At 40.2% G+C, this 122,052-nt stretch overlaps 1 protein-coding gene and 3 long non-coding RNA genes across 5 annotated transcripts; 3 read left to right on the forward strand and 1 right to left on the reverse strand.

Annotated features, from left to right (window-relative positions):
* Positions 1 to 30,158: 30,158 nt before the first annotated feature.
* LOC124263333 lies at positions 30,159 to 47,402 on the reverse strand. The gene is made up of 3 exons (XR_006894821.1): positions 47,389 to 47,402; positions 42,088 to 42,091; positions 30,159 to 30,303 (listed from the first exon to the last, which is right to left on the reverse strand). It is a non-coding gene; the product is annotated as an uncharacterized LOC124263333 (long non-coding RNA).
* On the forward strand, positions 30,246 to 36,181 carry LOC124263334. The gene is made up of 3 exons (XR_006894822.1): positions 30,246 to 30,319; positions 32,857 to 32,866; positions 36,172 to 36,181. It is a non-coding gene; the product is annotated as an uncharacterized LOC124263334 (long non-coding RNA).
* On the forward strand, positions 42,363 to 120,676 carry LOC124263332 (homeobox protein 2-like). Of its 2 annotated transcripts, XM_046697912.1 has the most exons (13): positions 42,363 to 42,658; positions 63,450 to 63,595; positions 95,007 to 95,167; positions 103,793 to 103,891; positions 109,403 to 109,501; positions 109,991 to 110,185; positions 110,599 to 110,697; positions 115,272 to 115,370; positions 115,746 to 115,823; positions 116,125 to 116,313; positions 116,603 to 116,785; positions 117,180 to 120,205; positions 120,243 to 120,676. In XM_046697912.1, exons 3-12 carry the CDS (start codon positions 95,009 to 95,011, stop codon positions 120,150 to 120,152), a joined length of 4,173 nt encoding a protein of 1,390 aa, XP_046553868.1. In that variant the 5' UTR covers positions 42,363 to 42,658; positions 63,450 to 63,595; positions 95,007 to 95,008; the 3' UTR covers positions 120,153 to 120,205; positions 120,243 to 120,676. The 2 variants fall into 2 exon arrangements, with proteins under 2 accessions (XP_046553868.1, XP_046553867.1); XM_046697911.1 differs by lacking the exon at positions 63,450 to 63,595.
* Positions 44,081 to 44,257, forward strand: LOC124263335. Its single transcript, XR_006894823.1, has 2 exons — positions 44,081 to 44,120; positions 44,155 to 44,257. It is a non-coding gene; the product is annotated as an uncharacterized LOC124263335 (long non-coding RNA).
* Positions 120,677 to 122,052: the final 1,376 nt, after the last annotated feature.

Raw genomic sequence — 122,052 nt, forward strand, 5'->3', positions numbered from 1 at the left:
CAAGCGGCCGAGTGGTTACCTCCCTTGGCATGGAGGGTCGAAGCGGACATGAAAGGGCGATTTCATCGTTAGCTTTTTGATTGAGACAAAAAGCTGTCAAGACGGAAATGAGAGGTCCTAGGGTGGACGTGGGACTGTAAGATCTATAGAGACTTGGAACTCCGCGCACAAACTACCCCCTAATGATCATTCAGACATCGTTTGTTGTCTTCGTTTCTTTCATGTAGTCTTTAATGACATTATTTTTTCATCGGTTCAAACACTAAGAGCACCCTGTGATAGCGAGATCAATATTGTCCGTACGTAGACCGATACTGGAGCCCTCTTGAAATACTCTCTCTGAACAAGTAGTTAACAATAGTTGTGAGGTAGGCTTTTTAGAACCAATTGAACAACAGCAGCCTACAGGGATATATACCGGACATTGGAGTCTGCTGCGACAAATATATCATCCGTCTGGATGAAACAGCAGACAAATAAAACACGAAGATGATAATATGTTGGTATAACACAGTTTATCTGCGTTAGGCTGGGAAGTGAATGGGAAGTGTCTGAAGTGGAGAGTTTGGCTTAACGCTGCTTTGAACAGTATTTTAATGTTATTGCTGCGTGTCGGCTTAATGTGTGCAGGAGGAAGATCTGAATTGATGCAACTTTCAGACATTTACCACCATTGTGAAACCTATGGAATGGAGTAGAGAAACCCACTCCCAAGGGATGTAACTCTGCAAGGCGAACTCAGGAGCCTAAGAGGTTACACAAAACCGAATAATTTCACATAGAGTTTTTATTTATTTGGTTATTTTTTATTTAACTAAGAACTCAACAAGTATTCCATGTACACGGGTGCACGAGTGGTTTTAGCAATAACAATATACCAATACCAGCACTTAATGTCACCCGTGTGACAAAGTCCGTGGTCACAATCAGCCAAAGTTATCGTGTTGAACAAGACAGCACTGGATATCGAAAATCATGGTCAGTTTTACTGGATGGATGTACATTTAAAAACACAAAAAGCTTGCACAGTATCAACCAATCACAGCTACCAGGTGATTGTATCTGCACTGTAGGCTACAAAGACTCTGAAATCAATCGATTGCTTTCTAAGGGCCTACTATATATTCATATAAACACAACGTAAGGAACTCTTAAAAGTATCCCAGAGTGTGTACTTTCCGGGGCGGTGGGGTAGCCTAATGGTTAAAGCGTTGGCTCGTCACGCCGAAGACCCGGGTTCGAATCCCTACATGGGTACAATGTGTGAAGCCCATTTATGGTGTCCCCCGCCGTGATGTTGCTGGAATATTGCTAAAAGCGGCGTAAAACCAAACTCAGGCAGTCAGTCAGTGTACTTTCCGATGTTGAACAAGACGTGAGTGAAATCAGTGTATGAAACAAGGCCCGTCCGACAGCCCGAGACGGTCTAGATTTCTGACGGACGGTCTAAATTTACAGCTAGCCATCCCCATGGTCTGGTAAAAAATGAAGATGTTCCATATATATGAGTAAATTCACCATATTTGGTCTGGTAAAATCCATTTTGGGCAGGTAACATTTTGAAGTTACCAGCCCTGATGTCTGGCTGGGTGTTTAGCTTATTTCATTCACTGGTACAATGTAAGCTCAAACAATCTTTCTCTGTGGTTTTATACTGTTCCAGCTGAATGGGACTCCGGACATAGTTCCCATGTGTGGAATCGAACTCGGATCTTTGGTGGGAGGAGCGGACGCTTACCCACTGACTATCCCAGTGCACCGAAATGTCACCAGTGTTAACTTTCTGGTAACGTCATTAATATAAACACTCCGGGTCAATTCCTAATCGAACATCAAACATCGACTGATGATGGTTCAGTGTCCCGGAGCCTCTTGCATATTTAGGAAATAATTGTCAAATGTGATTTTCCAAAGCTGCCTCGTTAGACCATAATTCAACGAGATGTTTCGGCTTCTATTTACAGCAATGTAAATATTATGCAGTTCCACGTCTCTTTGAAGGCATCGGTCTGTAAATACAATATTCTTTAGGTAACTCCCTAAATACCACCCAGACATTTTACAATCGCCGCAGCTTAAGGTAATCATTCAACCTCGTTATATCCCTCCTCTTACGAGAAAAAACGTTGTCACATGTTTTCAGAGTATTTTCTGAAAAGTCATCCCTGTGACGTCGCTGCCTGCTCACTGCCCCAGGAGCTGCGTTGATAAACGACAGTTGACATTTTCAGCCGCAGTTTCTCTTTGATGAAAATTTAATCGCCTTGCTACTGGCCCCTGCGCCTGATTATGTAATAGGCCCTTCACCTCAGGGTCCCCCGGGAACCGCCACAGTGTAATGAGAGTCTGCTGAATGCTTCCTGCAAGCCATTAGGACCAGAATCTCCAATGCCTAACGCCATTACAAGAAGTGCCATGGCTGCTAAATGAACAAAGTTGGATAATTCTTCAGATTTAGAATGGTTCAAAAGAACAGGGCAAAAACTATACATATCGTAACCTGTAAACTGGTTTAAGCTTGCGTGAACCAGATGGGTATAGTTTTAGAGCCCTTGGACCAGCAGAAGGATCGTCAATGGCCGAACGTATATGCTTGAAATTAAGGGATGTAATTGAAAAATTAGTGAAACTAAAAATATACGTACCTGTATTTATTTTCCATTTTGAACCAAATCATCCATTTTTTTAAAATATAGACAAATAAGATATTCTACACCACACCACACCACACCACACCACACCACACCACATCACACCACACGCCACAAAACACCACACCACATCACATCACACACCCCACTACACAACACAACAACACACCACACAGTTCTTCAGATGGATGGGAATGAGGTGTCGTCTGTTGCCAGAACCAACTAAACTGGGGTTGGTCTGGCCTGGTTGTTGTTTTTGTTGTTGTTTTTGTTGTTGTTGTTGTTGATTCTTTCAGTCACTGTCTGGCTTTGAAACTATTACAAAGTTTCATGCCCCCGACATCAAAGATTTCCTTTTAAATGTCTCCCAGTAGAATGGAGTTCAGCCAACTTCGATTTTAGTGTTATAGTTACAATGTTAGAGTTACGTAAACTGTAGTTCTGTCAGCGCTGGGCCTCGGGTAGCCTAGTGGTTAAAGCGTTCGCTCGTCACGTCGAAGACCCGGGTTCGATTTCCAACATGGATACAATTTGTGAAGCCTATTTCTGGTGTCCCCAGCCGTGATATTGCTGGAATATTGCTAAAAGCGGCGTAAAACTAAACTCACTCATTCTGTCAGCACTAAAATTCAGTTTAAAAAGGAACAGGACTCGCCTTTCTTTAAATTCGATTTATTACAGTTTCCATTTACGCATAGTAGTTTGAAACATTGAGTCAAAAAATGCGGTGGCGCTTGGCGTTATAAACTGAATATAAATACCGAAGCAGTTATTAGCCGCCATCTTGCGTCCACAACTTCAAGGCATGTTCAGACACTTTCGAGAAAGAAAAAGACTGATCATGATATGGTTTATGGTCAACGCACATAATCTCCCAGCAATGGAGTTTGCTTGCAAGTCTCATATATTCCCAGTCTTACGGAATAATGTCTAAAATCAAAGACAGTTCATCGCGAAGACTGGCATTCTTGGAGCCAGAATAACGCATGTTTAGACCACAGATGACTTCCTCGATGATAACATGTCCATGTACTTATTACACGGCACCATCTATATTCCAGGACGAGACATGGAAGCCAATGACGATTACATCTATCAACGTGGCCGACGTCGGAAACACTCCCATCACTGCATCACATGCCGTTGTAGAGGGAGCTGATAGATTTCAGACGCCGAAGCCGCGAGGACGAAATAATAGCACGTGCCATTTTTAGTGAGACATCTTTCCGTCTATCGGTGCCGATCGTACGCACAAAAACTGGAAGTGTTTTAAACGTGGGTAATATACTAATTCACATTTGATAAGGATAATGTTTTTTATCTTTCCTGACACACACAAAAAATATAATATGCCAATTATTTATTAAAAAGAAAAAGTTGGGTAACATGTTGGATCTGCTTTCCGCAGCTTAAGATTAGCAGAGAGTCGATATAATTGGTTGGTTTGTTGTTTAACACCGCACTCAGCAATATTCCAGCTATATGGCGGCGGTCTATAAATACTCGAGTCTGGATCACACAATCCAGTGATCAACAACATGAGCATCGATCTACGCACTTGGGATACGATGACATGTGTCAACCGAGCCTGCGTCAGCGAGCCTGACCACCCGATCCCGTTAGTCGCCTCTTACGACAAGCATTGGTTACTGAAGACCAATTCTAACCCATGCAGATCCTCACGGGTTCAGTCAATATAAACCGTAGTCTTAACATTTCCAAGGGCAATAAAGTAAAATTGTCTGAACAAATTTTCATTAATCAAATGAAATTTCGGATATTACTTTTCAAATGTAAAACCAGGATAAAAAAGGTTGATTCGGAATCGAACTCACATCCAGTAGGCCTTAGAGAAATTGTTGATTCTATTATTCGACTTGAAGTTAGATTATGAACTTTATTTCTAACAAGAAGTTTTGGTTTGTCATTGCAACACAAATAATGAAACATATTTTTCTAAAAGCCAGAGGGATCGGATTTAAATTTACGAGCAAGGTTTTACGCCGCTATTTGCATGCGGAGATACGACCTGGGCCTCTGATCCCTTTGACCACTAGGCTACTCCACCGCCCCAGTAAGTTTAATAAACTGGTAGGTGTTTTAACACGTCACCAAGTCTTTCACAGCTGCCTCATTGTGGGAAGATAAAATATCAGATATGATGAGATTGGAGTGAGTTTAGTTTTACGCCGCACTCAGCAATATTCCAGCTATATGGCGGTGATGAGATTGGAGTGACTGTTAGGATAGAGTGAGTGATTATGGTTTTACGCCGCTTTTAGCAATATTCCAGCAATATCACGGCTGGGGACACCAGAAATGGGTTCACACAGACTGTTAGGACATAGTCAAAGACTCTCATCATACCTAAGATTAGCGATTATATGTTCTGTCTGTATATTCTACATATTTCTCCATATAGCTGGAATATTGCTGAGTGCGGCGTAAAACTAAACTCACTCACTCACATATTTCTTCTATGAATATCATTTACCTCATTATCATTGTGGTTCCGTCATTAGCATAATGGCAGGTATCTTCGATAAGGTGAAAAACACTACTGAATGACACCCCTAAAGATCTGGGTTAGAATTGGTCTTCAGCAACCCATGCTTGCCGTAAGAGGCGACTAACGGTATTGGGTGTCAAGCTCGCTGATTTGGTTGACACATGTCATCGTATCTCAGCTGCGCTGTTTGATGCTCATGATCTCAGTCACTGGATTGTTTACAGACTGCCGTCAAATAGCTTGACAATTGCCGAGTGAGGTGTTAAAAAACAACTATTAACTGAGAGCTTACTGCGTACGTATAAATACCCTTATGTCTCCCAAACACTGAAGAATATATCAAAATATGGATCTTTATGGAGCTTTATTTCTACGACTAACTTCTCATTGTATTGGATTAAATTATACTCGGAAGTCAAATAGTACAAATAGAATGTCAGACACCTAGATTTAGGTTAGACAGAGTGCGTTAGGTGTTAGTGAGTGAGTGAGTATGGCTTTACGCCGCTTTTAGCAATATTCCAGCAATATCACGGCAGGGGACACCAGAAATGGGCTTCCCACATTGTATCCATATGGGGAATCGAACCCGGGCCTTCGGCGTGACGAGCGGACATTTTAAGCGCTATGATCAGCATTCCAGTTGTTTTGCAGCGTGGCAGGAAAGCCCGAAGTGATGACGGTCAAAGAAGTGTACCACTTTGATGAAACACACATGCACAATAATTATGGTTCTGACAAAGCTAGAGATAACCAGAGCTAACCGGGATTCGAACCCACGACCATAAGTTTCTTGCACGCGTAAGAGTGAGTGAGTGAGTGAGTTTGGTTTTACGCCACTATTAGCAATATTCCAGCAATGTCACGGCGAGGGACACCAGAAATGGGCTTCACACATTGTACCCATGTGCTGAATCGAACTCGGGTCTACGGCGTGAAGAGCGAACGCTTTTACCACTAGCCTACCCCACCGCCCCTGCACGCGTAAGAGACCAGCGTAGCAAATTGTACCTTTAGACGCTGTTCCACCCGTGTACCCTCAAATATTTACAGGAGTACACATAATATGTACGCGAATACACAGCCATCGACAAACCACGCCGTATGTGAGAGACTGCAGGTTGGTTGTCGACATCGACATATTGCATATTCACCGCTCCATCCCATATACCGATACTCAGCATCGCTAACTAAGCAACTTGGAATTTGTAGATCAAATTCACATAAACTCGTTTTTGTCAAAGCACATGTATATCACTTTTCATCAAAGTGCACGTCGTGTATAAGCCCATCGTCAAATGATGTCCATTAATGTTTGATAAGCGTTGAAGCACTACTTCCTCTCCTGTCCATAGATCCAAGCGGGAGTCAGCTAGCCATTGATCTCCCGGTATCTGGAACAGCCATTACGGAAACAACGGCTTTGATGTCGGCCATGCCGCGGGTGATGACGTTTTAGCGGATTGCTGCTGCCCCAGTCGACGTGGTAATTGTCTGTTGTGACTGTCAATGATCGCCGAACAGGAAGCACTTAGCTTTGAGCGGAGCATGCACGGCTGTGTGCACAACCAATACAATTGTAGCTTACATAACAATATGGGATGCCTTGCTGTTGAGATATGGTGCTTTCGATTGGTGCAATGGTCATACTACCAATTGTATTAGCAATGTGTTGAGTGAGTGAGGCGAGTGTTTCGCCTATTGGAAATGTATTCCCGTTATATCACAGGGTGTCAGATTAACGTCAGAGAAAAGCCGGAATTGATACGGGTTTCAAACGTTCACATTTAAACCATGACTCCGTCGTACTTGTCTGTGCTTGACGCGAATGTCTGCAAATTTGCTGCTGCGGCGCTAAGCAATATTCACTCATTCTTTGATCGTGAATTAACTAAATAACCGAATCCCTGTTAATCATAACCTTCTTTTCATGATCGCTAGTGGTTCAAGCGTTCGCTCACTCTTAATCACTATCATTTTCATTATAGAACAGACCGCCTCCGTGGTGTAGTGTGGTTAGTGCGTCCGCCCGGAGAGCGGAAGCTCGCGGGTTCGATCCCCGACGGCGTCATACCAAAATATGGTACTTGTTGGTCCCTGCCTGGCGCTCGGCATTAATGGGTACAACAAGGACTGGTCGGCTCGGAGTCAGTATAATGTGTCTGAGTGGGGTATTCATGCTTCACTGCGGCATGATATCTCACTGGGCTAGCACTATAAAACCTGCTTAAGTCTGGGCTAGTACAAGCAGCCGCACATACACACGCATGCAGGTCGTCATATGAGCGAAATATTCTCAAGCAGGACGTTAAACCCATTTTCACCTCACCTATTATAGAACAATTTCGATTAACCCAGTGGTGAAAGCGTTTGCAAGTCACGAAGAAGACCTGGGTTCGATTTCCCACATGGGCACTAGGCGTGATGTCCATATGTTAAAGAACTCGTACGCAAGCTGGTGTCATGTAGGTGTTCCGTTTCGACACGCCTCGGACCAAGACTAACTGATCAACGATGAGTGAGTGAATGGGGAATTGAACTGGGGTCTACGGCGTGAAGAGCGAACGCTTTAACCACTAGGCTACCCCACCGCCCCTAAAATTGGATAGAAACCCGTGGAAGTTCCGGCTTACCCATACTTGTAAAAGGGGACTAACGTTATCGGGCGATCGACGATGGGACACAAGGTTCTTGTGCGCTAACTGCCACAGTCGCTGTTACCAGATCCGTATCAATGACGTCACAGTACATGTTTACACAACCCAAATCATAAACACACAGACACATATATTTCATATTTGATGCAGTCACTGGCTCTATAAAACCACGACTTCAAGCAATGGTTTCAACAGTTAACATAACATACACATCAAAGAAACAGATTGTAATCGTCGGCGATAAAATTGAAAAATACCAGAAAAACAACTGAGCATGGATCGTTGACGTGTGTTTGTTTAGTTCCAGGCAATTTACTGAGTCGACGCCGTTGCGGTAGAATAGAATACACACACACACATGTGCATCATGTTTTACGTAACCAGGAATGTCGGCAAATTTTACATTATCATCACCATCGTGTTGGGTTGCAACGATCTTTTATTCTGTTGCAAGCGCTCAATGCCATGGTGGTCTGTTGAAGGATGTATGGAACCATTGATGGTTCATTTGCCGCCTCACATGTTTGTTTTCGTAAGGGCAACAATGCGACGCTGTCCGTTCTAGTATTCCATAGACATTGGACTATGGCCCTGATCCACAAAACGTACATCGCTCTACGACATCCATAAGCCTATGATAAACTATAGAGTTACGACAAGTCGTAACGTTACGAACGCTTTGTGGATCGTAACCCAGGACTAGAATTGTGTTACGTTGTCTGACAGCGATGGCGGTGTCCCCGGATCTTCAAGCATGGAGATATCATACCCGCGCAAACGCTGGGATTGTAATGAGATTGAAATTGTTACATCTAAACCAGCAATGAGACTGGACGCCACCATACCCCTGTAAGTCAAGAACTCATTCCAGTATTCTCGAAATACATTACACATATGGCCATTATTCAACTCGTGGTTAACGTACTAATTTATCACGATTCACAAACCTTGAAAACCCATTCAATGCTCCAAAACCAAAAAAAAGGCTGTATGACAAAGTGGGTTTGTGTTTTAGCAATATTCCAGGAGCGCCGCATCAGCTCAAAACCTTGGCAGCATGGCATGGATTATTGTTTCTCTGAAAGCCTACGAATCTTATTCCTGACAATACCCGAGAATCACAATTATAGAATACATAGAATTCGAAATTCTATTTATTTTGCACACCAACATGGTTGATATTTCGACTAGCGATGAACGTTATTAATTAGTCACGATACTCAAAGCTTTAAAAATGACTGCAAAGAAAAAACTAGTTCAGTGCGAGTGAGTGACTTTGGGTTCATGCCGCTTTTGGCAACATTCCATCAACATGAAAGCAGGGAGAATCAAGTGTTTTACAGCCTGTACCAATGTGAGGGATCTAACCGTGATTTTGACGCAACAAGTAAACACTTTAACAACTAAGCTACCCCAAATATTCTACAAGAATGTTTATAACCGATTTGTTCTGTGTGAGTTCCATCTTCAGCAGGCAAACGTACACTCGAACTCCTTCCCGACGCAAACAACTTCCACGCGTTCAGCGTTACGAACACTTGCTAGGCACTTCACTGATGTAATAGCCCTTCTAGGACAAAAACGACTGGAATCAATATGGCATTAGTGCTATGTTGATAGAAAGATGAAAGGGACGATTATATACAAATTATGGACGTAATAAGTCTGATATTTGCAGAAACGGGCGTCGCCCGGGGCTGTTATACTTATTACGTTAAACGACCGCCTGGATACGGCGTGACACGAGGCATTATGACATACTGTGTGTTCACACTCTCTTGCGATCGTTTTAGTGAGTTAAGATTTTAAGTCACATCGGCAGTATTTCAGTCCTATCGTGACTAAAACTAGTTCTAAATTCATGATAAATGCATATAATTTATAAAACCCTGTCAACGAAGGACAGTGAGTGAGTTTACTTTTACGCCGCTTTTAGCAATATTCCAACAATATCACGGCGGGGGACGCCAGAAATGGACTTCACACACTGTATCCATGTGGGGACTCAAACCCGGGTCTTCAGAGTGACGAGCGAACGCTTTAACCAGTGGGTTACCCCACCGCCCCCCAACGAAGGACAGTAGAATGACTAGATTATCATATATTTGTTAAAACTAGATCAAGGAAAATTAAAATGATACACTAGCAATTATCGATACGAAATGAAAAAAAAGGCATGTGATCGCTACCAACGGAAGTTATGCCACCATACTACTAGGGACGTACAATACTTCTGCTTTCTGCACGGCTCCCTAGCTGGATTATACTACCATCACTTCAGCTGCTAGCGATTGTACGCAATGTTAGCCATTTATTTAAAAACTACAAATATTCTACGATTAAAAACGATGGTAGATATGAATATTCTGCGATCGTTTTTAAACGTGTTTCGGGATTTATTGGGTAACATTTAGTAAGACATGGCGTAAGTCGATACTTTGAGTTACATTACGAAATCGACTTATCAATCGTTCTCGATATTACTGTTGTGGTCGTAAGTAAAATGTAAGTTGTCTGGGGGTGTTAATTAGACCACCGAATACTTCAGAACATTTGAAACGTTTTTCGATGGATATATTCTTTGGTGCCAGTATGGCGTTTCTTAGAGAAGCATCAAGAAAATATTACTTTTTTTTTCAAATAATTTATTTTTTTCATATGATGTACAGCTAGAGTCTTTTGGACTAAAGAAAATCAAACCAGGTCAAAATGTTCTGTGGTCGGCAAACGACCTCAAAGGCCGATCTGCAAAGCACCGATAAGCCTGCTGCAATAAGGATAATTCGCTGAGAGGGCCACATGCACAAAGCGGTCTTAGCACTGCGACTGTCTTTAGGCACCGTTTAAGAACAGGGCTAATTCAAGAGAGCAGTCACGACTATCGCGTGGACAAGTTTGGAAACAGGGTATTGATGATATCGACGTCCACGAAGCAATTTCAGCATTACGACTATAAAAGTGTGAGTGTGAGTGAGTTACGGTTTCCTCCGCTTTTAGCAATATTCCAGCAATACCACGGTGGAGGACACCAGACTGACTGAGTTTGGTTTTACGCCGCTTTTAGCAATATTCCAGCAATACCACGGTGGAGGACACCAGACTGACTGAGTTTGGTTTTACGCCGCTTTTAGCAATATTCCAGCAATACCACGGTGGAGGACACCAGACTGACTGAGTTTGGTTTTACGCCGCTTTTAGCAATATTCCACAATACTGACACCCACTGAGTTTGGTTTTGGAAATAGAGGACACCAGACTGACTGAGTTTGGTTTTTACGCCGCTTTTAGCAATATTCCAGCAATACCACGGTGGAGGACACCAGACTGACTGAGTTTGGTTTTACGCCGCTTTTAGCAATATTCCACACTGACTGAACCCAGTTTGGTTTACGTTAGCAATATTCCAGCAATAATCGAACCCATGTTGGAAATCGAACCCGGGTTTCGACGTGCTAACGCTTTAACCACTAGGCTACCCCACATGTCATAATTCACTCGTCACGCCGAAGGCCCGGGTTCGATTCCCTACATGGGTACAATGTGTGAAACCCATTTCTGGTGTCCCCCGCCGCGATATTGCTGGAATATTGCTAAAGGCGGTGTAAAACCCAACTCTCATTCACTCACTCATAATTCACTGCACAAGAACCAGGCTAGGCTTGGTGCATAAATGTCTTTAGCAGCAAATTTCTGATTCTGCCAAGGGAGGAAACAATACATCAAGCCATCTTTGCAGGACTTGCTAGGTTGGCTCATCTGAAACGCAGAACAGTCAAAGACACCAATTGGGGCCATGAGCTTCAACGCCCCTTTAACAGCCATTTCAGTTCCACCAAGTTGTGTCAGCTTCCAGAGAACACTTGCCATGTATGGAATGTAAACAATTGTGTTGTCGGTGTTTGCCGAAATCACAAGTTGTGCGTAGGATATTCGTAAAGAGCGCTCCAAGGGACATAACTCTATGGGGTTCGCTTGTAATAATGTTCGGTCGGTAGAGGGCGCGAGAGTCCATTTACTGCAACGTTGTATTAATTCATTCGAACTTTTTAATTTAATGTTGAAATCTAAATGCGTAATTTCTTTTGTAATAAATTTTAATGGTAGCTTCTCTGAGGCTGATTATTAGTATTATTGAGAGAAATGCATTATGTATTTTCAGAGAAGTGTGATGTGAGTGCCTTTAAGGTGTTCGGCGTGACAGGTGAACTCTTTACCCACTAGGCCCTTTAGTATTATAAATGAACCCGGCGATGCTTAGTATTTAGCAACACATATAGACACGATAGAGGAGCTTGTTTCGACTGATGCCCAGGCCAAACGATGGTACTTTGAACACTTATATCAAAAAGAAACAGAAAGACAGATTAAGTTTAAACCAGGGAGGCCACACAAACATAATTTACCAATTAGAAGATCCTGTACTAGGAATATGTAGTCGGTTTGATTCTTCAAAATCAAACATTGGACTGGTAGCTCAAACAAGTCAAATACCATCCGATATCTGTATAGGCCACACATATACTCATGCCAATAATGGTTGTCACCTCCCTCCCAAACCCAACCCCACACACACTTCACACCCACACCCACACTCCAATTAAAAAAAATTGAAGGGGGTGACAACCATTATTGGCATGAGTATATTTCGAATTCGTGGGAATAAATATACGTGAATGATCTATATTTTGATTTTACTTAATTGATCAAACGGAAGCATTTGTCTACGTGAAGCCAATTGAAAATCAGTTTGAGGTCCTGTCGAAGAAGAACCACGTGTCCTCGTACCGGAAGAAGGTGATCGTGCGCACGCTGTCAAGCTCTGGTTTGTCTGATCCATTGACGATTATTTACAGCCCCTTGTGAAAGAATACAGCTACCTGAGTTCTAAAACAATCAATTTGGTCTGCTATGTCCACTCGACTGGGTTGCCTGTCCAAGAGCGCTTGTGCTCCCCGCCGCAGCCGTTCGGAGGTGAAGAGCGGGGTGCCAGTCAATACGTCCACAAGGCTCTGATCACATGACCGTAAGAGTCAACCCCCATTGTAAAAACGCGAAATTTTTAAATGTTTGACAAATATAAACATTATCAAGGCACACCATGCTATTAATGATAAACCAGTTTTTACGAATTTCCCATTACTTTAGCAGCACGGCACCTGCTCTTTTTGTGACGTCACATCGACAACGGTGTTGCTTAAAAATATGTCCTCCTCGCGGCGCGCCCAAACAGTTAGTCTTATCAAGACACCCCTCGCCGCAGCAGGCATGTGTCAGGTGTCATTTGTCATAAAGTAGAGTATAAACACTATTCACCAGACAATAACCCACGTATTTAAGCAGCGCAGAGTGTTCAAGAGCACTCAACAAAGCCCTTCGACCTGCGTTCAAAGAACTATACTTTCTCGCACCTACTCAGAGTGCGATAAAGTAGAAACAACCTCCTAAACAACAGAGAAATTGGCAAAACTGTTGTGAAAAAGGTCAACGTTTGCCGATATGTTATTTGTTTTAGAGTCCAAACACAAGTTTAATTGATTGTTGTGCAATATTTCTTCCTTTAGATTGGAGAGTTAGGAAATGATTGAATTATTGAGCGTTTCTTTGCTGTGATCTCTCCGCGTTGCCTAGCAACCGGTCTGCAGGTGGCTCTGCCGATGTGGTATCTTAATGTATAATAAAGTTTTATATGTAATTAAGAATGTTAGAAGCACTTAATCCGTGTGTCATTCCGGGCCATATTGTTGTAAAGCTGTCCAATAAGTCGGCAATGGGTGAAGTGTCTTTGCTGTAAATATGATCTCCATATTGACCTCTGAAGGTGTTACTAACATAATAGTGGCAGATTTCCATAAACCTGTTTATTTATGGATAAGCAAATATTTGCGAGAAAAGACACGTGAACACGTACCTATGAAATTTGCCGCCGACGTCAACTTGATGCAAGTACACAGACAGTGGTGTTATATATAAAGGGAAGTAACTCTTCCAGAGACATTCGTGTTTTAATGTCTATTTTGCCTATAGATTGTAAGATTTCATTTTTTGGAATCAGAATGCGGGTAAATACAATTAACTACCATTGTATTCTACTGTCGTAGATATTGAATGCATTAATATGACTACCCTATCCATTTAGTTTCCTCTAATTACAAACACAGGTAGCAGTGTTGGTCACCATGGGCCCGGTCATCTACAGATCTGTAGCTTTTTTCTTCTGGTCGCTTTGAGAGCTCAAAGGGACCATTAATTCTAGTTCGGTATAACCGTAGTTCGTTATATGCATTTTGACTGAAATATGCTGCAAGTCGCCGGGATCCAAAAAAACATATCCCACAGTTCGTTATATGCGTGTTCGGTATAAACGTTGTATACTGTATATTCAATTATAGAATGCACTGAAACAATATCAGTGTTGTTGATCAGCGTTTCGTCCCAGAGGTTGTGGGGACAGAATATGTTGCAAGATCTCAACGCTTTCACTCAGGGGCGTGTGATGAATATTTGCTAGCTATATCGTGACAGACTATAGCTGCCTTTTTCATGTCATCGTGCCATGACGAAATGGAACTTTGCTCACTGTATCAATCACTGGTTTAGTTTAGGCCTAAATATCCACAGGCATAGTTATCATGGCTATAGTCTGTTTGCAGTGAAAACGTACGGGTGAATTGCACTTTAAACAAAAAATGTAAATCGAATAAAGTGAAATTAAGATTGCGAATCTTCATAATTCTACCTTGCCAATTGAACATATAAATCTTAGATTTTTATTCAACTTATGAAATAAGTTGTTTAACAAACGATCATAGTTTCAAATCGCTTATATTGGTTTGTATTACAAGGGGGTAAGCGCAGTAGTTGGAACAGTGAAACAAATGCACGTGCGGTACGTGATGAGCGTTAACTTAGACCAACCCTACTTGATCTCGGTGTTTCATTTTATGTGCATACCCCCTTGTCATACAAACCAATAATACCGATTTGAAACTACTGAGTCAAAAAAAGAAACTTCACATTCTTTCTTCAGGGCACTATAAAAGAACAAGAGATGGTAAGATAGTTAAATTGTTATTATTTCATTGCTGAGATCTGTGTGATGTACTCGATACACTGACAGTGCCATAATCAGTTCCATTAGGCTACACCGCCGTTCCAAAACATGGGTATACAGAATGTCAAGTCACAAGAATAAAAATGCGAAATTTCTCAGTTCAATATCGTGTTCCCCACGCATTCACCACTGCCAAACACCGTCTCCTCATCGACTGCCTGATGCTTGTGAACACGTGGTTGGGGATTCTGCGCCATTGCTCTTGCAAGGCAGCGCCAAGTTCCTGCAAATTCTGAGGTTGGTTCCTTAGACCACGAAGCCTTCTCCCAAGTGCATCCCAAACGTGCTCTATTGGATTAAGGTCAGGGGACCTCGATGGCTAGTCCATGACGTTGATTCCAGCGTTTTGAAGGAAATTTCGTGTCAACATCGCGGTATGCGGCCGAGCATTATAATGCTGGAACTGTAGACCTGGGCCATGAGCCGCCATGAAAGGGGTGAGCACCTGGTCGCAGTAAGCAGCAGCTGTGAGGTTTCCACGGATGACCAGAAGTCGGGAACGGTTGTTCCCACAGAAAGCACCCCACACCATGCAACTTCCGCCCCCGAATCTGTCGACTTCCTGTACACAACATTGGGCATACCGTTCACGACGTCGTCTCCAGACTCTATGCCTGCCGTCCGCGAAACTGAGGATAAACCTGGATTCATCGCTAAAGACGACTCGATTCCAGTCTCTCTGGGTCCATCGGAGGTGACGTTGGGCCCACAGCAGACGTTGACGTTGATGAAACGGCGTCAATATTGGCCCACGATATGGACGTCGAGAATGGAGATTGGCAGCCCGCAACCGATTTCGAATGGTCTGTGAGGACAGTCGACCTCTAAACATCTCAGCCCTGGTTCGTGTAGCCGGCAGAAATCTGTCACGTAGGTGACGTAGGACGATTTGACGATCTTCTGCTCGTGACGTCACACGTGGACGACCCGACCTTGGGCGATCAGAAGTGGTGCCAGTTTGTTGTAGACGACCTCGCCAGTCATACACAGTACGACGGCTGTATCCCATTGCTCTTGCGACGTCAATAACTGATCTTCCCGCTTGCAACATGCCGACGGCACGTTCACGTTGCACATTTGACAATCGTGGCATTTCAAGTACCGTTAGAACTGTGGTTTAAAAGTGTTTTTTTCAATTCTTGAGGCCAATGCAAACACGTGCATATGAAGAAAACTTCGATGCGAAGATCACGTGATCGACTGCACGTGCAAAACCTGATTTGGCACTAACATCATTTGCACGACGAATGGATGGGTTTGAGTGGGTTTTGCTAACATTTTTCTAGAGTCGAAAGATAGGGATCCCATTTCGGATACATAGATGTATCATCAGAAAAAAATTATTCATTATTTTTCAAATTACATTTTGTGAAGTTTCTTTTTTGACTCAGTATATGATCGTTTGTTAAACAACTTTTTACAAATGGCAAGGTAAAATTATGAGGATTCGCAATCTTAATTTCACTTTATTTGATTAAGTTTTTGTTTAAAGTGAAATTCATCAGTACGTTTTCACCGCAAACAGACTATAAGATAAAGTTACACTTCCGCCGACTGGGTCGAAACATAATATCAAATCACACAACTGCTGTTTGTTCATACATCGTTAATGAAACCGATACTTCTCCTGCAAAAACTGCTGGGAAAAGACAGTTTACACCTGAAAATTGGATGTGACCAAAAAAATAGAAACGTTATTAAGATTTCACATACTGAAACCAGTCGCTGAAACACTGCAAACTTATGGTCAAAAACACAACTGGGCGGTGGGGTAGCCTAGTGGTTAAAGAGATCGGTCGTCACGACAAAGGCCGGGTTCGATTCCCCACATGGGTACAATGTGTGAAGCCCATTTCTGGTGTCCCCCCGCCGTGATATTGCTGGAATATTGCTAAACTCACTCACTCACAAACACAACTGGGTTGTAGCGGAAGTATTGCTGAGAGCGGCGTTAAACAAACACAACTATGACACCTTACTAACTGCATCACGATCAAATAACCGGTTGTTGGTTGTTTCAACATAGTCATCGTCGAACATTGGTGTATAGGTACATGTATTTTACTCATCACTTCACAAGAGAAATAATGACAGTATTTAGATATAACAGCACAGCGTGCTACTAAAATACTACATGTCTCAGTCGATATTGTATTATAAAGACGTGCTCGTCTTGACCAAATGGCGATGGCCGAAATCACTGAGAAGCAGTCAAGACATCTGAACGACATATGTCTGACCACATTGAGGGGCGGTGGGGTAGCCCAGTGGTTAAAGCGTTCGCTCGTCACGCCGAGGCCCGGGTTCGATTCCACACATGAGTACAATGTGTGAAGCCGATTTCTGGTGTCCCCCCGTCGTGATTTCGTTGAAATATTGCTAAAAACGGCGAAAATACATACTCAGTCAGTCAATTTAATTTTATAAAGAGGTGATTCTGTTGGTTTTAAACACAAACATAATCAGTATAAACAATACAATTACATAAACTCTAGAACATCATACACTGGAAATATACTTTTCATGCATTATATGATACAATTTAGATATATTAACGTCCTGAGGGGTCAGATCAAAAAGAGCGACGGAGCTGAAAATAACCAGCAAATTTGTTGGAGAGCTTTGAACCAGTTTAGTTTCTCCACTTACATTGATTTCAAGTCACGGGAACGCTTACGGAAGGAGCCCTTGGCAGTAAACGCTATCGTTATCTTGTTTACGTGAAGTTTACCGTGGAATACCAATGATTACCCTGTAATTATCATTGGATGTTTGAGAAGCCCCCCTAGACAGACCCCGGTTCCTGGAGTTGGAAAGAACCTCTAAGTGGTAGCATTGATAGCGACCCAGTCCCCTTCAGTGATCACACGTGAACGTTAACGAGTGAGTGAGTGAGTTTAGTTTTACGCCGCTTTTAGCACTATTCCCGCAACATCACGGCTGGGGACACCAGAAATGGGCTTCACACATTGTACCCATGTGGGGAATGGAGCCGGGTCTTCTGGACGTTAAAGAAGCATATGTTGGTAGACTGAATTACAAACAACGCAGTGACGTGTTTTCGTGATGTGTGTGTTCTTGGCTTAAAGACTTGCGCAGATTGATGCTCATGCTGTTGATCACTGGTACAGACTCGATTATTTACAGACCGCCGCCATTTGGCTGGAATATGCGGCGTAAAACTAAACGCACTCACCCACTCTTGGCTTAAAGCCGTAGCTGCTGGCCGACATGATAGTATAGTACGGAAAGAGATTGAAGTTTCGTAAAATATAACACATTTCCCTGCAGGAGTATATTCCTACTATAGACATTTATTTAGGATATTTAAAATATACTGTTTAAGCAATTCATAATGGAAATAGTCATATAGTAAAAAGGGTTTTAAGAATTGGGACCAAGCATTTGGGTTTGACTCACCTGAGCCCGTAACTATTGCGAGATGTAACGTAACGTAACGTACCAAACTGAAATAAGATTTTTCAAAAGGAAAAGGTTCAAAGAAGCGGCCCATAAATATAAGCAAATGAAATTGAATGGTCTAAATTGATAAAGTCGGCGTTTAACGCATTTAATTTAAACCTCCTATTCGTAGTTTCGAATGAGTATGTGTATTTTACCTGACACCTGTACCGAAACGTGATACAGAAGCAATAAGGAAGTTGAAATAACTGAGTCAACTCGGTCTTGACTGATACTTCAACTTCTTGAAGATATAATCCCTTATTTTCACTGCGTGAAAACTGCATAATTATATACTCATGCCAATAATGCTTGTCACACACACACACACACACACCTCCCCACCCCAACCCCACCCCCACCCCATACCCCCACCCCCACCCCTCTCCAATAAAACAAGTGAAGGGGGTGACAACCATTATTGGCATGAGTATACATGTATATACTTAACACAATTACATTCAGGCAGTTTGTAAGTGTATTTGCTTAAAAAGATTTTTAAAAATAAAACAAATAACACAAATAACGATGGTTCTCTTAACCCCGTCAAGGAAACTTGAAAACCAAAAATATGAATTGAACGTATGAGTACAGGGCGAAACTGAATTGAGTGAAACTATCCACCCACTTTAAAATTAATTATGCCCATCTCGCATAAAGTAAACAAGTTCTGTGTGTTCGTAAACAAACACACTATTGTGGTGGTCTCACATATGCTGTATTTGATCAGGAAGGAATTCTATTATCCTGGGTGGGATACGAGAGGGTGAGATTTGAGAACGTCACTCCCAGGTAATATTGAGCTCATCGCATTCCCCCCTCAACGTAGCGACCAGAGATTATCCGTGTGTCAATATCTCTGTCTGCTCTCTGCGGGAGATTAACTCTCAATATTGTATATCGGTGTGTACAGTGGTGTTTCTCTACAACGTTCACAACGGCTGATACGGATCGGCCTGAACGCTGAAGCGGGGGGTCTCACGCTGACAAAAACGTCGGTCCCGTGTGCATGAACGGGTTGACGGTCGTAGAGTGATTGCCAGTTGCCTTTGTCCCCGTTTGACAAAGCGACCTTAGCGTTACCACGGTCTTAACTGAAAAAAACCTCTGACACAGACTTACGACAGTCGTAGAGCATAGGCGTGAGTGAGTGAGTGAATTTAGTTTTACGCCGCACTTAGCAATATTCCAGCTATATGGCGGCGGTCTGTAAATAATCGAGTCTGAACCAGACGACCAGTGATCAACAGCATTAGCATCGATCTGCGCAATTGGGATAAGATGACACGTGTTAACCAAGTCAGCAAAACTGACCACCGATCCCGTTAGTCGCCTCTTACGACAAGCATGGGTTACTGAAGGTTCATTCTAACCCGGGCCTAGATTTTCAAAGCTCTCCTCGCGCTAAGATAGTCGTAAGTTAATGTTAATGTATGGCACTTACGACTATCTTATCGCTAAGAGAGCTTCGGAAATCTAGGCCCCGGACCTTCACGGGTAATCACATAGGACATAGGACAGTCGTACCACATAGGACAGTCGTACCACATAGGACAGTCGTACCACATAGGACATAGGACAGTCGTACCACATAGGACATAGGACAGTCGTACCACATAGGACATAGGACAGTCGTACCACATAGGACATAGGACAGTCGTACCACATAGGACATACGACAGTCGTACCACATAGGACATAGGGCAGTCGTACTACATAGGACATAGGGCAGTCGTACCACATAGGACATATGACAGTCGTACCACATAGGACATAGGACAGTCGTACATAGGACAGTCGTACCACATAGAACATAGGACAGTCGTAGTACATAGGACATACGACAGTCGCAGCGTTACTGTCACCATAAGCTTTTGTTTACAACTACTTGGGGTCTTCATAGCGGTACTATAGAGTCGTTGTTTTACGTATATTCCTGGACGTCTTACAGGACGTTGTGCAGTCGCAGAGCTACTCTTACCGTAAGCTTTTGTTTGCGTACATACTTACGGCAGTCGTAGCGCTACTGACATCTTAACTATTTGTTTGCGTTGAGGACTTAGGGCAATCATACTGGTACTATTACTTAAGTCTTTGCTTGCTTATAGGACGTGAAGGAGGGGGGGGGGGGGGTTTACAGCACTACTATTACTTAAGTCTAACGCACACCTCTGAAAGTCGTAGACTACTACTTGTTCGTAAAACTTATAACACATCTGGGGCGGTGGGTAGTCTAGTGGTTAAAGCGTCCGCTCGTCACGTTGAATGCCCGGGCATGATTCCCCACATGGGTTCAGTGTGTGAAGCCCATTTCTGGTGTCCCCCACCGTGATATTGCTGGAATATTACTAAAGTCGGCGTAAAACCATAATCACTCACTCATAATACTTCTACAACCATGAGTCTTTGTTTATGTATAGTGTTACTGTTACGACAGGTCTTTGTATGCGCATCATTGCCACAGTCCGTATACGTATACGCCTTTGTTTGCGTAGATTTGTGATCGTCGTACGGCTTGTCATTGAACATCTTTATGTGAATGTAGGTCAGTTCTTGTTGGCATGCAGAAGACGATGTTAGGCAGTCATGATGCTTTTAATAACGTACGTCTATGTTGACATACGTATCGCTACTATTACCATACGTATTTGTTACCTACAGTTGGAGCATACGTAGCGCTACTGTTACCGTACGTGTTTGTTAAGTACAGCTGGGACTTACGAAGAGCTACTAATAACGTACGCATTTACGTGTAACGTTTACGTTCGAGTTTCTTTTATGAGCTACGATTAACTTTACTCCTCGTATTTTTGTACGAATGTGCTGCATCTGTCATATAAGCATGCTTCCTAAGTACGCGGCGTCTTGCATCAACTAGAATATTTCATGTCCACCGTGATACATCTAACATTTAACTGAAACCGTTTACTGGGCGATATTACACAACATTGACTCACTTATAAACCACATGCATTGATCCGGAGAATACGACGAGTGCATGATCAGGCCGGTGTCAAGGTACACCGGCGCCCTCATCTTAACTATTCACTCGTGCATGGGCGCCGCTGTACAAAGCGACCTTAGCTCTAAGGCGATCGTAACTCCCATGCCTTGACATAGTGAGTGAGTGAGTGAATTTAGTTTTACGCCGCTTTTAGTATTATTTCAGAAATATCACAACGGGGGATACCAGTAATGGGATTCACACATTGTACTCATGTGGGCAATCGAACCCGGGGCTTCGGCGTGACGAGCAAACGCCTTCACCACTAGGCTACCCCACCGCCCCCTACTTTGACACAGACTTGTAACAGTCGTAGCGCTGAGTCGAGGTTGTGAGATCCAACTATGTATACAGGCCGGCGTGATAAGACTGAATAACGGTCCTGGCGGCATAAAACAACATCCATACCCCATTGTACGTTAGATTGAAAGATGTTTTGAGATCGTAGTAGATGTAGGGGTATCAATTTCAAGATAACCGTGACAAAACGTCAGTGTTCTCAAGCAATTCTAGCATGTCTAGATGACCAACCCTCCAGCCTTGTTAACTGTTCTGCCCCCATGACGGACGGTGGATAATAGTGGCGACATGGCCGATCTTGTCGACAGATCCAGCGATAACAGGACATATACGTTAAGCCTCTACCACTGTGACGATCCGCCGTAAATTGTCCGTGAACAACGATGATATTCCACCTACAGGTGTTGTGGTCCCACAGATCTGAGTAGTCATGATCTCTGGTCACGACAATTGCCGTCAGTGCAGAGATTATACGTGATTAAAGTAATTACTCATATGTCCCTCACATATGTTAAACACATTAAATACATCTTCAGTTAACCCATAAGGCTATAAAGTGATTGGGTGAGTGAGTGAGTATGGTGTTACGCCGCGTTTAGCAATATTCCAGCAATATCACAGCGAGGGACACCAGAAATGGGCTTCACACATTGTATCCATGTGGGGAATCGAATCCAGGTCTTCAGCGTGACGAGCGAACGCTTTAACCATTTGGCTACCCCACCGCCCCCATAAGGCTATAGAACGCATCGCAACATGATCACTACGGAGTGAGTGAGTGTGTTGTCTTCAGACTGGTATTTCACCATGTCGGTTGCGTGTTGAAAGACAACCCAGTTGGAGTGAAGCTATCCACCCTGTTGGAACCGGAATCTTGGATTTATTTTACCCTCTGCAGTCCCCCTCTGGATCCGCCCATGCAATGCCTCGACCCAACCCCAACCATCCTTACTTATCAACCCTGTATACAACTATCTCTGGACAGAGACCCATGGCAGCAGATGTTACAAATGACAAATGACATGTTTTGCGAAGGTTTAACCCTAGAGACAACGGTACTGGGAGGACAATTTTTGTTTGTTTATTATTTATCGACGCACTCAGCAATATTTTCAGCTATATGGCGGCGATCTGTAAATAATCGTGTCTGGACCAGACAATCCAGTGATCATCAGCACGAGCATCGACCTACGCATTGGGATAAGATGACATATGTCAACCAAGTCAGCAAGTCTGACCACACGATCCCATTAGTTGCCTCTTACGACAAGCCTGGGTTGCTGAAGACCAATTCTTCGGGAATCGAACCCAGGTCTTCGGCGTGACGAGCGAACGCTTTAAATACTAGTTCACCCCATCGCCCCAACACGAGTAAAGCTGGGTGGGAAAGAGCGAGTGAGTGGACTAACACAGTTTTACAACATGAACGAATCTTGGATATGATATCACAATCACAGGATACGGACACGCTAAAGGGACGCTACTCTTCATAAACAAAAGCGAGGTCCAAGACTACTTGGCCACCTTTGATGTGTTAGCGTGTCATCGTACACTAGGGGCGCGGGTCGATCCTCGTGTTATACTTAAAACCACAATTGCCTGGGTCAGAATTGATTACGAGCTTTGAAATAGCTCAATATTGTTGAATGTGGCGTAAATAACACCCAATCAATACATCGATCTGTTTCAGAAATCAATACTCGCTGCAATCAGCTCGTAGACAAAGAAAACAATGATCAGTGTTATTCCCGTGTGTTGTGGTGTTATCATACAATCACTGAAGAGTGATACCTCTACATAAGTAATACAAAGGTGTTTTGTGCATTTACTTTGTTGGTGTGTTCTATAACGCCGAACGCCGAAATAACATTCCAGGCGATGACGGCGGCCTGTAAAAACTCGAACCTGCACCAGGCATACTACTGACTGATATTATGAGCAAAGACAACTGGGATACGATAGAACGCAAGCAAGACAAGAAGCAGGAATACTCGATCCTTTAAGACGCCTTAACGAACGCCAAAGCATAATAGAGTCTGTTATACTCATGGAAACGAATAAGGGAACACATGAAAGTACAAGTGTTCCTGTATTCTTTTCCAGGTTTCTTCACAAGGTATGTACTGCACTGTGGGCGAAATTCTGGAAATAAATAAAGGAACACTTGTACTTGTGTTCCTTTTTCGTTTTCATAAGTATACTATGAGCAACAACAAAATGGGATACGCAAGCAAATCATCAAACCTGACCACTCGATCCTTTAACGGCGCCTCAAACGAACGCCAAGCCACGTGTGTGTACGTACGTGCGTGCGTTCGAACCAGCAATCATCACCACAGCGTTAATTTGCAGGATAATAGTTTCGAAACCTGGTTTTTAAGCCAGACTAAAACAGCACTCTTTCACTGGAGTACAAACAAAATGAAAGTAGTGGATAACCTCAAGAAGCGACACAAACATACCCGACCTGTCCGTGCGATAAGAAGTCATTAACGTTAGCACAGCATGTACTTATCCCAGATTCGGACATTATATCTCTGACGCCGCTCGCCTGATAACACTGACCCCATGTATTGTCATATTGAATTGGCTATCGACTTATATTATACATATAAACAGAGTATATCCAGGTAAACACTCCCGAATCTTGATAATATTGACACAGGACATTCACCCTCCAACAAGCCGAGATTGGCTAGTGATGCGTGGTCAGACGAAGTCGTGAGATAACTGTCTCCGTCGATACAACGTGTTTGGCATGCATGACATCGCTCGGGAACAGGTATCGGGAGACGCGCACAATCACATTGGTCAGGCAGGTATTGGTCAGTCGTATTGATCCGGATGAATAGGTTGGTGTGGGTGAAGCCACGTTCGGTCAACACAAAATTTCAGTATTGCGGGGACGCCGCGTGACTGACTGCTGGGGACATTGGTCAGTTGCGTTATGGCTAAAATTAACACACAGGGAATCCTTTATACGTGTTTCCTGAATACATCGTATCATAGGCAAAGACTCGACTAACAGACTTGGAATGATTTAGTCAACTTTGACACTTGTACATGAAATGAATCAGAACACGCTAGTTACTTATTTATGCTCTTTCTGACAGCTTAAAGAATGTTGCTGTTGGTCAATTGTAACACAAGAGGAAGCAATGGAGGTAATTCCTTGGCGAGAAGACATAAAGACATGACGTGACTTTCGACACCTTTTAGATTTTATCATTTTTGAATAGATGTAGATTTTTTTAAATAAGATAACTTTATTCTGTGACTTAATGTCAATGTAGAATATAACTAAACAGTCTTGTTGCTATAAGAGGGGCGGTGGGGTAGCCTAATGGTTAAAGCGTTGGCTCGTCACGCCGAAGACCCGGGTTCGAATCCCCACATGGGTACAATGTGTGAAGCCCATATCTGGTGTCCCCCGCCGTGATGTTGCTGGAATATTGCTAAAAGCGGCGTAAAACCAAACTCAGTCAGTCAGTCAGTCAGTCAGTCAGTGTTGCTATAAGAATCCGGGTTACAACTGGTCATGGCAACCAATGGTTTTCATAAGAGGAGACTAACGGGATCGGGGGGTCAGACTTGCTGGTTGATGAGTGTTATTGTTTTCCAGTTGCGTAGATCGATGTTCATGATGACAATCAAAAGATTGTCTGGCCAGACTCGACTCGATTATTTACAAACCGCCGTGATATAAATTTAGTTGGAACATTGCTGAGTGTGGAGTTAAACAACAATCAAACAACCTGTAGAATCGAAACGAACTGAATCCGAAGTGTTAGTTCTAAGCGACCACCATGATCAGGTACCAAGTTCAATAGTGCCCGTGACATGATGCGACAAGAAGGGTGATTGGGCGTCTTCAGTGACAGCGTTGGAACTCACCACCAAGAACTACCGCTTCCCACTGTTCGTCGCTTTCAAGACGCTGTCCATTGTTACCTCCCTTGGGTACACTAGGAACGTATGAATATGGCGGTCCAACTCCAGTTCGCCGCAATCACATTTCTAGGTTTGTCAACACCACACCCTGGTTCGTGTGTGTTCACCAAATTTGTGAGTGAGTGAATTTAAGTTTTACGCCGCTTTTAGCAATATTCCAGCAATATCACGTCAGGGACATCAGAAACCACATTGTACCCATGTGGGGAATCGAACCCGGGTCTTCGACGTGACGAGCCAACGCTTTAAGCACTAGGTTACCCCACCGCCCCTGAGGTAACTGAAATACTGTTGAAAGAGGTGTTAAAACTCAATACACTCACACTGACTAAATCACTGTTGTAGCGACTTTAAGATAATGACATAAACGGCCCCCTCAATCCTCTGTTCTGCACACCAGATATTGGCTTGCTTGGCACGATCCTTAATTGACCACGAAACTGCTAGCGGTAGGACCTCCTCGCTGAACGTATTTGTAATGACATTACATAACCTTGACAGTTGGCAGAACTGTCGTTAATTGGAGCAATCATTGTGCTAACACGAGTCCAAATTTACTTTAACTCAAACTATGCAATCATTAAGAGTGCGCGGCTGGTCGTCTGGGTTTCTTTCTCACTGACATTCCGTCACGTCTGCTCGCGAAGAGAGGGGGCGCTCACTTTGACGGCCGTCGGAACTGGGTTAGACGATCGCTCCTATAAAACATAATTCTATTTAATGTGGGCTTGGACAAATTGAGATACAATATTTTGATAAGGAGTTTCTTAAACAAGGGGCATGTGGACTTGAGTCTCAGAGCGGAGTAGGTATTACGTCGTAACCCCTGTGTGGTTTAAAATATGCGTTTTTATATGCTTTATTAGCTCAGGTGCGTCTCTGGAGTCAGATGTAGCTATAGACTGTTGCAAATCTGTATTTAGAAATCTAGAGCTTTCTTTTTGTCATAAATGTGACTATAGTGTTTCTTGTTCTGGACATTATAGTTTCTTTGAGTGGCATTTTTAAAATCTGGAGAGACAGAAGAGGACAAACGTTAGGGACGAACAACTTCTTTATTCAGGTGAATCGACGTTTCGATACAGTGTCTTGTATCAATACAGATACCTGCTTGAAAACGATACAAGAATCTGTATCGAAATGTCGCATCACCTGAATAACGACGTTGTTCATCCATAAAGTTTGTCCTTATCTAGATATTATAGGATGGACAGTTTCAGATGGAGCAGTCGATGATCTGGCAGTTTTAGTGTTCTTCTGTGTAGTGACAACCCAGGATCCCTCAACCTCCTCAAACTTGACCAGTCACTCTCATCTCCACACACCGCACCGCAACACAACACAACACAACACAACGCACCACACCACAAGGAACTCTACCGGCGGGGTATAAACCTGTAATGACCGGGGTTCCTGAGAGCATGGCGTGAATGAGTGTGGTTTTACGCCGCTTTTAGCAACATTCCAGCAGGGCGGGGGACACCAGGAATGGACTTCACACATTGTACCCATGTAGGGAATCGAACCCAGGTCTTCGACCTGCAGCTGACGAGCGGACGCTTCAACCATTAGGCTACCCCACCACCCCCAGAGAGCAAGGAGGCGGCCCATCAACCGTTGGGGTCGACTCGATCCAGGTGTTCACGGTACGAGTCTACACAACGCTAATGAGGATTTAGAATATTGCTGTCAATGCTTGTCCTTCAGAGTCCCAAGTTTTTTTGTTTGTTTGTGTGTTTTTTCTTTCTTTCTTTTCTTTGTTAGCGCCGCACTCAGCAATCTTCCAGATATATGACGGAGGTCTGTAACCAACCAGTCCAGTGATTGACAGCATGAGCATCGATCTACGCACTTGGGATACAATGACATGTGTCAATCCCGTTAGTCGCCTGTTACGACAAGCATGGGCTCCTGAAGACCAAGTATTCAACGTACATATTCTCAGCACAGAGGACATGACACAACAGCAATATTGTCCTATTTTACTCTCTTTGCATATGTTTCTTAATGAAAATGTTATCCATCTTAAATGTGCTTATTGTCGAATCAACACAATCCCCATCATCAATACTGTTATTTCGAAAATGCGTGGCAAAAGAATGGCGCTGGTCATTTTCCAGAATTGCTATAGCACATCAATGACCTTTGTGACGCGGAGAGTCACCTTGCAGCACCATGGCGCCGCGAACAGTCCATATCCACGGTGACTTACACCCAGAAGTGAAACCAATGAGTTAAAAATATCTACTTTACAGCGTTGAGCTAAACGTGTAGAAATGTACTCAGAAATCAAAGCATTAACAAAGGATTAGAGCGTTCCTTTTCCTGCAAACGGTGTTCGCCCGACGTGAAGTCATCATTAAGTCGGCGCACATGCGGGCGTGGGTTGGTTGGTTGTTTAACGCCACACTCAGCAATATTCCAGCCATATGGAGGTGGTCTGTAAATAATCGAGTCTGGACCAGACAATCCAGTGATCAACATCATGAGTATCTATCTACCCAATTGGGATACGATGACATGTTCAAACATGTCAGCGAGCCTAACCACCCGAGATCACGTTAGTCACCTCTTACGACAAGCATGAATTCCGAAGACTAATTCTAACCCGGATCTTCACGGGTCTGCGAGCGTGGGACCTAATATCTGCATGTGTAGGCCTATAGTGTAAATTACATATTGGTCTTTTGAATCCCAAACATCATCATTCTGGATTGATGTTGCAGATAGCCCAAGTGTATTTGTGCTGTGACCCGCACCCTCTACTCACGTCATGTTTCCTTGTCTTGAATGTGCAGAGTTGCGTCCCTTGATCATACCATGTTGCCATGTATTGTGTGTGCAGAGTTGCGTCCCTTGATCATACCATGTTGCCATGTTTGTCTATGCAGAGTTGCGTCCCTTAGTTATTCCATGTTACATCGTCTCACATGGCAGTCATTTCACGGACCTAGAAGACGATATTTAATCCGTGGTCCTGACATCCTCGAATTTAAGGTGTATTATATCATCATTCAGTTATAACAAATATGAATTAGTTTCGTTGAATCGAATCCTCTAATCAGCATCCACCTTGCATTACACTCGGTCTGACACCATTCGGGATCTTGTCAACAACAACTAGGAGTCAAGGGCTTCCTCCCACAATAACTTGGCATGCATGTCGTGGTATAGTTGATATATAACTGAGGCGACGGTTTGTTTGTTCACAGTGAAAAGACTATTTATTGTGGTATTCCAACGCTAAGAGTAAAGTAGGGTCGGGTATGTATGTTTTACAACTCTAACCATATTGTGAGAGATACTCCAGTTTGGGCCGCAAAGTATCCAATGATATACACTGCGTATATAATACAGAGATGGACGAGCACTCGTGACAACGCCATCTCGTGGCACTCGGCAGTAAGAGGTGAAGAAGTCACTAATAAAACAGGAAGCCATTGGCAGTTACGACTTAACGACATCTTTAAGTTGCGCCACTGCCAAATTCCAGCACCAGATCAAACATGGCGGACGACATGCGGTATCACGGCGGTGCGGACGGCGAACGTCCTGGATGCCAATGTTTGGACGTCCTACATCACAGGCTGGAGATAATACCCAGGACGACTGGCAGTTAGGAGATCTCCAGGAGACATCTGTACACACGACTTTGTCGTGCTATTGTTAATCTTTTAATGCAGGATGATGTGCAACGGCAGCCATGAATTATGGCAAGGGGACTCAACAGAGGTTCGAATGAAAATATTCTGTCGTGATTGTTGGCTTAGCAACTTTAGCTGCTCCTGGATTAGGAAGAAGCGGCTGTGTAAGAGTTTGAGCTGGTATCAAAATGACGTCTTCCAACATTTTAAATCAAAGAGCGGCCTGGGTAGATGTTAAGGAACAAGATTAGTCCTGCGCGGATCTATTACTTGCACAGACACGCGGTGAAAAAACAACCAACAGTCATGGTAACTGAATACACAAATAGATATTAAAAACATCAGGACTTGATGTAATTGAATTAGCATGAGTTAGTTCAAATAGCTTTGTAGATGTTGAGTTGTTAATGAAGTGTGTGTTTTAAGCAGTATTTAAGTTGTATCGGTATCAACTGTAGTCACATTTCAGATATGTCACGGCTGTTTCAATGTTTCAGCTGTTTATGGAATCCTAGAAAGGACATTATCGCGTTGTCGCATTGTTGCATTGTCGCGCATTTTAAGGCTTTTTTACAGATCTTAGATGGGGCGACAACGCATCATATTTTGACCTTGAAAACTGTCGCTATGTCGCATAGTCGCCCTTTGGATGATTACAAAAATGTTATTCGAAACGCGACATAGCGACAAATGGCCGATATGTCCCGTTGTCGCGCTTTGGTTAATTTTGCCTCTTTTTGCTTGTTTTTGAGTGGGCGACAAGCGACAATGCGACAACGCGACAATGTCCCATCTAGGATTCCATATATATCAGTTTCAGCTGTAGCAACATTTGAGTTCTATCAGTATTAGCAGAACAGAATGCTGTACATTTCCGAGGATGTTACTTTCACATCCGTGGATAATATCTTCATCTTTATGTGAAATGGATATATTTGTATTCACATAGTAGCAGTGTAACATCTCGCTTTATATATGTACTTATGTATCGGATATGTAACATCTGTCCCTATGCTAATAAAAAAAAAAAGTATTAGCAGAATCAATATTTGTGTTACATCTATAAACGACTAGTGCCGTTCCACCGTTCATTTTGTGTTTGTTTGTTGTTTAATGTCGCACTCAGAAGGTGTCGAGCTATATCACGGTGGTCTGTAAATAACAAAATCTGGGCCAGACAGTCCAATGGCTGACATGAGCTCTGATCTACGCAGTTGGAACACGATGACACGCATCAACGAAGTGACCGAGCCTGACCCCTGACTCTTGGTAGTTGCCCATTACAATTTTTTAACAAGCATGGGTTGCTGAAGACCAATGCTAACCCTGCTCTGGTACTGTCACACAAACCCTGAAACAAATATACTCAATACAGACCCTGAAACAAATATACTCAATACAGCACATGCAAGTCTAGAATATGTGGCAAGTCTTGACTCACAATTTCAGGATTTCTTAAAATGAAGAGAGTCCCTGGCTCCTATTTATTATGTTTATGAATAAAATCTTTTCTGGAAACTATGTTCATTTCAGAACTAGACGTCAGTCTTCACGCGTCCATCCTTGATGGTCACAGCCTAAACCCAACGCATCGTACCTTCAAAGACTACCAGCATTACCAGACACTCGTTATTTCGATGTTACTACATTAAGGTCAGTTTATGTCTTGATGTGAAAGATTACCCATTACAGTACAGCATACGTTATATTGCAGAATAAATGTCCCGTCAAAGTTCAAGTGTTAATGTCCACATCGGCTCCTTCTGTCACAGCTATTAGTCACTTTTAATGCATTAAGGAAATATCCTGTTTGGACTTTGACCCCATAAACATGCAGTAAACGTATGGTATTAACACAGGTAAACACATCAATTATTGCCACCAATTATACCTATGCCTTTTGAGATAGTTTAATAGTGTTTGTTAGATTCTTTATATTAACGCAGATAAGATTCAGATCTTATCCGTTGAGTCATCCATCCTAAGCGTTTTATGTTTGTTTGTTTGGTTGGTTGGTGAGTGAGTGAGTGAGTTAAGTTTTACGCCGCACTCAGCAATATTCCAGCTATATGGCGCGGTCTGCAAATAATCGAGTCTGGACCAGACAATCCAGTGATCAACAGCATGAGCATCGATCTTTGCAATTGGGAACCGATGACATGTGTTAACCAAGTCAGCGAGTCTGACCACCCGATCCCGTTAGTCGCCTCTTACGACAAGCATGGGTTACTGAAGGTACATTCTAACCCGGACCTTCACGGGTGTTTAGTTGGTTGGATTGTTGGATTGTTGGATGGTTGGATGACTGTTTGTTTAAGCCACCATACTTCCAATAGTCTATGTATGAGCTAATCGAGTCTGGATCAGGTAATCCAGTGACTGACATCATGAGCACCGGTCTGCACAATTGGGGTCGATGACATGGAATCAGTAATGTCACTGAGACGGACCAGCCAGTCCATGTCGTCGCCTGACTGTTGGAGGCCAATGTTCTTACATTCTTCTTGAATCGTAAACATACTGTCACAATTAACATTCTAATCACAGATAATTATCATTTTATAAATCTGAATAAAGGAAACAATAAGTTTGATTTGTATACAAAAATACGTAATCTAGTAATTTGATGAATGAGTAAGTATGTTTTACGAACTTTTAGCAATATTCCATCAATATCACGGCGAGGACGCTAGAAATTACACACTGCTCCCATCTGGTGAATCGAACCTGGATCTTTGGCGTAACGAGCGAACGCTGTAACCACTTGGCTACCCAGCTCCCCTACTAATTTTGTTGTTGTAAATAAAATACTTTAGATAAACTAACGACAGACCATAAAAGCACAGGGTGCTAAAGGTCAGATTCAGATTATCGTCAATCATACACACCCGCAGGCTACAGTCTGATCGAACTGTGCACACGCCGTTGAAACTACAAGGTGGATAAGTCGTCCGCAAGTGATTGGCATCAGAATGACTTGTAATTATGAACAAACGTGGCGCCATGACATCAGACATGCCTGTCAGACTGGCATCACGCCATACCATTTGTTTGGAAGCCACCAGAGCTGCCGGCGGTATACTACAGCGCAACACAGCGGTATACTACAGCACAACACAGCGGTATACTACACAGCACAGCGGTAACACAGCCTACATGGTGATGTCTTAGTGATGGTATGATCTGTCATCACGTACAGGTGAACGACCCTTGAAGATCCGGGTTAGGATTGATCTTCAGTAACCCATGCTTGTCGTAAGAGGTGACTCTGGTGGTCAGGGTCGCTGACTTGGTTGACACATGTCATCGTTTCCTAACTGCATATAGATTGATGCTCATGAGATTCATCACTGGATCCGTCTGGTTCAGACTCGAATAAGTGATGCATTACAGGGGCGTAGGAACGGTTTTCAGAGGGGGGGGGGGAGGCTAATTTATTAAAAGTATTGAAAATCAAAATGAAATTGTAGTTATTGTAAGGTAGATATGGTTTCGTCTTGAAACACACACACACACACACACACACCCTGCATTAGCTTACAAGAGCAGTACGCCTCTACGTTGCAGAAAGAAAGACGTAATGGTTGCATTCTTAACTGCAGTAAAAGATTCATGTATTAGTGATGCATACTTTCGATCCGTAAACATAGATAAATACTAAATAGACATACTAGGCCAGGAGCCAGGAGCTGATAATGATTATTGGTACCACTCAGAGGGACCATAAGTTTTAGTGTTTTTTATATTCCTTTATGTCTCTATATATCAAAAATGTATGATGGCCATGCCAATTTGGTAGCTCAAACTCAGAACGAGGCTAAATCCAAGATGGCCGCCAAAAAAACCCAACAGTTTCTAAAAATGTCAATTTCAAGGTTTTATCATAAGAAACGTTCAGCAAATAGGTTGGAAATGTAAAACAGGATTGTGGTGCTAATGTGATTAAAAGTATTTAATTAATATCAAGTTTTATTTAACTGATACCTTTAAATCATACTTTTCCTGATTTTAAGAGTCGAAATTGTAAAGCCGCATTTTCGAAAACTCATCATTTCATTTATTCTGAAGACAGCTCTTTAACTTCAAATAGTGAGAGCACCTTTAAGTTCCTTAAAGTGGTTTGTGATAGTCACTGTTCAGCATCATAAACGTCAGCATTGACGCTTCGGCATGTCATGTTCCTCGCATACCATGTTGTCACAAGTCTGGTTCATCACGATGAATTTCAGTCCATTGGTAAAGGGGACAACTTGGCAGTTTACAGACTGTTGTGTACTTGCAAGAATTGAACTCAAGACAATGATAACTCCATCAGGACTACATGCATACACTGTGCCCCTCGTATAACATACAGTGTATGCATGTAGTCTGAAGGGTCTTGCAAACGCTTTGACCAAACGCCGCAGCAACTTTCTTGATATCAATGATCCTTTACTGATTTTGAACAATGAACTGGATGATATTGGTTTTGCTTTCTGATGAAGTAAGACGCCGCCTCCACTGTCGTATCTTGTGTCCTGAACAACGCTACAGTAGACTAGGTATTCACATGCCACCTGTACGCCTCAAATTCTTAAATATGGGATGTCAATCAATTGCGCTTTACCACCTTTTTTAAGGTTAGAAAGGGCAATTGAATCAGGACAATTTGCCACGTTGCTTTGATTGTCTGTCTATGCACATCCTGAGAGCAAACTATCAAGCTGCAATATGGAACAACTGTCTGGGAGGTGAATATCCAACTTCATGGGCACCAGATCGTCATGGATGGGTGGAAACAAAATGGTCACATGAGATTTGCTGGATGTCAAGACCTCTTTGCTCCAGATGTTGTTCTTGAGTTCATTTCTTGCAAGTACACAACAGTTTGTAAACTGCCAAGTTGTCAATGCCTGACACTGAAATGCATGACATTTGAACCAGCTGACGTTTATGCTGCGGACCATACCAGCCGAAGATGACACTGATGATGAAGCTGACGTTTATGCTGCGGAACAGTGACTATCACAAAGGAACTTGAAGGTGCTCTCACTATTTGAAGTTAAAGAGCTGTCTTCAGAATAAATGAAATTATGAGTTTTCGAAAATGTTTTTTGAGCTTACAATTTCGACTCTTAAAAATCAGGAAAAAATATGATTTAAAGGTATCAAATAACACAACTTAATTGATATTAATTAAATCCTTTTTATCATGTTAGCATTATTTGTACCTCCCTATTTTCATTTCCAACCTATTTGCTAAACTTTATTCACAATTAAAGCTTGGAATTGACGTTTTTTGAAAATGTTGGGGGTTTTCGGCGGCCATCTTGGATTTAGCCTCGTTCTGAGTTTGAGCTACCAAACCGACATGGCCATCATACTTTTTTTATATGTAGAGACCATAACAATTTAAAAAAACATAAAAGTGTTTGGTCCCTCTGAGTGGTACCGAAAAATTGTCTGGCTCATGGCCTATACAGGTAGCGAGCTGAAAATCCTATATTTGAGTAATTGCACACGGCGTTGTTATACTATTGTCTTTTTGTCATGCGTATGTGCAGCAGCTCAAAATTAATTGGTTAATGGTAGAGCTGCTTAATATAACCGGTTTACCGGTTCAGACCTGAAGGGGCGGTGGGGTAGCCTAATGGTTAAAGCGTTGGCTCGTCATAGACCGGTTTTACATGGGTACAATGTGTGAAGCCCATTTCTGGTGACCCCCGCCGTGATGTTGCTGGAATATTGCTAAAAGCGGCGTAAAACCAAACTCAGTCAGTCAGACATGAAAACGCATTGCAATACGCTGATCGAAAACCGGTATTTTGACTTGCATTCGGACAACTTCGTAACACTCGGAAGTCTTCGGATATTTCCTTGCTTCATTTGTGCCAAATATTATTATCATTTTTATTTTGTCATGTTTAAAGCTTTTTAAAGTTTTTATTAAAGCTTAATCAAGCATATTGATTTTGTTGTGTTCATGCTTTAAAAATCAAGCATTAACTCGATTATAAGGAGTTTTTTTGGTTTAAAAATACTTCTTGCAATATATTGCAATATATATCGCAATATATGCTTTCGCATCGCAATATATCGCAATATGAAAATTTTCTGCAATACCCACCCCTAGTTAATGGTGACTTGTTCGTGTATTGCGCAGATCTGTATGTTTGAGTGAATGTCGCATTCTGTCCCTTGCAGTGAATGACAGGAACGAAAGGTAATTTCGTAATCGTATGTGTGGTTATATTAATCAGATAAATGGACGAATTCGACACGTGTTGTGATATCTGGGGTAAAAACTTATTCTGACGTGTTTTCTTACAATTATGTTCTTTGTTGAAATTCCATTCAAAACGATTCTAAAATATAAGCGATTTAAGTTTCCGTTTAGTTTCCAGACTCAACTAGCCACCTTCACACCCAGGGCGGTTGTACCAGAGACCTGGTTGTACTGAGCTTCGAACAAAAATCAAATATTTATCAACATTTTGCAGATTTAAGTGTTTTGGAGGTGAAAGTATGAATCGGTATATTTTCGGAAAGGGAAGTTTAACAAATATACACAATATCGATTCCAGCAGTGCATGGGAACGAGGTGTAGGGACGTGACGGAATGGAGAAAGTCAGTGAATATTGGAAAAGATCGAACACTGCTCCACCTTATGGAGGCGGTTATGTAGGGCAGTGGGTGATGTGTTTGCTTGTCGTGGGAACAATCAATGTCTGAAGCCTGCAAATCTCGCTCTCCCTCTCTCATTTTATTTGACCCTAAGTTCCAACATTTCCCGCGTACTCTCTTTGTCTCTGTCTCTCATCTTATCCACTAGAAGTAAAATTTCACATATCTCTCGCGTTTTATTTCTGTATTCTCTTTCTCTCATTTTATTTGGCCTTAAGTTTCCATATTCCCCGCGTTCTCGCTTTGTCTCTTCTTTCATCTTATCCACTTGAAGTTATATTTCACATATATCTCCCGTTTTAATTCTGACGTCTCTCTCTCTCATTTTATTTGGCCTTAAGTTCCCCATATTTCGCACAACCTCCCATCTTATCTCATGAAGTTGTCTGTTTGTCATCTTATCCACGTGAAGTTATATTCCACATTATATCTCTCTCTCTCTCTCTCTCTCTCTCTCTCTCTCTCTCTCTCTCTCTCTCTCTCTCTCTCTCTCTCTCTCTCTCTCTCTCTCTCTCTCTCTCTCTCTCTCTCTCTCTCTCTCTCTTCACTAATATCCTCTGAGCAGTGATATTAGGAATTTGACGTTACTCTATTAAATAAGTCAAGCAGCGGTCCAACTAGGTACGCCCTGGCAGGATATCCTAAAAAATGAAATAATATCATATGCAAATTTAATCAATGACGCCAGTGGTATTTCTACACTGTGACTTTCATTGCATTATATTCTATACACAATAACTGCCCGGGTCCTTTAACGCCCAATTTATGGCACATTGCTAAAATATTGATCTTCTATGATCAATATAGCGAGACATAAAGTCATTTGTGGCAGTCACGTACAAGGGAGTTGAAAGTAAATGGGTTAATAATTGATTTTAAAAATGTCTAAATCCCCCTGTACCTGTTTTAAGGTCCATGGTAAGGAAACATGGGGAGCATTACCGTGTGACTCAGTCGGGTCGGGTAACGGAGAAGAGTGTTTTATACGTGGTCAATTCAGCTTCGACGCGCTCAGTCTTACCTGTAGTGTCACCCCGATCCTGGCGCACTGAGCGCTTCATGGTCTATAGTCTGTTTCAATAAATTTGCCCCCCTTGCACTTTACCGTGCGCGAACATTCTATTGCTTTGTACACACTTAAACGTACTCTCACCGTGGCTGTGATCAACGGTCCAGTACTCAATATATGTGTTAGGGCAGATAGGAATTTCTAGATTGGTATCATCATAGACTTTGAGTTAACGAGCAAGTAGGTTGAGTTTATGACTTGAGTCAAACTTATGAGGACTGACAATTGCCCGCGGTCTCGTCAACTGTTACTTTAAGTACTGAAAATAAATAACCTCAACAAGTTAAACATGTTGATGTATACAAACTGTGTCTAATCTTTCCAGTTTAGGAAAAATCAATGTTTTTATCATTTTAAGGTGAATTGGATTAAGTGGTGCTAAATATTTATCCCGTATTATTCTGTTAAAATGTTAGAATATATTTTAGTTCCTTTATCGTCAAGCTGTGTATGCTAGTCAAACTGGAAGATAAAGAACCTCCGATTACTTTCCTATTACTAAACTTACTATGACATACCATAACAGATTAACGTCAACAATACTAATGAATCGGGTGCGACTTAAGTTTTGAGTAGGACTGACTGACTGAGTTTGGTTTTACGCCGCTTTTAGCAATATTTCAGCAACATCACGGTGGGAGACACCAGAAATGGGCTTCAAACATTGTACCCATGTGGGGATTCGAACCCGGGTCTTCGGCGTGACGAGCCAACGCTTTAACCATTAGGCTACCCCACCGCCCCTTTGAGTAGGATATATGTGTCTTGACAAGGTGGTCTACGGAAAGAATGTATTAGCAGGGCCGTATAAGGACTGTGATTGATATAGGACTAGGTGAGGTGAAATTGGGTTTAACGTCGTGCTTGAGAATATTTCACTGATATGACGACGTGCATGCGTGTGTATGTGTATGTGCGGCTGCTTGTACTAGCCCAGACTTAAGCTGGTTTTATAGTGCTAGCTCACTGAGATACCATGCCGCAGTGAAGCATGAATACCCCACTCAGACACAGTATACTGACTCCGAGCCGACCAGTCCTTGTTGTACCCATTAATGCCGAGCGCCAGGCAGGGTGATATAGGACTAAGGGAATATTAAGTTGCATAAGTGTGGATTCCAGGTTTGAATTTGTCCCCAGCAAACCTCTGTACGTGGCGACTTAATGTATGGTGGTCAGTTATGGTGGCTTAGTTGAGTGTCACAACGTACAGAGTTGTGTGGATAGTGGTTACAATTTGCAACCATTGGTTTAACTTCTTTGAGAGGCATTTTTAGAAGTTTGAGAGTAAGATAAGGACAAACTTCATGGATGAACAGCTTCTTTTTTCGGGTGATGCGACGTTTCGATACAGATTCTTGTATGGATACTACCCGTGAAGGTCCGGGTTAGAATGAGCCTTCAGTAACCCATACTTGTCGTAAGAGGCGGGGCAGTGGGGTAGCCTAGTGGTTAAAGCGTTGGCTCGTCACGCCGAAGACCCGGGTTCGATTCCCCACATGGGCACAATGTGTTAAGCCCATTTCTGGTGTCCCCCGCCGTGATATTGCTAGAATATTGCTAAAAGTGGCGTAAAACTAAACTCAGTCAGTCAGTCGTAAGAGGCGACTAATTAAAACGGGATCGGGTGGTCAGGTTCGCTGACTTGGTTGACACATGTCATCGTATCCCTGTTGCAAAGATCGATGCTCATGCTGCTGATCACTGGATTGTCTGGTCCAGACTCGATTATTTACAGACCGCGGTCATAGAGCTGGAATATTGCTTAGTGCGGCGTAAAACTAAACTCACTCACTCACTAATTGTATGGATACAGATACCTGCTGGGCAACGATACAAGAATCTGTATCGAAACGTCGCATCACCTGAATAAAGAAGATGTTCATCCATATAGTATGTCCTTATCTAACCACTGGTTTGTCTGTTTAAAACTCGATAATTTTCAAAACTCCATCTTGTTCCAGCTGGGTGCAGCGTCACACGAAATAAATAAACAACAGCGGTACATTGTATCACACTAAGGAAATGTGTGTAATATACATCCGTGCATAAAATAAGCACCACCCTGTATTTTTACCAATTAATTTTGTCTGAAATTAAATTCTAAACTCTTTCCAAAAAAATAACCTTTGTAATTTGATAGAGCAAGCATTTAACATTTCAAAAACGAAAACATCATTGAAATTACCATTACTTTAATTAAGATAATTGCCTACATTTAAAACAGGTGTTTTTCTGTCCTAAAACAAGTTACCTTATTTTGAAAAGTGAAAGTAATAATTGATTGTTATGTCGCCTATAAATTTGTTATTTATTGTGAATCGATGAAAGTTTGTAAACTAAACTAAAAGTAAAATTTTAAAATGCTGTAAAAGTTGCTTTACAAACAAAACAAACAGATTTTAGCTGTAATTATCAGCACCCGGCAAGGAGAAGAGTTTATTCAATACAGTAAACTCAAAATCCTAAAAGATTTATTCCAAAATCTTATGAATGTGGCCTTTTTCAGTTTTTGTCAATTAGCAATCTGAATTGTTGGAAAAAGGTCTGAATCTTTGACATTCGGGTTCTTCCTGATTATGCATAATTAAAGCTTACTTGATGTGTAAATGTCATCTTCGTATATAACAGAATTGTTATTTTTAGTCAAAACCTAATTTAATTGTGTAGTTTGAGCAGGGGAGGAATAGTTATTTTGGGTAAAATTTCAGTCCCATCACGTTTTCATCAACAAATTCTTTCATAAAGAATAGAAAAGGTTATTGTATTTGTAAAACTGTCAATGGATAAAGCCTCTTTAACTACAGGTTGATTAAATTGTTGGCTATACCCTAACCTTTCTGTAGCATCACATCTTATTTTCAAAATAGGGTGGTGCTCAATTAATGCACGTGTGTAGTTATAGAACTGATCAAATGAAAAACAATAAATAAACACTTTGAACGGCTATTAAAAACCCAAAACGATGCATACACAAAATGAGAAGGATAGTTTATATGCCCTGTTCTATAAATGCAAGGTGCTCTTTGGAGTCGAACCATTCACCTAATTAGATTCACTCACTCCAATTTGTTTGCTTTCTTTTTTTTTAGTAGAGGTAGAAATCTGTCACCGACGAGTTCGAATCCAAGATTTGATCTGATAATGTTTCAGCGTCTGTCAGTATCATACCCGTTCTCCTGGGTTTCATTTAAAGGGGAAATATTTAAGGCCTGCATCACTGCAGGATCTCCTCGGTGAAAGTGACACGTTGTGACATACAGACCCGTGCCAGTTATATTCGGACACTTGACGTAATGTCCATAGACTTACATGTTATTTCAGTGTAGCATAAATAATTTTCATGAAGTGAGTTTACGATGGATAAATGTAAAATTTGACAGGCAAATTTGAAATCATCTCTGCTCTGCGCACATAATTTCAGTTCAATTCTCCGACCAATATTTAACTAATGATATCACGTATAAGACAGAATGTTATGGATGTCAACTTCTTCTTCATTGTATACACAACGTTTCTGGGCTATTAATGATATCACTGGTTCTGGGCTATTAATGACATCACTGGTTCTGGGCTATTAAGGACATCACTGGTTCTGGGCTATTAATGATATCACTGGTTCTGGGCTATTAATGATATCACTGGTTCTGGGCTATTAATGATATCACATTGATCAACTTACGTATGGTTCCACAATGCTCAATCCCATAGGCCGCCATGTTAAAGGAGTTCACGGCACTGTACATATGTTGATTAAATTGTTGCCATTCCATCAATAAGCAACGGAAAATTAAAAAAAAATTATGTGATTGTAGGTAAGATGATTCCTCACAAGTGTGTAAAATTTGTCTTGGATCTTACGAAAATGAAATTCATGAAAACTATTTATGCTTCACTAAATTAACATGTAAGTCTATGGACATTACGTCAAGTGTCCGAATATAACTGGCACGGGTCTGTAACTGGAATATTGATCAATAAAACCAAACTCGCTCCTCTTCAACCGTAGCACGGGGCAGTGGGGTAGCCTAGTGTTTAAAGCGTTCGCTCGTCACGTCGAAGACCCGGGTTCGATTCCCCACATGGGTACAATGTGTGGTGGTGGTGGAATTGGGTTTAACGTCGTGCTTGAGAATATTTCACTGATATGACGACGTGCATGCGTGTGTATGTGTATGTGCGGCTGCTTGTACTAGCCCAGACTGAAGCTGGTTTTATAGTGCTAGCCCACTGAGATACCATGCCGCAGTGAAGCATGAATACCCCACTCAGACACATTATACTGACTCCGAGCCGACCAGTCCTTGATGTACCCATTAATGCCGAGCGCCAGGCAGGGACCAACAAGTACCATATTTTAACGTCTTTTGGTATGACGCAGTCGGGGATCGAACCCGCGACCTTCCGCACTCCGGGCGGATGCTCTAACCACAACACCACGGAGGCGGTCTACAATGTGTGAAGCCCATTTCTAGTGTCCCCGCGGTGATATTGCTGGAATATTGCTAAAAGTATCGTAAAACCCATCCTCGATAATCTCCAGGGTATACGTTCCGATAAATCTCCACTATATCGGAATGTATACCCTGGAGATTATCGAGGATGCGTAAAACCATATACAGTATATTCACTCACTCTTCCGACCTCGGATCAAAAGGTCCATGGTTCGAATCCCAGTGCGGGATTATAGGCGCTAGATACACACGGCTTCATTTATAACATTAGGTTTAGTGTATTTATCGGGCAAATAAATTCGAACGTTTCGTGAACAAGATTTTATTGGTAAGTCTTAAATGAAAAAAAACCCAACAACAGCAAAGAATTAAATAACAACCAAACCTTTTAAAAGTGAACTACTTACAAAAATGTTGTTTTTATATATTGTTATCAAACCAATAATATTTTAGTAATATATGTGGGGCGGTGGGGTAGCCTAATGGTTAAAGCGTTGGCTCGTCACGCCGAAGACCCGGGTTCGAATCCCCACATGGGTACAATGTGTGAAGCCCATTTTTGGTATCCCCGCCGTGATGTTGCTGGAATATTGCTTAAAGCGGCGTAAAACCAAACTCAGTTAGTTAGTTAGTTTAGTAATATATGTGGTATTTGTTGTTACTCTGCTGGCACTGACGAGCGCGCACACACCACCACGTGATACACGCGCATGGCCTTCGCTACATACGTGCACAAATATTGAGCGCGTCGAAGCCAATTTCACCTCACACCATTACAATACCAGCAGGAAATATGTCGCCGCAGATAAAATTGAAACAGCCTATAGTCTACCTGTAGGTCGGAAACCTCCGAGCTTTCCCGATATCCTACGACGTATAAGTTTGGTTGACTACTCCGTTGAACAAGCAGGAGTTGTAAATGTCGCCGAGCACTTGAGGGATCTATTCTGTCGCCCCGAGTTTAATCACGACGAGTGTTGCGGAGGTTGGAGACAGGCACCTGATTGATGTCAGTGGATTCCTTGGATGTAATTTACAAAGAGTGTTAATTGGCGGGACACGTTTACACCAAGATTACCTGTGTTGCGATGGGACGCGGTTGGAACGCTACCTTACCTTGGGCCCTCTGTAAAGGGGGCCGTCATTCCACGTGAAACTTGGATAGCTTTACTTTGATGACAGGTAGGAAATATCCGTTTGTGGTAAATGATACTGTTGAACCGTGTTCTCTTGTTTTGAAAGTGACACATCAACGTTTATTTTGAGATTTTTGATTGTTTTTAATGATCATATGATATACGAATGACATAAGTAGTACTAACAGTTGAAACGAATTTGAATGATCGTCTGCTGTCGACAGTGTTGTACCACCAACTTTCTACCTGTTGGAACATACACCTGGTTTAATATCCGGGTAGACCTGTATAGTTAACGTGTGCTGGGATTTGTTCCATTGGTATATTTGTAAAACAACGCTGTGACGCTCTCACATAATAAATCTCACATAACTTTGATGACTACTGCAGACGTCGCTTTGTCACGTGTCTTCTAACATTGTTCAACCTGTTGTAACGTTGTATATTGTCGGATCAGTAACTCACGTGATAAAGACGTAAATATGGCGATTGTGTGAATGATAATTACAAAGGGGTATTAGATAGAGCACAACATGAGCCCACATAGTTAAAACATGCACAGGAACTATTTGTTGAAAAGGAATAAAAAATATTTCCAACTCTTCTCAGGTGACGAATTACATGTCAGCTAACCAAGAATCCTGAAAAAAACACACACCAGTATCACCAATCTTACAGAGGAATTTGATGAATATGTTTTAAAATCCGAACATATCTATCCACTGTTATTCAAAATTATCAAAAGATTGTCATTTTCTTTCAGATAGTGTCAAATAAAAGCTAGGACTAGTGTTAAACCAATTTATGAATTGCAGGTATACAATGCAACCACCAGTTTGTAAGCTCACACAAAGCCAGAAAACAAATAAATCAGCGTCATTTGGGTGGCTGTTGTGTGATCGTTGGGGTTTATTGCCAGCAGTCTTTGTGCAATAGAACAATAACAAACAAAGCTGGTTTAGTTTCTCATAGCTGTGAGTACCACTGTTCTGTAATAGGTTTTGCTGGAGACATGCACATATTTCACATGGAACAAACTAATGATGAAATACATACTGTTGAAGACAAATCATTGAAAACTACACCGACTTACCTTTGGTAAGATTGTAATACATGCAGTTTCTGAGCCATTCCACAGCACAGAAAGATCTCTGTTGAAAACAGAATTTGTTAAAGTTTTATGTTTAGTATCCAACATGTCTAAAATATTTGCATGCTTTGTAAATATGTTGCCATAGATTTTGAAAATGGATTTCTTAAATACACACATCTTTTTATAAAAGCATGATTCATGTAGTCAAATATAGGTGTCTCAAAGTTTTTAAAACACAATCCAGGTGCCACTTACAAAGTTAAAACTATGTATAGCAGTAGTGGTGGTATGATTACTTGAAATAATCGAAGATTGGTCGCAGTGACAAAATGACCAAGCAATTGATCATGTTTTCTCATAATCAAACACAAACAATTTCGGAACACTTGTTTGCATCAACAATATTTTTAACAAGGTTGGTCTGTGTCATTAAATTTACATTTCATAAGCACTACAAGCTCGTTCCAAGTCATGATTGAATTTATCCTAAAGACTCCTGGAAATTTATGTTCGATACATACTAGTCATTTTTAAATATGTGCAATTTGCAAATGCTTTTTATGCAGTGTGCTAAAAAAATCACGTTTTTTCTATATTTTTGTGTGCATTAACAAACATAACAGGAAAATTTGATGAATGACGCTAACCAATTATTTCCGATGACTGATCGGTTCTAATGAACCATGGATTATGAACCATACCTAACCCTGGGTTACCATGGTTAACAAATAAAATCCTTTATTTCACCTATTCGTTATGAATTTAAAAGATTGTTAATCAATGGACAGTTATCAAAAATGACTGATTTAGGAAAAGATTCATACAGGACGTAGGAATTATGAATATTTAATTATGTGGATATGTTAAGTGGAATGACGTGAAGTATACAATATTAAATACACATAACACTGACTCGTGTAATTGTGCAAGCTGATGACAAGAATGCTGTTACTAGTGAAATAACATAGCTTTGTACGAGTTGTAACACACCAGGCCAGGTTCCCATTCCACAAAGCAATCTCAGCGCTACAACTGTCATAAGTCTGTGTGAAAGAATGGGAGTTACGACCGTTGTAGCCGTGAGATCGCTACCTGAGAACATTACTGCAATGTTAAGTGTTGCAATCATTGCCACAAGAAGCAGATCTGGTGGGAAAGGAGTTTGTCTACATATTTGTTTTTCGGCACTACATGTAAAGGACCGGTGGATTAAGTAAGTAACTGTTGACAGCGATTTGTCAACACCACGGGGAACACAGAAGCTCACAGTCTGATAGGTAAATACGCAGATATATACACTAGTGACAGGGAACCTTGATCAGGACAGTGTTGGGCACGTTCGACAGCTGGAATCTTCCTGGATGCAGACAGAGGGGACATATTTAAGATGCTCTTGTCATGCTTGTAGTGCTACTGTCCAACATCCTCATTTTACCTGTTGTAGGAGAAGACTGTATGCCACTCAAAAAATGTTAAGGACCGCTGATTCATGTTACTGTAGTTAATATAGCAGGCAGACCAACTGTGGTAAATTGGAAGATGGATGGCCCTTCACCATTTTAGGAGTATATGTACCATATTATACTGGGGTAACAGTTATCTCAGTTTGATGCATAGTCACACACATTTTTTATAGATGATGATAGATGATGATGATGATGATGATGATGATGGTAACAATGTGATGACAGAAGGAATTGCTGCTTTAAATTAAATTATCTGTTGTTTTTATTGAAGTGTGTATTCCAACAATTCTTAAGAACAAGATTTTGAAGGCATTAGAATGATCCATCATGTGATCATGAACACACATCACTTTGTGTTACAAAGGGGGTAGCCTAGTTTGTCTCACAGTCCCTGAACCAGATTAATTTCCCTACTGCCAAGCCCTCTCTGCAGTGCTAAAGCCCTAAATAAAGCAAGTCTAGATTTCATCAGGTTCAGGTTCTGAATCTCTGGTCTCCCTAGGGCTCCTTTTCAATATAAATGGGCTTGTTTGTTACTATCAAAATTATATATATTCAGAGACTAAGCCTTAGTCTAGGGGTAGCCTTGTGGCTAAAGTGTTTGCTCATCACACCGAAGACCCAGGTTCAACCCGATCCACATTAGTACAATGTGTGAAACCCAGTCCTGGCGTACCTTTCTGTGACATTGCTGGAATATTTCTAACATCAGTGTTAAACCCTGCTCACTTGCCGCAGTTACAAGAAGGTAATTGGATATAGCCTTACAGTATGAACGAGCGATGTTAATAGTTAAAACATAACTTTGATAAACATTGCTTAAAACAAAACGCAACTCTCTCTTAAAATGAAGCCTGTTTGTGACTTTGGTAAAAACAGTAGGATGTTTATGATCCTCGTCCCAAAGTCCTGAATTGTCTCTTGCAGAAGACTGAGGAGTGAGCATTGAAAAGCAAATATTTACCAACAACAGGAGTGGTAAACCTGTTTATTTTGTCATTTATATGTCTCTCTATGATCTAGGCTAAACAAAATGTAAGCCCCCATTTTGTCTGAAATGAACAGGTTGTGAACACACAGGTTTCTAAGTGCGCCCCAAATGTTGACTTTCAACATCTGCGCCAGATTCAAATAATTCAATTGAAAAGTGTCCCACAATGATGTAGACATTCATTATGAAAGACCTTCACATGTTCACCATAAAGGTTATCCTGTGACTGTAAGTCTTCTATTTTCAACACAACACTTGCGGGTGTCTGTCTCATGTACAAAGCTCCAGTCCCTTGATGACGAGGGACTTGGATGTGTTCAACCATATAATCAGCCATCCACACAGTAAACAATGACACCTTGTGGTTATTGTATGGTCTGCAAACCTTGTACAGTGTTTGTGCAGTCGTTTGTAGTGGAAGGATTGCCTCAGTGCCTTTCATTCAGACTGTCTATCCGCTTTCAGTAAACCACTGGTGTGGGGTAGGGCAGAGAATTGACCTTTTATGGTAAACACTGAAATGAGTGTTCGCTCAAAAACCACTTACCCATGGCAAGATAATTGTATGTAGATGTATCTCGACAGTTGATTATACACATGCTGGAATGGTTGTAATTGTCATTTACTAGATTATTAATAAATTCCAGGATCTGAAGTTAGGACTCGGTTAAGGTCACCTGACGCTATCTAGTCATTTGTTTGGACACAGGTCATCTTAGGTGCAGAATTTGCTGGATAGAGTTGTCTCCCTTAACCAAGCCAGGATGTGCTAGTCATGGTATGAATCCTACATTAAGGGAGGAGGGGGGTGGTGTGTGGAGTAACTAAATGGTTAAAGAGTCTACTCGTCATGCTGAAAACCTGGGTTCGATTCCCCACATGGGTACAATGTCTGAAGCCAATTTCTGGTGTCACCCACCATGATATTGCTGGAATATTGCTTTAAGTGGCAAAAAAACATACTCACTCACTCCAACATTAAGCTTACCAAAACAATATTTGGCTCTTCACAACCTGTGTCAGTCCATGTTCATATTCTTTAAAATTTGATAAAAAAAACTTCCCAATTATTTGATTGGTGAAAATACATTTCAAAACTTTGACAAACTTGTGCGAAGGTAAAAAGGATTGTCTTACTTACAGCATTATTGATTTAGAATATGACATTGACAGGAATATCCGCTATCTGCAAGAAAAAAATTATTATTTTAAATCTACACGAAAACAATATTTTTGTTAATGGACATACCCTTATCTGTTAAGTTGGAGCTTCATCAAAAAAAATCTTGTGGCCAAACAAACCAAATGCATAACAGGATATACTCTGGGATTTTGTATTCATCTATAATCAATCTTAATTCAGTAAAGACAGAGATAGCTTGAATATACATTACTCAGCTAATGATAATCAGAGATAATCAGGTGTATCAGTCTATCAAACATGCACTTGCCATAATATGAGCAAGAGCAATGAATATTCGAACAATGAAAACCTGCCCTACTTAGACCTGTCAGTTTGACAGAGTGTCCTGATATACCTGATCAAAAGGATTTACCCAATTTTCAATATGGTGGGTTGGTTCAGGGTAGGGCTTTCCTGACAACTGTTTAGATCCTGTATCTCCCTGGCTAGACTTAGTGGGGGCGGTCGGAGAAAATACCAAGTATTTATGACGTGGTGATATCAAGTATACAACTGTACTTTGTTCATTTTGGAATTGAAGCATGTGTTTGAGATATAGATACAGTTGAAGATTGAATTTGACCTGTTTGTATGTTTGTATGTGTGATTCAAATTTCAGTCCGCTGTTTGGCGAGAGGTAACAATAGGCAAAAACTGACATGTACAACACATAATTATAGTAACTGTTTACATGAACGATTGCAAAAGCTGTTAGTGTAACTTGCATGGACAAGATATGTATTACACTGTAAGATGTCATTGTGTCGTGTATGAGCCAACACTGTGAGTATTGATAGGAGTGTGAAACCGGGAAGATTTTACACAAGATTGATTCCAGACTGTGTTGCTCCACTGAACCATACTCTATCAGACAATGGTGTATACTGTTTGCCACCAGATTGTGCAGGGATTTATGTTATTGTAATAGTTTCTGATGTGTTTGTTTGTTGTTAATGCCGCACTCAGCAATACTCCAGTTATATGGCAGCGGTCTGTAAATAACTGAGTCTGGACCAGACAATCCAGTGATCAACAACATGGGCATCAATCTATGCAATTGGAATTTGATGACATGTCAGCAAGTCAGCAAGCTTGAACACCCGATCCTGTTAGTCACGTCTTACGACAGAACAATTCTAACCTGTGAAAAGAGAAAAATAATTTGAAGGTCCTAAATTTGGAAGTTTTGTATGGTTCTTCTCATCCTTTCATTTTCACGCTCATTCAGTGTAGTGTGGACTTATGTCAAACCAAGTCTTATGGTAAAGCTGATGAAACAGTTTTTCTATGCATATGGACTTTCCTGTGGTCATAAATTCAGTCATTCAGGTTTATTCATTAGTTTGCTTTCTCGTTACACCTATAAATGACAATTTTATTAAATTGATGCTTCTGTAATAAAAGGTGTTAGTACTAAAATAGTCCAGAAATGACTTCAACATTGAAAGCACAGGAAGTTGTTCTACTGCGTTGTATCACTAGGTCAGTGAACACTGGTGAATAGCTACGACCGTGGCCCACATGAGGGTGTTATGACTCGTATTCACACCCATGCCATATTACAAGTATTCTCTCCTGCTGTTCCTGCTCATTGTTCCCCGTGGGTGTCAAGTCTCATATTCCACTCTCATGCTGGGCCCGCTTGATTGTCAGAATATATTACTAGAGATCAGCTGGATAGAATCAATGTCGGCCTGAATATATATTGACGGCACACCAGTTATTGACAGATTTAAATGCAATAAAAATAACTCCCAAATTCCAAGATTTAATTTTGGAGATGTCCTTTGTGATAACTTTTACTTTGCCTTTTTTCATGGCTAATACTTCTCGTAAATGTAAAGGTATTCCTCAGTCTTGACCTACTTATGAATTATTTGATAAATCAATAGAAATGGTTATGAATGATGAATATTGTCGCTTTTCCAGTTTCAGTGAAGAGGTTTGAGTGAAGTGAGCATGTATGTGTACCCACTGATATGTTTCCCCTTGATTACACTTGATAGGAAGTGGCACTGCTTGTTTCTATACACATCCATACTGACATCTTTCACTCAGTCAAACATGCGACACAATACCTGTTCAGGTACCGATGACAGTTGTATAATGCCTTATTTCTCCTCGAGGTTTGTCGGGCAGGTCACATGACCATGCTCTTCTCCAAGCAGGGTGGATTGTTGACAAGTATAACTCAACAAATATTTAGCGGAGGAAGTCATGAAAAGAAATGTGAAACCAGACCACTGGTGTTTTTATAGTGTGCTGGCAATATCACTTCAGGTGTCGTCCATTGTGTGCACTTGCAAGATGTCGCCACCATGCACATGTTTCTGACGAGTAGATGCTTGGCTTAAAACAGGACAGCATGAAATGCTTATTTATATTCAAAACATCTGTGGACACCAACAGGCTCTAGAAATTAAAAAACTTGGTTTATCACCCCCATAAACATGATTTTTGTCTGTAGGGAAAATTATTTTGTTATTGCAAGGTTGACTGTGTCAAAAAGTTAAAAGTGTTAAAAGTTAGGCTTGCTGATCCTCTAGGTTTGCTGGAACACTGGAAATCTCAGTGTTCCTAATGCAGCCTTCAACATGTGCACACATAAGCTTGCCTGCTGGCCCGTGACTACTAACTTGTGCTGAGGACAAGTGAAAATCCAGTGATGACTTTTAGCGTTTGAGTTGTATTATTTTCAATAACTTTTCAATCATTTAATCATACTCCAAATTGGAACTGAAAGATTCTGTAAATAAGAAACCTTCAGTCTAGTTCAAGCAGAACTAACTACAGTCTCTGAGTACGATCGAGCGAACTAGGGTTTCTGCTAGTCCCCATGGATAGTATTAAGAACAAGAATTTCTGATGCTGCTAACAGAATAGTATGTTTATCTTCTGGTGAAGAATCAAGCATGAGGTAGGTCTACAGTGCCCCTTGCTTGTCTCCCTATGTCATTTAGGGTCAGAATAGGGCTACACCACATATTGCTTGTCTGCCTGTGGGATTCAGAAACACTTCCACCCGTATCACCCCTTAAATTTAATAATATTCCCTGAGTATATATATGTATACATCTTTTTCAAGGGTAGAATAGATCTAAGGCACCCCATCTCATCTCCCTTGTCATATTAAGTATATTTGTATCCAGTGGAGGTAAGTTTTCAGTTAGTTTCCCCATCCACCATGTTTGTTTCAAATTGAAGACATTCCTGTACTTTTCATTAAACTTGACATGAACTTTCAGTGAGTAAGATGCACTGCTGTATATTTAAGGATCTGACATTTCTAGATTTCTGTGACCTCCAAACAAACCCTGCTTTACACAAATAAACTGACATTTGGTTACAAGTACCTGCTGGGCCAGTCAATGTTATGCAACTTCAGAATCAATGTTTCATGTCCAAGTAATGAATTTGAGAAGGGACAATAATGAGAGTTATCTCCTGGCTGGCCCATGATAACAAAGTCATTAGCAAATGTTTACAATCCTAGCTCTGATTGCATTGTCTCAGGCGTGTCTTGCACGAACTATCAGTTAATTAACTGGCTTGACAGGGACAGGCCACGATTTGATGAAGGGATTCAATTATTGATGTCAACATCTGTTTTAAAAAATAGTCACATTCTGATTTTTTTGCCTAAAATAATGGAGGCGCCAACTGCTTACATTGTCTGTGTTTACAGAATAAACAAAGTAAACCAAGAAAATGGAATAAAGAAAAGTTCAATCATAAGCATATATGATGTTGTATATTTGTATTATTACATCACATCTTGGGGAGACAGATTTCATTAACTTGCCTGGTTGATGAGTCAGTGGTAGATTTTGCAGTTATTGAGTGAAAGTAAATTGAAATGTTATGCTTCATTGTAAATATGTTTTATAATTATGTCATATACTTACGATGTGTATGCGTGATTTTTGTATGAATGTTCTTTATACCAGCATGTTTATCAGGAAAAGAATTCAGACAAACATTTGACCTGGCCATTCTCAAACTAGTATTGTTTTTACATACTCTATAGCTTTTTCTCATAACATCTATTTTCTATGTTTGAAATGTACATGAAATGAAAGTATCATGTTGCACTGTCTATGGTAATACAAAGATAAACAATGATTAAGTAAAAAGTTATTCAACAAAGATGCCATCCCCAAACTATCCCGAAATTCCTTGTTTGATTAAACCCACAAAGGAATTTTCAAAGAAGCCATAAATAAGACTTTTACACAGTATTCACTGTAAACAACCTGGTTATTACAGACAAGAGGATGAGCCAAGGCCATTCCAAGTCCATTTACAACATTGTAATTGATAGTGCTATGTGATACGAAGCAATACCTTCCAGATAGCACAGTATCACTTAGCCAATTACATTTGACAGACAGATATGTACCACAGGATTAGCCAATCAAGAAGCAGCATGAAGGTGCTAAGACGATGTTTACAGCTTGTCAGATGATATATGGAGCTGGTAGAGTTGCTGATTATGTCTAGCTGGAGTAAAATATACGACAGTATTCAGATGTTGGGTGAACACAGATTAAACATGTTTAGCCATTAGTATTTCACAGGAGAAACATCTTAGGGGCGTCATTGATGATTTTATTGAGTTTGCAATCATATACATGTTACAGTAAGAGTTTGGGAAGAATGTTAAAGGCCAGTTCTTGAATATTTTGCTAATACTAGTGGCCACTTTTGTTCAGAATTATATTTTGTAAATCATGCAAACCTGTTTGTTAGGACAATCACATGGTACCTGTGAAGGTCTGGGTTAGAATATTGATCTTCAGTAACCCATGCTTGTCGTTTACTAGGCGACAAACAGGATCGGGTGGTCCGGCTCGCTGACTTGGTTGACACATGTCATCGGTTCCCAATTGTGCAGATCTATGCTCATGTTGTTGATCACTGGATTGTCTGGTCCAGACTCGATTATTTACAGACCACCGCCATATAGCTGGAATATTGCTGAGTGCGGCGTAAAACTAAACTCACTCACTCACAATCACAAGGAAAATAAATATATTTAAATGTTCCAATGTTTCCAAGAATAGAACACCTGCTAGCAGTGTTGTAGGTGCATCAATCCATGCCTTTGTTTGATCCTGTTGACTAAATGATATCATGTGTTTTCTTCATCAAGGAGTCAACTACAGACTGGGGGTGAGTAATGAGGTGGCAGATGGCAGGTAAATACTGCCTCACCCCAGGGCAACTTGCCTGTGTCCCAGAGCAACCTGGTGACTGTTTATGTATGGGAAACGTATCAGTTGCTCCAGGTGAAACTTTGATCGGTGCATCTTAGAAGGATTTTCTTAAATCAAGGTGAACTGTAGCTGCAGGTGGTGATGAAATGATTTTAAATGACTGCTGAGTCATTTTGTGACTAGTTGAATGTGTCACATTTGACATTAAGCACCTGTTTCTGTTTTGGAATTGATTTGATGGATCAAAAAGAGATTATAAACTAGGTTGTTCAATGTTCATGATATTCTGATGGAAAGAACCATGGTAGATTTGGTATGTTCCCTGAAGATGTCCTCCTGGAGACCTATCCAGGGTGACGAACGTGGTCTGTACCAAGACCTGTGGAGACCTATTCAGGATCAAGAACATGGTCTGTGACAAGACCTATGGAGACCTATCCAGGGTGACGAACGTGGTCTGTACCAAGACCTGTGGAGACCTATTCAGGATCAAGAACATGGTCTGTGACAAGACCTATGGAGACCTATCCAGGGTGACGAACGTGGTCTGTACCAAGACCTATGGAGACCTATCCAGGGTGACGAACGTGGTCTGTACCAAGACCTATGGAGACCTATCCAGTGTCAAGAACGTGGTCTGTACCAAGACCTGTGGAGACCTATTCAGGATCAAGAACGTGGTCTGTACCAAGACCTGTGGAGACCTATTCAGGATCAAGAACATGGTCTGTCACAAGACCTGTGGAGACCTATTCAGGATCAAGAACATGGTCTGTCACAAGACCTGTGGAGACCTATCCAGGTCAAGGGCATTGCCAATGGGATGCCCTACAGGGGACCTTTTCAAAGTCAACCACATGATCATTGAACTGGGCCAGATGATGACGTTGCTTAGGTTGGGTTAATGGATTGTGAGATTTTCACATGGTAGTTACTTTCTGCAACCAATCCAAAATTGTGAAAACATATTAAAGAGTATGCAAAATGACTTTTCTGACACACATCTAAGCACACTGAGGGACAACAGCACTTGAAACATAAGCACACCCAGAGTTTGGTGCATAATCTTGATCTCTCAGATCCCAGGGGGAAATGGAACAGTATTGAACTCATCAATCATGGTAATTAGAAACTTAAGATTATCCATGGCCTGGAGGATGAGAAACTCATTAGTTTTGATCTGATTAGCCTTAATTGCTGATAAGATCTACAGCCATAGCATGTTTTACTAATACAGATTGCTAGTCTGTATATAGAGAGGTATATAAATAGATGAGCTGTCAGTACATTCAGTTGTACTAGCTCACTTGACACAAATGACAGTGCATGTCATTTATACCAGGTACTCATTAATTGGTCATGATTAATTATGGAAGTTAAAGAGTTGGAACACTTCTTAAGCTGTGCAGCCACACACTGTCGTAAGAGGCTACAAACAGGATCAGGTGGTCAGGCTCGCTGACTTGGTGGAAGCCTGTTAGCAAATCCCAATCACCTACATCGATGCTCATAATGTCAGTCACTGGTCCAGATTCATTATATGCGGCATACCATAATTGAACTAGAATATTGCTGGGTATAGTGTTAAACAATTAGCAAACAGGACCATATAAGGCAGTAGCAGTGCTTGTATCTTATTGTCAATCTATGCACATTAGTACAGCATGTTTCTTGTAAATGTTCAAAACATGATATTGATAGTAAACATGATCATTATGAAGAAAATAATAGAAGGTTTTAGTAAACTTTGATTTATATGTTAAAGCAAGCTCAGACAGTTTCATTTAGTCATATTAATTCGGTACCAAAAGCCTTCCTTGCCAGCTCCCAGTGCAGACGTCAAGTTTGGGACGTCCCGGACTGTCCAGCAACATCGCTGTAGGTCTCATTCAGCTTCGGCACCTCTTTACTAACCAACTAGTCAAATACTCCTCCAAAACTCAATGCTAATTTGTTTGATTCCAAACACCTTCATACGATCTTAATGAAACAAGGAATTTTTCTTTGTCCTGGTTAAGACACTTCATTTAGAGAGTTTTAGCTGGTGGAATCTACTGTCCGAGGTGTAAATAGGGTGTTACATTGACTGGTATTTGCTGTAAACGACCGGCTTCTATGAAGATGGGTGGGAATATCTAATGTGAGAGGTGTTCGAGAGGAAACAAACACTCGCTAGAAGTGGTGGGAGGTTGAGATGCCACGACCCTGTGTTCAAAGAACGTGAGTCTTTCATCCCTTGCGATAAAGACCTGATTCCCTATGTGTACCTACAGTATCTTCACACTGTTCTTTATGTTGGTCGGCACATTGTGGCCATACCTGCTGTTGGTGAGTCCAGTTTCTATGCTGGTTGGTTTGGTTCTTTTCGCAGAAATTGTTGTGTGTTTTTGGAAATTTTCATTGTCAGTGATGAACTTTGTTATCTGTTGTGAAAATATTTTAATCAAAGTTTATGAAATATTTACTAATGTTTTTTAAAACAAGGGAATGTTATTATTGAATGCTAATCAATATGTTTGAGGTTGATTTAGTGGTACTGGCCCATCAGCATTATTATCTGATTCATTTATTATTTTTCTCCTTTTATCCAAGGGAAAAGGCCATTTACCTGTAGCTTATCAAAACACTAGCATTTGTGCAAGTCCTGAAAATATCAAATATACATAATTAACCATGGTAACCAAGAAATGGAATACATTAAAAAATGAATATTGATCTATTGTGATGTATAATGAAACAGAAGCATTTGATTCACTGAGCATAGTTTTAACCCCATTCATTGGAAATGTATTTATACGTAGGAGGCAGGTGTTGATATCAGGCCATAAAATAGGCCAACTGAACGAGGTTTGTCGAATTGGAAGGTGAGATTCTGAGGCAGTAGATAGGTAAATTATGGGAAGTTTGTGAACCATGGATCTGTTCATAGGGAGCTGTCAGTGGCGAACCACTGCACAATTCAGATATGGTTGCTGCAGATATTGTATAACAGTTGCCTGACTGTTATGAATATATAGAGCGCTACTATTGGGGTGTAAACCATGAAGTTTGTTCCCCACTTTCATCGTATGTGTGTCACGTAGCTGAATTTGAATATCAGTAACTCATGCATTGTTTCTTTGTGTATCATCACACTCTGCAATATTTCAGCTATGTGACAACAGCCCATGGTTGTGTTAGGAGCCAATTCCAATGTGGTATAATCACAGTATTGATCATAGAAGCAACTTCCAATGTGGTATAATCACATTATTCATCATAGAAGCAACTTCCAATGTGGTATAATCACATTATTCATCATAGAAGCAACTTCCAATGTGGTATAATCACATTATTCATCATAGAAGCAACTTCCAATGTGGTATAATCACATTATTCATCGTAGAAGCAACTTCCAGTGTGATATAATCACATTATTCATCATAGAAGCAACTTCCAATGTGATATAATCACATTATTCATCAAGTCACAAAGCCAATGCTGTGAAGGTATGATCACATTTTCAACCAAGCCTAAGCGCCGGATCCATTTTGGTCACCTCATACCACCAGTATAGATTGTTGAAGACTAATTCTAACCCGGAAACAAAACAGAACAATTCTAATTTATGCCTAGCTGCTTAGATCGTTATGCTTAAAGCACGAAATATGTGACATTTTCAGGCAATAGAGGAGCGAACCACAGTTGCATTTTGGACTTTATTACGTCTGAGTGCTGTTGTACAAAACGACCTAAGACTACCTTTGGTCTGTGTTAAAGTATGGGAGTTATGGTCACCTTAGCGCTAAGATCGCCCAGGAGGTTGTAAACATGAGGTAACAGGTGTACTGTCACATGCTGAACTGCTCAGTGTTGCCTGGTTACTGTGACATATGTTACAGGGAATGTATCAGCTTACAAGGCTGCATATCGGCATTGGGCAGCAAATCAACATCTAGCTTACTCTTTGTGTGACTCTTCCAGGATATTGTTGTAATTGCCATAAATAATAACCCTCATGTTCGGGTTCTTGGTATATGTTACATGTCTGGTTACTTACTGTGTTGGTTGTGGTATCACCTAATGGGAAATGGGTTGGAGTGAGTGAGTAAGTTTAGTTTTTACGCTGCACTCAGCAATATTCCAGCTGTATGGCGCTTGTCTGTAAATAATCGAGTCTGAACCAGACAATCCAGTGATCAACAGATGAGCATTGATCTACTCAATTGGGATGCGATGGCATGTGTCAACCGAGTCAGTGAACCTGATCACCCAATCCCATTAGTTGCCTCTTGCGACAAACATGGGTTGCTGAAGACCAATTCTAACCCGGATCTTCACGGGTCGGAAATGGGTTGGAATAGATCACCACAAACCTGTGCTAATCCGGTGAACAAGTGGATTGGGTGGTCAGGCTCTGTGATGTGTTGGTGGGATTTTTTTGTAACCGAAAGTGCTGGTCAGTGCTCATTATGTTGAGGATTTCTTCCTCTGGTCTGGACTTAATTATTTACAAGCTGTTGTCATGCAACAATGATTGTCGGAATAAGATGGGTGTGGCATCTAACAACAAATAAACAAAACAAAATGATGGTTTGTTTCAGTGTGTGAAAGTTTCAATCTGATGTAGGCAATGTCAGTCTTGTATTTGTGTCCCAGGTAAAACATTGGGAGAAGACATTTGGTTCATATCAAACACTAGCTTCTTTTCAGTTCAAGAAAATGTTCCATTGTCTTCTGAAGGGAATTACAATGTTTATTTTGCCAGACCAGTGGAGTGTAGTGTGTAGTTTTCTAAACAGACTCATCAAACAAGTCATGGATGGATATCTATTGTGTCCCACTAAATGAAACCCAGTCATGTTTGGTAAGTTCTTACAGAGTTACCATCCACCACCTCCAGATCTACTCTTTGATTGCTAAATCTCCATCAAGCCAAGTCAGTGGAAAATTGTTTATCTGACGTCTGCCTACCATCCTCCAGTCGATGACTGCGTCCAGACTCCATCTTAACCCTAGCCAGAGGGGATTACCTGCCCCATGTCCACAACTTCACGTTGATTTCTAAATCTCCCATCTCTAGTTGGAATGTGTTCAGTCCAAGTCTGCTGACCCTCAGCTATAATCCATCAGCAGCCATCGTCCAACTCTTGGCTACATTTCTAGCCAGTGTGTCCAAACTCTTGATCAGTTTCATTGGTCTTGCTTTTTAAGAAAGACTGTCTGTTACATGTGTCTGAAAGTAAGTTGAAAGAAACCTCTTATGTGTCTGGAGTCAGACTATTCCAGACTGTCTACACGATTTGCAACATACACACAGACTCATATTTTGAAATTTTGTAAACAGAAAAGAGTGTTTGTTCTTAAGTCCCAATCTTTTGGTACAAGATGGAATTTGAGGTAATGACAAATTCTGTTAACCATTGAAACTCTTCGTGAGGAAATGTTTCATGATGGGAATTTGCCACCACTTCAAGAGCATCCTAGGGAGGTTCTATTACAAGTGTACCCCTTCTTGTCGAAAGTGCCATCTATGGAGTCTAGAAAGTGTTACCTAGCTGATTGCGTTCTCCTCCAATAGTACTGATCACTGCTTCGGAGTATAACACAAACCATCACACACTCACTCACTTCACTCACTCACTCATCTTACCAACACCAGGTGTGGCTTGGGTGAGTGAGTGTTACGCCGCTTTTAGCAATATTCAAGCAATATCACGGTGGGGGACACCAGAAATGGGCTTCACACGTTGTACCCATGTGGGGAATCAAACCCGAATCTTCGCTTAATGAGCGTATGCTTTAACCACTAGGCTACCTAGGCTTGAACACTGACCATCTGCTTTCAGTAATATTCACAATTCAGTACCTTTTTCCCAAATACATGCCAATTTGAGCAAGATCTGATCAGCTTTGTTGTTTGTATACCATGTGTGTGTCCAGTGTTCATGTTGACCGATGGCATGGGTGATAGCCAGATCCAACAGCTCGTGTGGCCCTCACCCTGTGTAAACTGACCACATAGCCCTCACCCTGTGTAAACTGGATGAGGGGACCCATGTTTGTAGGTGGTTTAGACATGACCAGTGGAAGAAGACCGTCTCTTTTCTGACCCTACCGCAGTCACTCTTAGGATAACTAAAGATCACAACACATCATGCTAACAGATTACCTCCCCGGCGCCATTCCATGAAGTGATTGTAGTCGACTGCTGGAATAAATTCTTCAGATTGTCCAACATCCAGTACCTTATCATAGATTGTCCTAACTTCCATGTTGTACGTCTTGGTGTTCCTTTCATGTCTTATGTATTATTGTCAAATCAACATCTAATTCTAACCTTATATTGACGAGTCTCAAATGTTACCTTTTGTAACTCTCATTCTTTCCCATGTATACAACTTATGTTATACTTCTGATTACAATTTCTGTGTAGGCGGTGGAGTAGCCTAGTGGTTTATGCGTTCTGTTGTCATGCCGATGATCCAGGTTTGATTCCCCAAGAGAATACAAGAAAATACAAATAAAGGTGTCTTTACATGTATTCATACCTCTGAAGTATATCTGGAGTTACCTGCACTTGCTTAAGAAATATAGGAATAATGGTTGAAATATTTTTTCTGAAAATGTTAACAAAATAATTGAATCGTGTAACGTAAAGTGCTGGTATTATTGTGGCTATATGCCTGGAATATTGCTGAAGCGACATTAAATATCAACTAAGTGACATGTATTTCACCCATCACTGCCTCCTGACAGCATTAACATACACTTCTGACATTGTGTATATAATCGCGTATTTCAAATATGGAACAGATTTATGGTTTCATAGATGCAGGTTTTCTATAGTTAACATCTTATCTTTTGTCTTTGAGTGAACAAGACTCCAGTCCAAATAATGGAAGATAATTTCTGTTAGCGTTACTTCTGAAAGCTTTCAAGATAGTCGCGATGCATAGATGTGTTCTCAGACAGGTAGTTGACATTTTGTATAGAAATTCGGCTGTTATTCAACCTCTTTGAATATTTGCACAATGGGAGACTGCTCCGTAATGGCAGTAATGTGATATGGGGGCGTTAGACATATTCATGCCTTTATCAACACTATTAAATATTCATAATTTCACGTGAGAGGAATATTTTATCAGGAAAATATTTTAAAGAGTCTGTCAAACAAGATGATGTCTTATAAACTGCTATGTAATGAATTTAGCCGTGGAATGCATTATGTTTGGCAGGATAACCGGTTCAGTAAGTACATGAATTTTATTAAATTTGGAAACTTAATATTGCCTCATGAACCGTTCGAATGAATAGATGAATATGAATAATAATTGCCTGGTTTATTATAAATAGCAATTTACAGGTGAAGGTTCTGTGTGATTCACTTAAATAAATCCAATATGACCATTAAGGTAATGAATGAGGACTTACATGGGCAAACTAAAGCCTGTTTTAATGATGATAACCCTTGCTTGTCCATACATGACGATAGTGTTACATTCCGACCTCTAAAGTTAGCGTTCAGTGTGTGTTAACAAGACCCCCAACTGATTGATTAGTCGGTCTTGAAATAGGAGTACGACTGTAAGAACCACGGTTTACAGTGTCTTCAGTGACTTGATTGTCTTCAAATGTGCGAAGGATGATCCTTTGAAGTATACTGATCTAATGTAGCTGTTTGGCAAATTTCAATGTCTTTATTGACATCATGCAAGCTAATGAAGAAACACTGGTGGTGATTTTCAGCCCTACAGTATCACTGTCTTATAGCAGAATAAAGAAAAAGGTGGTCTAGTGGGTTAAGGTGACACATTTATTCACTGAGTTGCATCCCTTTGCTGTGTTAGGATTTAGTTTTTATGAGTTTGAATCACAGATTTTCACTGTGGGTTGTCAGTTTCAAAATCATTTTGTTCCTTTTTCACCTGAATCCCTAGGTGTTTTCCTCCTACTTGAGGTGACCCATGAAGATCCCGGCTAGAACTGATCTTCAGTAACCCATGTTTGTCATAAGAGGCGACTAACGGGATCGGGTGGTCAGGCTCGCTGACTTGGCTGACACATGTCATCGTATCCCAAGTGCGTAGATCAATGCTTATGCTGTTGGTCACTGGATTGTCTGGTCCATACTCGATTAATTACAGACAGCCGTCATATAGCTGGAATATTGCTGAGTGTGGCATTAAACAAAAAAAACAACCAACCAACCAGCTTGAGGTTGACAGGCTATATACAATGAAATAGTGTCGGATGATTGTAATATTATTCTTGTTACATTGAAATTCCTGTTTAACAATACACATCTCCACATCTACTCTTATGATCCCTTATGCATTCAAATGATAACATCCCATTCATAGTAAATGAATGTTAAAGGGATATTCAGTATTCATTTAAAAAATGTAAAATGATAGGCATTTGTGTTTTCAATGATCTTTTTAAACATACAGCATGTGTCTCAACATTGTCACCCATTAATATTAAAATAAGTATCAGTGAATGACACACACAGGAGCATGTGTGTCAACATGCACCCAGCCATAGAGAACACTGTTTGAACAAAGCAGCGTTCACGTAGACAACCCAGACAATCACCAACAATACTGAATCTTCCATGGATCACAAGTCATCTATGCGTGTCACTTCTGGCAGACTCCATGAAAACAACACAGGGTAACCTGAAACAAAACCCATAACGTAAACAGCCCTCCTCCCCAACTCAACAACACCAAGCTTTGATTCAACACAAGGACTGGTCCCTTCTGTGTGCTGTTGTTGGAGTATCCATCAATAAGAACACGGGGCTTTGTTGGGATGCAGTTGAGTCGCATCCTTGACCCGAAAGTTAGCTTGGAAGGAGATACAAATTATTGATGTTTCTGTCAATCTTGACTGACATATTTCAGAAATGATGACTTTCCGGTGAAGCATGTTAAACATTTGTGTCTCCAAGTGTGTCTCCATGTGTGGTTTCAGTGATGTTTTATGTGAGAGCAATGGGCTTCTGAGAATGCTGAATGCATGTCACTTTCCTTGCATTGTACATGTCAAACATAGTCGAGTCATGTTTTGTACATGAGCATGTATAGGATGATGGTTTTGTCATTGATTCTATAAAGATATGAATCTTCCAAAAGCAAAATGTGGGTAGTGCGTGCTATGGTTGATGGTACGGCTAACATTTGTTTGATTTTGACATTTATCAGCGTGGCTCATTCAACATGCCAACACAACACAGTGATCCTCTGAATCAGTTTTCTGGAGTTCTGCAGTTTGTTATTTACAGGATTGTTAACAATAGGTTGTTCCAAGTGTAATTATTGCATTGAAATTTCATTATACCTTTCTTGATTGCACAAAAAATGTTTAAGAAAGATTCATCTGGTTTACTGTGGACAAAGAAAGCCTTGTTGATGATACATGAGACTAGATTCAGCTGTCCTAAGACAAACAGTTTTTAGAGAGTAAGACACAAACTGAGAGTTATTTACTATAGACTGCTAATCTAAGACAAGTGACTGTCCTGAAAAGCTTGTTACATTCTCCCCAAATTCACAAAAGAGATTAAATTACCTTGACACAGACTCATATTAACACCATCTGTGCAAGCTATAAAGGGAGGTAATTATACCATGATGCAACTGGTTCTTCGAAACATTTTATCAAAATATCATGTGCTGGATTCAGACGATTAAATGAAGGAGGCTACTTTATTTTTTAATGTGATAAATGACGGCAAATTAACGTTGTCAATTGCCAGACATTATTGACCATCAGTAAGGGATAGCCTTGATCAACATCAAGAGATATGGTGTGATTTATGTGGCATTAGATCCTAAACATGCCTTTGTTGTTGAAACGAGGAAGGGTAGCCCGTAGAATCAATGAAATGCAATATATGTGGTAGGTAAACCTGCTGGTGAGAGCCTATATATCAGACCACAGGTTATCATAGCTCCGCCATCTTGACAGACGAGTATCCGGGCATGAGTCATGGCTGCCACAACAGTCCTGGGCTCTGTTTACACTCCATTGCCGTCCAGACACCTTCAGAGGAAGAAAAAACCATAAAGGTGGCATGAGTAATGGCGGTAAAGTTCTAGAATAATGTATCATAAAATACACTGACTATTGGGAGACATTTTGTGTTAGAATAAGGACATACAACTTTGTTTGATTAGTGCATTCCTCAACTGTCATGACTATATTAAATTTTAGTTGTTGTCAAAGGACCATAGGGCCATGGGGTAGCTTAGTGGTTAAGGTGCTCGTCATAGCGCCAAAGACCCAGGTTCGATTCACACCAAAGACCTGGGTTGGTGTTTCCCCATGATATTGCTGGAATATTGCTAAAAGTGGTTAAAACTAAACACACTCATTTAAAGGACAACGTGCTGGCACACCGTATGTAATGGAGTCAAGCCAGACAAACCAGTGACTGATATTATGAGCATCATCAGCTCTAGGGTATGGTGACACCCATTCAACCAAGCCATCATGCCTCTTACAACAGCATACTTTGGCCTATTCTAACTCTGAATCCCCATGGGTGATCCTTTGACAAGACACAGCATTAAACACTGCAGTTTGCCAAGAAGTAAAGGTGTTGATAAACAATACCATGGCATGTCAGTAAGTGCCATGTATTACAGTCACCTGAAACCCACCATGCGCCTCACCCCAGAGGTAATGATGGCTATGAGTTTAAATATTAAATAAGGGGACTTCACACCCCTGTACATCAGCTGGGAGTCCATTGTGAAACAGAGGTGTTACTCTTCATATTGACATGAACTGTGCCAGTGTCTATGTGACGCCTTGCTGTAATGTTCACACCTCAGTTATTTATAATGTAGAGTCTTAGAGCAATTCTATGACTAGGTAATTCTGTGATATGCTTCTTCAGGTAGTCAAGGCATCTACTGTTCCTCTATCCATGTGACACCTAGTGGTGATGTTGACACCTTGGTGAAGGCTGTTGAAAAGGGAGAGTGGCTGTGTTCCTTAACAAGATTACTGCATGTGTTGCTTCTGTGAAGACTTCCAACCAGGGTAAATGGATTGCTCTTCAAAGATCTGTTTGATTTATTTTAGAAGTATGGATGACAACTTCTTTATTCTATAATGGTGCGGCATTTTGGTATAGGTTCTTATACCATCGTCAAGCAAGAAAAAGAACCTATACCGAAACGTCACATCATAATATAATAACAGAAGTTGTCATCCATAAAGTATCTTATCTTTCTTATTGCTGTTCAATGGTTTGTCACATGCTTGTGGTGTTGTATATAAGTAAGTACTCTGTGGTCCTCATCATGCTGCTTGTCCTTTACAGCACTTACAGCTAAGACTTCAGTGCCATTAAGTGCCGTAACAATATGAGAGGGTTCTGATCACCAGACAGGGCTGGAAAGAACTTTAAAATTGCTAGTGTACTCCGGTACAGTGGCACAAGTAAAATCACTTGCCCTGATAATTTTTCCACTATACTGGCCGATTTTCTTGTTGATTTTTAAAATAAACAACATAATTAACATTGGAAAGTCAACTGGACACCGGTACAGTGTGATATACAAATTTGCTTGCCCGACAGAAAAAAACACTGGACTCGGGCGTCGGGCAATGGGTTATTTCCACCCCTGCCAGATTCAGCCAATTTCAAATGCAACAAAGGTACAATGAAGCCCAGTGTGTTTCGATGTTCAGAATTGTCTCCCTTAGCTATGTCAGGATCCCCTTATAGTTTGAATCTCGCCTTCATGTTGAGAAAAGCCTAAAGCAGTGTTATCTATCACCAGGCTGACAATTTTTAGGGAACTGATGTAGATATTTTATTAACTCAAGTTTGTTCCAAATATCTTATTTGTGTTATATATGTGGTTTTTTAATTGGTCTGATGTCTGTGCACATCATTACACCTTGTACAACTTTGATGCATTGCATGTGCGGTGTGCTGTTCACCATGTAGAAGCAAAGGTGAAATTTCCTGTGTAGTCACCAACCATGATGACAGTCATAATTCCGCCACATATTGATGTTATGTCAGTGAAGGATAGTGTTGTGTATAGTAACCTGATACATCACCAGGGATGCACATCTGTCAATCTAGGGCTCTCAGATCTTACAGCATAAACACCCACATAATCCACTCGTGACCACCCTATCACCTCCACTAATCCCTGGCCATGATGACAGCCAAGATGGCAGTCTGCTTGCTCTGCTCCATTGGGCAATGTGACATTCATCACTCTTGCCTTGTCACTTACAAAGATGTCTGTTCCTCACATTGACATTCGCACAATGATGGCATCTTCCAAGAGGATACCCTGATTCTAGTCCTACCTGGGTACAATGAATGAAGCCAGTGCTTGTTGCCCTTGTCCAAGTCACTGCAATGTCCATAGCTGTGTCCTTTAGGTCCCTAGGTTTAAGGACTGAAATCCAGCTTCAGGTGGGAATAAAACCCAACGTGATGCATGTGATAAGCATGTCAGCTTTAGTGAAACACACTCTCACAGAGTCCTGTGGCACCTGGCTTGTAAAAATTCATCAGGACCACTAATTGATAAGTTTGCAGTGGTCCTGGTGGCCAGTGAATTTTGGATTAATAGTTTAGTAAATCTACAAATGTTATTTTGGACCACTGAAGTACAGACAGGACCACTAATTATTGTCCACTCACTGGTCCTGTGGTCTGGTGGGAAATTTTGCATTGTGTTGACAAATCAAACTATTTAGCCCTTAATAGATAATCTTTGGCCAACTAGAACAGATGACTTTGTGTCTTCTAAAAACTACAAGGATTTGTGATGCAGTTAAAAATTCAATTACTAGTATCTGATGACGAAACATTTTACCGACCAGACAAAACTCAGGTTGCGAGATTGTTAATTAAACAATGGTAACTGCAGCTGTTTCCTTCACACCTGTTGTTGAAGGTGTCATGTGTTATTTGCATATGGTGGCTCTTCTTTGTCTTTTCTCTTTGTTAATCCATTCACGACCAAATCAAGCTCTATCACTTAGGGATAGAGCTGTTAGTTGATACACTCAATCTCACTTGTATACAGAGGCTTAATAAAAGTGCTTTTACAGCAATATTGATGACTTTAATTATCCTAAGAGTATAACTCATTTATCTGGCAGGCTTCCAATCTGATCCAGGGATCAGTGAGATAATCACATGTGTTTCTGTACAATGGTGCCGTGTGATTGGGTAACATGCTCAAAGTATCCGGTCAGCATTGGCACATCAGAACATGGCCGACTTCAGTGAGGTGGAATTACATGGTCTGTCCATTAAGCTTCAGACATTGTTGAAATGTTAGACAGAGCCAGGTAATCAGCTTTCCTCTGATCAATCTCACCTGTAATCAAGAGGGCCAGGGGCATCACAGCAATAGTTGTGACATTTGGAACAACACCTGACTCTGAGCTGCTGGTTCAGATTAGCATAACCACAGGTATGACAGAGTCTGGCATGACGAGAACAGAGACCAAGAGGATTATTCAGTGGTGTGGTGTGGCCTCACTGCTTTGTTACTGTCATTAAAACATCAGCTTTTGTAGATCAGCTGATTACAAGATGACCAGGTGTCAGTCACGTCAAATTCATCCTTCCGGGTACCCTTTACACATTAGTTAGTTGTAAGGATTTACTAGTTTATAGTCAAACACTTTTGGGTGAGAAGATATGCAGGTGAATATTACAGCAATTTTGCAACAAATTACAATTTAGAGTTGAAGACCACGTATCTAATTCAAATAATTGTAACTTAATATTAGCGTGGCAGCAGAAATCTTGTGTGGTAACATTAAAAGTGGGTTGGTTGGATGGTTGGTTATTGTTTAACCCAGCACTCAGCAGTCTTCCAGCTACATGGCATCAAAAGTGGGGTCTAGCTCTACCTTTCAGTCTTGCAACAACCTCAAGATTGAGTGGCATGTGATTGTTTATCTATAGCAAAATCTGATAGTACAAATTACTAACTGAGCTCGGATGTCCGGTTGTCATATGTCAGGGTGTAACAGTCAGCCTTCATAAAAAGAACAATTTGCTCACTTGTTAACTAAATTTATATTAATGTCTCTGCTCCCAAGTGATTGTAAAAGAAAAAAAAGGGAAACTAGAACATCCAGAGTGTGTCTGTCAGGGTCCAGCTGTGAGTGACTGTGTGTGGACAATGGGTGACAATGTGTCGACGGCCATGATCAAGTGTGAGAGAAATCATCGCTTAGAGGGACAATACACAAAATAATGTCTGTGGACGTCCAACCGGGTGACACTGGTCAAGGCTGGTCACAGGCAGGCAGGGAGGATGTGTTCTGGAATGTCACAAGTCTTCCAGGGTTCATCGTACTTGTCACCAAAAATTACCATTATTTGTTTCTGCAATTATAGAAAGGTCATTATATCTATAGTGTTGTAAAGTGTACCATTGGTGCAAGTAGATTAAATCCAGTAGGGTCAAGTGCACAATACGACAGTCAATGGAGGGGCAGATGTGTTTTAGAAGAAGTTCAAAAGTATTGTTCGGGTTCACTAGACTTGTCGCCAAGAATTACCATTATCTGTTTCTGCAATTATAGAAAGGTCATTATATCTATAGTGCTGTAAAGTGTACCATTGGTGCAAGTAGATTAAATCCAGGTGGGCCAAGTGCAAAATTGGACTGTCAATGGAGGGGCAGATGTGTTTTGGAAGAAATTCAAAAGTATTGTTAGGGTTCACTGGACTTGTCGCCAAGAGACCGTTGTTATCTGTATTCTGATCTGCAGACTGATCGTCCATATTTCCGTGGTCAGGAAATAGTGCCACACTGGTTCAAGGAGATTAAGGCCATATGGGAAAGTGGACATTGTTGACAGCACATTTTGGTAGGGTTCACCAGATTTGTTGCCAAGGCACTGCTGTTCTCAGGTTCTTCATCAATAGACAAATAATCAATATTTCTCCATTAAAGAGTTCAAGTAGATTAAAGCCAGGTGGGAAAGTGCACAGTCCAAGGATGTGGTTGGAATGGTCAATGATTTGAAAGAGCTCTCTCTTTTAAATATTTTAAGGTTCACTGGACTTGTTTCCAAGACTGGTGTTATTCGTTTGTTTCATCTGTACACAGATCATCCATATATCCAAAGTAATGAAACTATGCTACATTGGTTCAAGTAGATTAAAGACAGGAGGAAAAGTGCATCACTCTGGTCAAGGGGGTCTTTGTTGAGAGGTTGTGTGTTCACAAGTTGTATAGGGTTCACTGGCCAGTCACCAAGACATTGGGATTTGCATCAAAACATTGATAGAGGCATGTGGTGTGTGAACATTATTGGTCGATTTTGTACTCATTATGGGATTTATTTGCATCTAAATCTAGAAAAGGGTTGGTCTTCAAATTTATGGTGTTATTACAGTGAGTGAGTGAGTTTGGTTTTATACTGCTTTAAGCAATATTCCAGCAATATCACGGCAGGGGACACCAGAAATTGGCTTCACACATTGTACCCATGTAGGGAATTGAACCTGGGTCTTCAGCATGACGAACAAACGCTTTAACCACTAGGCTACCCACAGCCCTGTGTTATTACAGACACCTGTATGGTCACACTACACCAGATGGGTAGCAGGGGCCTGTACTGAGGGTCAGATTATGCTGATTTGTTCTCCAGCTCCTAACTTTCACTTCCATGTACTACAGATAAATCCACCTTGTAGCACACGTAATTAAAGATTTAGTTTTTAGAATTATGGATATTTAAAACTATTGCACATGTTGTTAAGGATTAAGTTAAGAGGAGTATGGATATTTAAAACTGTAGGACATGTTGATAAGGATTTGATTTTTAGGAGTATGGATATATTTTAGCATAGCACTATATAATTAAGGATTAAGTTTGTGAATTATCAGTGGGTTGTTTGACAGGTGTTTGCTACATTAAGGATGTAGTCCTCAGCTTCTCTTCCACCTTGTTAGGTTTATGCATGTTTGAACTTTTGACACATCCATTTAGCCATGTTAACTGTTATTGTGGAATTGACACAGGTTTGATGGAAGGGGACATTTAGGAGGATGGGAAGAAAGGCAGTATTGGAGCTAGTTTATGAGATCCTGTCAGAGAACAAGGCCACGCCACGAAGATTTAAGTAGATTATAGGAAATTAAAGCATTTGTTTCCTAAATATTATTTGCAGAACTTCCAGAAACTTTGTCCTTTTTTATGAACGAACTGGTGGTTTTATCTCCATTTAATATTTATTAATTAAGATATACTCATGATATGTTCAGAATTGTACAATGACCTCTGTTTTAGCAGTGAGTTCATATAAGTAAAAGTGTGTTTTTTTCACTTTTTTAAAAATAGTAGACAATTCATAAATCCTTTTGCTGGTTACATTCAATGTTCAAAATTAACAGAGGTCCATTCACAGGGTATATTAATGTCAGGACAAGATTAGTAATCACTGACTATTGATGTTTAGCTTTAACTATAGGATGAGGAATGATGCTTTTAAAGCACTGACATTAAGCTGCAAATGTTTGAGGGGTTGTGATAACATGGTCAAGTATTAGAAAAAATATTCAACATCCTGTCCATGATGGTGACTTGAACTGGTGGTAAAACTCAAGCAGTACTGCTGCAAGTGGCTGTGTATCTTGAACGAGCATGTCCCTTCCCACGAGGAAATCACACACGAGGAGGTCACACACCAACAGCCAATGAAGAAAAACAACAACTGGTTCAATGTTCCATTAAACCACCCAGAGGTGTGAGTATAATATATGCAGTTAAGATGCTCAGCAAGCCTGTGTCATTGTGCAGGTGTCAGGATAAGAAGGTTATTACACCGGGGTGTAGGCTGGCTGACACTGATACAGGATGCGCCCAGCTGGAAAAAAACAAACTATAAACTCTGCTCCAATCTTGCTGCAGGGATTGGACAATAAAACAGTTGAGAGGCACATTGTTGTGGAAGGAAATCGGACTTTAACAGTGTTGTCATATGGAGTGGGATTTGAATACAATGTTGTATTGTGCAATAGGGTTTAATACATTGTTGTATTATTGAGGGTGTTATAGCACCGTATTGTACTGTGGCACCATGAAGGTGGAAAAGGGATGTAAACTGTGAAGTGCCCTGCCTGTTTTGGAAGAACAATAGAGGAAGATCGGGAAGATGTGAAATAGCATAGATAATCACACACACATCACACTACTGTCTCGGACAATACGCTTCACCCTCGAATAATTATATGTTTGGTGTGAGGAATCTCAGGAGGATCTTTGGCCTCTTCTGTAGGGATCAAAATATTGAAGGTCAACATACCCACATTGTAGGAAGAACTTGACTTGAGTAGCTGGAAGCAAAGGTATGTTATCTTTTTGATCCCTTACCTTTTTGGTATGTTAACAATGAAATTTCAGAGAGTGAGTTATTCCAGCAACACGTTTTGCTGGGATTATTGAAGTGGACATCGTCAGTCTGTCCGTACATACATGCAAGATGTCATTTACAGAGCAGATCTTGAAAACCATAAATATTTCTTCAACTGATGTGGTACATAGCTATGTCTAGTGGTAAAATGGTGTCTTTTGATTGTTTCTGATTTTTTTTGTTTCCTTGGCAACAACTTTGATTTAAACTGAAAAAGTGCTAATTTCTGTAGCAGATGTGGAAAACTGTACAATTTTTCTTTAACAAACCTTCTACATTGATATGTGTAATGGTGAACTTATGCGTTTTTTATAGCATATGATTTTTTTAAAACAAATCTTTTTAGTTTCTATGGCAATAACTTCCACTTTCCAAACTGAAAAAGATTTTCAAAACAGCAATTTTGATGCATAAAAAATTGACACTTCAATAGTCCTAGCAGTGACCTGTCCTAGCAGTGATTTTTTGAAACAAATTATTTTCATGGGAACAAGTTTCATATAGTTTTTCCAAGGTAGTGAATGACATTTTGTTGGCTGTGACAGTGTCTGTCATCTTGATAGATGTTGTCATGTATATCATTCCCAGTAAATGAATACTTGAGTTCTGTTGCTGTGTTGAAGTAATGTGATCTGTGCTAATCACTCACGAGTATGCCTCTTAGCATCCCTGAACAATCCCAGTAGGAACAGATTGATCATGAAAGCCATACCTTTCTCCTTCTACGCACAGATAAATATAATCAAGGAATGTCTTGGTCTATTTCATCTTGAACAACCAACCGTGCCCCAGGCAGTAGGATGTCCTGGACATCATGCTTTAGTTGGTCAACTGGCCGGGTAGTGGACAATTGGAGGGGACAATCGGCCAGGTAGAGGACAATTGAAGAGACAATCAGCCAGTGAACGGCCAAGCATGTACACTGTCACCTGTCTTTTATGTGCCCAACCGAGGTGTAAAGACCTATTTTACACAGATTAAGTTAATGGAATGCTCCCACCTAGGGTTTTCATAGGGGATTAATTGCTGTCCATGGTTTCACGAGCTAAGATTTATAGTGAAAAGGATAAACTTGTTGCTGTAGTTTAGAGTTGGGACCTTTTCAGGGTAAAAGAACGTATGTTCAGTCATACTAGAGGTCATTGTGAGAACACGTCTTTAAATATCTTCTTATCCTGTACAGGCAACTGATGAGGTAGCAAAGTTCCAGAGAACAGAGTTAACGAAGATACAGAGGGCTATTCAGTGATGCCTTCCTGTAAGTGTTTGGAAAACAAGTCCAGTAGGAAATTTTATCTTGCTCATTTGAAACCACGTTCTCACAAATTCAACTGACAAGTGAACTCATATCGTTCACTTTCAATCAATAGTGAAACTGAGTGTCTCAGAGATGTATCTGCCTGTTTACAAAAGCAATTATTACTGCAAATGTCAGTAAACATTCTCAAACTGATATCAGGTATTTCCCAGTTGTTATTATTACTAATGAGTTTTGCTTTGGCAAATGGACTGAAAATGCCTCTTGATAAAAAGAGGGTCTTTTTTAAAAAAAACACTTTTCGTGAAACTATATTAAATGGTTTTCTCAGTTTGCCTGCCACTATGGCACTTTCTTAAATCCTAGATAGTCCCTGTTCTTTTCACTACAGGATATGATTGGATGTACACTGTAGTAAGATACTCTCTAGTGTTCGTTGGTGACCAAAGTTGATGAACGATCAAGGTGTCTCTCAGCAGTCACTCAGGTGTGTCTATTGGTCAGGCGAGGCAGGGACTATCACATGCTGGGATGTTATCTCCTGTATCGTTTGTTGCCCAGTAATAGCCTATATGGCCTATTGCATGCAAGGACCATCACTGGACAATCTTGGTCATCTGGTATCTGTGCAGATTGAACATGACTGGTGTGGACAGCTGCCATACGGGGTACAGTGGCCTAACGACATGAAAACCCACAGGTGAACCGGCAAATGGTCCAATTGTTGCCAAACTCAATACAGACCCAAGGCTGTCTGACTCTGAATCATACGGAACAAGTCTCCATGGATGTCCACTGTTCATGTGTTTAATGGTTGTGAGGTGTTGTGCTTATCAAGGACTCTGCTGCAAACTGTTTAATAGTTGTAGGGGAAGTTGTACCTGTTGATGTGAACACCTTTACTTTGACAACACCTGGTCATCACCTATCTGTGTCCACTGCTAACACTCAGATAGTGGTTTTGATATTCTGTTCATAACAGAACATCGCCTGAACTTAGGATGGTCATTGAAGCCATTTGTTCAGTCCTGTCCATCTGTGGACAGAGGTAGAAGTCAGTTACAGGCAATCACTCCAACAACAAAACTCCATGTTGAATTATGACATTATTTGTTGCAGCTAATTGGTAGCAATATTTGCAATAGTCTATTTGTTTGTGTGGGTCAAGATGACCTATGCTCTTATGGCTTTTGCTGAACCAAGGAGAATATATTTGGTGGACTAAAATCAAACAGAACCTATCAGCGTAGGAAGGGATACTTGCTATTAATGGAACACAGCACGGACAAGGTATGTGATGCTCAAATATTGGATCTTCCTTGTGTGTCTTAATTAGCCATTTGACAGTTTTTCACAAAGGGCTTCATCGAAGCCAAACCAACATTCATGGGTTTCGGTGAAAAAGGTTTCATGCAAACAAAAATGTTGCAGTATTTTATCATTATCGATGTAGTAAAGAGATTAATTGTTGGCTGTGGAAATGGTTGAGTGGAAAACATGATTAACTGAAGTCATAGATGATTCAGTTTGAAAACAAAACAAAATAACATCTTTGTAACTTGTTATATACCATGCTTACAGATTACAGATATTTCAATGTAAACTTTATGTTATACTACAGTAACGTACTAAAAGTGATATTTCTGTTCTCATATCCTTTGCAGAATTTCTGTCACCATGGAAACAAATGGTAAATCAATTGTCGAGTATTGTAAATATAATAGTGTCTTGAAAAGGACTGACTTGAGTTAAACATAAGTAATGGATTTCAAATGTTAGTGTCTGTCTGTGATTCACGCACCAGCAGAGACACATATGCTGCTACCCATACAACACATTATGTGGTGGTATTGAAAGTGGAACAGCTGCTGAACTGTTGTAAGTTTATGAAAAATTATGTGTTGAAATCATAATTGTCATGTAGCTTGCATTGTAACTCTGTCTTGACACACATCTGTTACAGTTGACATTTGTAGTGCTGTTTCCTATAAAGGTCTTTGAAATCATTCTGTTATTGAAAATGAGATTGTATATTTTGATTTCAACATGAACCCTGTTAAAGTATAGTGTGATTTTAAACATCACAGGTTGTTAGAAACCAAGACGTATTGATACGCTGCAAACACTGATCGGGTTATATGATGAAAAGTATCATGCCATCTCGCCCCAAACAACTCTAGCCAATCAACACACACATTACAAAACCATGTGCACCCATTAAACAACTGTAGTGCTTTGTTGAACACAATCAGCCAGCAGGGACGTTATCCAGCTTTGTGCATTTCATGTTTTGTCGGATTTACCCAGTGCAACTTGGGTTACTATCTCATTCAATCGGTGATTGCCATGTGAAATTTGATATGTCCTTTTGTCACGAGATTCCATCGGAGCTGTAAATATTCCCGGATGACAATCGTAGGTTTGTAAATCAGCTGGGTTATTAGACATGCTCTGTACTCATGATATTATGTGTATATACATACCTGTGACCCATAGCTTACTGTCTGCCTCAAACAGTCTTAATAGTCTACATGGTTGAAAGTGTTGTTTTGTTCATGTTATAAGCATCACTGCATCATTGACATGAGAGATGCCCAACTACTGCCTGGCATGCAATTTTAAAGGTATTTGTTCGGCATAGTTGGAAACAACTTTAATGTAAAGAAACTCAATAGTAAATTTGAATGGCTTTTTGTTACTGGCATGCCATCAGCACACCTGTATTTTCAACACAAGCTTTGAAGTCTAGATGAATTATGCAGAATTCTTGGTCAGTATGTGTTTGAGTATATTTTGATTCAGTAATGTGTTGAATAAAGTTTGGTCAAAAGGGGAAGGACAAAAATAAGTATATTTTTACAACATATCCAGAAAAATAGTATCTTTGCTTTGAGTAATTCTGTACAGGTGGAACACATAAGATACAGGCTGACATAAAGGTTGTCTAGATTCAGAACTGAACAAGTCCTGATAGAGTCTATATATACTGCCAACAGACTGCTGACAAGATTACCCACAAGTAATTGTATGTAGGCCACACCTGTCAGTTTTAATATCCTTTCAACAGTGTTGGTGTCGGTAAATCATTCCTTGTGAATGACTGTGTTGTAGAGATCATGATGACCTTGTAGGGACCATTATGCCCTTGAAGATCACTTATGTTAGTGTTGAATGTGTCTCGTATCATATTCTATCCAGTCTCCACATCATCATAACATGAGATGCTTGCATTATGTTTCTGTAGAAATACCAATGACACTGTTTAGTGAAGTTGAAATGAATTATACAATGCATTCATATGCTGAATTTGGTGATATGATACATGGTATGCTTATTCTGTATATGTATCATGTCTACTTCTTTCAATAACCACATGACTACAACAAAAAAGGTCTACCAAGTCTACAATTTGGGTACTTATCATCTGAAGTCAAATGTTTTAGCTTATGTCTGACTGTCGTTTTCAACTAACCAACGTATTTGTACCAAAATGACCTTTTGGAACAAATCTTATGCTTTTTCGTAATTCCTTGCTTTGTTGTTTTACGTAGCATCATGGACCCGTAAAGGTCCGGGTAAGAATTGATCTTCAGTAATCCATGCTTATCGTAAGAGGCGACGAACAGGATTGGGTGGTCAGGCTCGCTGACTTGGTTGACACGTGTCATCGATTCCAAATTGCGCAGATCGCTGCTCATGGTGTTCATCACTGGATTGTTTGGTCCAGACTTGATTATTTACAGACCGCCGCCATGTAGCTGGAATATTGCTGAGTGCGGCGTAAAACTAACCTCACTCACTCACTTAGCATCCTGTGAAACATTAACACAATGTGATAACATACTTATCATTGTACTTTCTTCAAATCATGTTGATCAACTTTATGATGACGGGTTATATATAATTAAGTTTGGATCAGACAGTCCAGTGATTGATGTTGTAAGAACATGGTATCAGTGCATGATGACATACTTTCAAATAAGTCACTGAAACAGACCATGTAAACATTTTGTCATGACTTCAGCCAGGAATCCTGATGGGTTTCATATCATGACATCACAAGTCAAAATTACATCATGGATTGAGTGAATCATTTTACTTCCAGTGCTTAGTCATTGATGTTAGGGGAATCCCTGCTCTTTGACTGCCATTAAATCTTGCTGTTCTTGCTGTTAATATCGCGGAATGCTCGGCAGCCATGTTGTGCATATATGGCAGCCAGGATGGACATAAATTCTCCTATAACAGATTACGACAGGTCGACCTTCACATAAATTCAATGTGGAAGTTGTCTTTGTCCCGTGAGATTGCTTTAGATGTTGTTATTGCAGATTTAGTGACAATTCAAGATGAGAGAATTTATGGTGTAATGTTTCAAATATTACTCCATTCTTCATGAATTGTAAGGATTTCATGAAGGACATTCTTCGTAGAAGTTAATGTTACATTAAGACCTCTATGGACAAAATGTGATGTTTCCACAAGCACATTTTCAGCCTTGCTCAACTTGTTTCGTACAATGCACTGTGCTGATAATGTTTGTGAAGGGGTCTACATTATCAGGTTTGGTGCCTATGATCGGGAAGATGCTCGTTTATGTTAATATCTCCATGTACAGCTTCAGGAGGTAGCTGTTATTCCTACACCTTGTATACACAGTACTCATACAATTACCTGTTGAAAAAAATGTGCATTGAGCTATAAAATGGGTTTTATTACTTAGATTTCATATTAAAAAGTTCTGTAAACCCCATAAAATCACAAAGAAAGAAGAGTATGTTCATAATAGTTCTATCTAATGATTATGTCTTTCATGAACTATTTGATTTTTTGCAGTGTTATTTCAATATGAAGGAGTTCTCCACATGTCTTCTTCAGAGCTCAAGCAAATTTGTTTCAGCAAATTGATAGCAAGTTTGAGTCATGTTAATTCAAATAATATTGTTTAAATTCAATCTAAATCAAGCTAAAATAATTGCATTAGGGTATTGACAATATTTACATATTCACATAACACATTACAAAGGCTAAACATAGACTGACAAAGAACAAGACACCATGTTTTTTGCTAGAAAATAACACCGAACTTAGCAGCCAGTGTTTTATGACTTGATGATACAAAGTGTTCAAATGGAACGCTAACCACCTGTTTAACAAGATCAGACTGCATATTTGTTTGAAATTTTGTCAGTTACTTTTTAAAATCTGTGGAAACAGGCCAACAGGTGATGACAGGTAGTTGTCCTGTGAGGTGTTCCAAGTCTGTGTTTAAACAGCACCAGAACAGTGTTCAACAGAGACAGACCAAGTGATATCAGTGGGACATTTCACATGTTTGTGTTTGTGTGTGGAGAGGAAGACAAGTGTATGGATTGTTGGCAGACATTGTCTAAACATGAGCGTTAAAAGGCAACAGCTCTATGAGCTCAATATTGAGTTTGTCTATTTTCAGTTTGTTACTCATTCTCGTTTTCAACACAAGATGCCGACATTTAGAAACGATGATGATAGGACATTTTTAAGGCTTCGAAGGCTGTCCATTTAAAAAGCAGAAAAAATGTCAGTTTATTGTTTGTACTTTAATTCTGGTAAGTTGAACATGGTGAGTGTATTGTAAGATTTTAGACACATATACACACAGGTGGCCTTTGGTTTAAAAACAACCAACCTTTAAAAGTTTATGTTTTTCTTTAAAGAGGGACTGAAAACAGATATGCTTGTGTGTTGTCTCAGACAGTGCAGACTGGCTTGTCACCTTTGTTATTTTGAATGCATTAAATATTATTTAAAGATGCATTTGTAAAATGCTTTTGACTGAAGATGCAACAGTTCTGTTTTCCATATTGATGTTTGTGCTAGCTTTGTGGTTAGGCCTCTGCTTGTCTTGCATCAGACATTGGTTTCATGCCTCTAGTGACTGGAACACATCTAGTGATTGGAACACATTTAAGATGAACCATGTTTGTGTATGGCTACAAGGGAGAATTTTGTGGCCATCACTCAGTCTTTATAGCCAAGAGTACATGGATTTGGGTTTGGATTTGTATCCTAAGTTATCAGGAACTATTGAGTGTTGGTTTGTCTGCACCATACCAGTACTTCTTGTTTTCATGTCTCTGACTTTCATTACTTGCGTCTTTCGCACCTTAAGCATTGACACTGAAATTATATGAGTTCAACCCAGATCACTACCCACTTCAGAAGGAATGTTTGCGATGAAATTTCACTTAAATCACTCTCCTTTTTCAAAGAGAAGTAGAGTAGCCTAGTGCAATGCCCAGGTTCAATTCCCTCGTGGGTACAATCTGTGAAGCCTATTTCTGGTATCCCTGCCATACTAATGCTGGAATATTACTGTAAAAACATAATAAGTCATATATTTTTCTATATATACTTGTGTCACATCACTGATTGACATATTGTGATGACACAGTGGACAACAATATCCCATGGCTGCTGTGTGTGTTCCAACTGAAGGGCAGAGGCCAGCCTATGGTTGGTGGGAATGTCAACAAGGCAACAAGGCACCAGGTCTACTGTGCTAAGTGTACTGGCTCCCGGATGTACAGGCCTACTGTTGGAAGTCACTTAATGGTGCACATCCAACTGGCTTACTGTCCAGAAGTTCGTTGGCTCTGACTTATGTACACAGTGTGTAAGTTGATGTAATCCATTAGGATTTGCTGTCAAATTTCATAGGATTAGGTCTTGTCTTTCATCTTGGCGTATACGGAGTCGGACGCAGAGGTACAGGCCAATTGTATAGTCAACGAGAGGAGAGATCAAACATGCCTTTTAGATCTGTGAATGATATCACATAGCCTCCTGAATGATATCATCCCTTTTGGATTTCTTCCACATTGGCCCTTCTGTCATTACAGTACTTAGACTGATTTAAGTAAAGAAGGACACTATTGATCAGTGTACGGAATTACTAAAAGGCTGATAATGGTGTACCTAGAAACCTTTGCCTTGGTAAATGTCTTGGTGACTGAGTCAGACACCCTTCTGTTCTAGCAATCAGATCAGATGTCAAGGTTTCCAATGGTTGATAGTGGTGATCTTGTTTGTACAATCTCTCATTGTGACATGCTGTAATATGTGTCACATGATCTAGAAGGAAGTCATCTGTCGTAGCAAGATTGCTTGATTGGCATTCTAGAAGTTGGTGAGTCAAAAATGAAGCATATGACTTCATGGATAACAACTTCTTGTTTAGTGCACAGTGCAGCATTTTGGTGTAGATTCTTACACCACTTATGAAGATTATGGAGAGACAATGGTTTTAGGAGCCTATGGTATTGGGAACTATAAGAGGAGTTTCTTCTGAGAACTACATCTTTACAAGTCCATTACATGTAGCTTCGAATTCACATGTAAATAGGAAAAATATTTGGAATATGTAAATAGCAGAATTTGTCAGTATGGAGATTTTTTTAATAGCATTTTATCTTTAAAAATGATAAAATATCAAATTTGATATACAGTTCGCTTAATAATGACAACCAATCATCAGTTTTGTCAGCATATTTTTGCATCAGTATCTGTTCAGCATTATTTGTGTTACTTCCATGGTTTCCTTCTCAAGATCCAATCAGCAGCATATGAAATATGTCAGTTTTGTGGTAAATGATTTATGTACATGTTTATTTCCTGCTGCAAAACACTCCCAGGGCCTTTTGGTGACACTGTTAATTCCCTTATGTTCCATCAGCTCATTATAAAAGAACCTTTCAATAATGTGTCTGACAGTGCTAAACACATTTAAGGAAAACGGAAATAAAAACTTCTTGAAGCTGGGAAATGATTGATTGATTTGTTGTCCTAAATCAAATAAAATGTGATATGATACATGATACTGTCATGGCACTAAGATGGCCGGCACCATAACATGTCCAGTTGTCAGCGCAGGTTAAGTACCTGTGCATGGCTTGGTGTGTTCTGATTGATGGTTGGAGAAAATTTGTGAGGTTCACTTGCATGACTGTGTGTGTTCTGATTGATGATCTGACACAAGATGCTTTGTAAAGGTGTGAAGATGCTCATTTTCACTGTTGTTCATTGCAAGGTCTTGATTCACTTTGTCATGTTATTCATTATCTTGACAAGATTTCAGATGTCAGTTGTCAGCATCTGAACATCATTTCGAAGACCTTCAAAGAGAATAAAGTATATGAACAGAGATGGAAGCATATTGAATGAACCATAGAGAATGAAACAATGCTACAGAATGAAGCATATTTCTAGTGATAGAGAACTAGGTATTTTGATGGGAAAGAAGGTGTCTTGTGAGAGAAAAAAACACATTTTGAATCAGAATGAAGCACTGATAGAAAATGAAGCATTTTGATCAAGAATGTAGTGCATATTTTGGGAATGAAACATATTGATAAAGCATGAAGCATAATGATCAAGAATGTAAATTGGTAATAGGTAAATCTTTAAAGGGCATTTAGAAATGGAATACATAGGAAAAGCAAGTTTTTATGGATGTCAACTTCTTTATTGTGAATAACGCGACGTTTCGGAGTGTATGCTTGCTTCTTCATCAGGATCATTCACCTGATGAAGGAGCAAGCATACAATCCAAAACAATAAAGAAGTGGACATCCACAACATCTTGCTTTTTCTTGGTAATAGGTAAGATTTTTGGAACAGAATGAATCCTATCGAAACAGAAAGAATCATATCAAAATGGAATGAAGCATAGTGATAGTGAATGAAGCATACAGATACAACATGAAGCCTACTGTGAAAGAATGAAGCTCTATGTTGTCTTGTTTGATACCCCTGTGCCTCAAGGGCCCATTTTTATGGTGCATTCACTGTACAGTACGCTACCAGCTAGAAGGCGGTAGAAAGTTAGGTGTAATCTAAAGTTTAATGATTCAAGGTATAGCGTGTGAAGATCAGTTACACCGTATTGACTGTACTGACTCACTTCACACCTGAAGGATAAATAACTAGAATCACACTGAAGGGAGAAGGCTTCTTTTTGTTAAACATTTCCTTTCAAATGGTCCATAAATTCAATACGACATCCCACGCCCATGAAACTAAATGCCCTGTCTTCGCCATCAATAAAATATAACCATAACACTATTTTTATATACAAATTTCAAGAACTTTAACCACTTGTGACGACTCCCTCAAAGTGTGTCATGAGATGGGGTGTAAATTCAACACCAAAATCTCTATCCATGAAAGATGAATGGGAATAGTCAATACACCAAATGAACTGTTTTGGGATACTTTGTCCTTATTTTAACACCCTTTGTCAAGTTCCAGAAGATTATTTGTTCAGCCAATCGTTGCTTTCCATTTTCATTGCCATGACGACTTAACACCCTGTGTGTTAGGGGATATTTCATCGAGGTTTATGAGGCATTATTTCTACACCACTGGGTTTTTACTCTGCTACATAAAGTCATGAGTGTATTGTTGTCTCCAGTATTAGGAGCTTGCCATGGCCATCAGAAGCTTCTCAGAACAATACTCCCTTTCTCTTCTCATCTGCCCCATCAAATATCACTGAGCTAGTTTTCTGAATGTATAGAATTTCAGGTCAGATACTTATATGATTTATAATGCAAATATTGAAAATGTGTAAGATTAAATACGATACATTGTTATATACAATTCAAAAGAAGGTTATGATCCATGTCACTTTAGAAACATGAATGAATTGAGTTATCCCTAACATAGTTTGAGTTGGATACAACAGAAGCATAAGAGTTAGCTGCCATCTAACAGGTGCTTCATTTCCCAAACAGTTTATGTTATAGGTATATACTTTATTCAGACTTTGCTGCTGTTATCATCCAGCTTAAGAGATGAAGATTCTGTCACATGCTAATGCGACCCATGAAGATCTAGGTTAGAATTGTCTTCAGTAGCCCATAAAAGGTGACTGACAGGATCAGGTGGTCAGGCTCGGTGACTTGGTTGACACATGTCAATTTAGATCAATGCTCATGCTATTGATCACTGGATTGTCTGGTCCAGGCTGGATTATTTACAGAATGCTGCCATATAGCTAGAATATTGCTGAGTGTGGCATTAAACAACAAACCAAACCATATGCTCATGTTGTCTTCTTTAGACATTGCTTTTTAATGTCATGAAATACATGAGACAGAAATTTTTAATGAAACTTTGATATTTAGGGATAGGAATGAATACGGGAACACATGAAAGTACAAGTGTTCCTTTACTTATTTTCAGATTTTCACAGTTTAATACAAAACATGCAAAGAAATCTGAAACAGGATATAGGAACACTTGTACTTTCATGTGTTGCCTAATTTGTTTCTTTCAGTATATATTTTTTTGCTCCTTGTCAGGTACCTGTTCTGCAAAGTAATCGTAATGTGAAGTAGATTGTATAGTCTTTACATTACCTTACAGTACTTGTGTGGCATGCAGGATAATCCGATTGCATAATATACTTCTTGAAAACTTACCTCTGTAATGTTTCAGTTATGAACAGGATATATGCTGATTAGTGGTTTTCTGACATCATGATAAGAAACAATAGGACCGGTAATTGAATATATAGGGCCGAGGAAGGTAAGAAGTAAACTTTGAATTTTTAATGTCTAGTTTCATGTTTTTAGATTTATGTGGAATTTCTGCTGAAAGGTTTGAATAATTGCCTTTGGGAAACTACCCAACTGAAGTATTTGTCTCTAATCCGTCCCATGGGTATGAATGGTGAAACTGGCTTCATGTCATCCTCATACACTGGTGGTGATAGACACCAAGACACAGCATCTTTTCATCTCAACACTCACCCATGGAAGCTCTACATCCACATCAAAATGTAGGCCAATTTACAGATTAGAAATGGAGCTTAGTTGATCAGTGAGCACTGAAAACTCAAACACGACCATCTACCTGTACAGATAAAAATCAGTGGAAACTTACAAAAGGAAATAGCATTCTGAGCCGTGTCTACATAATGCTTTCATCCTGGGAAGTACCTTGGAACGCCTGTACTGCAATTAAGAGGATGTCCGTTGATGGGTCAGGTGTCCGTTTGAGTAGCTATGGAGGAACACGAGATTATGGAGTTAAGCCAGGGATCACGTACCTGTCTGATGACCACTGACAGGTGAATCTACCTGACAGGTGTTTACATTGTAAACGAGGGAAGATCTGTATTTTCTGCTGTATTGACAAGGGGAGATTTCTCTACTCAATATGATGTCAGTATCAGATTATCACCTTGTAGGGGAAAGAAAATATGGGTATTCTTAAGTTTGACACCAAAGTTGGACATTTAAAGTTATTTTGTGTTTACAGAAAAGTTGGACATTTAAGATTGTGTTGTTTTTACAGACACGTTGGACATTGGCCACTGTTTTGTGAACTTGTTGTTATTGGATTCTCCAAACAATGTGTCAAGTACTGTAATCTCGGCTTGGAGGATTTAGTCACAGGACAAAATATTGACTGTTGACTTTGAAAACAGAAATTATGCTAAACCACCAGAACCACACACACACAGATCTTGGTGGAAACTGCCTGGAACCTGTGTGAAGGTTCTGAATGGATATTAACAAAGCATTACATACTGTGTGAAATATATCTGATGCAGTTGGACTTAGTCACATCCGCATGATCAGTGAAGAGAATTATGTTCAAATAATAACTTTGAAGTGTAGAACTGTTTTAATAATTTAATCAGGAAAGTAAACAAATAATTCAATGATCTGTTAAATGGAATGATGTCATTATACAGTTCAGCACATACACAAACATTTCTTTTATGTATACATATTTAACTAATGATATAATAGATAAATAATCTTGCGTAAATTACCTTTATAATGAACTCTAAGGGACCACTGAAATTAGTTTGTTATATCCGTAGTTTGCTATTCACTTTTTTTATGTGATAATATATGGTTTATTCGGGACTTTTAAAACAGTTCACTATAGCCGTCGATTCGTTATATCCGTGTTCGTTATAAAAGTATTCTACTGTATTTCCAATCTGGCACATCTCCCATTATACCTGCTGTATTTGAGTGTAACTCAGCAGTGACATTCCTTGTCACATGATTACTTGTGTCTGGAAGCCTCCAGGTAGCATCCAATGACAGCCTTTAGTGGATATTGTGTAAATAAGCATAAAGCCATGGTGAAATGATCAAGTATATAATCCTGCCACCCATGCCCAGGTCTGACCTGATCTGCAGTGATTAACTCATGCCATGTGCCCAAGCTACTTGCCATTGTCCAATTTGACACAATGTTTGTTTTGCAATAACATGCTGTAAGATTGTTGTTTCGGTACATAACATTAGTAAGCTGGAAAATGTCATGGTAGGTTAGTCGTGTATGAGCCATTAATCAATTATCCCTTGAACTAATTCCCTAAGAAAACAAATCCAAGCTAGAGTTATTTATGCTGTTTTCTTTACCACTTTGACACCTAGGGTAAGTCTATCAGCAATGGTGTTGTCACAAGCATTCTCTGCATTAATTAGTTGGTGGTCATATGATAGGAGTAACTCTAGCTGGCTTTATTAACCTTGAGGCAGGCTAGTGGAATCTCAGAATCAGATGGATGCTACTGAAGTCTGAACTGCCTCAGTCATGGATGTCTGCACGGCTCCTCTTCAGCTGCAGGATTAACCTTGTTATGTGGATTTATGTTCTCAAAATGGTTGTCTACCTTGGATGCCATCATATCTTGACAACATCATCAAAAGACAGAGGTAAGCAAATTCACAAAACTTGGATGGGGCAGTTCCAGGGTATAACACCTTGTTGCCAGAAGTCTGTCCTATTATGTACTTATGTCACTGACAATGACATTGTTTGGATGAGTGTGCTTCACTAACTGTTGTCATGATGCCTATCTTCATTTTTATTGCTAAATGTGTGTTTGTTTCATGGGACAATGAAAATTACAAATGAAATTCCCATGAATATTACACCTTTTTCAAGAGTGAATATATGTTTCCGAAAACAGACTGTGAAGCACACTCATCCCAACAGTGTCCTTGTCATAAATAGTGATAATTGTGAATTGGTCGTCAATATCTATGGACAACAAACATCCTTCAAATTGTACCGATTGTCCTGCTGTAGATCCAGTCTCTGTAAGTACTAGAATTGATCACTATATGGAGCCAATGAAGGCTACTACGGCCTACATCAAAGACATCAGGGTTGTATACAACACATACATCCCCTCTGGCCATGCCGTGGGACAATCAACAATGATGTTATCCTTCATGTCATCATTCAAAGGACAAACTGAGATTATCACCAACCCCATAAACTTTTTGTCGCTATTACAGTAGGATTAGCTTCTTGAACAAAGCCATGTCACTTGAAGCCCACCTTTGTCATGTCTGAGGTTATCAGAAGTCCTCATGAAGATAGTATTTGACTTGAACTGAGAGATAGGAAGAATGGTTTGAAAGGTTAACACTTGTCTACAGGAAGATAGTGTTGTGTTGGGTATGTAATTGGCTTGTCATGAAACAGATGAAAGTCATTGAGGATAAGATGAAGACAGTGAGTCTAAGCAGAAATTATACAAAATTCTTGAAACATTTTAGTTTTAATGTGTTGTTGATGTCACTTGCAACTGATCATTGGTTAAATTATTCATAGTATGTATTCCTATTTTGACCTATACCATATACTTGTGATGGGTGCCATTGATGAGGAGGACACGCTCACCTTTTCATGAACACCTGGTATCACTAATTTATAGTGTCTCACAAACACATGCTTACGAATTTATGATGGAATGGACGGCAGAGATTTCTTACAATTTTAGAAAGTGTTTTGTCACACTTTAACAAATTCTTTCAAGGCAGGGACTGACAGTGTTCAATGATTTTATTGAGTGGCACTTGATTGTTTACATATATTGTCAAACCAATGCAACTTGAATGCCTCTATGATGGTGTTTAATTTGATTTTGAACTGACAATTCATCACTGACCAATTTTAGTATGGCATGAATGTTAAAAAGAACCAGTTTAAACTTGATTTTTATGTATTGCATAGTTTGCTCTTTATGCCTTTGGCATCTAGAGCTCAACATTATATAGTGGATGAATGAGGTAGTGATATGGGTGTTGTTAATCTTGATCTAATCTCAGCATCATAAGAACAGAATTGTTTGCATGCACCTCTACAAGGTGATCACTTAAAAGTCAAACATGTCCATCAGGACATCACACAGTGGCGAGGAGCCCGATAAGCCTGTTGATGAAACTCTGGGATTTGGCCAGTTTATCATGTCAGTGCTTGGTGTGGAAGTGTTTGCCTCATGTTTGTAAATAGTCAACACAGCTGTTGTGTCATCCAGGAACTTAAGGTCGAAGGGATGTTGATAAAGATGATAACACCCCAGCAACCAGATGTAGTATACCATCCAATGAGCTGTTGTCATGGAGATGATAAACTACTTCCTGGCTGGGATTTGCCGCCATGTTAAGTGACTGACTCCTCTGTCTGGTATCTGGAAGTCAAGTGGGAAGTTTGGTACACATACTCATGCGCACATGTCAACTGTCATCTACTTAAGTAAATTTTTTGTTCAAAACGAAAGTTAAATGAACGCTAATGGTATGAAAACAAACCTACGACTCCCTCTAGACCACATCTTGGTGTGCAATTGTTGACCTTTTACAAAGTTTTGTTGAAAATGAGTCATCCTCGATTCATAGACAACCAAACCAAAAAACAAAAGTATACAAAACAAGTCCCTGGTTGAGGTTTGGTTCGGAAGTTGAGGGCGAATATTTCTGAATGTCATAGCATTCCTATGTTGATGAAATTTTCTTGGTCCATCTGGTGATGTCGCATAGTTCGCGTACAAGGAAATGGCTGTACACCTTCTCCAGTGTATTATCCAAGGAACAAAGCTCTATTATTGGAGTGGACAATGTATACTGTCAGGTTTACAACTTATTTCACTTATGAAGCTGCGTAAGTAGCGCACGTGAAATTGTTGGGATATTTTCCGTGAGGAATCTTCCATGGTTTGACATGTATGCACAACTCCTGTCAGCCGTCAGTCGTGACATATTGTTGGGTAAACTGGAGCGAGTTAGAGACCCAGACTGGAGAATATAAATACAGTTACAATGGTGGTCATTGTGTCATGATTGGCTTCGTTACTCATGATGGATATCAGTGATATATCATTCTCAAGTTGCCTGTGTGGGGAATATAAGGCTGAGTGGGTTAGATCGCTAACTTCATGCTGGTGATTAGGTGCCCTACTCTGAGAGTGTGGGTTCAAATGCTGGATGGAACTCAACTCCCCCATTAGAATCTTTACTGAGAAACTGTAATGCCAAATGTAGCATATAATGGAAAGGATTTGTCGACTTTGTTTATGGATCCTATCTGGCATAATCATGATGCTGTAATACTGTGGTGAATGAGCGATACTGGGTGTTAAGGTGTGTCAGTGTCTATCTTACCTACCTGACAGGTGTAATCAATACTTGGCCAGGTGGACACCACAAAGGGGTAGCGATGAATGTGCTGTGTGATATATGTGACTAAGTATTCAGAGATGAAATAAGCTACTTCTTTGTTGCAATATGTGTCCAATATTTTCTCATATTAAGACTGTAGGTAAGGTCAGAAAAATAGGAGTGAGTATGTTTGCTTTGCTGGACCAGACCAACCAGTGATTTATATGATGAACGATTGTCTACAGTGACACAATCAGCCAAGTAACAATCCTGGGAACTGTTGTACAAACAACCTTAGCACTACAACTGTCATTATGATTACCTTAGTGCTAAGATCCCTTTGTACAATGGGTACTTCACCACCCTGAACATCAATCCATTAAGTCACCTCCTACAACCACGATAGACTTCTGTGACCCAAAAATGGAATCTATAATCAACACAGGCACAAACATGTATAGGAGAATATTTAGAGACCTATGGAAACAGGAGACAAAAAGCATTGCCAGTATTAAACATGTAGAACAAGGGATTTTGTAGCACCCACTTTAAAAGTAAGTTTCATTTTCAACCTTTAATGGCCCATTTAAGTAGGTGTTTAAAAAAGGCCAGAAAGTTTTTCTAATATTTTTAGGAGTAAATTATGCACAGTGTGAAAAAGGGTTGGAGATGGCGGCATCGCAGTGTAGTCAAGTATGTACTAAATGGTTAGGCATGTACCTCTTGACCCGAGACACATTGGGTACCTGGTATCTGTGTTGCATATCCTCCGTGTTGCTAATGGCTGATGAAGTAGAGTTGGGCGAGGGTCACATGGAGAGGGTGTATGTGACACTGATTGATAGCACCTGTGCTCTAGGGTGGATGTCCCTGTTGTAGCTGTGGTAGTAAACCTAAGGAAGCTTCAAGGGTAGGTCTTTGTGAGGAGACAGCAGGTAATGAGGGCTGCATTCTCCACTGCTTATTTCAATTGCGTAAATATTATTTCGACATTCTTGTTCATTGTGGGATATTGGGATTGGCTTATCAGTAATATGTTTGCCAGTCATGCCAGTTCATTCACAGTCTCACCAAGGTGTACTCAGCCATGCTTAACCAATCCACCAGACATATTCGCCCATAGGTTCTGCTGCTAAAGTTGGATGTCTTTTGGGCACTCACTCACTCACTCCATTTAAACTACATCTACCGCCCAAACACTGATAAAAATTAATTTGTCAGTCACGCCTACCTACCCTGTAAGCTACCCCAACCAACACGCCACATGCAGGTGTGATTCCTCCAATCTCACAGATAATTAGGGTTGACCTGAGGACGTGAGATAATCCAGTGTTAGTCCCCGGCAGGTAATGACATCTAGGACTACAGCGTCAGTGTATCGTGACAGTAGAGTGTAGTTACCAGGTTCAACACTCCATTAAACCCATTCAACATAAGTGTTGCACATAAACCGGTTCTTAGTGTCCTTGACTAAGCTGTGGACTTTTTCCTTCTCAAAGTTCCAATATCTTGAGGACTGTTTTGGTATCTACTTCAATATGTAATTGGACGTTGAGAACAGTAGTTATTAACTCACCAGAGTTTAATTAACATACTGTTCCCATACTACATTAGGGCTGAGTGCGTTGAACTCAACGAAACATCAATATTTTATCTTGGAACTTTGTATTTTGATCCTCGGTTATCGATAACTACAGTAGATAGTATCGAATACTGAGCTGAGTACATTGTGCTCTACAAAACATGAATATAATATCTCAGAACTTAGTATTGTGATCCTCGGTTATACTAACTATTACCTGTATGGAATGTTACACAAGTCACTCAGGTGTGATGAAATGCAGGTGTTAATGCTGTGAATAATACTGTAATGTGGCAGTGCAGGTTTCTATATAATGAGACTTTTATGTAAGATGGTATTTGTGATGGATTCTATAGTTCTGTATTTTAACATTACAAATGTCCTTGGCATTGATCTATAAGTTCAAACACTGCATCACTTGGAATATTTCTGTATCGGTAACTACACCATACTCCATTCTCTCACAGGAAATTGAATTTTCAGGAAACTAATAATTAACTTCTTGTGGGTACACATGCTTTATGTATATATTACCAGCTGCTGAGTATGGTTCCCGCTGTATTCTATCTATTGCTTCATTATGTTCGCCCCCAGACAACACCAGCTAATCCACACGTCCTTCACCTTCGCTCACAGTGGACTGAGTCAGTGACAGTTAATGGCGATCTGGTTTATGATGTGAGTTCTTGCATCACAGTTTATAGCTGCTGGATGACAGCAGTTATTTATTATTTCCATGTGATCATGTGTTGCTGGAGTGCCCCCCTGTGTAGGCTTGATGTCATCGTCGGTGGAAGACATGTGGCTTATCTATGCACAAATATATCATCTGTTATGACAGGGGTCTTAGCTAGTTGGAAGGAAATCATTACATCACAAAGACTCCTCTAAACCTCTGGATTAGTTTATGGGAGTACTTTTGTGTTCATTGACAGCTAATGGCCTCAAATATTAAAATCCTGATTAAATCTTCGCTGAAATTGTGTGTAACAAGAAGCTTCAAGGTGTATGATTGTCATGGAACGGTAAACCCTCTTGGAAATATTATCTTCTTTGCTTAGCATTCATAAAAACTTTACTGTAAAGGACAAATACTTTATATTGTTCACAAGCTTGTCCCCAGCACGGTCAGGACATATCTATCTCATCATTGAATGAATGTACCGACACTTACTTGTAATTGTCAGCTCATCACACACACATCCCTTTTAAGAACTTGTTTCAAATTCTCTACCTCTGAACTGATTCAAAGGTTCACTGGTGATCTAGAAACATTTCTTAAAAGCCGAAAGTCTTATTTAGTCTGTGTCCTCGATAACTCCAGGAGGTGTAACTTTCCATCACAAGTGAGTGAGTGAGTGAGTGTATTTCTTTGACCCGTGAAGATCCAGGTTAGAATTGATCTTCAGTAACCCAAGATCCCAAACGGGATCAGGTGGTCAGACTCTCTGACTTGGTTGACACGTCATCGTATCCCAAATGCATAGAACGATGCTCATAATGTTGATCACTGGATTGTCTGGTCCAGACTTGATTATTTACAGACAGCAGCCATATACCATAGCTGGAATATTGCTCAGTGTGTCTTTAAACAACAAACCAACCAACCAAGCAATTAAATTCTTCACTACAAATGTGGATCATGAATACTGTATAACAGTGTCTTTGTAAAAGACCCTTCACAATTACTAGCTGTGAACAAGATTAAAAATTAATCATTTGCTTTTATTCTTTGAGCATATCTGTTTACACTGAATACAGACACTGTCACGGTGTGAGATCACAGTAGCCCCCGTGGTAACGGTGGAGTTCCACGGAATGCACGCTGTTTTAGCAGTTGCATTCTTGCCTAGTCAGGTGTGAGAAGAAAGTGACAATTTTTAACTCACCTGCTGTTCAAACCATTGTGGTTCTATTTGAACTTTTAAATATTTCATTCTGCTAAAAGGTTTGAAATGTTATTCCCATGTACCACCTGGCACGGATAGAGGAACATTTCTGAGAAAAGTGATAGAAATAAGGTTGATCTATGAGTCATGATTGGAGCTTGACTTCAGTGCTCAGTTGACAGTAACAAGCCATGTTTTTCCCTTATTTCTTTCACCCATTTTGCTAAGTCACTTTATATTTGTGTCAGCATAATATGGTTGAATCATCCTAAAATGTTTTCTTCAGTCCGAGCACCTACAGCACCTTGTGGGTGTTTTCCCTGATGTTTTTCGTCTATTGTACAGGACTAATGATGTAAGCTGAGACTGTCTTGGAACATCAGATAGTAATATAAGTCTTATCAATGTGAATCTTGACTAAAGTAAGTTGAAGACTGAGTCTGTAGAAGACTATCACCCTGTCTGGCTGTCACTTGCCGAGGACAAGCTGATGATAAACTGGTTTAGTGTCACGGTACCATATTGTATTTAAGAGACCTTAAAACCTGAGAATTTATAAGTCATTATAAAGTGATTAGGAATTTGATTTTGTTAGTTATTGGTTCAGAAAATATTTTGCAGTTTCAAAATACAAGCTTCTTGATGACTTTCAGGTTCATATTTCAAATCCACCATAACCTCTTAAGTAAACAACCAGAGGGATATATGTGCCATGTACACTTAGCTTATGTTCTTATGTACCACCATGGGTGGGTTTTTAGAGAATGAAATGCTCTGTTCTGTTCTGTTCTGCTCACATGTGTGCCAGACACAGAGGAAGAACAGTGCAGTGTGTGGACACATTTAGATTTAGATGATGCTAAATACAAGCAACAAAAAGCATGAACACAAAAGGTCTCTGCTTAAAACTGTATGTTTCCAACTGAAACAAGATTGTGTGTTTGTAACTCCCTATCAAATAATGCCAGTGCCAGATATCTGCAACAAGTTTACTTTATTCTGCTATACTTGTGGTAGCAGTCACAAACACATGCACAGCCAAGTCAATTGTTCTTGAAGAAAGGCAACATGATAAAATGCAGATGTGTGGCATATTGCCATTAAGATAATATACTCTGGTCTGGGTCAGGTTTTGAGTGTGTTTTGTTTTACGCTGCTTTTAGCAATATTCCAGCAATATTCCAGCAATATTCCAGCAGTATCACGTCAGGGAACACCAGAAATTGGCTTCACACATTGTACCCATGTGGGGAATCAAACCAGGGAGTTCGGCGTGACATTCAAATGCTTTATCCACTAAGCTACTTAAGCGGATGTTAAGTTTTGAAATAATGATAATGAGTACCTGGGTTCTGTTACTTGTCAGGTAGTAATATTTATAACTGTGTCTCGCTGATCACACTATGCTGTTCAAATACAGGTTGAGGACCCATTGAAGGTCCAGGTTAGAATATTGATCTTCAGTAGCCCATGCTTGTCGTAAGAGGTGACTAACGGGATCGGGTGGTCAGGCTCGCTGACTTGGTTGACACAAGTCATCGGTTCCCAATTATGCAGATCGATGCTCGCGCTGTTGATCACTAGATTGTCTGGTCCAGACTCGATTATTTTCAGGCCGCTGCCATATAGCTGGAATATTGCTGAGTGCAGGGTAAAACTAAACTCACCCACTCACTCACAGGTTGAGGACGACAGCAAAAAGGAACACATACTTTTCCCACAGACCTTAGTTCAAACACAAACATTTGCTGTCCCAACATCACACTGGCCTTTTCATGACATTTCGCTAATATTATAGCCCCAATACATCAAATTAAACAACAAGAATGTATTTATTGGTTTCAATCATCCCATGTGTGAGTATTGTCGAATGTCAACAATACACGTAGACTTAGCCCATGCTGGTGTAGGCGCTACAGGTATTACCAGCCATTGTACTGGGTGAAAGTATCATGGCCGGCAGCTGGGAGCATGACATCAACACACACGTTGGGATCATGCTGGGTGAATAATTTGTGGAGGTATTCGGACACTGTGTGGTATTTGCTTATTTCATTAATGTAGCTGGCATCGTTTGATGTGGTGGTGTAGGAAAGTGTTTAATGAATCTCACTGGGCGATTGTGCCTGGTGAAATCCCCCTCTCTTGATGATGATGGGTTATTGGATCCTACACTCAGAATGAATGTGAAAGTTTTTTGACAGGTAGGATAATTTTGAATAACGGAATTTTGAATTTTGGTGCGGATACTGTTCAGATTTAAAGGGAGAGTAAAAGGTGCCATGAAAGGATAGAGTGTGATATTGCAATGAGGTTCCAGTTACCAATTTGTCCAAAAGTTGGATGTTGAAACTTTTTCATTCTTTAACCTTTCTGTAAGGTTAATGAAAAGTAAACATAGATCGAATTTTCAAGGTAATGTTATGATGACTCAGCACAACATATTTGCAAGTCATGAAATTTGAACAAGACCTTTTCATTGGAAGATAAAAACCTTCACAGATGATCCAATTTTCATAACTGTTGATGCATAACTAAGATTGTACAACAGGTATTGTTGAAAATTAATTGACTCAGACGGATCTCTGCTGTAAAGAGGATTATTGTCGAGACAAAACTGAGGGATGACTAAATAAGAAGTGGTGATTAAATGAATGCCTTTGAGGGCTGCAGGTTTTCTTAATGCTCAGCATAAATTGTTTTAATCCACTGATTGATGTTGATTATAATTAGGTCAGGGAAATGAAGTGTTTGCTTAGCTGGCTAACAAGATTAATCCATCTATTGTCTAAAGGTGCTGACTGTTGTCGACTAAGAGCACTGGTCAGACATCAAATATTAAAGGGGACTGCTTAATTAGAGATGAATCAATTTTGCCATACCTCAACTAATTACAGCTTTATAGTTAAAACAACAGTGTCTGTGAGTGTGGGGAACAATCCGTCTTATGTCACACCTGAGCTTGTTAGTCACAGACAGGTGAGGTCTGAGAAGCTAATTAGAAGGTATGTCTGTAATTTGTTGATTTATTCCGGGTATATTAGTGAGAGTGAGTAGTCTGTTAGTTTAGTGCAGACTGTACCTTTGATTAGTGCAGACTGTACCTTTGATTAGTGCATCTGGAGTTCCCTGTATTTCATCAGAAGGAAAAAGCAGGTGGATTGCTGTGTTAGGCACAATTTGATTACCTGTCAAAAGGTATCAAGACCAGATACTTGTGAGACTTTAGTATGATTAGGTGAGTGACCACTCCTTTTATGTGAAATGATACTGTTCAATGAATTATGTTACTTGGTACAAGCAGGGACAGTCTATATTCCACCAAAAGAATTAGCACAGCACTTTATATGTTATTTGAAGGAGATCTTCTATCAGTGAAGAAATAGCTGTTAAACATTGTTACAAACGATCACCTGATTAAGCTATGCAGTTACCTTCAATTGTGGCTACAAATAGTAAAGAAGTTTCTATTCTCCTCTTTTTTTTCAAATTTTTGGGGCAGTAGAGTAGCTTAGTAGTTATAGTGTTGACTTGTCACACTGAAGATCCAGGTTTGATTCCTCACATGGGTACGATGTGTGTCCCCCGCTGGAATATTGCTAAAACCAGCATGATACCTCACTCATCCAAATGCCAGTGACAGATTTTGTAGTTGTGTCTTCTAGCATTCAAAACGATAACAGGTAAATACTCTGGAGTAATACAGTAATGCATCATGATAATGAGAGATGACATTTACACTATTACTGTATCCCCTTGTACATTGGGAATCTTGAATGTTGAGTGTTTAAGGTTCTGTAGTGTTAATATGACTTCTATGCAGACTCATGTAGACTGGGAATTGAATCTTTAATATTGAGTGTTTAAGGTTCTGTAGTGTTAATGTGACTTCTATGCAGACTCATGTACATTGTCCAAAGGGTTGGGTCCTCTGATTGTTGACACTAATGTAAGATATGATATTTGGAAGAGTGTCTGCATCGCGGTGGAGGCAATGGTGTTTGTGACACTGAATAAATGTGCAGGCCTGGAGACTCACAGTCTGGAAATATGTCCTTGCCCAGGATAGACTTAGGTTTGACAATTGATCATCTATATAAGACTATTGCTTTACCTGGAGCCTTCACTGTTGGTCATGTGCACATGTTTTTTTAAAGGGCACTAATTTCTATTTTTCTCAAATGGTAATGTGCCTTAGCTCATGATTTCTTTATTTGACCTGCTTGCATGCTGGGTAATAAAAAGGTTATGGTTTAAAAGGTTCAGTACTGTCTGTTCATTACTTCAGTTTATGTAATCAGGATTATATCATTATGATGTTTTTACCTGATGACAGTAATTGTGTGATAGGGACGAGGACTATCTGATGTAGCGTGAACATTTGTTCACTCAGAAATGTTTTTCAACTGACAGTAACATTGTGTTCACAGTGTAAGAGAAGCTGTAAGAAGCTATGTTACTTTCACATGGCTGATTATTGTGTGTCACACTGATGGGGTTTCGGGTGGGACAGTGGACATTATGTTTATCTTTCTGTCTGAGTTAAGTTCTCATGTGGATGACATGGTCATCTTTTAATATATCCAACTCCAGAGTCTGCTCAATATCAGTATATCATATTAAACCAGTATATGAAGATGAACATCACCCACCAACAAGGCCTCCAGTATAAAGAGCAAGTCAAGACCTAATGTTTGACATTATTTAACATTTTGTTTCTGAAACAAGTCTGAATTGTTGAAGAAGAGTTGCCTGGTACTGGGCTGTAGGGATTTTGGGAGACAACCATTTGTGAAGTGAAGTACATTTATTTGCCATCATGTTCATGTCAATGACCCTCTGTTACAGAGATGAATGGCCCCACCCAGGCTGCGCCCTCATCCCCTACCCCTGTGACACCTCTGCCCCTGGGGTCCCTGGAGGACAAGCTCCGTCTGGCTGCCAGTAAGGGGCTGGTGGACAAGGTACAGGAGCTGCTTCAGACAGGGGCCACCTTGCACCCTGATAGGGTAAGTGTTAACCTCACATAGGGCACCTTGCATCCCAATAGGGTAAGTGTTAACCCCACATAGGGCACCTTGCACCCTGATAGGGTAAGTGCTAACACCACATAGGGCACCTTGCACCCTGATAGGGTAAGTGTTAACCTTACATAGGGCACCTTGCACCCTGATAGGATAAGTGTACCTTACATAGGGCACCTTGCACCCTGATACGGGAAAGTGTTAACCCTACATAGGGCACCTTGCACCCTGACAGGGTAGGCGTTATCCCTACACAGGGCACCTTGACAGGGTAAGGGTATTGACCCTACATGCATACAGGGTAAGTGTTAACCCTACATAGGGCACCTTGCACCCTGACAGGGTAGGCGTTATCCCTACACAGGGCACCTTGACAGGGTAAGTATTGACACTACATAGGACACCTTGCACCCCAACAGGGTAAGTGATCTCCTTACATAGGGCACCCTACATAGAGCACCCTAACAGGGTAAGGGATCACTTCATATGGCACCTTGTCTCAACAATGGCGGTTTTGCACCCTGATAGGTTAAACAATCACCCTACTTAGGGCACCTTGCAGACTGGCAGGGAAATTCTCACAACACTAGACCACTGAACCTTGAACTCTGACAAGTGTTTGTCCTGCATGGGACACTTTGCACCTCAAAAGGGTAATTGTTTGCCACCTCTGAGTTCCGAAAGAGCAGTAGTTTATGAGTTTGTTATCTCACATGGCTGCAGGCATTCATGATTAAGGCAGTGACCAGGTAAACATATATCATGCCTCCATTCACTATGGGTAATCAATACACATGTATGCTGCATTTGTGCTGACAGAGTAGTCTTGTAGGAAGGGTACTACAAGGTTAGACCTTGCATAAATCCACCAGTAGGTTCTCATACATATAGTGTGCCCTGAGCATATAGGTGAGTTAATTTTGGTAGTCGCTGGGTTCTTGTGTCTTTATCCAGAGTATTGCCAGAATAAAGTAAATCCCTGTTGGTTCAGACTCCCACTGGGGCGGTGGGGTAGCCCAGTGGTTAAAGTGTTCGCTTGTCACGCCCAAGGCCTGGTTTCGATTCCCCACATAGGTACAATGTGTGAAGCCCTTTTCAGGTGTTCCCTGCCATGATATTGCTAAAAGCGGCTCAAAACCAGACTCGCTCACTCAGTCTCTCATAATGAGAATTCCTGCTTATAATACAATTATTATCAAGAAGATTTAATTCTTATTGGTTAATCCAGGATTATTGCACTAAGAATATGTTTGGATGATATCATTTCATTGTATTATCAGGAAAAAAGTGTGGAACACAATATTCTTCCACTGCTAAACCTTATATATCATTTGTCACAAGCTGTGGAGGGCGAATTCCAAAACAAAATTACATCAAATATTTATGAGGAAATAAAACTTCAAGTGACCTTTAATTTATTAGGTGTCACTTTTTGTAAAAGTATGTCCCCAAATGCAGCTGAATAATGTCAACATTCGCAGCTATAGCCTGTTTGATGAAAGTGTCCCAGAAAGGATTGAGTTCAGGGGTCAATACTGTCATATATGTTGATATTTTATCATAATATCTACTTCATATAATAGGCAATTGTATTTGGTGATGAATAAGTCGAGGAAAAATGTCGAGAGACCCCCTGCTGAGAATACATTTTGTGTTGAAAGCCATTAGGGTATTGTTGACTTCACCATGTGAGAAAGTTTCTAGGGGAGGTAATCCTACCTGATGTGTAGCTTGTTACCTATGGTGTTACTGAGTTTAACATGTTCCTTAGTTTATATTGTTTTTAGGATTAATGATTTATATTGTAATATTCATTATTTAGTGAAAAACATTAGTTGTAAATATTGCTTATTTATGAAGCAATTTGTGAAGCCAAAAAGAAATGATAGGATTTTTATGGACATAATTATTTATTTCTTCTTGTCTGAGTCTTCTTGTCAAAAACATCGTTAGCCTTAATGTTTTCCAGAATGTGGGAACCATGGCATATCTTTTTGTAAACAATATTATAATGGATACTGCTTACAAAAATAGAAGAAATTTTTATTTTAATGATGGCCCTATTTGGCCTGATGATACTTGCTTAGTTTGCTTACACAACCTGAATGACCTTTTAGTGTTGGATATTCGATATGAGCAGAATTGTTCATCTTTGAGCCTCATGTGTATGTGTTGTGAACATAGTCAGAAATGGATTGATTTAGTCCAGTGTTGTGACAGTGGGTTCCAAAATAACAATCACATGGATCTCTGTTAAGAAGTAGCCAATATGATATGACCTTGCGATTCCCTTTTTCTCATTCTTTTTCTATCACAATTGCTCCATCTTGGTATTAAACCTCCCAGTCCCCAAACACATTGATAGTGGAAAAAGTCAAGAATTCAGCTGATTGCTTAAGCAAAGTACTGCATTAGCCACTGTGAACAGCGTTGTTTCAAGCACCGGAATGGTGCACGGAATCCATAAATCAAATAGTTTAGACAAAGATTGTTGACAGAAGAGAATGTACACAAGCCTTGTTTACCTGTGCGACGTAGCTTCAGTTTGCGCTGGAGATTTGAGCAGGGAGTCACAGGACTTGAGGCACAGCATACATGTTGGCAAACAATCCACTCTTTACCTTACCGAGACAAATACAAAGACTTGTCACCTCAAACTGTGTCTTTGTGACACCCCAAAGTGGAACATTTACAATTAATTCCAAACAGGACAACATATTTTGAGGCAGTCTTAATTCATTTAATTTTGATATGTTTCTGTAGTTATTGTTAGACATTTATATCTGATTGCAGTTTCGTTCTTTTTGTTAAATTACTTCTGAAATTGTTTTTCCGAAAATGAATATTGATTTTATAATTACTTTTTATGTTCATCAAATGACAAGATAGATACAAGAAATGATACCTCTGTAACCTGTTATGTTAGTATTGCAGGAATCTGTTTTATCCATATACAGTGAGCTTATTGAAAATGAATTTATGGCTGCTAAGTCAAGGGCTAATTAATAAAAAATACTCTGTCCAATCACTTCATAACTATAATTATGTCATTAGAAGATTTATGGTGTTGGGTGTCGATGGGTATTGAGGGGGAGTGAAGAGGTGTTAGGTGAATGAGGGGTGGGTAAAGGGTGGATGAGGTTGATGTTGTAAAGATGCTACTTGATCGTACTAACTAGGTATTAAATAGGTGTTAAGGAATAGGGTAGTGCTACACATCAGGGTTTTACATGACGCATAAATGTGTATCCAGTATGCCCAAATGAAGGGAATGGACGCAAGAAAGAATTCACCCCAGAGGGGTGCACAATTCACTGTATCCACAACACATCTGTGACTTTGCTATGATTTCCATTCTTTCTCTTAGAGCAGTTGCATGCATCATTTCACCCATCAGTCCACATAATCAATGATTCATTCCAGGCTCTTAAGAAATGATCAAAACATACAGTTCTGTAAAATGTTACTTCACAGGACCCTTGAATTGCCTGCAAGAACCCTTGAAGCTAATAATTAAGGGTCCCTGGGATCCGATGTTAGTGAGTCGAGGTAAAACCCTGCCCCATGACTGTGTGGATCATTTACCAGAACAAAGTCAGAGTAACTTCCCCAGTAGATATCCCTTACGTCACGTTTCTCCTTTCTGCCACCAGGTGTCCCCACACACCAACAGAAACCTTAACCCGTGTACAAATTCCAAAGTTCAGTTGTTGAGGGCAGGTTACTTGGGGTGACCTTAACTTGAGTTTGAAGTTGAGTGCAGTGTCATGGGTGTGTAAGGTTCCGGAGAACATCAGTGATTGAAGGAAATACCAGGCATAGGTTACATAATAGTGTCACTATTGCAACTGGAGATTGCACAGCCAGTTTTACCTCTTCAGGGGGGCAGAATTCCCAAAACAACTGCAGTCCGCAGAGCCATAAATCACTATTGTGTCACTCAAGGTTGACATCATGAAAAGTTGCCATTAATCTGTATATCCATGTTGCGTGTTTTGAACTGTATTGAAACACTTGCTGTATTCAAACAACAATTTTCAAATCCCAGCTGTGTGTTACAGGAGGTGGCTGAAATATAATGACATAATAAGTCACCGTCTTTAAAGAGGTGACTTATCTACTTCAGGTCATTGAGTTTCTGATATATTGCAAGTGATTCCATCACATTTGATTGCCAGTCAAGCAATTTGTTACGCGTATATTGTTTCCATAAACAACTCTTTCTTGTTGGGCTGATAATGGGTGGGAGGGCATGTGTTTCCTTATTGCACTGGGCAGTGTCACCAGTTTCATGTTTTGTCCTGCACAAGTTTCTGTCTGTGTTAACTAACAGTCTGTAAAATTAACAAAGGGAAAGGATTTATGGATGTCTATTCCTTTATTGTGAAGAAGACAATGATTCGTATTATATGGTTACTTCTTCATTGGATGAATGAAGTTGTGTCCAAAACATGTTGTGTTCCACATAAATAAGTAGATCTCACTCACTCACTCACTCACTCACTCAGTTGTAAACATGTAGGATTTAGATGTGATTGGGCTTAACTCACTCACTCACTCATGAGCAGGTGATGTCAGGTGTTCGCACAACCTTGATGAGTTTAAGGGAAATAAATACAACAGTCATACTACAAGCTGTTATAAGTTAACCAGTTGGCATAGGCACTATTTGAGATATTGCTCCATAGGACCATACTCACTCGGCCATTTCAGAAATAAACACTTTACATTTGGAATTTCCTCTTCTTTCAAACTCATTCTTTAGACATAGAAAGGTAGCAATTCTTATGGAGAAAACACAATCATTCTTTGTATCCCGCTAATGAAAGGAACTGAAACAGACAATTTACTATATAATTATGAACAATCAAAACTAGAATTTAGTTCATATGCCTGGGTACACCTGAAAGCAGTCTCCTTCTATGCCCTGTTAATGCTGTTAATTATATAACCCTTGTCCACACTGTAATTTGTCTTGAGTCGGACCTCTATGACCAGGGGCAGTTACACCTGGTTTCTTTACCTGTCAGATCAGGGGTGTACCTGTGTACCAACCCTTTTGATCTTTGCATTAACAGGTATATGAACAGGTCCTTGGTTAGTAAATCAAACTAATTATGTATTTATCATAGCAAATGACTTCACTTGACATATCAAATATACCTTTCTTTTGTTCCCTCAACCATTTCCTGGAGGATAATACACAGCACAACTGTTTGTCAACTACAGACGTAGAGTAAGCTCAATTTATCAAAATCTGAAACAAGAGTAATGAACGTGACCTTTGGAGTGATATGGATCAAACAGCCACATGGTTACCCTTTTTGATCATGGAAATGGAAAGAAAACCTAATTGTTTAAAGATAAAATCATGTATTGCTTCAGTTTTTTTATGAAATAAGCTGTGTGTTTCTGAAAGGTAATTGATAGTTTGCTGACAGGCTTCATGTCATGGTTTCATGCACTGTTCAAAGTACCATGAAATTGTAGTGGCATAGAAATGAGAGTATTAAAAACTTGCATGTCATGCTTTGTGTCCCGATGGTTGATTTTAGGGATGGGGCCGGTCTTAATATACTATCCAAAACCCCCAGATGGTTTTAGGAAAGTTCCCCTGATACCTGTGCTTGTCATACAAGGTGGTGATAATTAAGGAGGATCTGGCTCACTGCATGTCTTCAGACCTGGGAAATTCTGTGTAATAACGATCACATGATTGTCTGGTCCAGACTGAATATTTTCTGCCTGCTTTCATGAAGATGGAATTTTGCTGTGTTTGATCATGTAGAAAAAAAACATTTGTAATGTTTGTTTTAGTTTTGTCAGGGTCATACCTGTGTTATTTCATTTCATTTCATCTAGGATTTCGATGTGATCAGGCTTCACTCATTCACTCATTGTACAATAAGACATGGTGTTAAACATATGCATATACAGGTATTAAGCCATGATTCAGTAGTGTATGTCTGTTGTTGATCTCTAGCTCCCGCCTTTATTACGTTTGTTTGTTGTTTAACGCCACACTCTGCAATATTCCAGCTGTGTGACAGCGGCATAAATAATCGAGTCTGAACTCTTCAAACCAGTGTAAGGCCAAGCTGAATGATTCACTCACACAAACTGCTGCCTGAATATATGAAGTATATGTAAACTTATTTGTGCAGAACACTGAGCCGTGAGTTTTGTATAGGTCTGTGTGCGAGCGCAAGGCTGTGTACACCCAGGGTGTTAGAATTCACACCCCTCTGCTATTGAGTCGGCACAAAATTACATTGGAATCAAGGCCACCACACACACAGAGTAATTTACTGGCTGGCTTTCCCAGGCATTCCGTACATTGTTCAGCCACAACTGGGAAAATCAATTGAGGAGTCTGTTTGTATAAAGCTAAAGTCATTTGTAACCTACACTCGCTAATCAATGACATCAGATGGATTCAGGAAACTACTGGCTGGACTGTCGACTTTCAAATTGATACGTTTTTATTTTGAGTATGCTTGTATCCTGCAACAAGTTTGGGTGTTGTTCTCAATGGAAGAAAGGCAACCTGAATATTTAGTCTGCATGGATTCCACAATAGATTAGGTCCCACATAACTGTCGGATGGGTAGATTACCATGGAAGGGGATCACAGGCTCAGTGGTATTGAGTGCATGCCGTGGTGAGAGGTAGTACTGTTTGGTTCTTTGGAGAAAATATGCAACTTAGGGCCCTGAAGAGGATATAAATGATCTTGTAAGAATCTGCTGAAGAAATTATTGAGATAATTGAATAATTAATAGTTTTACCTGTAAGTGGAAGTTTGATTGTTGTTCTACCAAGTCATAGTCAGAAACGAAGTAGTCAATTGCCGTTAGCTCACGTGACTACTAAGTGATGTCATGACTATGACGATATAGATCATAGGATGATGATGCATGTCACACAGGTGGCTCTGAGGTCTTGGACTCGGTTCCAGTGTGGAACAGGCTATCGTTCTTGGCTTGTCAGATGATGATGCATGTCACACAGGTGGCTCTGAGGTCTTGGACTCGGTTCCAGTGTGGGACAGGCTATCATTCTTGGCTTGTCAGTAGTAACGGTTGTCATGCCACATTATGCTAGAAAAACTTGTAATTAATATAATACTCTTCAAAGTGACTTTAACTCACTGTTATAGCTGTTTGTATGCTGTTTCTACTGTTGATATATATGAAAACATGTATAATGTTTGTACTGTTCAAAGTAGTTTTCACTCATTCACTCACACATCATCGTGTCCCAGTTGCATAGATCGTGTTCATGCTGTTGATCACTGGATTGTCTGGTCCAGACTCAATTATTTACAGACTGCTGCCATATATTTTGAATATTGCTAAGTGTGGTGTTAAAAACAAACAAATTTTACTCACTCACTCACTTTTTTGTTTCAACCTCTTTGAAGTAACTACGTCATTCTGTCTGTGTTTTCATTATAAATACCTGTTGTGTAACAGTCCTGAAATTTCTTGATGTCAAACTACCTTTGAAGTTTGTGTTGTCACCCACCCAGAACATATTTCATGATGATCTGGTTAGAGTCATTTACGTGACACAAAAAGACTCATACCGGTATATACTTGTCGCTGCTTGAATCCTCATGAACAGTTGGACATATTGTGTACCTGGATGTTGCAACAAGCACAACAACCATCAACTGTTCTGGAAACAATGCACTTCTGTGTTAAAAGCTTATGGGTTTTTAATGTAACTTCAAATTTTCATTGTTGATAGTTATTTGCATGTAGCTAACTTTGTCGAACTCTGATTCTGTTACTAAATATCCATCAGGTACTGAGAGAATCCACAGTTGAATGGGGGCTGGTGGGGTAGCCAAGTTGTTAAAGCGTTCGCTCGTTACGCCGAAGACCCAAGTTCGATTCCCCACAAGGGTACAATGTGTGAAGCCCTTTTCTGGTGTCCCCCACTGTGACATTGCTGGAATATTGCTAAAAGTGGTGTAAAACTCCCTCACTCACAGTTGGATGGCACAAGGTTCTTTATGTTTTAGGTTTCTCTGTCAGAGTTGTGTCCCTTGCTACGGCGGGAGTCGGTCGAGGCCCATCTGATCAGCTTTGTCTGGATCCACAAAGCCATGAGTTATCACAGCTATACAGTATATCATAGGCTTAGTGTTACAGGTGCTTTGTGGATTGGGTGCCTGGACTGAAGATTAAATATGTTAACACGAAGCTCCAGTCTAGTAATAATTCTGGTGGGCATGTAGCCTTGTAGAGGAAGTAGTAGGTCAATAACAATGTTATAATTTTGTTCCCCTTGTACATCATTTATATTAGTAGGAAAGAAGCTTCATTTTTTGTAAGAACCGAAGTATATACTGACAGAAAGAAAAAAGGGAACAGCCAATACAGAAACCTGTTTTGGGGACCTAATGAAGCAATTATTAGTAACATTCCTCTAACAAATCAGATATGAGCATTACAGCAACTTATTTTTAATGTAATAAAATATTTTTAATGATTAAGTGTACCCACATAATTCCTGTCATTGTATGAAAAGCAAGCAGCCTTGACCCATGTTAATGAGTGTGATGGTGACAGTTGTACTGAAGGAGATTTATGGATGTTGCAGGATGGACGGACAGCCCTGCAGTATGCTGCCTTGAATGGACAGGTGGAGGTGTGCAAGATGCTGCTGCAGCATGGTGGTGATAAAGATGCTCAAGACGCTGTGAGTACCTTTCATAATGAAGTCACTATTTGTTTATGGCATTCAATGACATGAAACTTAATGTCATTGAACCAGAGAGTTTGGTGCAATGACACATTTTGAAAATAAGATATAGTGGAGTAATCCATAATTCAGGGTCTTGATGTTATGGGCACGGAGGAGAGGGGTTGGCACTAGTAGTCAGTAAAATCTTGGGACAAGAGTCATTATTTTTCTGGCTTAGTCTGGAAAACGCCAAATGAACACAGAATGATATGTCAAGTTGAATCTTAGTTGTGAAATATCTCTATGCCCATGCAGATCATCTGTGTCTCTGTAGGGAAACATCTAGACTGCTGGTTCTGTTTTGAGTTCATCCCTGCAGTTTGTGGTTTGCTAATACCACCTTCTGTTGTGTAGTTGCATCTAGTCATATACAAGATTTGGGACAATTACATTAACCAGTTAAGTTTTCGTTTAGGATCAGCATTTTGTTTATGGATATTATGAATACATTAATCTTTTACAATAAACTTGGACTGATCCAGAACGTGTAGGGTTTTTAAGTTATTGTATGCTGAACGATATACCCCATCATCACCCCAGTACATAGATTTCTAACGGATGGGGAACTTAACCTAGATTTTCAGGTGACAGGACAGTGCTATTACTGAGAGGCTACCTTACTAACTTGTTTTTATATTGGCCATAGAAAACACTGGGCAATGTACCTCCCCTTATTTGAAAACTATATGCCTCTTCTAGCATAAACATCGCCCAAGAAACCATTACGACACATAACAACTAGGCTCTGTTGTCTACAGCCCCATATCGCCCCCTTATTCTGATATGCAGGATACGATAAGCTTTCATTTCGAGTCTTTTGTGTTCCTTTCAAGGGACATCATTCACGCATGACACAGTTAATGCGTCTTTTTTTCGTCGCAAAACATGTTGCCTTAAGACTATAATCCTGTGTTGCTAAAATGTAATCATCCTGGTATTGTGAGTTTCGGGGCATTTTACTGAGGCTATCAGTAGCTGATAGTTGTCATTCCTCTGTGATGTGTGGACATGATGGTGCACAATGATACTGGTGGCCTCGAAATTGTTTGTTTTGCTTTTTTGCCATGAAGAAAAAGGATAGCTAGCTAATTTTTCCTTAGAAATTATGTCTTGATCCAGCATTTGAGAGTTGCAAGTACAAATTTTAGAAAATAGAATCTGACAGGTAAATAAAGTATTATAAACCTTGAAAAGTAACATATTCATGGATATAAGCTAAGGATATAAGGTATATAATAGGTAAGGTATATAAGGTGGCAGGTTGAAAAAAAATAAGGAAAATTCACCTTTTCAACCAGATTTTCCACTAGAGAACGAAAACACACACTTGCGAGTCAGTGTATGAAATAAGCCAAAACTCCAGCCAGACATCAGGGCTGGTAACTTCAAAATGTTACCAGCCCAAAATGGATTTAACCAGACCAAATATGGTAAATTTACTCAGATGTATGGAACATCTAAAATTTCTACCAGACCAACGGGCTGGCTGTCTGTAAATTTAGACCGTCTGTCAGAAATGTAGACCGTCTTGGTCGGACGGGCCTTATTTCATATACTGTTGCAAGTCACTACATCATGGCAGTATCACTGCCAACCATACCAAACAATAACCAATTGTTTTAGGGATTTGTGTGTGTGAGAGAGCAGAGACTATATATGTATTTGTCACCATTTTTTTATGCAGCAGTGTTGTTTCTTTTTATGTGACAATTGTAAACCGTAGTAAAAAATGAATTGTCAGAAAACACGTCCTGTTTAATCTCTCACAAAAAATAATATTAAATAGCAGCTCCAGTAGGGTGCCCCAACTGGCTGTACAGAATTGCCTTCCTTAAGAGTGAAGAAATATAACAGAATCATGGCTTTTTGTTCCAAGCAAGTTCATAATCTGGTTTATATTTCAAACAGTTTTGTATCAACAAGCACCCTTGTAATAACAACCCTGCAGTGCATTATGTAAATTTGAGAATTTCCTCCATGTTTAATGGCTTTAGGGTGGCATGTTCTACACTACACCCATTGTCTGCTCTCCGGGTCTAATTCCCCACGCCGTAGAGACGGGTATTTACTGTGACTGCTCTAGGCTTATAAAAAAACAAAACTTTTCAAGTGTTTCAGGCTCATTCAAGGAGAAAGCAAATCTAATTTCCATAAAACAGTCTGCCAAAACAAATTTTGTTGTTATGATAATATGAAATTTCAAGTTATTTCTCTTGTTACGTTTACCTTCTTGGAGAGGAAAGTGACAGGGTTCGAAAGAAGTATTTGTATGCAAGTATGTTTATTCTCAAAGGCAGACCTAAGATTCAGCTTGATAGCAAAACAGATTATTATTTTCTGAAATATGATTTGAATTTGTTCAGTGTGGTAATTTTTATGAAGATGGAGTAAAAAGGCGTGTGTATCTGTAGTATTTTGTAATACATTTATTTGAGAGGAAGGCTTCAGGTATAATTTCACCACTTGGCTCTGTCACCTCTTTTCTACCTCTTTGATATATCAGGTAGGTCAATAACTCTGGAGTCTATGTCTATTCCATGTGTGTATAGTGTGTCAATGCCCTCAAGATGACACAGCAGTCAAACTAGGTTGTATTGACCATTCACCTGTCACACATTGCAAAGACTATATGGAAGAAGGAAACATTTCACTTAGGCTTACAAGAGTTATCTCCCTTTTTTGACAGCCCTACATATCTCCTTACAAAACATTGCAAATTTGTCACACATCATGTCTATTATGAAAATATTTTTACGGGTATTTCATAAATATTTAAAATTTTATTATATGTAATAAACGTCTAAGAATATATTTTAACACAATACTTGTCCATAAGGAATTGTGTTGAAATTACATAATATTGCGAATACAGTGGCTCCCAGACTTCAATAATGGCAGAGTTTATTTGATATTTTTTACACATTCAAGTCAACTTCGATGTTTCTGTGTATATAGTGTACCATCATCCGATAGATGTAATGATGTTTATTTGCTGATAAATTTAATCAATAGTATTAACATATTTATATAGAAAGTGATATATCTAATGGAGGATATTTTACGTTACAAATTGCTTTCATATAGTTTGTTTAAAATGTTCTCAAGTATAAGGAGTAACATAAAATTGGCTCTTTTCACTTTTTTGTGAAAAAACTCTGCTGCATAGCACTTAGGGTAATTCATGGCTATGACTTTGATCTTATTCAAATGGAAACACACCCGGCAATCAATTTAACATATAGTTGGATTGGGGGTGGGGGGTGTAAATAAAACCATGACATATTTTTTTAAATATTTTTTATCACAAAAGTATATTGGAAGAAATCATAATTGGGCAGTGGACACTTAAATCTACTCTGAAACAAGAGTGGTCTATGCCCAGTCGATGCAGCCTTTAGTGAGAGACGTGAGAATGGCTCTTGTACCTCTTTCATCACAAACTCTCCTCTCCTTGCCTTTCCTAGCAACACATGGCCCTTGTGATCCCACACACACTCACAGCATTCAAGAAGGAAACATTTAAATGTCTGACTTGCTTGTCTTCTACAGGATACTTCTCACCTTATCTCTGTTATTATTGGCCATTAGTCCCAGACTCCTGGTTTTTCATTGGCTGCAATCATCTGTCACTCTTTGGTTCCTTCTCCTGAAGTGTTCTGCCTCTGATAGCAGCTGCCTGCCGGCTGCCGGAACTACTTTCAAGAGTCAGTGGGATTGATGCCAAATGTCTTGCAGAGAGGGGGAATTTGTTAGAGGCGTTAAAAGATCTCTTTATTACAAGTTTCGAAAGATAAACATCAGATAAGTGCAAGGACTGGTGTTAATGGCCAACTTGAGGCTTGATAAATGTAGCAAACTGATGGAATTGAGTTTAAAGTGAAAACTTTGACCTTGAAAGAATAGTATTCTGTTTTCAATCGATCACTGTTGTGTACATATGACTTTAGTGTGTTGTTAGGCATAATGCCTCAACGATAAAGAACATTTACTCAAGTTTTATCAGTTTATATGAAACATGAAACCAAAGTTATTTGATTCCATATCAGTAAACATCATTAAAAATGCATGGATGATATTCCAAATACGACAATCTCCTGAGATAGTTATCAGAAGCAATACAAGCAGGAATTCACAGAGAGAAAACATATACATCACTGAACAAAATATAGTTCTTGATCCCAAAATGTTCATGATCTAGTTATCATAAAAATATGATCAAACACGTTTCACAGAACATTGTTAAAGTTTCCCAGTGTGTGGAACAGATTAAGTTTGGGATTGACCCCAGATGATGTACTTGAGCCAAGAGTATCTTTACCAGGACATGGATCCTCACTGTCAGTCCTTGAGAGTTTTCTTACATCAAACAGGATAGTGTTCGGGGCATACTGTTCGCAGCCTGGTGTGGGGTAATTTAATCTCTGCATTGGATCAACACTGGAGGGAGCACTGTAATGAAAAGAATCTGATCATACGGAGTATACTAGACTAACAACTAGTCTCTGAAATGAACATATTTTAAAGGGAAAACAGTTCATAATATAAAAAACAACAACATATATATAATGAAAAGGAGCCCTGAAACTTAACTGTGGAAATCTAGACCTGCCACATTTTTTAGACTTGCATAGGCTTTCTTGGATATATTTGTTTTGTGGTCTGTATGACAGACTTGGAATATACCAAACGCAAACAAGTTGATGATAGACTTGGTAAAGATTCCACTTTTATGTTTTTAGTTTATCAACAGTTCTTTGATTAAACTTGTTATTTAATGGAGTATACAACAAATAAAAATAATGGACTTTGTCTTCTGTTATGTCAAAGAAATGTGTCAATGTAAATAGTACTAAATATAGCAAGTAAGTCTTTTGGTGTTAACTGGTGTCTTTGAAGGTTGATGATTGTGTGTAGAAGTCAGAATATTGGTGCTGTTAAAGTACCTTTTTATGCTTCAGTGTGAAAGTTCAACTTTATTTATTCAAAACTGATTCAAACAAGATAGAAATATCTGAGAAGTTACACCCAGTAGAGGCTTTGAGATGATCAGGATGAAAGGAATCCTATGTATGTCTCTCCTTCCCCCTCTCCAACTCCCCCATTCCCCTTTCTCTCCTCTCCGTCCCCCCAACAGTGATGATACTTTGATCTGTCGGCACCGTGTCTGGGCTCCTGGGTTTCACCAAAGTGGTTATTGTCTACAACCTGTGCCACTTTGATGTTTCCCTCCATGTAAAGCAGTGAGTGTTATGGCTGAAATACTGTTAAAGTGCTGTTATGCCCAGCTCTCCCTCCCACTTATGACAGATAGGTTGGGATTTATTGCTTTGAAATATGAATAATACAATGAATGTTTTGTTTGCAGCCAAAGATTATCATTCAAATTTAGTTTTCACTCCAACAAATCTTATTTAAAAAAAGCAAAACGGGAAAATTGTTCCTAACCTGAAACTGATTTCATTTCAGCTTGGTTACACAGCATTACATCGCGCTGCTTCTCAAGGTCATGCAGAGGTCATTGAGACTCTCACCAATGCAGGTTGTGCCATCAATAAGCAAGACAAGGTAAAGTTTGAATTTTAAAGCAAAATAATAGATCCGACAGTTGTAAATTTGAGTCAAAATAAAGCAAAATTCAGTCAAACAGTGAACATATATGATAATTGCCGCTGAGTTCAGAAGAAATTCTACAAATAACCACAAGGGATGACAGCTCTCAAGTGTCAGGTTGATGGTTGGTCTGCACATGTGTACTGTGGTTGCTAAAGGAAGACATCAGGACACACTTTAAAAAGATTTTATTTTTGCCCTGGAACATAAAACAGAATATTTTCCCCAACCTAAACCTTGTGACAATTGCCTGAAGGGGCACCAGTGTTCTAGAATATTTATTGAAAATGTTGTTAAATTTTGCTCATGATGCTCTCATTGATGAATGCAGACTGTTTTGAGTGCAGACTGAGGTTACCTGGAAATATAGCTAAATTGAATTTGGAACGTAAATTGTTTCATGCAGTCACTGAGTGTGGTATCTAACTGATGATGGTGTTGTAGAATGGCAACACGGCCCACGAGGCAGCCTGGAATGGGTTCAGCAAGACGGTGGAGATGCTGGTCAAGCATGAATGTGATTCCTTCATCGCCAACAAGGGAGGCTTTACTGCACTACATCTGGCTGCCCAGAATGGACACAATGAGAGCTCCCGGGTCCTGCTGTACGCTGGCTGTGATTCAGATCTGAAGAACAATGTGAGTCATCTAGACAAGACAGATATACACTTGTACCCATGTTTAATGTTCCATGCAATTTTTTTCATGGTTTAAAGCCATTTTTTGAAGTTATGAGATGAATGTGTTCTTCAGGGAGTTGTTATGTTTGGTTGTGTCCTTTAGTGAGAAGTTCCCATTGAAGATCTGGGTTAGAATTGGTCTTCAGTGACCCTTGCTTGCTGTAAGAGGCGATCAGGTGGTCAGGCTCACTGACATGGTTTACACCTGTCATCGTATTCCAATTACGTAGATCAATGCTCATGCCGTTGATCACTGGATTGTCTAGTCAGATGTGATTATTTACAGACAACCATCATAAACAGGAAATTGCTGAGTGTGACGTTAAACAACAAACAATCAGCTCAGTGAGATGTTATGTTGTTGTGTTGCAGTACGGGGATACAGCTTTGCACACAGCTGCCAGATACGGCCATGCAGGTGTCACACGAATACTGCTCAGTGCCAGGTGTAAAATCAACGAACAGAACAAGGTGAGGATCATAATATCTTAGTGAACAAAACGGAAAAGCTCACACAGGTAGATCAATGATACAACACCTGGAGAGTTATGAAAACAGCACTCACCATTGTTCCAATAATAAACAATCAAGTGTTTGTTGTGCTCACCAACTCAGTTTAACATTTACAAGAGTATTAGTTTAGTATTTTGTCAATTTTATTAATTATTTATACTGACAATTTTAGAGCAGATCAAAATAGGTAAAAGTATATTTTGATCTTGTTATAGATTTTGTTACAACAAACATACATGGCTTATCTGTTTTCATGTAGGTAGTGTAAGGATTAACCTGTAACAAGAATATACTAGATCAGAATTTTCTGAAAATAGGCTACTTTGCTGATACCTCACTCACTCACTCACTCACTCACTCAGATCTTCATGGTGGGTGCCTGTCAATTTCATTCTGTGAATTGTTTAAGTGAGAACATTTCAAACATTTAATCAAACACTGTATTTTGTACAAAAATGTGCTCTTACAATGCTACCAACTGGTTGTTCATTATTTTAGGACATTATTGATTTGAACTCCGGATGTATTGGCCATCTTAATTGACAACAGTCTTCCCAGCTACACACTGAAACCAGGAATAGTAGTATTGATTATATTTTTAAGATGAAAATATGCATAGTTTGGATGACCAAAGTTTTTCTGTTGAAAATTTAATGGTTTCAGTGTTAAAAACTTATTGCTGTTAAACTTCCCACACTAACAAAATGCATACCTTCCTCCTTTATAACTTCCTCCTTTGTCTGGAATATTAACATGTCCTTAAAGAAAATACTTAGTCCAGTTCATTTTGTCCAGGATATTTAGCAGCTTTGGGAGGATCATAATGCACAAAATTTAACTTTCATCTAACTAAAATAATTAACTCTCTTGCTTCACTGTGTTCATAATTGCTTCAAAACATGGAATTAATTCTTTGCCCTGAAAACTTTAATTATTTAATCATGAAAATAATTATATGGGTGACTCACCTCTGACTGAAAAAAGGATTTCTAAATTACATAAATGAATGAACTTATTTAACTCGAGTCATGTTAATACGTTTCTGAAATGCATACACCACAGACAGCCTCATGTGTCAAAGGTCAAATGTAGTTGCATCCATGAATAAAGCAACACTTTGTACTCCCATTTTTATTTTTGCTGCAATGACTTCTCCCTCACAGTCAGACGTTTGATGTAGGCTTCAGTTTCTTCATAGGGGGATTGGAGTAAAAAAATCTTACACAATTTATGACATTGCATATGATGCATCTTGGTAGGGCAGGATTAAAACGGATGCGTATAAAAATTTAGCCAAACAGATAACTTAATGCAGCCAGAGTGTGTAGTTAGGTAATTAGTTTTCAAGAGTCTCGGTTACATAGCGTTATCATTTGCTTCCACTGGATGCGTCTGCAAATATGATTTTATATCGCTTGAAAGAAATCTATTTCTGAATTCAGTTCTTTTTTTCGCACAAATGTTTCTGTCTATTTGATGTGCCTGGTGCCCATGTATAACCTTCATTACTGCTCCAAAGCTTGCTACACCTTATCAAACATTCGTTTTAAAAACCTATTTATTAAAACAAGATTATAATTTACAGCTTTATTTGTAAGGCGTGAATAGATTACACACATATATACACATTGTAAAGGAAAAAATCGTAGTTGCCAAGCCAAAATAAATACAGGTGTTCCCCTGAACCTGTTATTATGAGCGGTTGTGTTCCCGGCAGTATCAGCATCCATTCCAAGGGCTGTCCTAGTGTGCAGTAATAGGCAGTGGAATTATGGTAGTCAGCTGCCTGTCTGAGATATTTCTGACGATTCTCTGTGGACTGACCTCTGCAGTTGTGGAGCTCCTCAATAACACGTCTGCAGTATAGAACATGTTCAGTCCACCTTTCATGTATCCAGGTACATGTTTGTTAAACATATTACCCTTCTAAGCTCTGTATCCTGGTATCCCTGTAGGGAGATCAGGTCGGAATGGATCTCAGAACTGATGCTTGTCATTGGAGGTGATGCAGACTAGTGGGTACCATCTGTGGGCTGGCTGAGTGTGTGTGATTGTACCCCAGAAGCTCATGCCGTGAAACACTCTGTCTGTTCCTCCATGTAATCTTAGCACTAAGATAGTCCTAACGTTCATACTTCAACATGTTCCAACCCATTTATGTTTGTCAGCATACCCACCCTCCAAAGTTGTAAGAGGCGGTGGGGTAGCCTAGTGGTTAAAAGCATCCGCTCGTCACACTGAAGGACCGGGTTCGAATCCCCACATGGGTACATTGTGTGAAGCCCATTTCTGGTGTCCCCCGCCGTGATGTTGCTGGAATATTGCTAAAAGCGGCGTAAAACCAAACTCACTCACTCACTCACTCACTCCAAAGTTGTAAACATCTGGGACCTGCAGTATTTACTGTTATTCCCCCATATAAAATTTGACATACCATGACATAACTACAATACTGTTCAAACTCACTCACTCACTCACTCACTCACTCACTCACTCACTCACTCACTCAGTAATATAAGCAGGTGATGTCAGGTGTTTGCACAACCTTGATGAGTTTAGGGGAAATAAATACAACAGTCATACTACAAGCTCTTATACAGAAATTGTAGTTTTCCATTAACCTGAAACGTGGAACATTAATGGGAATAAGGTGCATAGATTTTTCATAAAATATGCATTCAGTGCAAAACTTGATAATTAATGAGTCAAAACAAATACAGTCCACATCTGAAGAATTCAATGATATTTTCTTCTTTGAGAGTACTTGAAGAGACATATGGTTTATGTCACAAGAAAGACAAATTATAATTATATTTTCATGTGAAAAGGGATAAATAAACAAATCAGTTTTCTATTGCTAGTTACACAGACAGGCGTTATAAACAGTGTGGAGCCTGTCTGTTCCCTGTCTCAGTCAACACCCTAGCTAGGCCCACTCGGTGACCCCTCCCTGTCATCTTGTAGCATTGATCCAGGGTCTGGTTTCACTGTAACAGGCTGGTCTCCCCAGAGGAGTGTATGAGTGAGTGAGTGGGTGGGTGAGTGTGTGTGTTGGGGTGTGTGTGAGTGGGAGGGGGTGAGTGAAGGGGTGGTTGGGTGAGCGAAGGAATGGTTTGGTGAGTGAGTGAGTGAGTGAATGAGTGAGGAAGGGATGGGTGAGTGAAGGGATGGAATGGGTGAGTGAAGGGATGGTTGGGTGAGTGAATGAGTGAGTCAAGGGATGGTTGGGTGAGTGAATGAGTGAGTGAAGGGATGGTTGGGTGAGTGAATGAGTGAGTCAAGGGATGGTTTGGTAGTGAATGGGTGAGTGAATGAGTGAGTCAAGGGATGGTTGGGTGAGTGAATGAGTGAGTCAAGGGATGGTTGGGTGAGTGAATGAGTGTCAAGGGATGGTTGGGTGAGTGGATGAGTGAGTCAAGGGATGGTTGGAATGAGTGAGTCAAGTGAGTCAAGGGATGGTTGGGTGGAGTGAATGAGTGAGTGAAGGGAGTGAGTCAAGGGATGGTTGGGTGAGTGAATGAGTGAGTCAAGGGATGGTTGGGTGAATGAATGAGTGAGTGAAGGGATGGTTGGGTGAATGAGTGAGTGAAGGGATGGTTGGGTGAGTGTTGGTGATGGAGATGGTTGGGTGATGAGTGAGTGAGTCAAGGGATGGTTGGGTGAGTGAATGAGTGAGTGAAGGGATGGATGGTTGGTGAGTGAATGAGTGAGTCAAGGGATGGTTGGGTGAGTGAATGAGTGAGTGAAGGGATGGTTGGGTGGGTGAATGAGTGAGTCGAGGGATGGTTGGGTGAGTGAATGAGTGAGTGAAGGGATGGTTGGGTGAGTGAATGAGTGAGTCAAGGGATGGTTGGAATGAGTGAGTCAAGGGATGGTTGAGTGGGTGAATGAGTGAGTGAAGGGATGGTTGGGTGAGTGAATGAGTGAGTGAAGGGATGGTTGGGTGAGTGAATGAGTGAGTCAAGGGATGGTTGGAGTGAGTGAGTCAAGGGATGGTTGGGTGAGTGAATGAGTGAGTGAAGGGATGGTTGGGTGAGTGAATGAGTGAGTCAAGGGATGGTTGGGTGAGTGAATGAGTGAGTCAAGGGATGGTTGGGTGAGTGAATGAGTGAGTCAAGGGATGATTGGGTGGATGAATGAGTGAGTTAAGGGATGGTTGGGTGCATGTATGAGTGACTGAATTGGTGAAGTAGTGAGGAAATGGTTTGGTATATGGATGGTTATGTTAGGAAATGGGTGAGTCAAAGGGAATTGTTTGATATGGAGTTAATAAGTGGATAGATAGTTGAGTGAGAAAGGGGATGGTTTGGTATGAATAATTGAGTGAGGAAGTGGATGGATGAGTGAGTTAGTATTTGATGGTTTGGAGTGTGGATATTTGAGTGAGGGGGATGGTAGCTAGATACGGGTGGATGAATGAGGGGATGGTTTTATGTGAATGGTTGCATTTCTTTGAAAACATATCAGTCAGATTATTATTTTGAGTGATTGGAGTTTTTAAACAGTGACCTTATTTGTATTCTTGTGTACAGAATGGGGACACGTGCCTCCACATTGCTTCAGCACTCAAGAGAAGGAAGATTGGCAAACTCCTTGTGGAATCTGGCATTGATGTTCAGATCAAAAATAAGGTTTGCTATAAACAGACTATTTACCTACATTGTCTTGGCCCTATTATAACCGAGGGAATTCACTCAGAGTTAGGATTTCCACCAGTATGTGAGATCGGTCTTAACATCAGCAAAATTATTATTTATAATCCTATGCTACTTTGACCGCTGCTAATGATGATAAAGACATTATGAATTTTGAATATGGATTGTATTTGCATCTTTAAAAACTGTAAGCATTTATTTTTGTCATCTTTTAAATTATGTAAAACTTCAAATGGTGATATGTTTATTATTTTTTCCTTTAAAGTTGTTGAATGATGTTATTAAAGTTATTTTTAGTAATATGTGAGCCCATTACAAATGTTTTTACTATGAAGTATGTTAATTTTGCAGCAAAACGAGACAGCAATGGATGTGGCTCGTAGGAAGGAACACCCAGAGATAATTATCATCATACAGTCCTTCGCTCGGGTAAACACCAACTGTTATTTATATACATTCTGGGAAGAAAACTCATTTGTGGATGCAGCAGACTGTTTCTAATGGAGTAATTACTAAAGCTGTTCCTTGAACATCAGTGGTGAAAGGGGAATAACTCTTGGTAACCATTAATATCATGTTCTCTCAGCAGAGAAATGTGAAATATTTAACCAACCTTTCCATGAACTCAGACCTCAGTAAAAAGAATACAGTCTAAGTATAAGATTCTGTATGGAGTATTCGTTCCATTCAACTTGTATGTAAGTGTTTGATCTTGTTTGACCTCTGCCAGCCGAAGACCCCCAAGTCTCCCAAATCCCCTCGACCTATGACCCGAACCCACCCTAACGTGGTGACCTTCAAGGATGAGATCCAGGTGGACATGGAAGGGCCGGTGGTCGTCCCTGACGATGACCAACCAGTCAAATCAGAAAAGCCAGAGAAGGACCGCAAATTCTTCTTCTTTAAGAAAAAGAAAAAGGTTAGTAATTAAAAGGCTGACAGATTAACTAAAGATTAGTAGTTTCGGAGTGTTTGAAACAAAATTGTTCTCTTTAACTCATGTATTTAATCATCAGATATTGGTTTGTTGAAATTGGTACATAATATAGACATGGGATAGCAGCTGAACAAGTTGTTAGTAGAACAGAATTACTTGATTCTGTGTAAGATATAACTAAAAAAACTTTTATTTATGAGTGATTTTTGTTTTATCCACAATTCTGAAACAATCTTACGGCCATGTATGAATATAACTTCTTACCCTCCAGGACAAAGACAAGACCCCACCACCCACAGTGAAAGGTAATGGTCAGACTCCCTCACCCAGGGGAGACAACTCCGGACCTGCCCAGCCCTGGAGTAAGCCGTCAGCTGTGCAGGGGTTCTTCAGTCAGTATGTGCCACAGACCGGGGTCCAGTACTACAGGGATCTGGCCGGGAACATCAAACAGGTCAGTCCACTCACCAGCTGCAACCTAAATTTGTTTTAGCCCTGGGAAGGTCCTAATTACCAGTGATTTGCCCTAAAAAGGCCCTATATTTAGCAGAATTGGAAACATGATAAAAATACCTTGCAATGACATTGAGTGTTAATTAATCTCCATCGTGAAGCAAAACTTTCCCACTAAGAGTTACCTCCCTCTCATGGTCAGTCCCACATTTGACCTTTTTTAGCCTTGGAAAGCTCCTAATTGCCCTTAAAATGCCCTGTAGCTAGCAAAAGTTGTGATACCTAGCAATGACAGTGGTGTTAATTAATCTTCTTCACAAAGCCAAACTTTCCCTTTTCTTCTCATTAACCTGATGTAAATATATCTCACTCTCTCTATCATTTGGTTGTTGCAGGGCCCAGTGGGCTACACTCCACTTTGTCAGTGCGGACCCACCTTGAAGCGTCTGGAGCAGAAGATCGAGACAAACCGAGAGAACATGGTGGACCACACTAATGCCTCTCATCAGCTTCTCAAAGGACAGATAGACCACCTGGATAGACGTACAGCACAGCAGGTGTTCGCTATCGACAAACTCACCAAGGAGAGGCTGGAGAATGAACACAAGATGTGCCACAGTCGAATCAAGGAACATCTGCATCATGAACGGAAAGGCACACAGCAAATGTTCAGCCAATATAATGAACAAATTCAGACCTGGCTTGATTCGAAGCTTGCATCATATGGACATTGTTTAAGTCATCACCATGATGATTCGGCGTTACCTCCTAGGACAATGTTCACAGACTTTCATGAAAATGAAAACGGACGTTTGTTTAGATCTCGGTCAGATGAAACGCTTTCAGTTTCCGATTACAGTGGGAAATATCGGAAGAAAGATTTTTACGAATCCCGACATGAAGCCATGCAGCTGATGCGAGCATGGCAGGTACCGTCCTACCGCCAGAGTGTGAGGCGGCGAGAGAGAAATAACAACACTATCAACAACAATGTGACTGTTACCAAGGCTGAGATTCATGGAAAGATGGACAGAATAGCAGACGGCGCCTCACCAAAATATGAGGGCAGTCCTAATCGCCAAATGGCAGGACACTATCAGAATATGATCTCTCCAAGTGCAAACTCTCCTATTGATGTCAGTGCTATTAAGAGAGAGACAGGAAATCAGGGAGCTATCCCAAAACGGTTGCCTCATTCTCATTCTTGGCAGCATGCTGTTTCTCAGTCAAAACAAGATCTGAGCAGGTCACGTGAGGGAAGTCCACAAGTACATGGTGCTTCTCGGTCTAGAGAAGGAAGCCCATTGGATGTTCGTTCTAATGTTCGGCCAATACTTCGCAGTCATACAGACTCTGGTACTCTCAGTAATCATATATCAATGCCAAAACAAAATTTATCCGAAAGGGGACCTCCAAACACAAGAAACATGCCCGGTGCACCGGAGGTTCCCCCAAAGCCTCCTAAACCTAGCACTGGGCAGACGCCAAACCCTTCCATGTTTACTAGGCAGAACAGTGGTGGCTTCAAACACAATAGTGGCTTTACCCAGAACAATAGTGGCTTCAACCAGAACAATAGTGGCCTCAACCAGAACAATAGTGGCTTCAACCAGAACAATAGTCGTATTAACCAGAATAATCATGGCTTCAATCAGACTAATGGTGGCATCAACAGTATGGCTTCCACACCTGGAGGGGGGTACAACCAGAGGAACAATCAGACTTACATGTACCTGGAAGATGCCCCCATGCCGAAGTACAAGCCACGGACACGATCCACTGACACTATTCTGGGAGACGACAAGGAGACATTCTCCCAGCATGTTGGACGCAGCAGGAGTCTAGACAGACCTTTAGATGATGTTGACAGGAATAGTGGAGGAGGTGGTGACAAGAGTGGTGTTGGGACACATCCAGCTCCCAGATCGGCTGGCGGACAGCAAGGTGTGCCCCCAAATAGACACGGCGTAGCATACAGGGTTCCTCCAACCAACAACCCTTCGTCAAGTGCCAGTCAGGCGCCCACTCGGAACAGTATTGCGGGATACCGAGAGAATCCCTATGCAAGTGTTCGAGAGATGCAGAAAGTTGCCAACAGTGTGAGAACTACTGCACCTTCTCCTAAACCAGGGTTTCCCACAAATGCTGCTTCCCCATCCCCAAAACCAGGCTTCCAAGCCTATACAGGTGCTCCATCACCTAAAGTTGGGTACCAGTCCTATGCAACAGCCCCTTCCCCGAAACCCGGATTTCAGGCTTATGATAGTTCATATCGGAGAGATCCTGTTCGGGAATCAGGACGAGACAGTAATTATGCCGATATCTCTCAGATCAACAAAGACAGACCACCATACAGGAGTATGTATGGTATCCATGGTGATAAAGGTAGCTATGGCAACTATGAAAGTATGCCAATACAAAACTCTGTGAGCAAATCAGAGAATAACTTGTCAAAAAACAATGAAAATACAGACGTTAAATCACGGCCAAGCAAACCGCCACCATACGGTTATCGCTATGCCGACTCAGGTGCTAATCTTTCTGGTAACCAAGGAAACAGTGCTAGTAACAATAATACTAATTCCACTACAAACTATAACCAAAGTGGTAACTATAGCAACTACCCTGTAAATAGTCAAAACAACAATGCCCCCACACAAACAGGCAGTGTGACGCCTGTGTCGGGACGATTTGGGGGCGGCAAAATCAGTGATAACAGTAATACCACAGTTAACCATGTGAGTAACCACAGTAACAATGTGTCTAACACGAGCAACAACTCTCAGGATAGCTTCAATCTGTCCACATCGGAGTGCTTACGTCACGAGAGTCCGTATCCAAGGACAAGTGTATATAACCCGACGTACCTCCAGAACAAGGAGGACTCAACCTGCAGCAGCAACCAAGACTCTGGCTACAGCAGCAAGGCAAAGCTGCCTTACCTGGGACAGAGTCCCAATGGGTTGCCTAGCAACAGTGGAACCCCATCCTCATCTTTCAGCATGGATCGCAGCCTCTCAACGGGAACACCCAGTCAGAACAATTCTCCATTTGTGCCTCAGACTCAGAGTGATTCCCCTTTCATAAATTCCAATCAGAATAGTTCCCCTTTTACCCCAGTCATTGCAACAAGTTCACCATTTTCCCCGTCCAAGGAAAGTACCCCAGCGTTCAACTACTCTTCGAATGCCAACGAACAGCATACTCCCCGGCAGCCAGTCAACATCCAGTCTCACGTCAATGGCTGGTATGAGAAGAAGCTGTTGGAGGCCGAGGAGAAGCTGCGAAACAGTGAGCAGTATGGAGGAGCTCACAACTACAACAACGCTCCTATCAACTACGACCCTGTGAATGGAAGTGATGTGTAACGACGTTCCAGTCACTGGCAGCATGTACATTGAACTTGTGTAATAACCATTACATCCCATGTCTACACCAGCGAACTTGTGTACCACTACATCGAATGTCTACACCAGCGAACTTGTGTAATAACCATTACATCGCATATCTACACCAGCGAACTTGTGAAGTGTGTGAAGGTTTATTCAAAGGTGGTATTGGGTTCTACTGATCCAGACACTGTTTTCTCATATCACGATGAGATCGACAATCAAAGTATTCACAAGCTGATTTCCCCGCTGCTTCCACTCAACGTTCCTAGTGCTATGTTTATCCCAGACGGTTTGTGAGGATTATACTACTACTGGTACAGAGGTAGTCGCTGTCAGCATTAAACTGAATCACTGTACATGTTGGACATGACATACTTAACATGCTGGCTGAAATATCTCAGAACATTTTCTCATGTTTCTTTCTTGAATTTAGGCCAGGCTAATCTACTTCACTTGTTCGACTTGACAGACATTCCTTATGTAGAACACAATGAACAAAATGAAATACTCCTAAAATCTTTGTGTTTATATTTTTTTTAAATCGTAAGGAATTGACATAATTAAGCTCAAATCAACATTTTTTTCCTTTGTGTTTTAGCCTTTTGAGGTTTTGCACATTGGCTGAGAAATTCTATTCTCCTCAAAACAAGTTGAACAATCATAATTGTAAGGCTGCGTGTGGAAGAACCCACCAGCCATCAGAAATTAAATATAGTGATATAAAAAAAATATGGGTGTTCTTAACTTCTATTGAGTAGAATATTAAACAAGAAATTTCATTGGTCTGGCCTGAACAAGTTTACAACAGTGGACTCTAGCTATTATCTGATGTTACCCACGGCCCCAGCAAGCGCTGGCCATCAGTTTTGTGTCATGATGTACAACCTGATCTTCTCAATTTCCACTGAACAGATATATCACTGAAGCATTGCCTTGTCGTCAGGGTTTTCACTCCACTTCATAAGGACACCGATACATTTGAACAGATACAGATATTCTTTCATGATCAACATTTAAAAACGTCTTGGCGTCAATTTTTGCCATTGTGCAAGTTGTAAAAGTGCAGTGTTTGTTGTTTAAGGATTGTTGATAACAATCAGGTAAAAGCAACATTATTTACATATTTAAGTGATATTTAATGTGTGTCACTGTGAGGTGGAATATGTGTAATTGGATAATCATGGCGTCTTCCATTTTAGACATGTTTTGCTAGTTCTACAGGTTACTTTGTGTTTAAGTTTTCATTAAAGTTTTTATGAAAGGATAATGCCAAAATGTACAGTTGATAAGAAACATTTCAAAAGTATATCATCCCTTATCAATATTTGCTTGTGGACATGCATGTGTGGAAGGCAGTATACAGAAGCATATCGATTTCATTTGTTAAAGTTGTTTGCTCACAGCTAATGGTGTGACAGATAGACAAATATAAACTGAGTTTGAAAGAATAGTACTAGAAACCTTGAACTGTAATATTTATTTTGAACTAAACAACTCATTTGGTAGTTTGTGGAGGCCTGCTGAAAGTTTAGAACTCCAGACCCCCACTCCACTCCATAGTTCAGTTCCACAAAGCGACCGTAGCGCTAAGATGATCGTAACTCCCATACTTTAACATAGACTTACGACTTCGATGCTCAAGATGATCGTAACTCCCATACTTTAACGATCGCTTTGATGGTGTGAACTCCCATACTTTAAATAGACTTACGAAGGCTAGGATCGCTTTGTGGAACAAGGCAAAGGTTAGCCAGAGTCCACTGTTACACACTTTAAGAAAATCTATTGATCTCACCTCAGCTTGATTGATGTGCTTCATTTCATCTTGAGACAGCTGATTATTGTTTTGTCAAGATGGCAGAGGATCATCATTTTT

This window comes from Haliotis rubra, unplaced genomic scaffold (genome assembly GCF_003918875.1).
Source record: "Haliotis rubra isolate DU_JTF1 unplaced genomic scaffold, ASM391887v1 Scf88, whole genome shotgun sequence".
Lineage (NCBI taxonomy): Eukaryota > Metazoa > Mollusca > Gastropoda > Lepetellida > Haliotidae > Haliotis > Haliotis rubra.

Coding starts and splice junctions, on each gene's coding strand:
- LOC124263332 (XM_046697911.1), top strand. Junction 103,892..109,402: donor ATAAAGATGCTCAAGACGCT/GTGAGTACCTTT, acceptor ATTTCATTTCAG/CTTGGTTACACAGCATTACA. Junction 110,698..115,271: donor AAATCAACGAACAGAACAAG/GTGAGGATCATA, acceptor TCTTGTGTACAG/AATGGGGACACGTGCCTCCA.